At 31.9% G+C, this 114,024-nt stretch overlaps 1 protein-coding gene across 3 annotated transcripts; it reads left to right on the forward strand.

Annotated features, from left to right (window-relative positions):
- Positions 1-3,772: 3,772 nt before the first annotated feature.
- On the forward strand, positions 3,773-93,064 carry LOC139503740 (uncharacterized). Of its 3 annotated transcripts, none has more exons than XM_071293583.1 (3): positions 3,773-4,252; positions 43,744-43,836; positions 79,444-93,064. In XM_071293583.1, exon 3 carries the CDS (start codon positions 79,513-79,515, stop codon positions 82,261-82,263), a length of 2,751 nt encoding a protein of 916 aa, XP_071149684.1. In that variant the 5' UTR covers positions 3,773-4,252; positions 43,744-43,836; positions 79,444-79,512; the 3' UTR covers positions 82,264-93,064. The 3 variants fall into 3 exon arrangements, with proteins under 3 accessions (XP_071149684.1, XP_071149686.1, XP_071149687.1); XM_071293585.1 differs by lacking the exon at positions 3,773-4,252 and adding an exon at positions 34,093-34,262; XM_071293586.1 differs by lacking the exons at positions 3,773-4,252; positions 43,744-43,836 and adding an exon at positions 64,037-64,247.
- Positions 93,065-114,024: the final 20,960 nt, after the last annotated feature.

The following is a 114,024-nucleotide window of genomic DNA, read 5'->3' on the forward strand; positions in this document are numbered from 1 at the left end:
AATCAAATAATCATAAACTAAAAATACAGTCCTAGGTAATCAAATAATCATGAAATATTTGGCTTAATAATCAAATAATCATTAAAAAAACGGCCAAGTAATCACATAATCAAAAACCCCATGAGGGCCCTCATTGTACTTTAGAAAAGGGGTTAGTGGGTTGCTGACTTATAGACGTATAGTCCCATTTTATTTTTGTCGTTTTTACGATTTTTTAGTAAATAACAATAGTATTGCGTCTTTCTATAATGTGGACAATTGTTAAATAAAACAACGAGGATACAAAGAAATGAAAAAAAAAAAAACAATTGAGAGTGATTTCTACCAAAACAAATGTCCAAATAATTTTCCCTGAATACATATCAAGTCAAAACAGAATCTATTGATAATTATTCCAAAATGAATGTGCATTAAAAAGTCAAAATATTATAACATACTATACAGGCATTATACACAAAAAAAAAAGTCATAGAAGACTGCAATACATGCAGGAAAGATTTAAAAGCCAATATTTTTTTTTTATTAAAGATTGATAGTCTTTCAATCGAAAGTATCATAAAAAAGACATGGGCTATGGACATTGTCACATTGCGCACTTTGGTTTTCTTGTTGTAAGGGTTGAGTTTTTCACAATTGTTGATTGATATTAAAGTTTTAGGCTGGACATGACTCACAGGACACGAATAAAAAAAAAAAACTATCCGTCACTTTACCGGTATACTCATAATAGACCAGAGATCAATAAGTTATACGTATATTTAAACATTTAAAACAAGGTAAATACATTTTAATAGACCATATATACATGCAGACATTTGATAGTGGTTAACCAAATATTCTACCCGGATATTGTTAATCTAAAGATCACTTGAGCGTGACGGTATAATTTACGATAACGACTCCCACCTACACTTTTGTTTAATCAGACAAATATAGCCTAATACACAAGAGCAGACCCATTATATAAAAACAAACATTATATTGTTCACAGCTCAAACAAGTGGAAATACCGGATACGGGGCGGATCCGTGGAGCACCCGTGGTTAAAGAAAATTAGTCTTAAGATCCGTGTAAAAGTTAAAACATGCACTAAAATGACTTTACTAAACGTGCTTTCGTTTATAAACATTCCGACATAGCTTATCGGTTTATGTTATTACTTAATAAACAAGGCACAAGTTAATTCAAAATTTGAAACCTGTTACCTAACTGTAATTTTAAAAGAATAAGAAACTTTTTTTTCTTGCCTAAAAGGTTCTTTGCAACCAGGGGTGGGGGGGTTGTTGGGGTTGTTGATGGGGGGTTACTTCCTATATTTTTTAATGGCATGAGTGTGCCGCAAAAACAGGGTCGGGTTTTTCATGCCCTCCTGGTTAGAACAGGGTCCTTTTTTCATGTCCTGCTGGTTAGAACGGGTCGATTTTTTCATGTCCTTCTGGTGAGTGTCTTTTTGTAAGCAAAGTATTTGTCTAGAACGGGGATCGCTTATTTAACTGTTTAAGATACAATCTATAACCCGGGTCCTCGAACAGCATCTATTTTATATGGTCTAGAACAGGGTATACTTTTTCTGAGCGTGTCTACAACAGGGTATGTTTTTTTCAATATTTCTGTTTAGAACAGGGTATGTTTTTTCAATATTTCTGTTTAGAACGGGATTGTTTTTTCAATATTTCTGTTTAGAACAGGGTATGTTCTTCAATATTTTCTGTTTAAAAACAGGGTACGTTTTTTTCAATATTTCTGTTTCGAACAGGGTATGTTTTTTCAATATTTCTGTTCAGAACAGGGTATGTTTTTCAATGTTTTCTGCGGGTTAGAACAGGGTATGTTTTTCAATGTTTTCTGGTTAGAACAGGGTATGTTTTTCAATGTTTTCTGGTTAGAACAGGGTACGATTTGGCAAGTGTTGTCGGCACAGTTATCCCCAAAAGAATAGTCAGTAACTCTTCCCCCGTGCTTTGCAATTATAGTATTCTAGTGTTAAGAGAGATTCATATCTCTTGCACGTTAAAGACACCCTTGAGACCCCTCATGGGGGGGGGGGGGGGGGGGGGGGGGTCCTAGTAATCACATAATCACCATTTTTTTTGCCAATATAATCACATAATCATTAAAATATTTGCTTATCTTTAGTAATCAAATAATCATAAACTAAAAATACAGTCCCTAGGTAATCAAATAATCATGAAATATTTGGCTTAATAATCAAATAATCATTAAAAAAACGGCCAAGTAATCACATAATCAAAAAACCCCATGAGGGCCCTCACCCTTGTAGATTTCGAAAAAAGAGCAGGCTAATGCCGCTACAAGGCAGCACTCGCACCCGCAAAGTGGAAAGGGATTAATATAAGTTTACAAACCTTGTTTCCCAATCCACTATAAATAAATATGTTTAAACTAGTATTCTAGGAGGAGGGCGACGGAGGGCGTCAAATCTATTTCAGGATATTTTGATTAAGTTTTTCTCAATTGTTAGCAAAACTGTTTCGTTATAAAATGCTGTAAAAGAGGGGACGAAAGATACCAGAGGAACAGTCAAACTCATAAATCGACAATAAACTGACAACGCCATGGCTACAAATGAAAAGGACACACAGACAAACAGTAGACCACAATAACACAACATAGAAACTAGAGAATAAACAACACGTATAACGATTTTCAACGGAGTACTAGTTGACCAACAGGACTGCAGTTTGATACTTTGTGATCCACCGCCAAAACTGTTATTGACGTTACATATAAAATAAGAAGATGTGGTATAATTGTCTCCAGGAACAACTCTCCATCAAAGGCCAAATGACATAAAATTAAACAGCAGGTCACCGTACACCCTTTAACAATACCTCATAGTCCAACTTTAAAAGACCCAGAAATGACAAATGTAAAAACGTGCAATTCAAACGAGAAAACCCCTGCGGCTGAAAGTTACTGTCTATTTTATTGACTTATAGAAATAAAAATGTCAATCAATTAATTTATTTAACTACTTATTCTTTATGGACAGATTTCAAGTTTAATATGTAATATCATTTCACAGTGGCGGATCCAGGGGGCTGGGGTTCTGAGGGTTGCATTTGAATTGGACCCTCCCTTTTCCGACTGGGTTGGGATCCCCTTTATTCATTGGTTTGGTAACCTCCCTTTTTAAAATTGCTCGATGATGGATCCGTCCCTGATTCATGTACAATGAATTAGATGATGTGATAAAAGACTGGAAATTCCTTTATAGTAGATCTAGGATTTACAAAAAAAAAAAATACTATTAAAATCTTTGAATAGAATCAGATCAAACATACAAAACTAGAATTGAGGTCCAATCAGTATAGAGTATAATGAATGTACCGAAAAAACTCGTATGTGTCGATACAATCGAATGTACTTTTAACAGCTCTATCAATTTGGAAACAAAAATTTTTACTTTGGATATTGGCCCTAAATACATAGCCCATAATATTGGTGATTGAATGACCTTTATTTTCTAGATATTCTGTAACATAATGTTAACCATGATCAGATTCGTGCACTTCTGATTTGTCGAGTTATGATGAAAAATATATATGTCACCAAAAATTCAGAATCTCGACCAAGGTCGAAATTAAATTAAGTAGAAAAGCCAAATGCTGAAATAATTGATGAAACAACAGTACAAAAGACGTCATGCTATTATTGATCATTATTATTTTTTTCGGATATATGTTTTTTAAGAATATTTACAAAGTCCCCGTAGTATGTTTGACGTCAGAAAATACGCAAGTCTATCTCCTAGTTACCAGTTTTTTCAATAATCAATAACGGGAAAAAACGATACAGTTCAAATTATTATGAGAAAAAATGTTATAAGAGTGTCAAACTCAGCAGAATCGTATTTGCACGAACGATTGAAGAAAGAAGCACTCATATTATATTTAAGCAGATATTTTTCGTTATTTTTTACCGCTAAAATCGAGTACGAAACTGTGGCTATATATACAAGCTCATGTAGAGAGGTTAAGAAGACCTTATTTTTGCGTGGGAGGGGAACGAAATTCAAAAGTGTTGCTGTTATTTTCTGTGACTTTGTTTACTAGTTAAGTTTGCGATCACTTTTTTCTTGGAATTATTGGCTGACATGTGGACACAACATTGATACGGATGATTTGCGTATTTACATTTTGGAAAGCGACAACTCCCTTCAGAATACTATTCCATCTTAAAAACAAGACTCAGGGGGAAGGATCATTACAAACAGCCTCGATAATAATCAGTATGTATTTATTTATTGTTTTCCTATGCCTTAATAACGTTAATCGTTGTTGTGATGTTTTATTTTCGTATTTTTAATTGACCCACATTCTATCGCAGCAGGTGCACGTGACCTGAAGAAAAATGCAGACGTAAAAGGTCAAGGTTGGATTGAATACACAAACTTTATCTGATGAAGGGGTCATCTGAGGTCACGCTCTTATGGCTATTATTGGATACTAGCGTTATCTTGAACACATTGCTTTTATGAAAACTTTACAAAAATGATATTTTATAGAAAAAAATGCTATCAATATTTTATATTTTAAAAATGAAAACAAAAAATTGAAAAGTGAGATTTGATATAAATTTATCAAGGATTTGTATAGTTAGTCTTACTATACAAATCCTTCAATTTATTGACAATATATTGTACTGAAATTAAATAAATTGAAAATTAATGTTTTAATTAAGAATTGAATGCTTCTTTTTGTAAATTTATTGGGGTGTAAAAGCGTTGACCGAAGTACATTTTGTATGAAGCGCTTCCGCGCTTCATTCTAAAAATGTGCGCATGGTCAACGCTTTTACAACCCTATAAAGTTACAAAAAGAAGCATTCAATACTTATAATTACATTTTTTAGCTATGATCATGAAAACACGAATTTTATATATTTTTTTATTTAATTCACCTGTGCACTTTATTGTGGGACGACGTGTTATCATGAATGAAAAGTTGTATTGAGCAAAGCAAATGCTTACGGAATAACATGTGATGTGCAGTTAGCCAATCAGAATAAAGTATCATAATGAAACATACATCTAATGTGCAGTTAGCCAATCAGAATAAAGTATCATAAAAAAAATGATGCAGCTTTCTGCTGATCTGATAAGACGAAGTCATTTCAAAATGATTTATAGTTTGTCCACTGTTCAAGCTTAAGAAAATGACTACACTTCAGATTATGCTTAACCCTGCCACCTTTTTTTTTTTATTACTGTCCAAATGAAAAATATAACAAAAATCATATATATCTGCCAACCTCTGAAATATCCAAAAGGGAGATCTCCCAGTCAGCTTCATATATGCGGAGGGATAGGACCTTTATCAGGTCTCCAGGATCATATTTTTTGAAGCTGGGGATTTCAGGATTGACCCTTACGGGATCTGGGAATTCTTTTCTTGAATTTGGGATGTCAGGATTTAAATTCATTTAAATTCGGGACCTCAGGATTTTGTGTTTTTAGCCCGGGATTTCGGTATCAGGACCCCTCCTACCCCTCCCCCCACCGCCACCATACATGACAGCTGAGGGGGTCATTTTGCATAAACAACATGTTCAAGTTAAACATACATGTATGAAACCTTTTGACTTATTCATCTGTAATAGGCCAATAAGAATTAATGAATATATTTTATTTCTTAATTCAATGGTTATATATATATTCTAATTTTACAAGGATTATAGTTTTTAAATTTTATTTTCAATACCTGCGAGTTTTCAAAACTCAAAACTATTAACATTGATTAACATTCCATATTTTGATTCTCAAACTAAGCATACTGGTTACATCTTCTGACATCAGACTCGGACATCTCTTGGACTGAATTTTAATGGGCGTATTGTTATGCGTTTACTTTTCTACATTGGCTAGAGGTATAGGGGGAGGGTTGAGATCTCACAAACATGTTTAACCCCGCCGCATTTTTGCGCCTGTCCATAGTCAGGAGCCTCTGGCCTTTGTTAGTCTTGTATTATTTTAATTTTAGTTTCTTGTGTACAATTTGGAAATTAGTATGGCGTTCATTATCACTGAACTAGTATATACATGTATTTGTTTAGGGGCCAGCTGTCAGAACCCTCCGGGTGGGGGAATTTCTCGCTACATTGAGGACCTGTTGGTGACCTTCTGCTGTTGTTTTTTTCTATGGTCGGGTTGTTGTCTCTTTGGCACATTCCCCATTTCCATTCTCAATTTTATTTTAAAAGTCGTACAGACCACCAGAAGCATCAGAAGAGTTGTCTGAACATAATGGGCAAAATAAAGATTCATAACATATTAACTTGTTTGTAAAAATTGAAAATCTTTTACCCCAATCAGCCTGAAATTTGTAGTTATATATCTTCATTTTTACACTGTTGCTAATGGTCAAAGCAGACCTCTATCTTGTAGGAGTTGACATAGCATAAATGATTATCAATATCTTATAAAATTTATCGAAAAAATAATAACTAGTTAACAAAGGGGGTCTCATTTGGGGGTTCTGATTCTGGATCCCGCTTACTGTTTTGTCAGATTCCACTATTCCGCTTACACTACAAAATGTAAGCAATCCTCATTTTTTTGTAATTTCCTGCGTCCCGCTAGACTTCATTTCCCATTTTCACCACGGCACAATCATTTGACTCTCACGTGTCACGCTTTTTACAAAAATCAGCAATCCTGCATCATGCTTAGTCCCCAATGAGACCCACACCAAAGTTTTCAACTGATTGCTTAGTTTACTTCTATTATATAAGCCAGAGAAATACAAACGCCGCTCAATCCATGTGGGGTTTAAATTTCTGAATGCAGAATTTTGTTGGTTGCTGTCTTGTCACATATATGTGTCAGGTTATTGTTTTCTAGTTTGAATTGGTTCACTTTTAGTCATGTCTGAGCGGGGCCTCTTTATAATGGCTTAAAATATGGTGTAGGTATAGGCTTATTGTTGAAAGGCTGTACCGTGACCTACAAAAATGTATACAGGGGCAGATCAAGCCATTTTAAAAAGGGGGTTCCCAACAAAGGGCAAACAGGGGAGGGGGGGGGGGGTGTTCCAACCACATGTCCCCATTCAAATGCATTGATCGTCCAAAAAATAGCTTAAAGTCATATGAAACCAGTGAGTGGTGAAAAAAATGTTTATCCAATTCTTGAACCAATGCATGTATATATCATAAATTTAGAACTCTGTGCACGATTTTGTCATTTTTTACGCAAAGATATCGTATAATCGTCAATTTTTTTTCTCTCGGTCTGTTATGATTTAACAAATATGGCTGCTCAATAAATGCCGTGTTTTATAGCCGAAGTTTACCGATTGTCACCTTATAGTAAATAAATAGCAAAAAGCATGAGCACTTGTTTAACATGTACAATCAGATAATTGTTTATTTTGATGACAGATCCATGCGTATTGTACGTGTGATCGCTGGATTTTTACGAGGAAGGTATATATAAAGCTCAGGCCACTATGCATATGGAAAATATGTCGGCGAATTGCTTCCTGGAAGCAAGCAATTAAAAACAAATAAACTTCTTCTAATTGTGGACAAATTAAAGAATTTTCCTCAGAAAAAAAGTATATATGTACATGATGTACATAAGTTGTATAATGAAAACTATCCATTTAGTTATAAAAAACATATGCATGATTTTTTTTTTAATTTGAGGTTTCTTATGACTTTAAGTATCTGAAAAGTTCTTACTATAATGTAATTACATCAGCAGTGTCATTTGATTGTGACATTAAGGTAATTTTGATAGTTGTCAAAAATTGCTACATGAAATTTAAAATAAAATACTGATTGATGTAGCTGAAATGATATCATATATTAAAAATGTAAATCATTCCAGCAATAACCATGATAACTGGACAATCGAAACATGCATAGAAAATATTTGTCCTCTGGTTATCCTTAATGAGAAGTACATGTATGAAGTGGGGGAATTTAGAATAGTTACCTGTCCATATGAAGGATATAATTAAGGTTAGTAAAAACCTAGACTACATGTAGTATTGACCATGCCGGCAAAAAAGTAGTCTAGGATTACCATGCTGGCAAAAACTTGTCCAGAATTGACCATGCCGTAAAAAAAAAACTAGACCAGAATTGACCATGCCCGCAAAAAACTAGACCAGTATTGAACATGTCGGCTGTAAACTAGAACACAATTGACCTTTCCGGCAGTAAATACCAGAATAAACTGGTAGATAATGATCAATTGTAATTTTTATTGGACATTACTATGAAAAAACATCACTCTACTGCAGTTCATTAACACGGTTACTTATTAAAAAAAAATAGGTGTTAGAGTCAGTATACTCATCAGTAAATACCGGTAAATACCACTTGTACATGAATGTATGTAAATACAGGGTGGTATCTTTGTATTTGCCACTGACACTTGATAATAACAATTATATCACCTTGATTATTATGATAATGCTTATGAGAAAAATAGCGTTGACCAAAGAACACTATATTTACCAGTATGTTTAAATGTAAAGGAGTGTTTACAGTCATTTTGACAGTCACATCTGTTTAAAAAAAAGTTTATTTTGATAAGGGAGCTTTTATTTGATTTTTTAGGGAGGGATGAAGGCTAGGATGAAAGTTTTGTCCTGCATTTTTTTTAGTTGTTATCTCTGTGACATGCCTTTCTTTTTTCCAAGTTGCTCATCCCGCCTTTTATTGTACTCAAAACTCCTGTGCTGCCGTTTTTCAAATTTGATCCTTGTCCTAATTCCTTAAAAATCAAATGGTAGCTTCCTAAGCATGTCTACAAATTTTGATAAGTATGTCAGCAACGTTAACAGATGTGCATGTTTTGTTTTAAACTTGTACTGTTCATGCTGTTGTACATCTGTTCAACTTTCTCCATTTATCCGACTTATCAATGTAAAACAGTTTGTTACTAAAACATTAAGTATTTACATGTCTGAAGGAGATTTTATTCCCTTCTGTTGTTGGTCAATGTTGGTGCACGTGTTGTAAATCTGTTCATCTTTCTCCATTCACCTGACTAATCAATGTAAAACAATTTGTTACTAAAACATTAAGTATTTACATGTCTGAAGGAGATTTTATTCCCATCTGTTTCAACCATTTAAAAAAAAAGTTTGACATTTGTAAACTTGTACATGTACTGTTCATGCTGTTGTTCTGTTGTCCAGCTGTTCTCCATTCATTCGACTAATCAATGTAAAACAATTTGTAACTAATACATTTAAATATTGACATGTATATGAAAGAGATTGTAACATGATTTTTGATTCCCTTATTAATTCTGTTTTAACGATTTTTTTTCTAAGAATAAAAGGTCAAATACATGTATCTGATGTTCAGTAGTTGTCGTTTGTTGATGTGGTTCATAAGTGTTTCTCTTTTTTTTTATATAGATTACCATAGACTGTTGGTTTTCCCGTTTGAATGGTTTTACACTAGTCATTCTTTGGTGCCCTTAGGCTGTTAGGTGTGAGCCAAGGCTCCGTATTGAAGATCGTACATTGACCTATAATGGTTTACTTTTACAAATTATGACTTGGAAGGGATGAAGATTTGTCTCATTGTCACTCATACAACATCATCTTAATATCTATGTGTTGTCTTTTTTTTATGTACTAGTATTTCTGAGAAAAGAATTATTCTGGTTATTTGTTTCTGACAAGATGACTTTTTCCCACCTAAAGTCCCTGTCGAGTATGAATACATTGACAGCTCCATTCTCCCTCATGAATTCAGAGACAAATGATAATGACAGCCATGGGTGCATTCAGCCATTTTAAAAAGGGGGGTTTCCAACCCAGAATAAAGGTGGTTCCAACAATATGTCCCCATTCAAATGCATTGATCGGCCCCAAAAAAGGAGGGGTTCCAAACCCCAGAAACCGTCCCCACAGATCCACCAATGCTATAGACAATTTTTGAATCAACCAATCTTTTACCTCTGATCTTCTTAACCTGCAATGTTAACCTGCATTGCAGACGTAACCTATCAACCCACAACCTTGACCTTGAACTCAGTAATTGGTAATCAGATAGTTAGCTTTAAAGGCTATTTTTAAACTGTGTATATATGAACAATGATTTACATACAAGCCTCTGGCTTTTTTACTCTTGTATTGTTTAACTTTCAGTTTCTTGTGTACAATTTGGAGTTTAGTATGGTGTTTATTATCACTGAACTAGTATATATTTGTTTAGGGGCCAGCTGAAGGACGCCTCCAGGTGCGAGAATTTCTCGTTGCATTGAAGACCTGTTGGTGACCTTCTGCTGTTGTCTGCTCTATGGTCGGGTTGTTGTCTCTTTGGCACATTCCCCATGCATATCCTTTCTCAATCAAGGTTGGGCAGTAAATACCACCCCCGGTATTTACCAGTGGTATTTACCGGTATTTACCGACCCGGACAATACTCTCCAAGTGGTCAATACTGGCAAATACTGGTCAATTGAAATTTTCATGGTTGTTTCTACTATTAATTGAAGTAAAATCTTGATAAAAAGTCAAACTTAATGTGTCAGCTTATAAAATTAATGAATTTGATATGTTTTATTCATTTATAACACTTATTCTTACTGATTTAAAATTGAGTTTTTATGAATTATGATATTGCATATACTTCATTATACTTAAGATATATCATGTATATATATATATACAAATTTATATTTTATTTCAACATGTTTAAATCAATATATTTTTATTCAAAATGTTTGATTTTACAGGTACAAAATGTAATTAAACTTAAAGGTAAATAAAACTACAGGTAAATGAAGTTACATGGGTCTTTTTACCTATCACCTGGCATTGCTAGGTGTGAAAATTTAATTACTAAAACAACAGCCTCCAATAAAAGTTGCCAGTACATGGGTTGAAAGTAATAAAATTGATAAATGAAGACTCCCTTAAACAATAAATTATTTCCTGTCTATAGCTATTTAACTGTGAGATAAAAACCTTCTTCATACTGGAAATGGAAATTTGAAGCAGGGACAAAAAGTTGTTATCTTAAATTTACTTTAATATTATGTACACATTAATTAATGTAGATCCCTGTTTGAATTTACAATAGAATTAGAAATGAAAGCATTAAAAATATTTTGAACACTTTCTATATAAATTAAATAATACTTGTAATTATAATTGACCAAGTAGATAGTGGTTTTTATAGTAATGACCACTAAAAATTTCAATCGACCAGTATTTGCCGGTATTTCCCAGTATTTGCCAGTATTTCCCGTACCACTGGCATGGTCAATACTAGTATTGACCGCTTTTTTGCCAACCTTGTTCTCAATTTTATGTACTTGAAAATTATATAATTAGTCCTAACTGTAAATTGATGACCAGGCCTGCAAATTGAACTATTTTTTGTTGTAGTTCTTCAAATTCAATATACTGAGTAAAATATGTACCAATTTAAAGACAAGTTTATTTGCCCAATCAATTGTTTGCTAATTGTTTAAATATTTGCATTGATTTTTTCTTGCTGTCAATAATGTCTTTCAAAAGAAGGCTGTCATACATATATGGGCAGGAATTCACTAATGCTACTTTAGTGTGACATTGTAAGAAAAAAATAAAAATCATTATAAGCTTCTAAATTTTTTACAAATTATTGCTACAAATGGTGTCCTTCTATTTGTAACCAAAAAAATCATTTTTAAACTTGCGTCAGTTTGTAATCAAAGCAAATAATGAATTTGGAGCATGTAACATGGACACTTTTTCCAAATTGAGATTAATGATTCCTTAACTTATTCAACATTCAATATCATATATATTGATCACAAAACCTTGTCTATCATCAAAACTCTAAAATGTATATTTTCATTTCTTTCAGAAATTTTGTGAAAACAAGTTTCCTCTACTTTTCTGTCAATGTTACATGCAATGTTTAAGAGATAAATACAGTAAGAATCATTTTCTTTCTGAACATGTAAAGGCTCTTTTTCATTGTGTTACCCTCACATTAAAAAATTGTATTAATATTTTTGCAATTATCTCATTTCTGTCATAAAATAGTGACTTAAATGTTGCATGTAACGTGGACACAAAAAATATGAATAATGAACCATGCCAGAATTGACCTTAAAAGATATAAAAAGCCTCCAAACAACCATCTGAATGTAAATTATACAATTATACTGCCACATTTCTCATATATGATATTATTTAAATAGTGGTTAATACCAAAACCATTCACCTAAATTTCAGACAGCAGACATATTTTTTTTAACTATACCAGTAGTTATGCTTGTTCATGGTGGTACACTATGGAAGGCTAAATTAAAAGATATTCAAATGTCAAAATAACCAGAAAAATAAAATTAAGACCAAAGATAGATCAATTGATGAAGGAGTCATCCAAAATTTCCACAACATGAAACATTTTTATATCAGTAAGTAAGCAACCTGTTTTTTTATGCACAGGGATGAGATTGATAAGAAGACAACCACACAACCATCAGCATCCACAAGTTTCTCACTCAATAACTAATACTGACAAAGTAAGGGTACAAAATGATTACATGTATCCCTCATTCATGTGACACAGTTACACTTAAAACTAATAGTATGAAAAACCAAGACAAAATATGGACAAATCTACGAGAGGTTGATACAGCTGCATTTATTGAGAATCTTATTTTCAATCGATTACATAACTTCTATAAAGAACAATTTGGGTTTCATTTTTGAGGTTGTTGTCTGATAGACATATTACCCAATATCTCGTTTTATTTCTGCTGGTTAATCTTACATTTATGATAACTTTTTAAGGTTTAAACAATAAATTTTATTTCAAACATTCAAAACAAGTTTCTTGTTTCTTGTTTCCTGTCTCCAACATCGTCAACTATCTATCTGAAAAAAGAAAAAAACAAAACAACAATTAATCTACCCTCAATCAGAACCAAAATCCATGCATAGATTATAAAATTTACAATAATATAGAAACTCTCAAATATCTTGCTTCGATTTTTCAATGCCATTTCATCTTGAAAACTTGTTACCTAAACTACAGGAAGCCACAATTTAAAGGGCCCCATAATGACCAGTGTAAAACAATTCAGAAGAGAAAACCAACACCCACTAGACCATAGTCCTATTTTCATCTTTATTTGGCCTTCTTTTACTTTTTTGTTTCATTAGCGTCACTGAAGAGTCTTTTGTAAACGAAAAGCGTTTCTGGCCTACAAAATTTCAATTCTGGTATCCATGATGAGTTTATTATTATTATTTTGAAATCAGAAGGAGCCTGAACCTCTTATAATGCAAAGATATTCTGGAATGTCAATTATTGGCATAACAATTAAAAAAAAATGTTACAAATTGAATTCCTCATGATTTCTATAATGAGCATCAGTAAATACACATGATACATGTGTTGACTGGTGATTGAAAATGGATAGATAAACAAGATTTTGAAATAACTATCTTCTACACTGCTGTAGAATGGTCAAATTGGAGATCACTAGTATGTCTGCATACACAGTCACCATCATCTGGTTTTCTGACACAGACAAACACTACTATCTGACTGGCTGAAAGGACCGTCACCACCTGACTCACTAATAGGGACCTAATCAGACTGGCTAACACAGACATCATAATCTGCCAGGCTGATAGGGTTATCACCATCCGACAGGCTGAAAGGGATATCACCATCTGACTGGCTGACAGGGACATCACCATCTGACTGGCTGACAGGGACATCACCATCTGACTGGCTGACAGGGACATCACCATCTCACTGGCTGACAGGAACATCACCATATGACTGACTGACAGGAACATCACCAACTGACTGACTAATATGAACATCACCATCTGCCAGGCTGACTAGGACATCACCATCTGTTGGCTGACAGGGACATTACCCTCTGACTGGCTTACAAGAACATCACAGACTGACTGACTGACAGGAACATCACCAACTTACTGATTGACTGATATGTACATCACCATCCTCCAGGCTGACAGGGACATCACCATCTGTCTGGCTGCCAGGGACATCACCATCTGACTGGTTGACAGGGACAGTATCTTTTTGCAGCATCTTCCTGAGAGTTTTCTTCATCACATTTATTGCTGATCATCTTTTTCTTTCTTAGGTTTATATTGCCTGTAGATTTTTTTTATTAAAAATTGCATGTAAATTTTCAAGACTGACACCAATTTTGTTGTCAATGAAGAAAATACACTTCTAAAAAGAATATCTATATTTAGAAATAAAGATGAAGTTTGATGGTGGTAAAACAAGTTAAATTATCAATAATCTCTTTATAGAGCAAAGGAGTTAGTAAATGTTATCAGTTCTGTTCATGCGTGTAACATTGACAGAAAAGTAAAAGGTTGTATGTCAATGTTACATACATGAAGACCATAAGATGAAAGTGGTGTGCTTAATAGTCAACTTTGGAGAAATAATATAATTGCTGCCCAGTAATATCTAATTAATCATTTAGGTTATAAAATGTTATATAAATGTCTGACTTTAAGGAAGTAATACCTTTGCATGTAACATAAAAAAATCTTGACACAAAATATTGTTGTCAATGTTACTAACTAGTGTTAAAAGACAAATTAAACAGGAAAACATGAAAACGCTTTAATTTTGTAAAATAAAAATAAGATAATAGCTCCATATGGCAGTAAGTTTTGCTTACGCATGTACCACTGGCCTGAACATGTAAAAGTCTAAATAATAGACTCTGTCAATGTTACATACACAATTTCTTAATGAAAAAAAAGTTTAATTTGGGTTTACTTTATACATTATTTTTTAAAATAAGTATCATAATAATAACTTTGAATATTAAAAATTAGATTAACTGTTGATTTCAACACAGTAAAATCTTCTCATGTAACACAAAAAAGACCTGATACAAAAATCGTAGTCCATGTTACTCATAAAGTTATCATAGGAGCATCAAAGAAATTGTGTGATGACAATATTCCAGATGTTAGTCATTTATAAACTCAGATAAACTCATTTTAAAGCTCATAACAGAGGTTTGGAAATCAATGCTTTTAAAACATTATAATTCTGGGTTATGTATGTAACATTGACAGGAACACCAACAAATGATGAGGAAAAATTGCTAGTCAATCAGGAAAAAAATAAACACAAATAATTAAAACTCATTAATTTCTTTAATATCATTTTAATGAAGCAAATTTAAATTTCAACAAGATTTTATTGATTGAATAATTGTATGCACATTTATTAGGTTGTAGCATGTAACCTGGACGCAGAAGATGTGTCAATGTTACATGCCTTTAAACGATAAGAATTACAAGGAAATATTGTAAAGTCTAGAAATCAAGAAAGATCAACAACTTCTCAGTGTTAAGAATTCAGCATAAATTTACATTTGATTTAATATTATGCACTGGCCAATTATGCTTTAAGTGTAATAAAGTAATATTGTTTTTATTCTGGTGTCAATGTTACATTTTATGTTTTCAAATTAAGTGGCCAGTTATCTTTATAATGCTGAGAATGAATACAAGTACTAGTTAATCAAATTGGCAATTAATCTGTGGTATTTCATGTAAAAAATTAGATTGATAAGGCAAACCGTACAAAAAAAAAGCTTTTGCATGTATCATAGACACCTTTCCTTGGTAAATATTTTCGTGTCAATGTTATGTACAGAAATCTCTCCAGCAATAAAATGAATATCGTAAGGGTCAAACCTGTTTAAATACAAGATAAACTTATATTTTTTGACAAAATTGCAAAGCAAGTCACACATCATTATCAAAGAACCTAATTTACACAAAAAGTGCATGTAACACTTCATTGTGAGGTTAAATTAACCTGGTCCCACTCTCTTATCATCTGCTTGATCACTGGTAGATGCCAAGTGTGAAAGATGACAAAGCCACATTTTAATGTAATTGTCATTGGGTTGAAATGTGAAAAAAAATATTAGGTTAATGCTTACTATAAAAAGTATACAACTGTTATAAAAAGATGAGTATTATTGGGCAGTATTGACACGAAAATGAAATAAATTTTCTTACCTTCTATATTTTTCAAACTTCAGTTGATTGATTAAAATCATGAAATCCAAATTGTAACCATTGTTGACACCTTTCAAAATTTGCCATGGTGGACCAATAACTTGTTTCCAAAGCTAATCAGCTAATGAAAAGGTGCATGTAACATTTGTTGACGGGAAAAGTTACATGCACTTGTCCATTTTCAAACGTATTTTATTTGCAGCAATAATCGGATTCTGTACAAAATGGGGTTTCTAAATGATAGACCGATCATTTTGCAGTTGATTTTCAACTATTATAGTAGAACAATTCTTCAGGCATATTCTAAATATGACTAGGGGTTTTGCCACTGCAGAAATGTCACACTTTTTGTCTACAGTTTTCAACTGCTAGCACATAACAAGTGCTGATTTTTTGTTGATTTTTTTAATTGGATCCATTTTTTTTGCATGTGGCAATAAAGACTAACCCACTTTGATATTTAAACAATGTTTATCCTCCATATTTGCATGATTTCTTTATTTTTTAATTGGAAAAACACTATTGACCCTAAAATTTCACTAGCGAATTCCTGCCCATATACTGAACTTTCCAGAAATAAATGGCCATCATTTCGTTTTGATTTATAAATATATACAATTTAGTTCAGTATATATGACTGTGACACCTAGGGGGAGATTTAAATTAATATACTGTCAGACTGTAAACATAATTGTAAAAATGAACATCTTTGCAACCAGTTTATTTTCTTAAATCATGCACACGCTGCTTAAATCCATAGATGATCATGAGGGGGAGGGGGAGAAGGGGTCCTGATCCCAAAATAACAGGCTTATAAACATGGAATCCTGAGGTCCCGAATTTAAAGAAATTTAAATCCTGACATCCTGATTCATTCGAAAAAAGAATTAAGAAATCCCAGATCCCATAAGGATCAATCGCGAAATCCGAAGCTTAAAAACACCCAACTCTGATGTCCCAGTAAAGGTCAATTCAACCTTATAGCTGTAATATCACAACAATATAGCCTTCAATTACCTTACAAGTTTGGGCTCAGTTCAACTTTAAGTTAGCATTTAGTTTACTGTAAGGTTAGGTTGGGTTTAATAATAATGATCTAGTTTACTATTAAGGTTTGCACCCCTACAGTAAATGAAGACAAAAAACAAATTTGATACGGAAGTCAAGCAGCTAGCTTGTCAGCTTTAGCACCCTTAAATTGTCTTAATATCATCTCAGACTCAGCCTGTCAGTTAATTCACAGTACAATTAAAGCAGGTTTTTTTCATATTTGTCATTTTTCTGAATATATTTGCCACTGCGGAAATTGAGCACCCATCTTTCAATTTCCTATTCTTGATCAAATTGACTTAGAAACATATATCCACTGAAACAAAACCATTCTAGTTCTCAAGTTAGAATATTCCTGAAATTTGTGAAAAATTCTTACAAATATAATGGAAACATTTCTTTTATCCAAGCTAGGACAATTCATGTTATAAATTATAATAAATAATACATAGAAATTGTGACTGCATCTTTGCATCAAAATGAGAGAATAAAAAAAGAAAAAGTCAAGCACCAATATATATTAATGTTCCTTAAAAGTTACGTTGATAATTCTTATGAAAACTATTTAAGAATAAGAAGGTGGCATTTAAGTTCTGTAATTTTTTTACCAAAATTTTCTTGACAGTACACAAAAAAAAAGAAGAAAGATTAATATTCCTTAAAGGTAACTTTGATCAGTCTTATGAAAATTCTTTAAGAATTAGGAGGGCCGGCTGGTCCGGGCATTTAAGCTTGTAAACTTTTTTCTATAAATAGCACTTTTCGGCTCTCCCTATACACCATTTGCGAGTATGGTCTTGAGGAAATGATGATAGTCTGTCGGAAGGGAATGATGGCTGACTCGTGTTAAGAGAGAGCCATATCTCGTGCACATAAAAGACACCCTTGTAGATTTCGAAAAAGAGCAGGCTAATATAATACTACCACAAGGCATCAGTGGCACCCGCAAAGTGGAAAGGGATTAATATAAGTTGCAAAACTTGTTTCCCAATCCACTATAAATAAATATGTTTAAACTAAATAGCACTTTAGAATTTCATAATGAAAGAACAATTCACCAGAGACCTATTAACAGGATAACTAAAGGCGGACAAAAAGAAATCATTTCACGAAGAACCAGTGTAATAAACGACAAGTCAATACAATTTATGAATTGAGGGGTATTTCTCCCTCAAATTGACGTCAATTCTTTATTCAAAGGATGAACAATATCAGATAGGTAATTATCCTAATAAATTTTACGATCAGCGTCGATCAGCGTCGTAGAAACAATAGGGAAATCTATTTGAAATAGTCACCTTCGTCAGATGAACGTATCCAAAAATAAACCGATTGTCTCTGAATTTAGAAATGTTACAACTATTATTAGTTTTATGAGATTTTGACGTAGGTTCAAAAATAGCATAGCACATTTATGGAAGATATATATATATATATATAGGATATACGATATGTATCCTATATTGAGTTTTGTTAAACCTTAACCAGTTAATATGATATTACGACAGAAAATAATCAATTTTCTTCTAATGGCATTTGAAACAATAAGATGTTTTCATATATAGAAGATTATTATCAATTTATAGTATGTTATTTTTATCGCTATAACATAAATATATATACATATCAGTTTCTGGGAAGTAATTAAGTTTATACGGAATTATGACAACCGTAAGTGCAGTACAAGTTCAAATTGGGAAGGTAAGAAAAGAATATTGTGGATTTTTTACTATTTGTTGAATACCAATTTTTCGTGGATTTGTTGGAACAACAAATTCGAAATTTTAATGATTTATTAATTTTCTATAGGCTTGTTTGTATCAGGGGTTTCATTATCTTTCATGTTGACTGGTACTTTCCACGTTTCTAGGTGGTAGTTTTCAATTTGTTCCATGAATATCTTATATAAAAATACCTACATTTAGGCGGTACTTGTCAATAGCATAGGATGGTAAAAGTACCAGGTACCGCCTCCTAATGAATGGCCTGAACTTGTATGCCAAAATTGACATTTAAAATTAAAAAATCCACCAAAAATGTAAGTTTTCCGCAATCCCCATAATTTGGTACCCACAAATATATATAATAATCCACAGTAAAAAAAAAATTATAATCATTATCTTTTAAAAGGGTTTTCATAAGATTTAATAGAGGGTTACTACTAAAATGAATTCAGCAGAGTTCTTGAAAAGTGATGCTCCGAAAGATTTGACTGACCTAAATTTGCAAAGGTCCGACACAATTTTGGTATTTTGTAATAGAAAAAGTAGTGAGGACCAGCAGTTTTTATTCAGGGACCACCAGATATGAAAAGATTATATATCGTTTTGCATTTGTCATTTCAAGGCCTTTTATAGCTGATCGAGTATGTGGTTCAGGTTTTACTCATGGTTGAAGGCCATAGATACAGTGACCTATATAATGTATATAGTATCTATACAATCATGACAATGGTCTCATTATGTGGAAATTTGTCTCATTGGCGCCACACTGAAAAATATTTTGGTTTGTCCAAACCCTTCGCAAAGGTTGATCAGTGGTTTAGGTACATAAATGTAGGTAGGCATTTTCTCTGATTTTTTCACATCAGGACAATAAAAGATTTTGAGTAGCTAGGCAGCTATTTTTGGGGGTAGGTACGTAGGGTTAACAATTAGGACAGAGAAACTTAATCTTTTTTATGGCCTGGGTGGCAATCTTACCAAATCTTCTTATTTTCATCTTTGTTTTTGAAATGTCAAACTCCATAAATCTTATATAGCAAACAGAACTGAAACAAGGAAAAAGAAAACTTTGGCCTTGGGTATATAAAAGAGTAAGTTATTGACTTAATTGCAAAGTACATGTAGCTGTATATTTATTATGTCATGTATGTTACTCCACCCTAATTTAAGTGGTACTCGGTGCATTAATGTAACATTAAATATACAGTGAAATTGATCAAGGATGAGGGTGTTTAAAAAAGATTTATTGATAAATAGTTAATATATTATAGACCTTTTGCAATCATAATTGACTAGGATTGTCAGTCTTCCTTCTGAAGGTCAGTGGTTCTCTATGGGCACTCTGGCTTCCTAGTTCCTACACCAATAAAAACTCATGACAGCCACGGAATAGCACAAGTGTTTAAAATTGCATTTAACAACAATCAATCAATCAGACATCTCTATTAAACAAAAACCTGTCTTTTTACCACGTGTGGGCCCTTTTAGATAAATATTTTACCCTGAGCAAATGCGAGGGGTAAAATATCAGCATGGTAAAATCACAATATATTCAAGCCCCCATGAATTATTTCAATTCTAATGGGACAAATACGGCAATTATTTTGGATGGAAGCACTCTAGGTGAATTTAAATAATAATTTACTATTTGTCTTATATGTATAAAAAAATAGCTTCTTTCACATTTATACCACATTTTAACAACTTTGTTTACGTTTCCTTGTTGTGATGATTTTCAGTACACAAGTGTGTATTTTCCTGTAAAATGCTTATATTCTTACGTCATCTTTCTATGACGTCAGGCACCTCAATCATTCATAAAAAAGCATATGACGTGGGAGTACGTTCGGAACAGGCCTGGCAATATATTCATATTTTACCACAGGTGTGTACTCAAAGCGCTAATGAAGGACGTTATGTTAGAACATCACTTTTCTTATAAGTTCTGAGTTTTTTCTGGTCTTATTGGTCATGCCTGTGACATACTTTAATTCCTGTCAGAATTGCAATTACAGATCTGTAAATATGATTTATACAAATTTTTTCAGCATCAGGGTCCGACAGTAGATGCTAAAGTTTACAGTGATAAATAGTATCATTGGTACCTTTTTAATGCTTTGAAATAAAGGTTTTACTGTATGTCTTTGTGTTATATTTGTTACAGACAATTTGATGTTGATGGTAAAAATCTTGATAATTTAATTGTTATATAAATAAAAAAAATCTAGACTTGGGGTGACCTAGACCTTGACATTTTGTATAAGTACTTGCAATTATCATGATTATCCATTATTGGAAGTTAAACTAGAAATTGCGTTGACCTCTAGATGTCTTTTCATGTTTTGTGCACTGGTAATTGGGTTTCTGTTTTATTGATGTATGTCCCACCCTCTCAATTCAATACACACATCATATTCAGAGGAGACGGTCATGCATATATGAGTGTAAGAGTTTAACGGCATCTTTTGAATCGGTGAAACTATCTCAGATGCCTATTTTTCATGTATGCATAATCATCATAAAGAAGGAATACACCCACATGTGGACAGAGGGTGGACTTGGATAAGTACTTTCTTTAAAAACAAAATTTTCACCTGCAACAAACAGTTACTTTTCTACAAACATCCCTCACTTTATTGATTGATTGATTGTTGGTTGCTTAACGTCCAGTGGCAAATACCCTCACTTTATTGTATGGCTTACAAGTACCAATTGGTATTTTGACTTCTGCAGAAATAAGCATGCCAGAAACTTTAAATTAAATTGCCACAAGAAAAACCACGAAATAGAACTCAATAATGATGTGATGTATGTTTATATGTGCTTTATTGCAGTGATATATAACTTAATAATTTCCCTTTTTTATTGGGAAAATATGCGTCATTTTTATCAAATTGGGAAATTTATAATGAAAGATGAATTTGCCTGGAACTTCAATTTGCAAACCCCCTTTTGAGAGGTAAACCCTCATTTGAAATAAGACCCCTTATTGTCAGTGATGATACATAAATAAACCATCAAATCTGCACATATATATATATATATATATAGTCATTTAAGGCATGAAAATGGTTTAAATGAGTGTTTTTCAGTTTGTATTCATGCACAATTACTATACTGAGACTGCATGCACTGTTTGGGAAAATAGTTGTCTTTTTGGGAATAATTTTAAGCCATTTTTTTTTCAAATTGGGATTTTTCTCCAGGGGAAAAAGCCTTTATTCTCCATTAATTTAAGGCAAACAATATCACTGTATTGTAACTATCCTGGAACGGGAAAAGAAAATGGAGAAAAACCACAAAATGGGACTCTTCAATAATGATGCGATGTATGTTTATATGTTAGCAATTTATTGTAACAATCCTGTAATGTGAAAAAGTTCGCTCCAATCTTAAAACCACATCGTATTGTGGTCTGTATTTATTGATTGGTTTTCTCGATTGACGTAATAACGTAACTAGATTATAGATATTCCAATAACATGTATGTAGTATTGTTCATTGTGCGATAAAAGTACATTGTGTTTATTATTTCTAGTAGGTTAATGCTGATTCTCATTGGGTTTTTATATTGGGGAAAAATCAGTGCAAAGGAAAATATTGTGGTTGAAAGTCCTTATCAATTATTGTGGTTTAGTTATATATCTTATAATTAATAACCTAGAAGTAAGGAAAAATAATCTTGTGGTTGAAAGTCTATCCTTATCAATAATTGTGGTTGAAAGTCTTAATCAATTATTATACTAACTTGACCAAGATGTAAGGCAAATATTGTGGAGGAAAGTCCTTGTCAATTATTGTGGTTAAAAGTCTTAATCAATTATTGTACTAACTTGAACAAGAAGTAAGGCAAATGTTGTGGATGAAAGTCGTTATCAATTATCAATGATTATAGTGGTTGAAAGTCTTAATCAATTGTTGTACTATTTAACTTGACCAAGAAGTAAGGAAAATTCTTATATTTGTAACAGTTATTGTACTAGCTTAAATAAGTTAAAAACCAAGAAGAAGGACTAGGGAAAATATTGTGGTTGAAAGTCCTTTTCAATTGTTGTACTTAGCTTAACCAAGAATTAAGGCAAATATTGTGGTTAAAAATCCTTATCAGTTATTGGACTACCTTAAGCTTACTAAAAGTGTACATGTATATGCTCATTGTTGAAGGCTGTAGGACCTTATTGAAGCTTGCTTGTTGTGTTTTGAAATTTTGATCAGATTTTCAGAATCCTCTAGTTTTATCAATTTGAATGCCTTAACAAATTTTGCCCGGTGACCCTCATTTTTCTTTTTATAATTCTTTTACATGTATAATGATAAGCTGTCTGTTAAAGTCTTATAAAATTTTAATTATTTTTATACGACTGCAAAATTTGAAAAAATTTTCGTCGTAGTCGTCGTCGTCTTCGTCCAAATACTTTTAGTTTTCGCACTCTAACTTTAGTAAAAGTGAATGGAAATCTATGAAATTTTAACACAAGGTTTATGACCACAAAAGGACGGTTGGTATTGATTTTGGGAGTTTTGGTCCCAACATTTTAGGAATTAGGGGCCAAAAAGGGCCCAAATAAGCATTTTCTTGGTTTTCGCACTATAACTTTTGTTTAAGTTAATAGAAATCTATGAAATTTTGACACAAGGTTTATGACCACAAAAGAACGGTTGGGATTAATTTTGGGAGTTTTGGTTTCAACAGTTTAGGAATTAGGGGCCAAAAAAGGGCCCAAATAAGCATTATTCTTGGTTTTCGCACAATAACTTTAGTTTAAGTAAATAGAAATCAATGAAATTTAAATACAATGTTAATGACTACAAAAGGAAGGTTGGTATTGATTTTGGGAGTTTAGGTCCCAACAGTTTAGGAATTAGGGACCAAAAAGGGACCCAAATAAGCATTTTTCTTGGTTTTCGCACCATAACGTTAGTATAAGTAAATAGAAATCTATGAAATTTAAACACAAGGTTTATGACCATAAAAGGAAGGTTGGTATTGATTTTGGGAGTTTTGGTCCCAACAGAATAAGGGGCCCAAAGGGTCCAAAATTAAACTTTGTTTGATTTCATCAAAATTGAATAATTGGGGTTCTTTGATATGCCGAATCTAACTGTCATGACTGTGTATGTAGATTCTTAACTTTTGGTCCTGTTTTCAAATTGGTCTACATTAAGGTCCAAAGGGTCCAAAATTAAACTTAGTTTGATTTTGACAAAAAATGAATCAGTTAGGTTCTTTGATATGCTGAATCTAAAAATGTACTTAGATTCTTGATTATTGGCCCAGTTTTCAAGTTGGTCCAAATCGGGGTCCAAAATTAAACTTTGTTTGATTTCATCAAAAATTGAATAAATGGGGTTCTTTGATATACCAAATCTAACTGTGTATGTAGATTCTTCATTTTTGGTCCTGTTTTCAAATTGGTCTACACTAAAGTCCAAAGGGTCCAAAATTAAACTTAGTCTGATTTTAACAAAAATTGAAATCTTGGGGTTCTTTGATATGCTGAATCCAAAAATGTACTTAGATTTTTTATTATGGGCCCAGTTTTCAAGTTGGTCCAAATCAGGATCTAAAATTATTATATTAAGTATTGTGCAATAGCAAGTCTTTTCAATTGCACAGTATTGCGCAATGGCAAGAAATATCTAATTGCACAATATTGTGAAATAGCAAATTTTTTTTTGATTAGAGTTATCTTTCTTTGTCCAGAATAGTAAGCAAGAAATATCTAATTGCAAAATATTGTGCAATAGCAAGATTTTTTTTTAATTGGAGTTATCTTTCTTTGTCCAGAATCAACTTAAATCTTTGTTATATACAATATACAATGTATATTCACTTTTTACTACCAACTGATAAATTAAAATAATCTTTACCATTCAGTGATAACAAGCAGTTTTTTACATCTTAATATTTTATGATGTATTTAAATGAGTAGTTATTGTTGCAAACTCCATTTGAAATTTTAATTGAGATTAGTTTTGGAATAAGGGAAAGGGGGATGTGATTAAAAAAATTGGGTTCAATTTTTCTCATTTGAAATTTCATAAATAAAAAAGAAAATTTCTTCAAACATTTTTTTGAGAGGATTTATATTCAACAGCATAGTGAATTGCTCTAAGAGAAAACAAAAATTTTAAGTTCATTAGAACACATTCATTCTGTGTCAGAAACCTATGCTGTGTCAACTATTTAATCACAATCCAAATTTAGAGCTGAATCCAGCTTGAATGTTGTGTCCATACTTGCCCCAACCGTTCAGGGTTCAACCTCTGCGGTCGTATAAAGCTACGCCCTGCGGAGCATCTGGTTTAATAATTTTTGAGGACTTAAACTTGTCAATGATAAAGCAATGAAAAGTCAAGAGAGAAGATTTCCCCACCAAAATTTCAATGGCTAATATCTTGAAAACAAGCGCGGTGACCTATATATTTTGTTTGCTCTTTTGATTCCTTTATCAAAACCCTATCAATATATGCGAGTGTTTTGAAAAGTTAATTACTTTGAAACTGAGAAGCCAACTCCCTTAAGCTGACTACATGTATGTGCTCATTGTTGAAGGCTGTACTAGCTTACGATGACTACTTGTATGTGCTCATTGTTGAAGGCTGTACTAGCTTACGATGACTACTTGTATGTGCTCATTGTTGAAGGCTGTACTAGCTTACGATGACTACTTGTATGTGCTCATTGTTGAAGGCTGTACTAGCTTACGATGACTACTTGTATGTGCTCATTGTTGAAGGCTGTACTAGCTTACGATGACTACTTGTATGTGCTCATTGTTGAAGGCTGTACTACCTAAAGCTGACTACTTGTATGTGCTCATTGTTGAAGGCTGTAGTAGCTTAAGGTGACTACATGTATGTGATCATTGTTGAAGGCTGTATGAGCCTAAGCTGACTACATGTATGTGCTCATTGTTGAAGGCTGCATACTACCTTAAGCTGACTACTTGTATGTGCTCATTGTTGAAGGCTGTATGAGCCTAAGCTGACTACATGTATGTGCTCATTGTTGAAGGCTGCATACTACCTTAAGCTGACTACTTGTATGTGCTCATTGTTGAAGGCTGTATGAGCCTAAGCTGATTACATGTATGTGCTCATTGTTGAAGGCTGTACTAGCTTACGGTGACTACTTGTATGTGCTCATTGTTGAAGGCTGTATGAGCCTAAGCTGATTACATGTGTGTGTTCATTGTTAAAGACTGTAAGAGCTTAAGCTGTCAGACTACATGTGTGTGTTCATTGTTGAAGGCTGTAAGGTCACCTGTTAATTTCTTTGTAAATTTGTCTCCGGAAAAGAGTTGTCTCATTGGCAATTAATATCAGAGGTTGATTTAAGGTGGGGGCTGTGTGCTACCAGGGGGATTTTATTTTGGATTATATAGGAAATCACTGAAGCATGACGGGAGTGGGCCCCCACTTATGAAAAATCCTTGATTCGCCACTGAATATTATTATCACATCTTTTTATTCTTTTGAGCAAAAATTATGGAAATAGAGCTTAGCTTTGTCATCAACTGGGTAACTTGGCTCCTTTCTTGTAATTTCTAGAGAGAAATATGGTAACAAGGGATCTTTTATATTTGGCTATGGGGTATGGGTTTTACTCACTGTTGAAGTCGACGGTGACCCATATTTGTCAATTTCTGTTTCATTTGATCTTCTGTTGAGAGTTGTCTCATTGGCAATATCATACCAAATCTTCTTTTTATTATTAATTTCACATCTTGGTAAAAATTCAATATAGAATTGCACATACATTAAGCAACTACAGGAACTATATATATTTATAGCTATTTAAAACAATAATTTATTTCCAAATTATCAACTTTTGACTCCAGATTATATAATTTTTCAACAGGTTTACGGGTTACCTTTTCTGTGGTAAATTATCCTGGTACTAAGTCGATTGAGTGAAACCAAAATATTTAAAATCAAACAGATGATTGGTGTAAGGCCAAATAAAAAAATATGTGTGGTTCCAGTAACCCTACCATCCCTACTTTTTTGGCTTAAAAATTGCCTACCCTAAACATTTTATTGTCATTTTTTCGTTAAGCACTGTTAAAGTCGGAATGTTGCTCCCATAGACTCAATGTTAAAAAAAAACCATAAAATAAAAAAAAATCCCTACCTACCTACCCTAACTTTTTTTCAGATGTAACTGGAACCACACATACTTTTTTATTTGGCCTAATTCGAGGGGAAAGTTTACTGTTTTCCAATGATAGTGCACTATAAAGGTTACAACCAGTCGAAATATTACATATAATCTGGAGTCAGAAGTCGGTAATATGAAAATAGTCTATTCTAAACATCCAATAATGGTCAATAAACTCCAGGTTAAACTATTATTGACTGACAGTCTTAGAGAGCCAACAATTGATATATCTATGGCAATGTATATAATTTATAACAAAGCTGAAATAATAGATTGTTTGTTAGTGTCCAAAGATTTGCTTTGAAAATATATAATTGTTTGACATTTGATTAATAATTTGTTGGAATAACCCATCTTTATCTTAAAAGTTCATTAACTTTAACTCAACAGAAGAAAATTAAAAATCAAAAATTTATAATCGGTCTCCTATAAACTATAAATAATTAGTTAAAAAACATAAACTAATTCTATTCATTTTAGAGTTATGTCCCTTACTGCCATAAATAATGTAACTTAAGTTGATCAATACAAACGAAATAGCTCGATCCTTATGTATTTAGCTTGACAGATTCATTATTGAACACAATTTAAGAATATTATTGTTATTTTTGGTAGTTTTTGTCAATCTCTTCAACAAAATGCCCAAAAAAGATATATTTATGATTTTTTTGGGGTTATAGAAATTGCCTCATCATTATGGTCTCTATTATAAATTGGTTGTATAGTTGTCTCCAACTATAAGCTTTAATATACAAATGTAATATCATAATTGCAAGGATAAAAAGTTAAAAAAGGGGGGTGCACATGTTGTCTGATTCTTTGTGTCAGCAATTAAAGCTTGGAAACAAATCTGTGTTAAAATCAGATTGAAAATCTCGAGCCCTGAAACAATATTTTTTTAGCTTAAAATGATAAACATCTAGTCTTGGACTTTAATAAGTTGTTTAAAGTTGTGGGTGTTTAAAAATATTTGATCCCCTAATTAAGGTTAAATACCTGTTAAAATAGATTTAATTCCTCAGTTTGTTAGAACTTTATTAAATACAAATATTCATAAAATAATCCTACCAACATGTAAACTAAACATTATTAGTTCGTATGCACCTGACTATTAGATTTTATAGTGGGAGGAAAAAAACGGGTATGAAAAATAATTGCTTTTATACATTAAATGCAAGTGTTTAAAAAACTGGAGGTTGTTGAAAAGTTTATAATACTGGTCAGATTACAATGATGTTTATATGTAGATTAATATTTAAGACATTAAAAAGACATATAATATTTAGTTCAACTGTCCTTAATGTTTATAATATTTTAAGTCATTGATTTTATATGTCAAGGTCATATGAATAATAAAAAAATGTCAAGGAGACAGTTAGTGAACATTGTGACTGTTACAATCAGTGTTAAGTAACCTGGTAGTATACTCAGTGCAGTTAACTATAGCTGTTATCATGATTATTAAAAAAATGTTTTCTGTTTATAGAAATAAACTATATATTTTATAGTGAAAAAAATCAGGTTTGAAAATAATTGTCTTACATTTAATGTAAGTGGTTTAAAAACTTTTAAACAACTTTGTAGGGTTGTTTAAAAGTTCAAATCTAATAGGTCAGATTACATAGCTTAATTTTTAAGGCATTAACAAGACATACAATTTTCAGTACCAACATGTAAACTTATCATTATTAGTTCGTATGCACCTAACTAAATAAAACGGGTATGAAAAATAATTACCTTTATGTACATTTAATACATTTAATATTGGTTTAAAAACTGTAGGTTGTTGGATTAAGTTCAAAATTAATAGGTCAGATTACAATGATGTTACATAGCTTAATTTTTACCGCATTAACAAGACATAGAACTTTCAGTTCAACTGTCCTTAATCATTAATGTTTATAATCTTTTAAGTTTAATTATTTATATTAAAAAAAGTGTAAAGGTCATATGAATAATAAAAAAATGTCAAGGAGCCATATACCATTGTGACTGTAACAGCCAGTGTTAAGTAACCATAGCATACTCCCAGTGTAGTTAACTGTAGCTGTTACATGTATCATGATTATTGAAAAAATGTTTTCTGTTTATATACCAGAAATAAACTATATATTTTATAATGAAAAAAAAAACAGGTTTGAATTAACCTACATTTAACATGTTTAATGTAAGTGGTTTAAAAACTTTGTAGGGTTGTTTAAAAGTTCAAATAATAGGTCAGATTACAATGATGTTACAAGTAGCTTAATTTTTAAGGCATTAAAAAGACATAAAATTTTCAGTTCAACTGTACTTAATGTTTATAATCTTTTAAGTAATTTTATATTAAAAAAAAAGGTCAAGGTCATATTAGTGATAAATATGTAAATGTCAACATGGTCAAGGAGACAGTAACAATGTGACTGCATGTAACAGTCAGTTTTAAGTAACAGTAGCAACTGCCAGTGAACCAAGTCACATAGCTGTTATTGAAAAATTGTTTTCTGTTTGCAAGTTCTTCTTTTTAAGTGTCATGCAGTCATGATTTTATTTAAAATAAATAAAACATATATATCTTTGTAAATAAAAAAACATATGATTTGAAACATCTGTATATGTAGCCAAGACATTTCGCTCCTGATATGAAATTAAACATTTAGAGTTTATATTCAACGAATTCAATTCAATTCAAAGTTTTATTGCCATATAAACTTTACAGTTTGTGACATATAACAACAACAAAAACAAATAAAGACAATAACTATTTAGTAACTCAATATATATATATATACAAATTCAGGTAAATATTAAAGGGTCCCCTGTCCTCAGTTCCATTGACTTTTTTATAAAGGATCCTAGTTTATTCACTTGTGTTGGTGTTGATGGGTTAAGTATATATATAACTAGTTTAATTGTCTTATCAGGGCCTGGGTGGCCGAGAGATCTTAGTAGTTATTTCTGTAATCACTGTATATAGCCAGGCAACCCTGAGGTTGTGAGTTTGAACCCTGCTCCTGTGTTTGCACACAACTCCAATCTTCATTGACTAGAGTTGTCAGTTACCTATTGAAAGTTGTTGGTTTTCTCTGATCACTCTCAGGCGATTCCTCCATGAGTAAAAACTGGCCACTACAAAATAGCCCAAAAGTGGCTCATTTAAGTGGCATTAATTAAAAGCTTGACAATCTATCAATCAATTATCTTATCTTCATAATAGTCCTCGTCTATTTTTTTTGCACAAAATATTATATAAGGGTCCCAGGTAATTATAAATGATATAAGTATAAGAAGTAATCAATACCTGACTTCACCCTTCCCTCCCTCCCCCTTCATCAACCCCCTATATCTTATATTTTTTTTAAAAACTAATCCACTACTGAGGGTCATCAATCTCTTTATACAATGTCTAATAAATCTAGATCACACACAGTATTCCGTAGAATAAATCAATACCATATATATCCCTAGACCTCCCCATCCCCCTTTCCCTAAATCCCACCCCCTTTCTCATTTTTGATTAGTAAACTAAGCCACTATGTATCAAGACACATAGAGAAAATTAATACAACCTCCCCTCCCCCTAGCGACTCCCTCTCCCCTTACTCCCACCCCCTTTCTCATTTTTGTTTAGTAACTTAAGCCACTTAATAACTTAAGCCACTTAACCAAGACTGCAAGAGACATCAATCTCTATATATACAATGTCTAATTAATTAATCTAGTTCATTCACAGTATTACATAGGAGTATAGCATTAATTAGAAAAGTATACCTTATCACACCTGTCACTAAGCAAGGTTAATTACAGGTAAGTCAGTGGACAGGTGTCTGAGGTGTGTGTTGAAATGGCGTTGATGTAAAGGTAAGGATCACTAAACATTTTTGTTTGATAAACAAATCTCTATTTTCCCAATTTTTGCATGAATTTAAGTATTCATGCATGTTAAGGCTTCTATGCAATTAATCTCCCTTTTGACTGAAGAAGTACACATTTTGTTTCGTAGCAAGCTGAGCACGTCTCTGGGTGTAAGATTTTCTCCCTGTATTGAAGACCCATTAGTGGCCTGTGGCTGTTTTCTGCTCTTCGGTTGGGTTGTTGTCTCTTTGACACATTTCCCATTTCCATTCTCAATTTTTATTTTTTATGTGGTAATTTACTGTCACCTCTAGTCGTTTGATACATTTTTTGTTTGATATTAATCAAACCTCTATTTTTCAAATTTTTGCATAAAAGTCTTCATGTTTAGACTTCTATGTGACTTATCTCCCTTTTAAGAGATCTTCTTTATTTGGTCATTTACAGTCATATTCTGATACAGATAACTCTAGTTGCTAAACAATTTTTGTTGATGATGATATTAAGCAAACCTCTGTTTTTCTAATTTTTGCATGAAAGTTTTCATGTTTAGACTTCTATGAGACTCAATCACCTCCATGTAAGGAGATCTGTGGAAGTTATCTCCCTTTAAAATATCCTCTTTGTTATGGTTGTATACAGTCAAGTCTCATCTTCTGAAAGACAAAGATGATTTAAGATCTAAGTGTATAGAAATAAAAGTAAAGAATACTGTTATGTGACAGCAACCCTAAACAAAAAAATTGACACATCATGAGGTCAGGTTGGTACAAAAGTAAAGATGTAATTTTTCGTCTTGATTTCAACCAACAATGTCTGAATGTCATGAATGTATAGAGCTGCATTTTTGCACTTGTAGATGTATATCTTCCCCTTACTATATGTTGCTTGCATTGAGTGATTTATTATGAAGCCGACATGATTGCTGATGATTTAAGGTGACAAATACTTAAAATTAAAGCTTGTTAATGAGGTGTTCTTCTTGCACTGTGTTAAGGTACACCACCCAAGATTTTAGTATAAAAATTTATTTGGTCTGAAAAAATGGAAAGATAGATATATTTATTTTTTTCTTTGACAGAAAATGGGAAGAGTGGCAGAATCAGGATTTTATAAAAAAAAAAAAAAGAAGGGGGGGGGGGGGGGTAAATAAAGGGAAGGGGAGGGTCAAACACTTTATTTGAGAATCTGTGGCATAGGCAATCTTTTTGTCTTTCTCTGAAAAATTGGACACTGTGTTTCATAATGGACCATAAGCCTCTGATGATGATATTACATGTCTTAAATATATTTAAAAAATCATACTCCTAAAATTTTAAGCAAATTGTAATTGGACAGATTATTCTTATGATGCAATCAGATACGCAAAGCAATTTTCTACTTTCATGCCACAATCTTAAAGTATGGCAAAGTACCAGATGTTATAACCTTATGGTTTTCTTTTACAAATTGTGACTTGGATGGAGGGTTGTCTTATTGGCACCCACAACAACAATATATATTTCCACTATATTCAATTAGGGAGCTACCATTTGATTTTTATGGGGGGGGGAGGGGGGGGGGTGCTAGGATGAAATTTGAAAAAAATTGTCAGGATAGGAATTTTGAGTAAAAAAAAGCCAGGATGAGACAATTGCAAAAAAAAGAAATCAGGATGACAATTTAGGTAAAAAAACGTCTAAACTAAAAAAAAAAGGCAGGACCGAATAGAGTGAAAAATAAAAAGGCAGGACAGAGATTACAACTAAAAAAAATGCAGGACAAAATTTTTCATCCTAGCCCCCCCATAAAAATCAAATGGTAGCTCCCTTAGAGGTCAATATCTATTGATGCAATCATTGATGCAATAGGAAGTGAAAATCTAATTAGCAAAGCCATTTTGCAGTTTCATGCTTCAGATACTGACACATGACAAATGGTTTGTTTACATCCTAGCCAGCAACATACTCTATGCATGATAAAAAAGTAACAAACTTCATCTTTTATTAAAAGATTATTTTATCAGTGATACTGATTGATGTAGGTATAAACAGCCGCCCACGAAAACAATATTTCCACTATATTCAATTAGAGGTCAATATCTAGTCCATAAGATAAAATATTTGCATCTTCAGCACACGGTGTACTGTTACATGTGTAAACAACAGGGTAATTGAATTCTATACTCTGTATCAAAAGTTGTGCATCAGATTTGTATGGCATTTATATAAGTTCTAATAAATGATAAAAATGTTGGCCATAATTGTCAACTGTGCTATTTTTCTGAAATGGTGAATAAATTATAAATGGAGAAACTATGTTTGTTTTTTAAATTATAGAACTACTGTATGACTATTTAGGAATTTACTAATTAAAAAATATTAAGATCCAATGGCTTTTAATTTTTTGTTTTTTACCATACTTAAATAGCAATTTTTAATTTATCAAAATAGAAAAAATCTATGTCATGCATTTTTGTTTCACCTAATTTATAAATATATATTATATTATTAAACAATAACTGACAAACAGTCATGGCATATATACATGAAATTGATAAAAAGTAAGTTTAATGATAAATGGACTAAGGTTATTTTGCAGTCAACATTAAATGGAAACACTGTCTTTGGTAAAAAAATGTTTTAGACATCTGAATAGCTTTGTTAAACCTTCATGGAATTTATAAATTTGTCAGAGGTTGTTCATTGTGTCTGTATACATTTTTGTTCAGTACCTCACAAAATATACATAACAAATACAAAACTTTGGTGGCAGTGGTGCAAATGTGATGTTGTTCACTACATGGCTGTTTTATTATAGCTAGGTGTTTTCCTCAGGGGTTTCATTATCTTTCATGTTGACTGGTACTTTCCACGTTTCTAGGTGGTACTTTTCAATTTATTCCATGAATATCTTATATAAAAATTCCTACATTTAGGCGGTACTTGTCAATAGCATAGGAGGGTAAAAGTACCGGGTACCGCCTGCTAATGAATGGCCTGTTTCCTATTCAGTATATATAGTACAACTTTGGTGGATAATTAAAGGTGTACGAAGGTTCAGTATATAAAGTATACAGTATATTTAGTACAAATTTGGTTGATTCAATGTTGCAGGTTAACTGTTGTTCAGTATATAAAGTATGCAGTATATTTAAAATAATTTTGGTAGATAATGATATAGTTGGTTTTATGCTGTTCAGTATATAAAGTTTAATTGTGGGCGGCAGTTGTTGTAGGTTATGCTCCGTTAATCAACATAATCTTGGCCAACTATCAAAATATGTATACTTTAAATAAACAATGCCAATGACCAGGTAAGCCACAGGTAAAAACTGTGAAGGTTTTTTTTAATCATTAAAAAACTTAAGTGGATTTTCCGAGTAGGTCATATTTCTGTTTAAAACTTTTACTGATCAGGAAGCGACATGTGATTTGACGATCAGATATATTTTCTGATTGCTATTTTTTTCTTGAGGTAAGAGAGCCAATTACTTATATTATAATTTTGAGGTCATTAAGGAATGTAAATAAATAGGAGTGGTATATATATATAATAATTGAGGTTTTCAAGGCCTCCCTTTTATTGACTTAAGTGGAACTTTTCTATTGAGTTTCTGTTTTTGCCATGTCTGTCATTTAGACTTGGTTCCTGGAAGACATTTGGAGTAAAGGTGGGTTCTGTTTTGGAAGATTTATGGGGTCCCCAGATGTTACACATATTTGAGGTCATTAAGGATGTAAATAAATATAGGAGTGGTAAATAGCTGAGGTTTTCAAGGTCTATAACTTTTATTGATGTTGAAGGAACTTTGATATTGAGTTTCTATTTTGCCATGTCTATCATTAAACTTAGTTCCTAGAAGTCATTGGGGCTGTAAATGGTAGAGGTTTTCAAGGCCTTACTTTTATTGACTTAAAGACTGAAATTTTATATTGAGTTTCGGTTTTAGCCATGTCTGTAATTATAATTAGAATTAGTTCCTGGAAGACTTACTAGGTCATGAAGGGTGAACTTATTCTCCCAATGCTAAAACACATTTGGAACACACACAATTTTCACAGAAATTGATTACATGTACAATTATTTGCCTATTGAGCAATTCTCCAAATGATTTCCTTATTGTGCTTTTTTTGCAATGTTAAGGGAAGGATCATTTAAAGGGGGGGGGGGACAAAATAAATATTATGTTTTGATAAAATAATATGATCGATAGGGTCGAAGCTAAATAATGGTGTTTGCTCTTTAAGCCATAGCCCAATTTTTACTCCCATTGAAGTTAAATGGTTGCTCCATAATTTGAAGTCATGTCATGGGGGTCATTAAGCTAAAAGTGTATGTGGGTGGAACCAGCTGATGGGGCCAAATAAAAAAGTATGTGTGGTTCCAGTTACATCTGAAAAAAGTAAGGGTAGGTAGGTAGGGATTTTTTTTATTTTCTGTTTTTTTTTTTACATTGAGTCTATGCGAGCAACATTCTGACTTTAGCAGTGCTTAATGAAAATAGACAATAAAATCTTTAGGGTAGACTATTTTTGAGGCGAAAAAGTAGGAAAGGTAGGGTTACCGGAACCACACATATATTTTTAATTGGCCTGGTCATTGTTTGTGAGAGACTGGTCATTTATGAAGTTGACAATACAACATGTGATGAATATTAATAATTAATTCTTGATTTATATGATTTTCATAAGGACAAACGTACTTATAATTGTGTGGTTTTGTATCATTTTCTGTACTGTTGAGTGTATAGACTTTATATATGTCACTTGACTTAAATATTAAAATATAAGAAATAAGAAGATGTGGTATGATTGACAATGGGATAACTCTCTAACAGACACCAAATGACATAAAAATTAAGATCTATATGATGTACGAACTTCAACACCCAAAACCACATCTTAATTAACTACAGGGAGATAACTCTGTAAAATCAGCAGAACGTTTTAATGACATTGTGTTGTTAAGGGTATATTAAGCTTCTCAATGATCAAAATAAGTTTTTGTCAAACTGCTACATAACCAATGTAATTTTTCTGATAAAATGCTTGGTTCAAAGTTTTTGAAATTTTTATATTTTTGTCAAAGGGTCAAACTAAATACTTTGTCAAAATTTAAAGAAAATTAAACGAGCCAAATTAATTTTAGTTCAGGTGTTAGGTACCACCTTAAGTCGATCAGCTATAAAAAGTGTATAATTAAAAGCAATAATTCAAATAAGAAAACTTATGACCTAAGTTTTGTAAAAAAAATGAAAGAAAAATAAATATGATATATATACAGCAACAAATCACAACAACTGAATCACATGCTCCTGACTTCGGACTGTGAGGCACATTAGGAATGTGGAGGCCGAGGGGTGGAACAAAAATTATTTCCTTTTTGTGTTTCAATGGGAAATGGACTCCAAAAGAGATAGAAATGCTTCAAAATCAAAATTCAGTTAAAAGATTTGAAGATGAGTGAGCTCCCGGCCTAAACATTGCTAAACTTGTATAGTGGTGTAACAATACAACTTTATTTTATTTGGACTCTGGAAATTGGCATACATGTCTTAATTGTACAATACAAATGATAATGAATTTGCTGTGTCATATAATAGATCATTAACCTTTAGATTGATTTCTCAATTCTTTGATGTTCAACACAAGTTTTAGATTGTATTATAGTTTGTAGGAAGAAGATCGATTTTAAGGTGGTACCCAACACTTTCACTAAAATTAAATTGGCTCGTTTAATTTTCATGAAATTTTGTCAAAGTATTTACTTTGACCCTTTAACAAAAATATAAAAATTTCAAAAATTTTTAACCTACCGTTTTGTCAGAATAATTACACTGGTTATATAGCAATTTAACAAACACCAATTTTGATCATTGAGAAGCTTAATATTCCTTTTACAATACAATGTAATTTAAACGTTTAGCTGACTTTACACAGTTATCTCCCTGTAGTGTTAGGTACCACCTTAATCTACATCCTGTACAAAAAACCTTGGCATAGTTTCTTTTTTTTCTTATTCTGGAAATTTGCTAATTTTAAGTGTGTAAATGTTTCCAATAATTATAAACCGCAACTTCATAGTACTACTGAAAGAATTTAGTGTCTGTCATGAAGATGAAATTTTGTGAGGTTTAAAGGTCCTAACACTGTTTATAATATTTTCCCCAACCTGAAAGATGGAATTTTGGTCACATCTTTTTTTACACAAATTATTTAGCTGTTTCCTTGAGATTTTTTTTAATGACATTTTATGTAAGAATCCTGGGTTTTGATTGGTTGATAGCAAGTGTATTTTTCATCAATTTACCATTATCAAATGAATATCGTTCATTTTTCAACGCTGCCAAGATATATGCAAAATTTATATGCCTTTTTTACCCTCTCTGCTGTGGTATTTGCCAAAAATACTCTATTAGACTGGATACTTGTAAAGTCACGATCATCAATGCGTTTTGAACATTAGCATTTGGTGTAATTAAACAGATATAGCATGTTTTTGAAGGGTATTTGCAAAATTTACCAGTCTTGAGAATAAATTTCCCTCGCCTTATGGCTCGCGAAATTTAACATTCTCGACTGGTATTTTTCACAAATACCCCTCCTTAACATGACATATCTGTTCAAAGTTATCATTTTGCAGTAATTTTTGTTTTGATAGATAATCTACACTAAACAGGTAAATTATGAAAATGAAATAATGACTCGCATTTTAAAATTTTGAAATTTACATTCTCATTAAGTTATTTTAAGCAGATTATGATTGTCTACCTAATTTTTAAGCTAAATATATATATATATACGACCTAAAATCCATGTAAAATTTATTAGTAAATATATTAGCTGTCAAACATTCATGATAAATCATAGATCTTGCTGTCCATCTATGGAGAGCTGCAGTGGCGGATCCAGGGGATGGGGGTGGGGTGGGGTCCCAGGGGTTAAGGGGGTGGAACCCTCCTTTTTTTTTGACTATCAATGCATTTGAATGCAAGCATAAAGTTGGAACTCTTCACTCTGGGTTGGGCCCCCCCCCCTGTTTTTTTAAAATGGCTTGATCCGCCCGTGAGCTGTTAGTCTTATGACCTTTGATTTATATCTGTTTTTGCTGACCTTTTGCCAACAAATTACTTAAAGAAATAAATATAGTTTTTCAGCGTGTCCTTTTATTCATGAAGATATAATTATGCCGGAAGATGAACCACAAAAGGTCAGAAGAAGATAAAATGCAAATGTTGTTTAATTGACATTAATAAGAAAATAACATATTAGGCAAAGAACAAATCTCCTGTCACATGACCTTTAAGATATGACCTTAGCCTCAAAGGTCATATTGTTTTATTTTGAAGATATTCATGTGTCTTGCTTAGGCCTGGCATTATACCTTTATTTTTTGTCATTTTCTTTAATGATTTCACTCTTACTTCCAAAACAATAGCTTTTTATGAGAATTAATTAAAGTCCTTGAATGTTGTTGATGATCTTTTCTCATAACTGCTTAGTCAGCAATTTGTGTTGGACTGTATTAGGCATTTTGTGTACAATTTCATTTGAATGACAAATTGAATGAATTAATCTCTAAGCCAGGATTAATTATACCCTCTGACCCAATGTTTGTTGGTAGTAGATGTTATTACCATGCCTATAAGACACTACTACAACCAGGGGATATACTATTATATATATATATACATTCTACAATCATTCAATTTAGAATTTTTCGTTTGGGCTTGTATTATATTTGCCTGTGGGTTTGTATGATTCATTCACCTATTTGGACTCAAAACTTAAGAGTCTATCTTTAATTGAGGTAAACTATATGTAGCCTTTCAAATGTTTATAATTTCAATTCCTAACATCACTGAAGAGACATTAATTGTCGAGATAAGGATTTGATTTACCAATTTTTGCACTTGTTTTTAACTATCATCTTTTCTGCAAGTTTATTGTTTTCGTATAAAAATTGCAGTTTTTATCCAACGCCATCTGATAAGGATGGAACATTGTTTTCAATTTAGACAGTGTTTATTTTATATGTATTCTATAAATCAGGGAAAATTATGAAGTATTTTTTTTAAATATTTTTATTCACTATACATATATATAAGAACATTGAAATATTTATTTTTATATATTTGGTTTTCAAAAATTCAAAATTATAGAAAAAATCATTATTCCAATTAGACCCAATTTGATGGTCAACTTTTACAAACTTTCAGGAACTTTTAGAATTTGCCCCACTGTATTTATTTGTTGAAATTGCAAAATATCTTTCAAAGTTTTTAGCCAAAATAAATCTTGCTGTATTCTATAATTATTATACAAGTATTTCTGTATTCAAATATTTTTTTTTTCAAAAATCAAATTTTTTTTTTTTAATTTTATAAAAATGGGTAAACAAGCCAAATCTATTTTTAATCAAAAGCCATTATATAGGTACCCCTTTAAAGTGTGAATACACATTGTATAATGCTGTTTAGTAACATTCTTACACGGCTTGAATGACTAGTACAATTTTATTAATTATCTAACATTATAATTCATGTTGACACATTGTTTTTTGTCAAAATTTTATAAAAATGAATTAATGGAATCAAATTTATTTTTATCAAGAGCCGGTAGGTACCCTCCTTTAAAGTGTGAATACACATTGTATTATACTGTTAAGTAACAGTGTTACAAGTATTAATGTGGCTCAAATTTTTTTATACTTTTTTCATTAATATATAGTTATTTTTGTATTTTTTATAATTTTTATAAAAATCTTATAAAAATTAACCGATTCTATTTTAATCAAAAGCCGTTAGGTACCCCCCTTTTAAGTGTGAATACACCTTTAATACAATACCTGTTTAGTAACATTCTTACAAGGCTAATGACTAGTACAAGTTTATTAATTGTCTAACATTATAATTCATGTTGACACATTGTTTTTTGTCAGTAGTACAATGATAAATGATAGGTATAAAAATAACCTATCGTAAAAGACACTTGACGAGGCGTAAAAAAAAACTTGGTAGTGACTGTATGTGTAGAGTACCACCAGTCGTTAAGTTGACAATATGGCCGTCTAGTATCATGGAGTTTTTGTTTTAGATTGTTTTATTTGGATGGATTATTTTCTTGGAAAATGTTCGGAATATTTTTTTCTTGGTAAATGATGATCTATGTGTCAAATGGTATATTTGTTGGTTTTTTATATTTTCATTATGTGTAACGAAAGAAGAATTTAAGAAGTTATAGGTAGATGTAGTTATAGCTATTACTTAGGTAAGAAATTAATCTTTCAGTTGCTTTTATTTTTTGTAGTACTATCGGATAGCTAGAGTCATCAATAAAATTAGATGTATAAAAAAAACAAATATTAAAAAAAGATTTAAAACTTATGATGTATATTTTAACTTTTGTTAGTTGGATACATGAAGTATTTTTACCTTATCCCAGACTTTGTAACCATAAAGATATATATATATATTATAGCTAAATACATGGATTCAGCATTTTAGCTGTAAAAATATTGTTTTTGAAAAAAAATGTTGGCAAACATCTTTTGCTTCAAAAAAGAATCAAGTAAAACTTTAGCTGTATTGCAAGGTTATTGAACAATCTTGAAACTTTGAAATGAGTTCAAAACAAAAAAATAAAACAAATTGTAAGGAAATGGGTCCTTGCAATTTGGATTATTTCCCTTTTGCTTCATATGTAGAGTTGTCTTTCTTTATATATGTTCTTTGAATGAATCATTTAAAAAAATAATGAAACATTGTTATTAACTGTATTTATTCAAAACTTTTAACATGGAGCATAATTAGACTGTATAAGCTTTAAAAATACATTATTCATATTTGCTTTATTAAAGTGTCATGATTGCAGAATTCAGTTTCATTTTATACAGAAAAATAAGCATCTATTGAATGAAAAGGGGGACTTGCTTAAGTGCATAGTTTCAATATTTAATTTCTCATTTTTAGCTGTTAATTTTATAAACTTCTTTAAACATTTGAACACTAGTATTACTGATAAAAATGCAATGCAATTTAGTATCATTTTGTGATTATTTTGATTGTTTTCCGTGAATTTCATTCATTAAAAAACAGGAAAGAATTTCTTATTGATATATAATATATATTACATCTGAATAAATGAGAAAAACCTGAATTTATGAAATGCAATATTAATGAAAAGTGCTATATATATTATACAGGCCCGTAGCCAGGATTTTCCAAAGGGGGGTTCGTTTGACTCACAAACTCGACTTTAACAGTCACAATTCGAACAGAACATCGACTTTAACAGTGCTTATTAGTTTTCAAGGGGGGGTTCGTCCGAACCCCTCGAACCCCCCCTGGCTACGGGTATGTTATAAGAAAAATCATGTTTTTTTTTTTAAAATATATATGGCTCAAGGCAATTGTGTTGTATCCATATTAATGTATTGTATTAAAAGTTTATACTAGACAGTCATTGATAGCTTCACTAAAATTCATTTTACAAGAACCTGTTTTATATATTAGTGTTGATATTTTTAATGGATTTAATTGTATAATATATTTTCATGTTTGAACCATATAAAGCTAGACAGGTGAAATATTATATACCAAAAGGACATTTATACTCATTTAGTCAGAATTAAAAGTGGCAATACCATCCCCTTCAAAAATCAAAACACATCATAGAAAACTAAAGACTCGATCAGAGCAACAAGACAAGGGTGGCTCCAGCCATTTTTAAAAGGGGTCCCAACCCAGGATAAAGGGGGTTCCAACAATATGTCCCCATTTAAATGCATTGATTTGCGGCAAAAAAGGGGGCCCCCCCCGGATCTCTCACTGCAAGAACCCCATCAAAAACTTGGGTGACTTCAGGTAATTTAGAGGGTCAGCAGATCCTGCTCCACATGTGGCCTTTTCTATATATATATGTAAATTGTGATTGTTATGATTAAAAAATTCTGTCAGATTTTCTGTTAGAATTTTTAGAGTTTAGAACTGAATTATATAATGGTTCAGCTTGCAGGCAGTTTCAAACTTTTGATTCCAATGGCCATTATTTTTAATAATATTTTCAACATTTATCTTAAACAACATGATACTGTTAATTCAGAAATTATTGTCTGTATTTATTATTGCGATTTTGTGATTTGAGATTAAAAATTTTCATTTTTGCGATATTGAGAAAAAATCCTGTTCAATTCATATATGAAAATTCATAATGTAAAATTATATTATTGTGATTATAACCTTGTCACATTTTTCGCAATAAAAAAAACATTTGAATAATTTCTGAATTTACAATAGTACAAAGAATTTAAAAATACAGTTGATTCCCCATTTGACTTCAGTCTTGATTACACCAGGCTGAGTGAAGTTGTAGTCATCCCTGGACTTTAATGGATATTCAGTAGTCCCTGAAAGTTATTTCATAAGAATAAAATTGAGAATGGAAATGGGGAATCTGTCAAAGAGACAACAACCCGACCATAGAAAAAACAACAGCAGAAGGTCACCAACAGGTCTTCAATGTAGCGAAAAATTCCCGCACCCGGAGGCGTACCTCAGCTGGCCCCTAAACAAATATATTCTAGTTCAGTGATAATGAACGCCATACTAATTTCCAAATCATCTGAATACTTTTGGTTTTTGCACTATAACTTTTTGCATCTGTCCCAAGTCAGGATTGAGTCTGCAGTGACCTTTACTTGTTAGTCTTTTATGTTTATAAATTTAAGTTCATTTACATGTTTTGGAGTTTAGTGTGACTTCCATTTTTACTGAACTAATACACATTTTTGTTTAGGGGCCAGCTGAAGCACGCCCTTTGGTACAGGATTTTCTCGTTGTGTTGGAAACTCATTGGTGCCCTTCAGCTGTTTTCTGCTCTTTGGTTGGGTTTTTGTCTCTGACACATTCGGCATTTCCAATTTTATGTGATGCTATGTAATCACTACACATAAAACTAAAGTTTTAGTAGTCATGAAAAGTCAGGCAGTGATATGATGGAATATTTTTAACGACCTTGACTGGCTATACAGCGCCTGCACAGTCAGGCAGTGACATGATGGAATATTTTTAACGATCTTGACTGGCTATACAGCCCCTGCACAGTCAGGCAGTGACATGAGGGAATATTTTTAACGACCTTGACCCACTATACAGCCCCTGCACAGTCAGACAGTGACATGCGGGAATATTTTTGACCTTGACTGGCTATACAGCCCCTGCACAATCAGATAGTGACATAATGGAATATTTTTAACAACCATTACTGGCTATACAGCCCCTGCACATTCAGACAGTGACATGAGGAAATATTTTTAATGACCTTGACTGGTTATACAGCCCCTGCACAGTCAGACAGTGACATGATCATGGAATATTTTTAACAACCTTAACTGGCTATACAGTCCCTGCATAGTCGGGCAGTTAGATGATGGAATATTTTTAACGACCTTGACTGGCTATACAGCCCCATGCACAGTCAGGCAGTGCTCCAGAAGGATTAGCAATTCATTATCACTAATGACAGGTGTAAAAGGCTGTATAGGAAAAATAGCACACTTCATAACAATCAGGTCTCTTCTAAATTTCAAACACTGTTCACTTGAAGGAACACTTATCAATAGAAAAAAGAAAATGTTATATGATTGCCAATGAAATGACTATTCCCAAGAGCCGAATGACACATAAATGAACAACTATAGGTCATATAGTACAGCATTCAACAATGAGCAAAGTCATACATCACCCCACTCTCACTTGTATATGTAGTATGTCCTTGCTAGGAACACTTAGTACACGGCCAATGGTCTCTTCTTAATTTCAAACACTGTTCTTCAGACTAAAGGCATACTTACCTAGATAAATTACATCTCCCTACTCTCACTTACATATGTATGCTATGAGTAAATAAGTGCATACTGAAAATGCCACTAACTTTTTTGTATTTTTCTTTTGTAGAAAATGCATTGTGCCAAAGTGAACTGTAATATGAAGATGTTTTTCATGGTAGTTTTGGATATGATATAGATCTGGATTTATTAAATGTATATGGTGAGTAGTAGATTACCTATTTGTATACATCCCCCTTTTTTTGGGGGAGAGGGGGATGATTGAAGAAATGAGAATTCATCAGTTTGCCTGTACATAATGCATTTACTCCTTTTGAACTGCAGGAAAAATTATTGATGAGACTTTAATTACACTTTTTTCTGTATCATTTAGGGCCAGGGGCCTCGGTGGCCGATTGGTCTAAGTAGTTACTTCTGTAATCAATAGCCAGTCAACACTGAGGTTGTGAGTTCTAACCCCGTTTGTGCAAGTGCGCTCGACTCCAATCTTAATTGACTCTAAGGATTGTCAGTTTTCCTATCGTTCAAGGTTGCTGGTTTTCTCCAGGCACTCTGGATTCCTTCACCAATAAAAACTGGCTGCCACGAAATAGCCTTAATGCGGTGCTTAAAAGTGGTGTTAAATCACCAAAAATCAATCAATCATTTAAGGCCATAAAAAATATGTTTGTTTGTCCTAACCCTACCTTCCTAGAAAATATATTATAAATGACATGAAATCTATATACCGGTAATGAATAAATATGCCATTTCTATAGTGCATTAGAACCCAATAATGCATAAAACATGAACAAAACGATTTTTACAAGTACATTGGACTCATTTTTTATCAAGCTCTCATAAACTATTAAAAGTCTCCCTGCTTGAATAAGCTGTGGAAAAATTTACATTTCAACTACCTTGTCTGACCATTCATCCCGAAAAATAGAATTAATTAATCAAAACATAACCATTAACTGATAATAGGTGATCAAAGCTGGTTAAGTGTTGATTTCCTCTGTTATGAAATAGATTCTATTAATTGTGAAATAGATTCTGTAAATTGGTGGCAATATGGAAAATTATGGCAATAATCATTTCTAAGATATGAAATAGAAACTTTATGTATCAGTGTATTTGTTTATTAATTTTTGACATCCTGACGCCATGAAATGGAATTGCGCAATATGGATATGCTGAATTGTTTGTTTTCTGTTTTGTCATGAATTATAACTATGGATTCATCTATTTTCATGGGCACCAATTTTCGTGGATTGAGGAAAACTTTTATTTTTTGTGGATTTTTGATTTCATTAATTTGGCAAAGTCAGCTATTAGATTCTTTTAGAAAATTTGTAATTTCGTTGAACATTTAAATTTGTGGTTCTCCTGCACCCACGAAATCTTCAAAGTTGGTATATGACGAATATAAATGAGTCCACAGTAAGATAAAAGTGTGATGAATTACCTCCCTTCGTTTGTTAACGAAAGCTTTCATTTTTGTATCAGGGTCCTCAGTGGCCTGCGAACACTCAGAGGTTGTGAGTTCCAACCCTGCTGGTGCGGTTGCACTCGTTTCAAATCTTAATTGACTATATATATATAATAGGGTTGCAAGCCTGTCTTCCTATCATAGGTTGGTGGTTTTCTCTGGGGCACTCAAACTTCCTCTACCAAGAAAAAACATGTAAAATTTGTAATTTTTCCAAAGAATTAATTGTGTTATAACAGCTGCTAGAAAAAAAGAAAAATGGATGACATATTATGATTTCTAAGAAATATATATGTATGTTAAACGTACTGACTTAAAAATTAAAAATATAAATTGTTGTTAAATATTTTTCCGGGAGAAGTTTTCGCACAGCCTCTTTTTTAACATGGAAAAACGTAGGTTCTTTTATCCCAGTTTCAAAATACATTAATTGTTAAGTAAACTTGTTCGGTACCTTTTATAGCTGACTAAATGATATGGTCTTTGCTCATTGTTGAATTCCATACAGTGACCTGTAGTTTTAATATTTGTGTCATTTGATCTCTTGTGGTGAGTTATAATCATTGGCAGTATAATACCACATCTTCTTTTTTATATTGTAAATTGTTGTTATCTTTTTTTATTGGTTCATTTAAAGTACAAATGTTTGTGTGGTAAAGGTTTATGAATTTATTAAGCCTATATATTACATTTTGATTAATATCTTTCATAGAATTAAAATAAAAACATGAAAAATGAGAATTTATTTCAAGTAACAAAAAACATGTATGAATGAGTCAATCTCAAAAGTAGCCTATTTATTATTCGTATCATTTGCATGAATATGCAAATTTTGACTAAGGGGTCTAGATAACAAAAGGTGTACAAGAAATTTCTGTGTATTAAAAATATGCAGTGCAATGCCCCCTGGGGGTAGACATTACAGAACTTGTCATTTTTTTAGGCCGCGTAGGTGTTTTTTTGTTATATACAGTTGTCATCTTGTATGTATGTAAAGTTTATGACTTGTCCAAAAATGATATATTTCCGAAATACATAAATTGACGATTATATCAGGACAATTAACCGAGAGGATATTATAGCGATCACCTGCGATTCTACTGTATATATCGTTTGTAAGGACATTAACTAACTGTAAAACTTTATTGTTAAATGCTTGGCAAACATTTTGATCAGGTGTAAGTTATAATTATTACCCAAAATAATTACACCCACATTTTGAACTTCCAGTTTTTACTTATATGTCAAGGGTAAATAAGCTGATATAAGTATAATACACTTAGTGCAATGTGTTCTGCCTTTTGAAGTATGGTAAAAAAAAAATGTTTGTCTTTTGAAGTATGATAAGAAGTTATATAAAAAACCATCATCTTGAAATTTGACCATATTTTTGGTAATATATGTTTAATTTCATTTTCTTGCATTTTAAAGGTGTTCTAAAACATATAGTTTTACATTAATTTATAGTTTGTTACAAAAGTTTAATGAGTTAAAAAAAATATTTTAAAGTTTTTAAAGTTTGATAAGTACCTGAAATGATTAAGATTTCAAAACTTTCTTTAGTCTCATAATATTTTCCTTTTAAACCATCCTGACTGATGATTATTAACAATATTCCTAGTTATCATGGTTATTATTTTGTGAAAATTGGATGAATTATACTTGTGGAAACAGAAACTTAGATTTGTTCGATATTTTGCATGAAACAATGTAAGCTTATAGGATATAAACTGATGTGTCCTTTAGCCACAGCACATTATAAATTTTAAAACAATCATTTTTTGGGCTCTTTATAGCTTGATGTTCAGTGTGAGTCAGGACTCCATGTTGGGGACCGTAAATTGTACTTTAATGGTTAATTGGCTTTTCAAATTGTGACTTGGATGGAGAGTTGTTTCATTGGCACTCTTACCACATCTTCTGCATGTTCTAATACATCTTTTGGTTCCTAAATCATTCCTGAAACATTATGCTTAATCCACAAATTATAAGGATGATATAAGTATGATATTTATGCAAAATTGCAATCTATACAAAAGTATGTACTAGATTTGAGATTGATACCTCCCAGAACTTAATTATTTCCTCATATTTGACATCTTAAACTGTCAGTTTTTGTAAATAAATATTACAACAAAGGGGACAAAGTACTTTGTGGTGGGGGAAGAATGTAACATATCTATTTTAGTAGGAAATCTTGGCACAGTCAGTCACTGGCACTATGTTACTGTGGGTGTATAATTGAAGGGGGTATAAATAAGATGTAGGTTGCTCTAAATTGGGAGGTTCAATCCAGGGATTGTTTTTGTTTTTAAAAGAGTGCATTTTTCTATTTGTTTCCTCTTCATTTTCACGTGCACTTAATTGTGAATGAATTATGGGACATCATTTATACATGGCCATGCAGGTATCAGTACAAGTTTGGATTAGTTACTATCAGTTTGTGTGAAGCTGGTTATAAGAGTGAAATTAGTAACTGAAAACAAGAGGTGCCAACTTTAGGGGTCCAAATATAAATATAAAAAAGAAGATGTGGTATGATTGCCAATGAGACAACTGTCCACAAGAGACCAAAATGCCACAGATATTAACAACTATAGGTCACCGTAAGATCAATGAGCAAAGCCCATCATACTGCAGTCAGCTATAAAAGGCCCCGATAAGACAATGTAAAACAATTCAAACAAGAAAACTAACGGCCTTATTTATATAAAAAAATGAACGAAACACAAATATGTAACACATAAACAACAACCACTGAATTACAGGCTCCTAACTTCGGGACAGGCACATACATAAATAATGTGGCAGGATAAAGTTTGTCTATATTGAATAGTAGATTTTTCCTCTGTGTATTTAAATAGTTGCTCAGATAAAACAGTTTTGAACACAAGAACAAATTATCCTGATAAACTTACTACGTTTCAGGTTTTGTTACTAAATTATTGAACCTCAAATATCTGATGCAATTAAAATATGATATTTTTAGCCTCATTATGTTTTACCACAGACATATTATTTTTCATAATTTAGAATAATAAAATATTATCACTTCTAAAAATATCATTGACAATTAATAGTAGTAAGTAATGAGTAAATTTGAAACAATAAAATGAATGATATACAGTGAGTAATTTTTTTTATATGTTTCCTTGTACTGTCAAAGACCCTGAAGGAATGACAAAACAAATCAGTCTTGTGTGAATTATGTTTGGTCAGATCTGCAACAGATGATTCAGAAAATCAAAATGCACATTCAGAAAGGGTGACGTGCGGGACCGGATGAGATATTTTTAGTGAGACGGCAAACACACAATACAATTACAACCAAGTACAATGAAAGGCCTTTTGAATGTTGAAAACTTCTAGCTGTGTTGAATAGGCGTATGTAATTAGACGGCAAACACACAATACAGAAGTTCAACAAAAAAGAACTATTGAATTTATGGAAAATTTTGAAAACTTCTAGCTGTTTTGAATAGGCATTTGTAATGAGACGGCAAACACACATTACAATTTTAACAAAGAAGGATTCTTGAATGTGTAAAACTTTGAAAACATCTAGCTGTTTTGGATATTATTTTTTTTTATCAGACAGCAAACACACAATAGAATTTCAACAAAGAACAAAGGACTCTTGAATTTTGAAAATCTTGAAAACTTCTAGCTGTTTTTGGACAGACATTTGTAACAAAACGACAAACACACAATACAATTTCAAAAAACAAGGAATTTTGAATGTTAATGAACATTTGTGATCCATTAAAACGTTTAATCCCGCTGCAAATGTTTGCACCTGTCCTAAGTCAGGAATCTGATGTACAGTAGTTGTCGTTTGTTTATGTAATATATACGTGTTTCTCGTTTCTCGTTTTGTTTATATAGATTAGACCGTTGGTTTTCCCGTTTGAATGGTTTTACACTAGTAATTTTGGGGCCCTTTATAGCTTGTTGTTCGGTGTGAGCTAAGGCTCCGTGTTGAAGGCCGTACTTTAACCTATAATGGTTTACTTTTTAAATTGTTATTTGTATGGAGAGTTGTCTCATTGGCACTCACACCACATCTTCCTATATCTATTTGAAAAAATTCTAGATGATTTAAAGTTTTCATAATTTAATTTGGTTTTGGGGGAATTAATAAGAAGGGGGCCTTTAGTTTTCATGTCTGCATTAATTTACATGCAATGCTATCTTGGTGTAAATTAGATACATTCATTAGGTCTTACGCCCTAAAAGTGTATCTAATGCTTTATTTTCGGTCACAGATATGGGTGGGTGCTGCATGATGATATTACTTTTCAGTGGATTAATTGTTATTGAAACCAAGAAAATTGATACTAGACTTAAGCTTAATTGCTGTGTAGTTGAAATGAATATATTGTTTATGAGGAATTTCTTTGACTAATTCCCTGATTAAGACAAAAATTAAGATAAAATGGCTTAAAGGATCCAATGAAGGGCAAACAAGAAAAACATGAAAATGACACTTTAGCATGTTTTCAAACATGTTTTGAGCTAGGATTGTGAAACTTGAAACAATGCAAAAATTAAATGCTTTGCAGTATCAAATAGTGTGAACTAAACAGCCATATTAAGGATTACTGTTATTTAAGTACTAAGCAGCTATTCTGGTAAGATCATGGCCAAGAGGCATGCAAGTGTTAGAAGAGGGTGCCCAGTAATTAAGGGTTATTTACGTGCAACATGTTTTGCCATTTTCATTTCACATGCAGCTGTGAAAAAGGTTCATAATTCCCTATGTTTTGTGAAATTAGCAAAAAGATCAGCGTGGATGTTCAGTGATTAATTGTTCGTTCATCATGAAATGGCAATTTTATTTCCCGTTCTTCCGTGCAGATAACACCCCTTCTGGCCAGTAATTTTTTATGCTGAAGTTTTGAAATAGTGTACTTTTAAAAGTATTTTGATTATTCCTAAATTAGTGTCGGGGCATGCTCTTTCCCCTGTCTTAAATTAAGTCCTCAAATCAGGTCTCATTTCCTGGACGGTAACTTCTATGCACCGAACCTCATCAATAAGTTGTTGACACACTGAGACTTTGTAGATCTAATTAAGTATTAAAGAAGATTGATTTTTCTATTTACTCGATCTGCCTTAAAAATAGAAAGACTAGGCCATGCAAAGATCAATAGATGTGTTATGTCTTTTGTGTCCATGAAAAATAGAAACAAGGCCATGCAAAGATGAATACATGTATTATGTCTTTGGTCTTGGTGAAAAATAGAAAGTAGGCCATGCAAAGGTAATTACATGTGTACAAATGTTATATAAAAAAGAAGATGTGGTATGATTGCCACTGAGACAACTCTCCACAAGAGACCAAATGACACAGAAATAAATAAAACTGTAAGGCCTTCAACAATGAGCAAAGTCAATTACCACATAGTCTTTTGTCTCAAAAATAGAAAAGTAGGCCATACAAAGATCTTTAAATGAGTTATATAAAAAAGAAGATTTGGTATGGTTGCCAATGAGACAACTCTCCACAAGAGACCAAATGACACAGATATTAACAACCCTTTAATTAAGGCCTTCAACAATGAGCAAAGCTGATACCACATATGGGTAGTCTTTTGTCTCAAAAATAGAAAAGTAGGCCATGCAAAGATCAATATGTGTGTTATGTCTTTTGTCTCTGTGAAAAATAGAAAGTAGGCCATGCAAAGATCATTACTTATGTTATATAAAAAAGAAGATGTTGTATGATTGCCAATGAGACAACTCTCCACAAGAGACCAAATGACACAGAAATAAACAAAACTGTAAGGCCTTCAACAATGAGCAAAGTCAATTACCACATAGTCTTTTGTCTCAAAAATAGAAAAGTAGGCCATACAAAGATCTTTAAATGAGTTATATAAAAAAGAAGATGTGGTATGGTTGCCAATGAGACAACTCTTCACAAGAGACCAATTGTCACAGATATTAACAACCCTGTAAGGCCTTCAACAATGAGCAAAGCTGATACCACATATGGGTAGTCTTTTGTCTCAAAAATAGAAAAGTAGGCCATGCAAAGATCAATATGTGTGTTATGTCTTTTGTCTCGGTGAAAAATAGAAAGTAGGCCATGCAAAGATAATTACTTATGTTATATAAAAAAGAAGATGTTGTATGATTGCCAATGAGACAACTCTCCACAAGAGACCAAATGACACAGAAATTAACAACACTGTAAGGCCTTCAACAATGAACAACTCCCATACCACATAGTCTTTTGTCTCAAAAAAAGAGAGTAGGCCATACAAAGATCATTATATGTGTTATATAAAAAAAAAGTTGTAGTATGATCGATTGCCAATGAAACAAATCTTCACAAGAGACCAATTGTCACAGATATTAACAACACTGCAAGGCCTTCAACAATGAGCAAATCCCATAGCACATAGACTTTTGTCTCAAAAATAGAGAGTAGGCCATGCAAAGATCATTACTTATGTTATATAAAAAAGAAGATGTTGTATGATTGCCAATGAGACAACTCTCCACAAGAGACCAAATGACACAGATATTAACAACACTTTAAGGCCTTCAACAATGAGCAAAGCCAGTTACCACATAGTCTTTTGTTTCAAAAATAGAAAGTAGGCCATACTTTAAGATCAATAGATGTGTTTAATATGTCTTTTTGTCTCGGTGAGTCACACCTGTTATACATTTGTAGTAAGAACATTAAATGCATGTATGCATGTATATCCTTTTCAATTACAACATTCCTGTCTCATATATAGTGCATATAGTTTGTGTCCAGATTCTTAATTAGAGAAAAGTACATATAGTTGTCATTTGTTGATGTGGTTCATAAGTTTTTTTTTGTTTCTTGTTTTTTATATAGATAAGACCGTTGATAGTGTAAAACCATTCAAACAAGTTAACTGGTCATTTTTGGGGCCCTTTAATAGTTTACTGTAAGAAGTGAACCAATGTGGCTCCATGTTGATGACTGCAGTATAATGGTTTACTTTTACAAATTGTGACTTGGATGGAGAGTTGTCTCATTGGCACTTATACCACATCTTCTTATATCTATATATGTATTAAGCTAGATAATGCCCTAGATTCATGTTCGTCATATTTGTTTTTTTTAGCGGTTATATAGTTTTCTTAATTGAATTGTTTCATATTTTTTCATGTGGGGGCCAATTAAATTTATGGCTGAACAAATGATTTGAGATTTTCTCATTGTTGAAGGCTGTACAGTTGCCTTTAAATCCTTACATCCACTTTATTTGAAATTTTGTAGATAATTATCTCATTGGCAAATCAAGTGGAACAGTTTTATATTGAATATTGTGGATTCATTATTATTCGTCCGATATCAATTTTCGTGGGTTTCATGGGTACATGTGAGCCACGAATTAAAATGTTCATCGAATACCATATTTTCAATTGGCTTTGTATACAGATATTGGCTAAACCACGAAATCAAATATCCACAAATATGCAAGTTTTCAGCAATCCACGAAAATTGATACCCACGAAAGTAAATGAATCCACAGTATTTGCTAATTTTAATTTGAAGGTCCCCCAGACTGTCATATTTATAAAGATTTCAAATATTTTATCATTTGTATGGCAACAGACAAATGCCTGAAAAAAACGTTTGTTTAAAAGTTTTAAATTGGCCTTTTTTTTCTCACTTTGTGCTTTAAGTATTTAGTAAGCATAATATTTATAACTCTGAAGTTGTTTGGATTAAACCAGTACATGTAACATGTGTTAATGATTTGGCCTTTATATATAACTCAGTAAGGGAGAGTGATGTTTATGACTTTAGAATAATTTAAAAAAAATTGTAATATGTTGGCCTTTGATATAAAAAAAAATCTTTGTGCTTAATAAGCTTAAGTAAGTGTGATGTTTCTTAGAACTTTAAGGTACTTTTAGAGTAATTACACGAAACATGCCTTTGATTTTCAAGTTTTGGCCTTTTTTTGTCATTGTACCTAAATGTTTCTTAAAACTTTAAGGTACTTTTAGAGTAATTACACGAAACATGCCTTTGATTTTCAAGTTTTGGCCTTTTATGGTCATTGCGCCTAAATGTTTCTTAGAATTTTAAGGTACTTTTAGAGTAATTACACATTGCCTCTGATTTCAAGTTTTGGCTTTTTCTTTGGTGCCTACGTAAGCATAATGTTTCTCAACTTTAAGGTACTTTTAGAATAATTACACGTAACATGCCTTTGATTTTTAAGTTTTGGTCTTTTTTAAAACTTTCATTCCTTAAGTAAGCGTATCTTTTCTTAGAACTTTAAGATACGTATTTTACAGGAATTACATGTAACATGCTGAATTTTATTTTAAGTTTTGGCCTTTTTTATTAAACCTTTGTGTCCTAGTAAAAACGTAAGGTACTTTTAGAGTAATTATACTAAACCTAAAACATATATATGCTTTTGTTAAAGTTTTGGCCTCTTTTTTTACTTTGTGCTTTAAGTAAGCGTAATGTTTCTTAGAACTTTAAGGTACTATTAGCTAGGGTAAATTACATAATGTAACATACTTTGAAAAGTTTTTTACTTTGTGCTTAGTAACATGAGAGTAATATTTATTGCTTAAGGTGGTACCCAACACTTTCACTAAAATAAATTTGGCTCGTTTAATTAAGGTCTTTCCTCTCCGCGAGGAAAGACCTTATTGTTTTTCTCCTGTTTTTTTTTTTTTTTTTTTTTTTTTTTTTTTTTTTTTCATCCAGCATTTGTTTGACATGGCCTCCCCTCGTTTCTATTGGAGTTATCAAGACCAAATATGGACCATCGGTAGACCTCATCATGAAGTATTACCAGATGAGGCTGTGTAGGATTTCATCATCCCCTTTAGAAGTTATCTTCCTTTTATTGGTTTTTTTCGACATGGCACCCCCTCGTTGTTTATGAAGATATCATGACCTTAATTGGACAATAGTTTGATCTCATCATGATGTGTTACCATATGAGGCTGCTAAGGATTTCATCATTTCCTATGAGAGTTACGTCCCCTTAAAGCAATTTTTTTCTTTTACATTTTTCTCAAAAAGTATTCAAGATAGAATCCATTTGAAAACGGCAACATGTACAAGACCAGATGGCAATGTTAATTAAAATATACAATCATTTTGTTGTTAACCCTTATAAGGAGTTATTTCCCTTGAAAAAATATACACAATTTTTGAAAATTTGTATCTCGAGAACCGGAAGTCGTAAAGACTTGGGACCTAGACCAATAATCTTAAGTTCATGTGACCTTTAATTTGCACCCAAGGTCAAAGGTCACCGAGTGCAAAAAAAAATTACGCTGCAATTTCAAGCTTTCATATTAAGAAAACGATAAGAGTTTGCTGCATACTTACAGCGTAAAAAATGTTCCTCTCGACGAGCTCTACATTTTATACACTGAGGTCAAAAGAGACCGACTGTCTGTTCAAAAGTTACGACGGGATGATTCTTAAAAGTATAGTATTATATGTATATCTTTTTAAAGGTAACAGATATCAACCTACTATAAACTGCAAAGATGATCAGTAGTTCAAGACCTTCAATTTGAGATCAATGTCAGGTCATGATGAAATTTCACCTTGACCTTCACATTATACTATGACCTTGCCCTTGTGATATTTGAAAGGTCAAGTGGTCCTGAGTTAAATGGTGATAGTCCCATGTCTCTACGATTTCCGGTTCTCAAGTTTTGTATTGCATCATATATTTGATGATTAATTGTGACCTTGGTGAACTTTGAAATTGTCCCAATTCTTTTTCTATAATGTTGTCCTTCAACTGTAGATCATTTATCATTTAACAGTTTTGAGATATCTATTGTCGTTTTAGAGATAATGCAGTTTGAAGTTTTGCGAGCGGAGGCATGTATTTCTGAATCATCAAGAGCTTACCACTTAAAATGTTTTAGAAATTGAAGAGGTTGACATAGTTTTATGTTTGACCAAATACCAAAAACATTCCAGGGAAAAAAACACCAAAAAAATCATTTTGAAATTTTCATGTTTTGCATTGACTTTGTAAATTTCATAACTTCTATTTATATCGTTGATATTGCATCATTTTTGGCACTTTGTCAAATTGGGTCATCTGATATATCAAATTGAAGGTCTCAATAAACTGTACTTAAAAATGAAAAATGTAAACCTCTTTTTCATCCCAGGCGGAAGGGTGGGGTCATTTAGTGCAAAAATTCAAATTTCTCAGATGGTAAGGTTGTCGCATATCAAATGAAAGAACATAAAGCGTACATTTCAAATTTCAAATTGACGTCCCCCAAAAATGGGTTGGATGGGGTCATTGAGTGCAACAAATAAATTTTCTTTTACTATTGGGTTGTTGTATATTTTTTTTTTTTTTTTTTTTTTTTTTTCATCCAGCATTTCTTTGACATGGCCTCCCCTCGTTTCTATTGGAGTTGTCAAGACCAAATATGGACCATCGGTAGAACTCATCATGAAGTATTACAAGATGAGGCTGTGTAGGATTTCATCATCCCCTTTAGAAGTTATCTCCCTTTTATTGTTTTTTTTCGACATGGCCCCCCCTCGTTGTTTTTAAAGATATCATGACCTTATTTGAACAACAGTTAGATCTCATCATGATGTGTTACCATATGAGGCTGCTAAGGATTTCATTATTCCCTATGAGAGTTACGTCCCCTTGAAGCAATTTCTTTCTTTTACATTTTTCTCAAAAAGTATTCAAGATAGAATTGATTTGAAAACGGCAACATGTACAAGACCAGATGGCAGTGATAATGAACATATACAATCATTTTGTTGTTAACCCTTTTAAGGAGTTATTTCCCTTGAAAAAATATACCCAATTTTTGAAAAATTGTATCTCGAGAACCGGAAGTCGTAAAGACTTGGGACCTACACCAATAATCTTAAGTTCATGTGACCTTTAATTTGCACCCAAGGTCAAAGGTTACCAAGTGCAAAAAAAAATTACGCTGCAATTTCAAGCTTGCATATTAAGAAAACGATAAGAGTTTGCTGCATACTTACAGCGTATAAAATGTTCCTCTCTATGAGCTCTACATTTTATACACTAAGCTCAAAAGTGTCCGACTGTCTGTTCAAAAGTTACGACGGGATGATTCTTAAAAGTATAGTATTGTGTGTATATCTTTTTAAGGTAACAGATATCAACCTACTATAAACTGCAAAGATGATCAGTAATTCAAGACCTTCAATTTGAGGTCAATGTCAGGTCATGATGAAATTTCACCTTGACCTTCACAGTATACTATGACCTTGACCTTGTGATATTTGAAAGGTCAAGTGGTCCTGAGTTGAATGGTGGTAGTCCCATGTCTCCACGACTTCCGGTTCTCAAGTTTGGTATTGCATCATACATTTGATGATTAATTGTGACCTTGGTGAACATTGAAATTGTCCCCATTCTTTTTCCATAATGTTGTCCTTCAACTGTAGATCATTTATCATTTAACAGATTTGAGATATCTATTGTCGTTTTAGAGATAATGCAGTTTGAAGTTTTGAGAGCGGAGGCATGTATTTCTGAATCAACAAGAGCTTACCACTTAAAATGTTTTAGAAATTGAAGAAGTTAACATAGCTATATGTTTGACCAAATACCAAAAACATTCCATGGAAAAAAACACCAAAAATTCAATTTGAAATTTTCATGTTTTGCATTGACTTTGTAAGTTTCATAACTTCTATTTATAAAGTTGCTATTACATCATTATTTGCACTTTGTCAAATGGGGTCATCTGATATATCAAATTGAAGGTCTAAATAAACTCTACTTAAAAATGAAAATTTTAAACCCCCTTTTCATCCCAGGGGGACGGGTGGGGTCATTTAGTGCAAACATTCAAATTTCTCAGATGGTAAGGTTGTCGCATATCAAATGAAAGAACATAAAGCGTACATTTCAAATTTCAAATTGACGTCCCCCAAAAATTTGTTGGATGGGGTCATTGAGTGCAAAAAATATATTTTCTTTTACGATAGGGTTGTTGTATATCCAATGAAAGGTCATGATGTGTACATTTAAAATATCAAATTCCCGACCTCCAAAAATTAGTTGGATGGGGTTATTAAGTGCAAAAATCAAACTTTCTAGAACATGGCGTTGTCGCATATCAAATGAAAGCTCATCTACCCTGTGTTCCATATATCATACTTCTGATCTCAAAAATGTAGGCAGAAGAGGTCATTAAGTGTAAAAAGCGAAAAGTTTCAGAAGGTATGCTTGTCGTATATCAAACGAAAGGTCATACAAAGTACATTACGAAAACATCACTTTTACAGGAAAGACCTTTCAATTGTTTTACAAACAATTGAGATACTAGTTTTCATAAAATTTGGTCAAAGTATTTACTTTGACACTTAAACAAAAATATAAAAAAAATTTAAAATTTGAACCAACCGTTTTGTCAGAAAAAATACACTGGTTATATAGCAATTTGACAAACACCAATTTTGATCATTGAGAAGCTTCATATTCCTTGTACAACACAACATAATTAAAACGTTAAGCTGACTTTACAGAGTTATCTCCCTGTAGTGTTAGGTACCACCTTAAAAGTACTTTATAGTCATTACAAAAAATGTAACATGCTTCACTCAGTGTTTTTAAGCTTTGGCCTTATTTTTTTTGTCTTTCTGCCTAGTAAGCGTATTGTTTTAAGGTACTTTTAGAGTAATTACATGTATTTAATTAGAACTGCTACAAGCCTCTTATTCTGATAGATTGGGATTCAATGAGATTTAGATATGCTTAGGATTTATACTAAGTAAGAGTTAGTGTCGTGGAAAGTAAATTTGGAGCAGTTTTAGTACATTTAGTATTACAAGTCTAGACTACATGTTTTTATAACTGAAACCGATTTTGGATAAGGTCAAGATTCTCTGTAAATTGAATTGTATTAATTGTCTCTCCAACTTAATTATTCTTTTCTTAGCATGGGTTTATTTATCTATTTGTAAGAAATTTTATACTAGACTTTTCTAAGATTATTTTGTTTCTAAGATCTGACCTGAAGACTTAGAAAAAGTTTTTACACTACGGTATTGTTTTAGGTATTAGGCTGAAGGTTGGTACCAATTAAAATGTTTAAACCCACTGCATTTGTTTGCACCTGTCTTAAGTCAGGAACCTGATGTTCAGTGGTTGTTGGTTGTTGATGTAGTTCATAAATGTTTCTTGCTTTTTACGTCTAGATATAAGACTGTTGTTTTTCCCATTTGAATAGTATCACACTAGTCATATCTTTTTGGGCCCTTTATAGTTTACTACTCGGTGTATTAGCCCACTTTGTGGTTTATTTAATTTAATTTTTATTTACTTGGATGGAGAGTTGTCTCATTGGCACACATACCACATCTTCTTATATCTCTTAACAATTTTCTATGCAATATATATCTATTTTTTTAATGGTTGTTTCTGTTACTGATGCTCCAAGGCTTAAAAATGTGCTTAAATCCCTTATTATTACTTTTCAGCCTACTTATTAATTTTAATTCTCTAAACATGCTAAAGGTTAAGCACTGAATTGCCTTTGGATCCTCGCTCTGATTCTCTGAGGGAGCTCAATTTTATATAATTTGCTGTGATTGAGACCAGGAAGTAATAAAGGCATGTAGGTGACGGACGAGTTGAAAGATGTATGTCAAATTCCGTGTTTATTATCATCTTATGAAGAATGGTAATAGATATGAAATACAGCTTATGTACAATTTAAATTACAAATATCAAAGTTCATCTTAAGGTAATAAAAAGGAAATCTGACATATAAATTGATTTGATATCCGTTATATGATGACTGAACATTTTGTGTATTCAGATTTTAGTGGTGTTTTATTGGTTGACTAAAGAATTTTCTGCTAAAAAGGGGGGAGACCTCAGTAAGATTTTTTTTGGTAGACATGTCTTTCATTCAACAAAATTGAAACCATCCCAAACATTATTTTTTTACCACAAATTTACTAAAAAGACAATTATAAAAAGATGTATATTTTATCTTAATTTCTTTAAAAAAAAGGGGGGGGGGACAAAAATGGTTAGAAACTATTCTGACAAGGAAGTAATAAAGGCAAAAAGGTGACGGACAAGTTGAAAGATGTATGTCAAATTTCTTGTTTATCATCATTTTACGAAGAATGGTAATAGATATAAAATACAGCTTAATTATGTACAAATTACAAATATCCATAAGGGACAACATCAAAAGTTCAATGAAGGATAAAAAACTTAATTCACATAGTTTTTTCACTGACCCCCCACCCCCCTCTTAACTTAATTTGGGAAATATTGATTGACCCATATAGATGTAAAAATCAATGTCGAATAACTTAATCATCTTGCAGCAGTTCAACACCCCCACCCCAAACTATTTGAATTAAGTTTTTTATCTTACATTGATCTTTTGATGTGATCCATAAGTTAATCTTAGGGCAAAAAATAGGAAATATGACAGATAAATTGATTAGCATCCGTTATATAATGACTGAACAATTTGTCTTCAGGTTTTGGTTGACTTAAGAATTTGTTGCTGTTAAAAAAAGGGGGAGACCTCAGTTAGGATTTTTTGGTAGATATATATTTTATTCATCAAAATTGTAGCCATCGTAAACATCATGTTTAAACCACTTTATATTTTCTTAAAAGACAATTATAAAAAGAATATTTTTTCTCGTAAATTCTTTTTAAAAAAGGGGGGGGTCCAAAAATAGTCAGAAACTATTGCAAGGAGGAAGTAATAAAAACATGTAGGTGACAGACGAGTTGAAAGATGTATGTCAAATTTCATATGTTTATGATCACACTATAAAGGATGGCTATAGACATAAAATGCAGCTTATGTACAAATTACAAATATCATTAAGTTCATCTGAGAGTAATAAATTGGAAATATGACATATAAATTGATTTGATATCCGTTAATGACTGAACATTTTGTGTCTTCTGGTTCTGGGTTTATTTAAGTTGACAAGGAATTTGTTGCTAAGAAGGGGGGAGATTTTAGTGAGGATTCTTTTGGTAGACATATATTTTATTCAATAATCTTGAAACCATCACACACATTATTTTGAAACAACTTTATATTTAATTTGAAAGACAATTAATATAAAGTGGGCTTTTTTTCATAAATTCTTTGAAAAAAAGAGGGGGGGAGTGAGAAGTAAAAAAATAATAACTACTAAGAAAACTAGAAAGAGTAAATCTGCTGTTAATTTAAATGTCATAAAATGTTGGCAGACTCAAGTCATTCAAGTGAGATCATTTAAAATTCTTTAAAAAAAAAGGGGGGGGGACAAACATGTTTAGTAATAAAAAGAAACTTGAAAGGGTTCTGAAAATTTCATAAAACATCGACCACAATTTATTCATTCCAATGAAATCGTTTCATATATAGAATTATGATCAATTGTACTTTATATTGTTTATAATGAATTCAATTGGCATGTATACAGTTTTAAAGTCACTTAATTTACATAAAATGATTTATTCAATTTTTTTAACTTATATGATACATGAAGTTTCTTGTTTAACTGTTTAACCTTTGTACGTTATATAGTCCACATGAATATACATGTAAGGAATGATTGATCAGTAACTAATGCGTTATTTACACAAATTCTTTTTATTTGATACACGTAATTACCCCCACACCTACCATCCGTCATGTGACTCGTATACGCCTACTTTTTATGACTTTACTAAGTACTGATATTTTTATGAATACATGCAGATGAAAGGGCCTAAAAATTTACAATTTAAAAATGATTTTTATATGATTCAGGATATATTGTACATCATTATGTAAATCTAACATGATTTTTATAGAAAAAGTCATGAATTTTTTAATGTGTCTTTAAATTCCCTTGAATGATTTTGTAAACCAAAAAAAAAGAAAATAGAAGAATATTATAAGTGTTTGTAATTATATCATTTTTTAACATAATTTTTTAATGCATCTTCCCTTGAATTATTTTGTAAACCCAAAAAAATAAAAAAAATAGTTTTATCTTTTTTTGAGCATTAAAATGTTAGAACTGTCAGTGTCTTACCAAAGTCAAATGATTGTTCACATATCAATAAAGGAAATATTGGGACACATCAATGAGACAGCAAACTGACAAACATAACCAATACATTTAAAAGGCAATTAATTAAATATAGAACAGATATTTTCTTTTCCTTCAACATTAAACATGATTGAGTCCTTACTATATTTAAGCTATTAGTTGACCTTAGTCTAGACAAGTCCTTAGATCCCCACAGATCCCCCATTGAAACTTAATTCTCCTAATAACCAAAAAGATCTAAAGACAACATCGACAATGACTGTTGAGGTTTATTGCATTTTACTTGTACATGAATTTGTAGCTATTTAAGTCATTGGTGGATCCAGGGAGTCTGTCAGGGTTGGGGTTGAAGCCCCTCCTTTTTTTTGACAATCAATCGCTTTTAAATAGGGACATATAGTTGGAATCCCCATTATTCCTGGGTTTGGACCACAGCTTTAAAAACTATAGTAAGGTTAAACTTGACACAATTTACGCATGTGAAGAAGTTTAATAATGACCTTGACATATGACCATGTATCATTTCAGAGGACCATACGGCATATTGTTGTTCAAAGCTTTCAATCATTAGAACAAAACAAAACCTTGAAAACCAACCTTAGCCACTTTCAGTATGTCAACGTTCATTTTTTTGGTCCATATACTGTTATGGCAATTACATAATATAACTTGACATCAGACAGACTGTTGGTTTATCACGCTGTTTACTATAGATTTGACAGAGTCACTGCATGCGTAAATTAATTAATTGCATTCAAAAAAATGCTGATTTTTTTTTTACCATATCATGTTGTTCAATGTTGTTATATACTGGAAAGATTTTTGAAGACTAGAATGTGAATCAAGAAAATTGCTGGTGTGAGCCTAATAGATGTTAATTAAAGAAAAAACCACTCAATAGGATTAGAATCGTCTACTTTGGTGTTTTCCACAATGTTGTTAATAGTAATTGACAAAAAGCAAGAGACTTTGACTTTGTCCATTTGGTGCTAAGACCCATGCAGTTATATTGGTTCAGGGCATGTTCTAGTCCTGACCGTCCCTCAGTAATAAAACTTGACTCACTCACTCACTTAACTCAGAGTACAAAAATTATGCTCGAAATATAATAACTAAATCCAATAATTTGATTGGCTGATTTTAAAGTTTCAATACAATATTTATCCTCCTCAAAATTTTTATGACATCAAGGTCAGGTAAAACATTGTTAAATTAGAATATTATTGAAAGGAGGTTTAAGAATGCAAAGAGACCTTGAACACTCAGTCCAAAACAATAGACAGGCATTCACACACAAGTCTGAGAGATCAAATTGCTTTCATTATATATTGCTGAAACCTTAAGTAGCTGAACCATTACTGTTGTCAATGATTATTCGATATCTGTCACTTCAGCAAAAAGTCCAATATGCAATTTATTTTTTTCAATTAAGACCATGTAATTTTTTTTAAAATTATTTTAAAGCTGATTATTGAGGGTTTTGATTTCAATATGTATCGATCATATATACAATTTACTCTTTTTTTTCAAAAATATGTTTTTTTTAAATTTTGATTTTTCTGTATGATGATTGGCTGCCCTTAATTTTATTGACATGTTTCATTTTTAATATGTATTATTAACAAATGGAAAAATCACAAGAACAAATAAATTTCACTTCTATTGTGACTTTTTATTGTAAACGAATGGAAAAGTCAAAAGAACAAATTCAAGATTTCACTACCGTTGTGACCTTAAAATTACTGGAAACCACAGTACTTCCTTGTTGAGAAAAATCAATAAGTTTACCTCCCCTTAATTTTTTAGTACAATGACAGCGTACCTATGGGGTTTATGTCGAGGAATTGATTATTTGGTAAATCTGAAAAAGATAATATTCTATTCTCAAGAATTAATTAGAAAAAGTCTATGAAAATCTTTTTTAGTGAGTTTTTTTGTGCATATTATAGGGATATGCCTGGTTTGTGTAGTTCATATTAAAGTGAATAATATTACAATTTTAAATACTTATAATGTTGAGAAATATAGAATCAATTTGTTTTGGGTTCTTTTTTTGTTTTTTACATTAAACAGGCATTGTACCCTTCTATTTCTGATAGAGTTATCTCCCATTGGTATAATAATCAATAATAATATTTCTGAGTTTTTAAAATCTTTTATTGGTGGTCCTTGAAGAAATCTGCTGGTCCTCGATCACCAACATGTCTATTGGAAAATACCAAACTTGTGGTGGTTCCTTGGACATTTTGATGGTCAAAACCCCTGGAGCTTGACTTTTCAAGAACTCTGAAAGTATTTCAGTGCTGTCTATATTCCTTTTAAAAGGGAAATATTAAATAAACAGAAAATGGTATATATATTGCCTACATGCATTATAAATAAATCTTAATAAATCTGTTGGAATTGTGCTAATTATCTCCCCTGAATTGTGCTAATTATCTCCCCTGAATTGTCTAGTTATCTCCTCTGGTTAGCATTAGGTTTTAGCAGGAATAACAATTTAAGTTTCCACTGATGAATAGAATTTTCAACTTCACAGTTTTGTGTCCCCAACACCATGAATGGTCAATTTAGTATAAACTGCTGACTTTTAAGAGCAACTGAGTTCAACACCATTTTTTCGATGGCCTTAATGCTATTTGTGCTTTCGTCAATTGTTTGTTTAGCAATATTGCAATGCCTGTTTTTTTTATACTTTTTTTTTATTGTACTTTTATGAAATGATCTTACCTTTGAAATTTATTCACTAAATTTCATATGCAATTATGACTTTTAATGATCTTAATACCATTCCAAATCCCACTCAGAACCCCTAAAACATAAATTGTCTTACTTTCCACTTTCACTTTGAAGTCTCTCACCTGTAGAGAGCCCCACTACAATAAATTTCTGTGAGTAGGTGGGGAGCTTCCACATAGTAATATATAATGGTTGGATTCTATTTTTGTGTTGTCAGATATATAGTAGTAAAGAGAGTAAACAATATTTGTAAAAGAAATCAATAAGCTGTGGTGTATTGCACTCAGGAGAAATTTACATTATGTAAACAATGGAATATACAACTTCTAACACAACACAGGTAAGGCTTTTAACAGCTGATTGTTTAGTTATTAATTAACAAGAGGTGTATAGTAAGATATTTATAGATTCAAGTTGTAGTTTTGCATACTAAGGGTTATTTTTTGAGGTGGGTTAAATCTAGGATTACTTTCTGTTTTGAAATGAGGTCAGTTAGGTCACTGTGGAAGTTATATGTGTGTCAAATGGAAAACAAATTGATTTCTGATTATTGTGGAGCTAAAAAGTAGATATATACTTTTTTGGGGGGAGGGCACTTAATATCTTGCAGTTTGGTGTGAGCCAAGGCTCCTTGTTGAAGACCATACTTAGACCTATAATGGATTTTCTTTAACAAATTGTGACTTGGATTGAGAGATGTCTTATTGTCAACCATACCACATCTTCTTATATCTATTTTAAGCATTAAAGTCAAAACAATTTTACTGATTTAATATGACTTTTTTACAAATAAATATATATTATAACAAAAAAGTTGGACAAATTTGTTTAAAAAAAGATAAGAATTAAGACACTTAGAAGGAACAAATCAGAAACCACTTTAAATTAAGTTCATTTTAAACAAACAATAACAAACTCAGGCTAAGATGGAAAAATATCCAAAAGACAACCAAAAAGTCCATATAATATTATAGATTGGGCAACACAAACCCCTATAAAATCTGGAGGTGAACTTGTGTGCTCGGCAGGGGTCAGTATAGTACCTGCTCCACTTGTGTTCTTGTCTTGATGTCAGTTTTAACACATAATCTGTACGTTGTTTATACATGTAAATATTTCAGGATAAGTTGTTTAAGTTGGTTTGAATTGTGGTTCAGGTTTCTTAGAGGTATACATTAGTATTATATGAAGTTTTTATGGGTATAATATCATGTATATCGAGTTATGCTGACCTATAGTTAAAATTGAGAATGGAAATGGGGAATGTGTGAAAGCGTATAAACAACAACCTGACCATAGAGCAGACAACAGCCGAAGGCCACCAATGGGTCTTCAATGTGTAACCGGAGAGCACGAATTTCATTACAAAATTGCTTGTCTCCACCGGGACTCGAACCCGGGACCTCGGTGTTACAAGGCATCGCGCTAACCGACTGAGCTAAAGAAGTACTTCCTTAGCTCAACCGCTTACGGCTGACTAAGTATCTACTAAGTTTTTCTAAGGGAAGCAATCCCGTCACAAATGTATTAGTGAGAAACTCTCACACCCGGAGGCGTCGTTCAGCTGGCCCCTTAACAAATATGTATACTAGTTCAGTGATAACGAACGTCATACTATGTCATTTGATCTCTGTTTGAGATTGCATCATGGAGCCTCCGTGGTTGAGTGGTCTTAGTATAGTAATTGCTACTGGAATCACTGGCCAGTCAACCCCGCTCCTGCTGTTTACCCAGTCCACTCCAATCTTGATTGACTATAGGATTGTCAGTTTTCCTATTGAAAGTTGATATAGCCCAAAAGTATAGTGCTTAAAAGTGGCATTAATTTAAAACACAAAAATCAAATCAAATCAAATTTTCATTTTGATGAAATGAATAAAGATATATTAATACTGCTCTAATTTTTGTAAAACCCTATGTATAACATTGATGCTGTTTGGAATGACTAATTTAAATCACTGACTTCCTTTTGTGAAACTGGAATGATATTTTGGAGACTAATTAATTGCTTTTAAAATTAGTCATTATTTTTTCTGTTTTTTGTGCTTTAAAATCATTTCTGAATGTAACCCACCTCTCTCAGATTTCAAGCAGACTATTTGTGGTTTTACCTATAGTTTTATAATTCTGCGATGTAAAACAATGCTTCTTTATTTCATACTTGATAGCCTTAAATGAATATGTCCTTGCAGGGATGGATAAGTCTGTTTTTCACGTGCAATAATCTGTTTTGTGTTATTTTATGACAACATATTTTTTTTCTCTAAAGGCCACTAACGGTCTAACACATACTCATTTCTTGGTATTAGGTTACTGATAGTTGAAATAATTAAGTTTTGCTAAAAAAAATATTCTTGCATTTTAGATTAAATGCTTGTAGCATTTTTCTCTGAAATTAGATCATTAGAATATAGCATGTTGTCCTTGGTTAACATGTTTAATGATCACAATATAATAAATACATGATAAATTTTTTGATAATTTACAATATTTATGTTTTAATTAGAAGAGAATAAAATCAATTTGACATTTAAGTAAGATTATATGAAACAATCTGCAGAATTTTTTTTCCCATCAGTTAAAACAAACTCTAGATTAATTCCAGAGGGAATAAACAGATTATCTTTTATGACTGTGTAATAGTTAATTTATTGTTTGTTCCATTTACCGTTTACTACTGTGTTTAAAGAGTGTAACCTGCCTCCTTTTACTACTGTGTTTTACAGTGTAACCTGCCACCTTTTACTACTGTGTTTAACAGTGTAACCTGCCTCCTTTTACTACTGTGTTTAAAGAGTGTAACCTGCCTCCTTTTACTACTGTGTTTAAAGAGTGTAACCTGCCTCCTTTTACTACTGTGTTATACAGTGTAACCTGCCACCTTTTACTACTGTGTTATACAGTGTAACCTGCCTCCTTTTACTACTGTGTTTTACAGTGTAACCTGCCTCCTTTTACTACTGTGTTTAACAGTGTAACCTGCCTCCTTTTACTACTGTGTTATACAGTGTAACCTGCCACCTTTTACTACTGTGTTTTACAGTGTAACCTGCCTCCTTTTACTACTGTGTTTAAAGAGTGTAACCTGCCTCCTTTTACTACTGTGTTTAACAGTGTAACCTGCCTCCTTTTACTACTGTGTTATACAGTGTAACCTGCCTCCTTTTACTACTGTTATACAGTGTAACCTGCCTCCTTTTACTACTGTGTTTAACAGTGTAACCTGCCTCCTTTTACTACTGTGTTATACAGTGTAACCTGCCTCCTTTTACTACTGTGTTATACAGTGTAACCTGCCTCCTTTTACTACTGTGTTTAAAGAGTGTAACCTGCCTCCTTTTACTACTGTGTTATACAGTGTAACCTGCCTCCTTTTACTACTGTGTTATACAGTGTAACCTGCCACCTTTTACTACTGTGTTTTACAGTGTAACCTGCCTCCTTTTACTACTGTGTTTAAAGAGTGTAACCTGCCTCCTTTTACTACTGTGTTTAAAGAGTGTAACCTGCCTCCTTTTACTACTGTGTTTAACAGTGTAACCTGCCTCCTTTTACTACTGTGTTATACAGTGTAACCTGCCTCCTTTTACTACTGTTATACAGTGTAACCTGCCTCCTTTTACTACTGTGTTATACAGTGTAACCTGCCTCCTTTTACTACTGTGTTATACAGTGTAACCTGCCTCCTTTTACTACTGTTATACAGTGTAACCTGCCTCCTTTTACTACTGTGTTATACAGTGTAACCTGCCTCCTTTTACTACTGTGTTATACAGTGTAACCTGCCTCCTTTTACTACTGTTATACAGTGTAACCTGCCACCTTTTACTACTGTGTTTAACAGTGTAACCTGCCTCCTCTTACTACTGTGTTATACAGTGTAACCTGCCTCCTCTTACTACTGTGTTTTACAGTGTAACCTGCCTCCTCTTACTACTGTGTTTTACAGTGTAACCTGCCACCTTTTACTACTGTGTTATACAGTGTAACCTGCCTCCTTTTACTACTGTGTTTTACAGTGTAACCTGCCTCCTTTTACTACTGTGTTTTACAGTGTAACCTGCCTCCTCTTACTACTGTGTTTAACAGTGTAACCTGCCTCCTCTTACTACTGTGTTTTACAGTGTAACCTGCCTCCTCTTACTACTGTGTTTTACAGTGTAACCTGCCTCCTTTTACTACTGTGTTTTACAGTGTAACCTGCCTCCTCTTACTACTGTGTTTAACAGTGTAACCTGCCTCCTCTTACTACTGTGTTTTACAGTGTAACCTGCCTCCTCTTACTACTGTGTTTTACAGTGTAACCTGCCTCCTTTTACTACTGTGTTTTACAGTGTAACCTGCCTCCTTTTACTACTGTGTTTTACAGTGTAACCTGCCTCCTCTTACTACTGTGTTATACAGTGTAACCTGCCTCCTTTTACTACTGTGTTATACAGTGTAACCTGCCTCCTTTTACTACTGTGTTATACAGTGTAACCTGCCTCCTTTTACTACTGTGTTATACAGTGTAACCTGCCTCCTTTTACTACTGTGTTTTACAGTGTAACCTGCCTCCTTTTACTACTGTGTTATACAGTGTAACCTGCCTCCTTTTACTACTGTGTTTTACAGTGTAACCTGCCTCCTCTTACTACTGTGTTATACAGTGTAACCTGCCTCCTTTTACTACTGTGTTATACAGTGTAACCTGCCTCCTTTTACTACTGTGTTATACAGTGTAACCTGCCTCCTCTTACTACTGTGTTATACAGTGTAACCTGCCTCCTTTTACTACTGTGTTTAACAGTGTAACCTGCCTCCTTTTACTACTGTGTTTTACAGTGTAACCTGCCTCCTCTTACTACTGTGTTATACAGTGTAACCTGCCTCCTTTTACTACTGTGTTATACAGTGTAACCTGCCTCCTTTTACTACTGTGTTATACAGTGTAACCTGCCTCCTCTTACTACTGTGTTATACAGTGTAACCTGCCTCCTTTTACTACTGTGTTATACAGTGTAACCTGCCTCCTCTTACTACTGTGTTTTACAGTGTAACCTGCCTCCTTTTACTACTGTGTTATACAGTGTAACCTGCCTCCTTTTACTAGCTGTGTTTTACAGTGTTACAATAACCTGCCTCCTTTTACTAGCTGTGTTTTACAGTGTAACCTGCCTCCTTTTACTACTGTGTTTTACAGTGTAACCTGCCTCCTTTTACTACTGTGTGATACAGTGTAACCTGTCTAATCGAACACTTGAGTATTCCAACATCTTGCTTTAATGGACACATTTTCAAAGTCCCAAAATATGCCTATCTCTACAGAAAATACCTGAGTATCATTGGACACCCTGGTAATTACAACATTTTTTTTCATGTCTCCTGAGTGTGTCAGATAACACAGGTTTCACTGTAGTACGTTAATTTGTTGTTTGTTCCATGACAGTGGTGTGGGAGGAAAGGTCGTTGACTTTATGACTGAACTGTCATTAGTATTTATTAAATTTCTGTCATCACGATCCTTGCATTACTTTTTGAAAGAAATCCATTCTGAATTCTTATTATCTGATTTTATATAATACAGATCAACAAGGGAGTTTGTACTTTTAGGACTTTCTTTAAGGTTTTCCTTCTTTGAGGTTAGATTGAATAATTATAAACTTCTTTCCAGGCGTATTATTTGACACATTTTTTAATTGAGTTTCAGTGATTCCTTTATTGATCAACCAAATCCAAATCTTTTCCCACAAATTGGGGGATGGGGTGGGGTTGTTGGCTCTTAATATGTCTCTACAGCGTGACTCAATGTCTAAAAAAGGGGGGTTGACACATGTTTAGGATGTTGGATACAGTGGATAAAAAAAGAATGTAAAAATTTCCCCTTAAAAACAGGTGGTTTAAAAATGTGTCACTCACAGTGATCCCTCTGTTTTCATTGAGGCTTTTAGAAAAAAAGAAATATTGGGAAAAGGGAGATAACTCAATGTCATTACTCATTACTTTATATTAAAATTATTACCTGCACTGCAAAGCAAATCTTGCAAAATAGTCACAGACTTTTTTTACCATAGACACTGATGAGAATTATCACTTCCATTTTAAAGTACATTAAACCTTTAATACTTTGATGGCACAGTTTTTTGGGCACTTTTGTAATTTTTGTAGAATATTTTAACAATAAATATGGAATGCCAATTGATTCAGACAAGACTTAAGTAGGAATTCAATTTCTAAATTCTAATCCTTCAAGTGTTTAAAACATGATGAAATGAAGCATAATAATCAAGTTTAAAACCTTCAGAGATTGTTATTAAATTCGATGTCAAACTGAAACTAGAGGCAGACGAACAGTAAATTTTATGATTTAGCAATTTGTAGTGATTTTTCTATTGAGAATGTTCCATAGAGGCCAGACATTAAATGAATAAATTGATTTGAATTTTTAAGCTCTATAATGACATTAGGATACACAGGCATGTTTCTTCTTTTTGGAGTATTGGGTGTTAATTAGTCAGATCTTAGAATATGTATAATGAGGAGGAGGGGTTTGGGATCCACCTGTGCTTATAAATAATATTTTTCTGTCATAAGTAGTACAATTTAAAGCTAACATCTAGTAAACATGCTTTTTTTGTAGCGTTTGTCATTTATAAAACCAATATTGAATATTCAGCATTTGGAAAGCTAAAAAAAACACATGAACATTGCTCTACCTTTTAAATATTTGTTGTTTTTTTTTCATTAAAAGAAATTTGGGTAACCCATACATTTGGAATTCTAAAAAAATGAAGATTGCTCTACCTTTAAAATATGTGTTTTTTTTCATTAAAAGTAGGACAAAATCTGTAATAAAGTTTATATGATAAATATATATATATATAAATGGTTGACAAATTTCTGTATTGAGAAAACTGTGAACAAAAAACTAAAGTTCAAAGATTTTTTTACGTGAACACATTATGATCATTTAACTCTTGATTTCTTCAAACAAACTGTGAAAAAAAATATGTATTTTACTTTTTTTTAAGGGAAAACAATTATTAAGCATTATTTAACAGTTTGATCAGGGGGGGGGGGGGGAATGATAAAAGTACAAACTAAGTATATTTGATATTAGCAATTTATACCAAAAACAGTGGCAACAAAATAGACTATACAATATATAATTTCATTTTTTTAAGGGAAAATAACCATACCAACAATGATTTATACCAAAGACTGTGAAAAAAATAAAGATAAAAAGTATTTTTGATTTTTCAAGGGATAACAACGAAACCAACAATCTATTTTTTTATTAGACTTAATATTATAATTGTATATATTTGAAAGATTTTCAGGGAAAAACAATTAAGAAAGTGATCTACATGCACTCCCTACTTACTGACCTAGATATTATTTTGACCTCTAATTTACTGAGAAATAGATTTATAATAGTTTATACAAAAATCTGCTGAATTGGCATTAATGAAGGAGATATATATATATTATATGAGCTTATATGTCATGCATCAGCAACCTTGAACCAAAAAAAGCTAAAATGACATCTTCAGATCAAAATACAAAGACTATAGAAAAGAACAACTATCTGCCATTTACAATCTAAACTTATTTCATGCCAGAGATATATGAATTTCAAAGCTAAATTTATAATTTTAAAAATTTCAAATTGATTAAAAAAAACATATTTATACATGTATAGTGTTTACTATGCAGTGTGGGTTTTGTCCATTGTTGAAGACTTTAGGCTGACGATGCAGTAGCTGTTAATTTCTATGTCATTTGGTGTCAAGTGGAGAGTAGTTTAATTGGCCAACACATCACATCTTATTATTTTTTATATTAGCGGCCATAATACTATTATGGCTTCAATGTAACTTCTAAAGTACCCATTTTTATCAGGACTCCAGGGTCAGGTGTTTTTAAGCTCAGGATTTTGGAATTGACCCTTTCGGGATCTGGAATTTTTTTTCTTTGAATTTCGGGATGTCGGGATATAAATTTTCATTTTTTATGTCAATTACTATGAGAGCCGTTTGGTAAATCAAAAATAAATGCACAAATTTAAGTCTTCAGTTGTGTATAATATTCGTGTCCTTGCAACCAACTACATTTTTGGGGTAAACAGGTGCATATTCATACACACCAAATTACAGTAAATAAATTAGGTCAAATGATTTGTATCTTTTTAAAAGCTTCATAACTTTATTACCTTAATTCTTTATAAAGTCTAAAATTCTGAAGACAATTCCGTTTGACATCTTTCTTTTTGTCATATATAGTTAATTTAGCATCAAACTTGTTTAAATGTTCTAGTCTCACTGTAATTTCGTAATACAAATCAGATATGAAGGAACAAATTGCTCCCAAGAGGCATAACATTTATATATTTTTAGTTAGAATTAGAATTGAATTAGAGTTAGAATTTTTAAAGCTGTTTTCTATTCAAGTCTTTGTATGCAGTTCTAAACTGAAGACAAAAGAAAATCATGTTATTTTAAATCTTTAATAATTACAATTTATGCTTTTGTCTCTCTAATTTTTATTGTCCTGCCTTGACAATTTCTGGCGTCAGCTTCAACAATTTATAAGTTTGTGATTAGGTCTTATAGTTTATGGTGAACCACAAGTGGTAGGTCAATCATATTTTGTATGCAGTTGTATATGCATTTCCATGGAGATAATTTGGCTCCGACCCCTTAGTCATGGTCTATTGACTTTGAAAATTTTTCCAAGTTATCATGTATTAGTTTGTGATTAAGTCAATTCAAGGGAAACCATTAGTGATCGGCCAATGTTAATTCGTATTCAGTTGTATAAGCACTTGTGCATCTCATTTCAATGAAAAAAATTTGGCCTCACCCCTCAGTCACAGTCTAATGACTTTGAACAATGTTGAAACTTATCTTAGTTTACATGTATTATAATTTGAGATTAGCAGTTTAAGATGAACTGCTGATGTTAGGTCAATGACATTTGGTATGCAAATATATTGGCATTTGCAAGTATTGTTTCCATGGAGATTATATAGCCCCATCCCCTCTTATTGACTTTGAAACTTTAACATAGTTTACTAGTTTAATAACGTTTCTATTTAGATTTGGGAAGACTTATAATAAGTCAATGGTATTTGGTATACAGTTGCATAAGCATTGTCACATCTAATTTACATGGAGATTGTTCAGCCCTTTAACTCAGTCATGGTTCATTGACTTTGAATATTTTCATAACTTGTGTCAGATGTTAAAGTATTGCTATTTAGATTTCAACATTTGCATAATCCAAATTACAAAAAGGTGAGACATATCTCTGTGATAACATTTTATGGAATTGGGTGTTGATTGGCATAAATATTAAAGAGATTTATTATCAGGTGACAGTCCGTCACCCTTTGTGGAAATGAGGAGGGGGAGGGGGCGCATATTCCTTCTTCAATGAATACATTTTTTTTACTTTAAAAAAAGAAAACATGAGTACATTAGAAATTAAACCATGAACAAAAATTTTCAAAACTTTCTGACAAATATGATTTACAATGGAAAGACATTATTTTTAATGACACTTTTTACAGCAACAGAAAATTTTAAAAATATTTAGAAATTTTAAAGTCCCATTAAAAACTAAGAATATGAAAAACTACTTTTAAAAATCGGCATCTACAATGTGTCAATCTCTATTGTTGGACCCACATTTCTACTTTAGAATGTCTCCCACTCATCCAAAGGAATGTGATCTGTATGTAGATAAAGGTTATGGAGTACCATTATATCATGTTTGTAAAGATGATTAATATTGTCATAATTTATCTATTGTTTATAAGGGGGTCCTTCATAAGGGAGACAAAGATGATGCGTTAGAGGTGAGGGCTTCTTGAGGAAAAATTTCCTCATTTGTTAATTTAACATGTTTTATGGAAGATGAAGTAATAAAGAAGTATTTAAAAAAAATAATATGTTTCTTATTGATTTAGCAATAATTACTTTTTTTTTAATCTTATTTATTTTTTATTGCCAATTAAATTTTCAAATAAAATGTTACCAGAGGATTGAACTAATTTTTCATGAGATTTGAATTTTACTCTCACTGGTATCTTTCGTCCCTCTTTTGCTCCTTAAATTTGAATCATAAAAAGCTTAATATATATTCAAATTTTCATAAAAATATTAAGACAATTAATATATGGGTGAAAACTATCTGTCAGCCAATGCCTTAAAGTGATTTTAAAACAAAATTTAACAGTTTGCCTTGTGCTGTCTCTGAAAGGCTTATGATGTTAGTGCTCCTTAAATTGTAAATATATTACGGAATTTGATGAGACTGTCATCAAAGTTAGAGGGTTATATAGAGCTATATATATAGAACCAGGTTTAATCTACTATTTTCTACATTTGAAAATGCCTGTACCAAGTCAGGAATATGACAGTTCTTGTCTATTCGTTTTTGATGCATTTTGTATTTTAATTTTGCCATGTCATTCATGGACTTTCCGAATTGATTTTCCTTTAAGTTCAGTTTTTTTGTAATTTTGCTTTTTCAATCATCATAAACAACTTGTATACACATTTTCATAAAAAAAAAACCACTGTGGGTCAAAACTGCATGTTATATGAATCTTGAATAGGTTGTATACACATTTTCATAAAAATAAAACACTATGGGTCAAAACTGTATCTGGGGACTTGAATGCCGTAGTTAATTGATTTAAAAATAAAATTTAGCAGTTTGTCTTGTGTTAATATGTTCCTCAAAGGCTTTTAATGATAACTGCTCCTTAATTTGATCATCCTTAAATAGCTTGTATACACATATTTTCATAAAGATAAAACACTGTGGGTCAAAACTGTATCTGCGGACTTGAATGACTATATATATAGTTTAATTGATTTAAAAATAAAATTTAACAGTTTGTCTTGTGTTGTTCCTCAAAGGCTTTTAATAATAACTGCTCCTTAATTTGAATCATCCTTAAATAGCTTGTATACACATATTTTTATAAAAATAAAACACTGTGGGTCAAAATTATACATATATATGTAGATGTCCTTAATTACCTTACAACAAAACTTAACAGTTTGTGTCTAATGTTTTTCTCCCTAAAATGCTATAAATAGTTATCAAAGATACCAGGATTATAATTTAGTACGCCAGACACACGTTTCGTCTACACAAGACTCATCAGTCATATCAAAATATTTATAAACCCAAACAAGTACACAGTTGAAGAGCATTTAGGTTCCAAAATTCGCAAAAGTTGTGGTAAATACGGCTAATTAAGGTTATCTATACCTGGGATAAGAAAATCCTTAGTTTTTTCGAAAAATTCAAATTTTTGTAAACAGGAAATTTATGAAAATGTCCTCATTGTTGATATTCATGTCAACACCGAAGTATTAACTACTAGGCTGGTGATACCTTTGGGGACGAAACATCCACCTGCACCCTAAATTATAAATTGATTCAAAAATTGTTTTAATTGTAGACAAATTTCCCATGTAAGTCAAAACTATCAGTATACTCTATGTTAGTGGTTTTAATACAATTTTTAACATTAAACAGTTTTTCTTGCTAAATTGTTCCCTAAAATACACCTTAAATTTGAATTATGGAAAGATCAACATCTGTCAATCTTCAAAGGATCAGATATCGTAAACAAATTTTTTACACTTGGTAAATTGAAAATATCCCTAAGGAATTTACAACTTTTCTAATTATCACATAGACATGAGAGATGTTATAGTACTTTTAATAACAATCATATAGATTTGTATTTCAAATTTCACGTACTGTTGTTCCAAGAATTTCACCTTAAACACAAATAAATTACCAGATATACAGGAAAATACTGGTCTATTCTGGTCAATTGAAATTTTGATAAGGCATTAAGTGTTAAAAACAACCTTAAACTGTAGGTGATATTTTAAACAATTAATATTTACTAACTTAAGATGTCAGCACTTTAAATAATAAAAATCATGCATTTTTTGTTCCAAGAATTTTACACTACAGGGAGATAACTCTGTAAAATCAGCAGAACATTTTAATGACGTTGTGTTGTTAAGGGAATATTAAGCTTCTCTTAATGATCAAAATAAGTGTTTGTCAAACTGCTATATAACCAAGCAGTGTATTTTTTCTGATTAAACGGTTGGTTCAAATTTTTGGAAAATTTTCTATTTTTGTCAATATAAAGAATCAAAGTAAATATTTTGTCAAAATTTGAAGAAAAATAAACAAGCCAAATTAATTTTAGTTAAGTGTTGGGTACCACCTTAAACACAAATAAATTACTAGATATACAGGAAAATACTGGTCTTATCTGGTCAATTGAAATTTTAATAAGGCATTAGTGCTAAAAACAACCTGAGTTCAAACCAGATCAAATATTGGTTAAATTGACGGAAATTCAGTGGGCAAAAATCACAAAATAGTTCAGTTCAAAGGTCTAGTCTAAAATTTGATTATTACATTATAGCTTATTCATATTACCCCTTGGGTGTACTTTTTAACTAATCTTTAACTCTCATTTAAACATAACTATTTTGATATGACCTTAAATATTTGATATCAAGTGAGACAGGCAAAATTAAATCATTTTGACGTCAGTTGCTAACATTGGTGCTAATTATAATAATTAGGGAATTAAATAATTATCGTGGATTTTTTTTTTTTTTTCTCTCCCACTTCGGAAGTATATTATTTGATATATAAAGCTTTCCATTGATGTTTTAATGTTTCACACACAAACATTTCAATTGAATTGACGTACATTTCATTTTTATTTGACAGTTTGCAGGATTATTTGTTCTCCTAAATATAGTTTATCAATGCCCTCCTTTAAGAGTTGTTTGAGCAGAAATTAACTAATCCAGTATCTTTTTCAAACCCTTGAATTTCATTGTTTTATTTGAATATGATATTTGACAGTTGTTTTCTGAGATATATAGATTGCACAACTGCAACATTTAGTGTGTTACGAAACTCCACTCGAGACAATTAAATTTTAATATTTAAAGCTTGAGGCTTTGCAGAGCTTTTTAAATAGTTAAAATTTAACTGTCAAGAGTGGAGAAATATCATAATACACGAGTTATAGTGGTGGAATCTGTTTCTCTAATGATTTTTATCCTTCTTTTTCAAAGATTTGAAGAAAGTTGTGTACTTTTTTTATGTGACGTCATCAGGCATGGTAACCTTTTTTCATGACGTCATTATATGAAAATTCAGAAGAAACAAAGAAAATTTAACGTCACAATAAAATCTCGACCAATCATTTGCTGAGAACAAATTTTTCACTAGAGATTAGAAATATTTTTCTCACACCTGTCAGGAAATGTGAAAATAGCATGAAAATTAGAGAAAGTTTTATCAATGACCACCTTAGAGTTTCCCACTGAGTAATTTAATTTTTGAACTTATTATTAAGACAGTTCCCTCCCCTAAAATATTATCCTCTTTTGTTAATTAAGAAAAGATAAATTACAATATAGATTATGTTCCCATGCTTTGACATTTGTGGTTTATTAATATTTGATTTATATCTATCCACAAAAAAATAAGGAATTAATATTATATAACACAATTTAAATGCTTATATATCTCTACATGAAATTTGAACTTTGTTTTCCTATCGAAGGTCTGTGGTTTTCTCTGGGAGCCAGATCTGGCTTCCTGATCGATCCTCCACCAATAAAAGCTGGACTCCAAGAAAAAGCTCAAAAGTGCATGGTTTTTAAATATGTTAAAGCTGCTTTAAAACACGAACAATTAATCATTTGAACTTTGGTATATATAGTTGTCTCATTGGCAATCATACCATTATATCCTTATTTTTATACAGTACAGTGAAACCTGTTTAAACCAAACCTCTGTGGGACTTAAGATTTTGATCAGTTTAATTTTGGCCGATGTTCGGTTTTATCAGGTTCATATTTAAAGCACTGTACAGAGTTCGCGAAAAGTGGTGGTCCTCAGGGTTTCACCACCAAAATTTAGCATAGGACTGACACAATTTAAGTATTTTCCAATAGATTTAATAGTGAGGACCAGCAGATTTTTTTCAAGGACCACCAGGGGAAAAAAGATTTCGCGAACTCTGAGCACATAATTGATATGATGGTGCTTACAAACATGTTTGGTTTAGACACTGGTTTTCGGTTTATGCAGGATTCTGTTTAGTCAGGTTTCACTTTATAGGTAACATTTTGTATACCGGTACATTATCATTTTGGCAGACAGTGAATGTTAGTCCAAAATTATCTGCTTGCTTCATTTTTATAATTGTAACAAAAAGGAGTGGGTCACATTTGGGTCTTATTAGTTATCAAAGGTACCAGGATTATAATTTAGTACGCTAGATGCACGTTTCGTCTACATAAGACTCATCAGTAACGCTCATATTAAAATATTTATAGAGCCAAACATGTACAAAGTTGAAGAGCATTGAGGTTCCAAAATTCCAAAAAGTTGTACCAAATACGGCTAAGGTAATCTACGCCTGGGATAAAAAATTCCTTAGTTTTTTCGAAAAATTCAAAGTTTTAATTGTTAACAGGAAATTTATAAAAATGAGCACATTATTGATATTCATGTCAACACCAATGTGTCACACCGAAGTGTTGACTACTGGGCTGGTGTTAGCGTGACACAGGATTGCCGATTTTTTGTAAGCTTGACATGTGAAAGTCGAATTATTGTACCGTGAATTAAAACGGGAAATGAAGTCCATGCAGCGGGACACGGGAAATTACAAAAAAATGAGAATTGCTTACGTACATATTGTAAGAAGGATACAGGAATCTGACAAGTTTTTAAGCAGGATCCGGGATCAGAACCCCCCAATGAGACCCCATAAGGACCAATTCTAAAAAAAAAAAAAGAATCAACAATGATGCGGATTCATGTGGATATATTCATTTATTTGAAGTGGATTGCAGAAAAATTGTATTTTTGAAGCTATTTGATATCTTGGTTTTTTTTGCTAATGGCTGCATATAAGCCTATATAAACCGTACTTATATATAAAGTTTAATATTGCAATTTGTTGTTCATCTCTACCCTAGAAATACACACATATTGGTATCCCACACAATAATCGAGTTCTAACTGGTTTTGTGAAGAATCATCCAGTTCAAATAAACTCATCATAGATACCAGGACTAAATTTTATATATACGCCAGTCACACGTTTCGTCTACAAAAGACTCATCAGTGACGCTCGAATCCAAAAAAAAGTGCTTTTTACAGTGCTTTTTACATAATAAAATCAGATTGCATTCTAAATTAGATATTTTTCCCCAATAAATCTGACAGCAAAATAGCTATAAAAATGAATACATGGAGTACGTAGTACCAGTTCAATGCAGTTTGAGTTTGTTATTGTTTTCCCCTGGATATTTGGGATAGTCCCCGTGACAGCAGGTTTTTACTAGATTGTTTGCATTCACAGTTTTAATATACTGTAAATTAATATTTGTTTTTGTGTCAATAAACGTTGAAAATATTAGAGAAAGTTTTTAAGTGCTAACAAGTTTTAATTGTTTTTGTTTTTTTATTTACAGGTTTGACTGAACGTAGCATTGAAAGTTACTCAAATTTACGAAAAATGAAAAATAGATGAAAAAGACGCCATGAGAAGTCTAAATGATGGAGACATGACAATTACCAACCCCCTCCCCCCTCAGAATTTGAACACAAATATGATTGGTCAGTTGGGAACAAATGTTGGGGAGGAGCCAAGGAGGATTCTTGTCAAACAGGAAGCTGTAGATGAGGAAGATAGCTCGGTCAATAAAAGGAGATTTTTACGTCCTGAAGTTCCCGATTTACCCAAACAACATAGTGATCCATGTGGCCGTGTATCAAAAGAAGGAAAATATGAATCTGATTCAGAAAAGTTCTTTGCATATAACAGAAATTATGAATATGATAGAGCATATAGGGAACAAAGATCTGTTGTTGAAAGGTATAATGTTGAAACTCTGCAGTATCAAAGTTCTTTCGAGCAACGGTCTGTTATACGAATGCCTTATAATCAAAGTGCACCTAATCTTTTATATGATAAACAAGAGGATTCAGAAATGACCGGAAATTTATTTACACCTACGACCTTCAGGGATTCTGGTTATCTTGGCAATTATCACCTTGCTAAACAAAAGGAGGCGAAACAATCGTATTTATCAGTTTCTCCAAGAAGTTTAGGAAGAGAAGCATTTAGATCAGCTCGCCTTCCGAGAAGTGACGATAGCATAACATCAAAAGGTCATTCAGATTTTAGCGGATCAGAAGACAGTTTTAGTAGTCGAGAACCGTCGCCCTATTCAAAGGATATCAGATCACCATCTCCTCACATCACGAAAACTTCGTCAACAGAAAGTAATGAGATTAAAAAAATTCATCAGATTACAAGCATTGTGATAACTAGTGACGATGATGTTGTGACAACAGTGAAAAGTGATATTGACACAATGACGGGACATGAGGATGGAACTGAGGGATTGTTGTCCTATAAACGGGCATTGTTTCCGGGAAATTTCAAGAAAAATCTTCAACATCGTTACTTTAGTAGTCAGAAACGAAATGGCTCTCAATCATCGTCGGACGCTTCAAGTTTTGATAAAGCGGAATCTGCTCGTTCTCTATCAAACTCACCCTCTCAGGAACGTAGTTTTGAAGAATTACCAAGCCATTCACCAAGTAAGTCAAAATCTTTAGACACTGAATCCATTTCAACAAACACCACCGAAGAAAGCGATGTCTTTATGGAGTCTGCATCAAAAGTTCAAGCACCAAAACGGTCACCTCAAGGTTCTCCAGACTTTTCACAGATGTCATTTACTCAACAAGGGCATCCACCCACCCAAAAATATTTTGGATCAGAACTTACACCCAATAAAGAACAAGTTCACCTTGTTCCTAGTCATCCGTCTCAGAAATATTTTGGGTCGGAAATGGTGATAGGTACAAAAGAACAGGAAATTTATGGACCTCAAAACACAAAACCACCATTTCCTTATCTTCATCACCATTCACCGGGATTCCCTTCACCACATTTCCTGTCGTCTGCTAACCCATCACCATTATGCTCTGTTCCAGAAGGAGGCCATATTTTCAACTTCAATATGTCGAACCCGTTTGAGGGTTTTCATTCAGATGCAGAAATTCCTTCACCAAGCCCTGGTATGTCCCCTGGAATTCATTTTGCATTTCCACCAAGAGCAATGATGCTAAACTCCATGTCAGAACTAAATCGATTGGCCGTTTCTCCACGAGGAATTTATCCTAGTCAGCCCATCAGTATGCCGTTATCACAGATACCGTCCAGTCACCCTATCTTAGAACAAAATCGTGATCAACGTAGGACTTTGTCAGACTCTGATGCTTACATTTGTCCTGTATGTAATCAAGTGTTCCCGTCTTACGATAACTTAGCAAAACACATGGCAAAACATTTACCGACCGAAACTGTTCGACAGGGTGATAATAACAAAGTACACTATTGTAAAGTTTGTAACAGATCGTTTTCTCGTAGTGACATGTTGACACGCCACATGAGATTGCACACAGGCATTAAACCATACGAATGCAGTGATTGTGGACAAGTGTTTAGTCGTAGTGATCATTTGAACACACATAAGCGCACTCATACCGGTGAAAAGCCATATCGATGTCCTCAGTGTCCGTATGCAGCTTGCAGACGTGACATGATCACCCGTCATATGAGAACACATTACAAAAGATCAGCCAAGCGGGGAAAATTTCTGTCGGTACCGGAAAGAGAAGGAGAATTACGAAAGACTTCCGTATCTAGTACTGACACGACCGATTCACAGGATGTATCTGGACGAACATATTCACAATCCAGTGTGGAAAGTGTAGATTATGACTCGACTGGATCTCGATCCATATCAAGAGGTGATAGTGGTGAAAGGATGTTGTTTCCTCTATCGCGTGGAGACAGTGGAGAGACGGATAACCGAGCAGCAAGACCGTGGTCCAGTACAGAAAGTGCAGTGTTTGAAGATTCTAGCAATGATGGGAGATCAGCTAAACTACATTCTATTCAGCGTACTTCAGCAATTCATCGAGACATACCTATACAACGTGACACCCTTAAAGACCCGTTTCTTGGTTACAGGAAAATGAGAAACTGGTCCACAACAAGTTTTGAAAGTGTTGATTCAGAAGACTGTAGATCTCTTAAAGATTCCTTTGCAGAAGACACAATATTTGAAGCAGACGGCGACTCTGTTACCATGACAACATCAAATGTACAAATGGTTTCTAGACAGAATGAGAAATGGGAAGGACCATTAATAGGGGTCGAGAACTTACAAGAAAAATGTTCTATAAGTTCTGGGAGTAAAACAGTAGAAGATTGATAATTAGTTAATTAGGGTTTTAAAATGTTTATTTTTGCTGATCTTTTCAAAGAAGTTACAAAGGGCTTGCCTATTGTTACTTGAAATAAGAAAACGACTAGTTGCTGACACATTTTTTGCATTTATAAACAAACATAAGATTATGAGTACATTAGTTAAATAAACTTTATCCTACTTTTTCCTCAGGTTGAAGGATATTTTTCCCACAACACAATAGTTTGGCCTTTGACATGTTTGAAAAGATCAGTAAAACTAACAGTAGAACAAATTTTATACTTTTTCTAAAAGTCTCAGAAACTGACGCATTCCTTTATTATATCAACACAAAGAATTGATATTTTTTAATTAAGAGTTTTTTATATTTGTTGTTATATTTTATATTGTCCATCATTAAACTCATGTTGTTATTATCACTCAACTGTATGTAAATGAGTATGAGCCGCACTTCCTTATGTCATGTGACTGACATGTGACTGACATTTGACTTATATGCAACTTACATGTGACTTATCTTGAATATAAGGCATCTGTAAGGCAGACGAATCTTAAAAAAAACTTATGAAGGACATTTTTCCACCAAAATTCAGATTTCTTAAAAATAGAAGAAAATGAAAATTTTTTTTTTTTTGTAAATTTAATTGGATTCTTGGAACATATTTTCTTAACATGGGTGATCTTAGGGGCGCCATTAACAAAGATTTATAAACAAGAAATTAAAAGAACAGTTGTATTCTTGACCTGTGCTGTGTGGTGGTGGCTTGTACTTCTTTTTATACGGTAGTGATAAATAATTGTCGCGTTAAATTAAGGTGGGCTTTGATATTTATTTGCAGGAAGATACAATCCCACCAGATAACACAATATTATGATTATCGCTGTATTTGAAAATTATTTTTTTTAGGAATCTTTAAAAAAACATTTATTTCAAATTGCTTGTGTCAAAATTTCATTTTAAATTAATTCACTAATACTTTAGGTTTATCTATGTTTTTCGTATAAAAAAATTACAGCAGATAATATTTGCCGATTTTGAACAAGTATACTGAATTATCTTCCCCTTGACTTAATTTACATATCAGGACGAATGCAATGTAGGAAAGAAATATCAGGGTCAGACCTTAATTAATGATGACAATTTTATCAAAATGCATTTTGTATTTTATTAAGAATGAGGGTTGATAGTTTTAAATGGTACTGTTTTTTTATTATTTGCATATATATATAGCTATCAGAGTGTTTTCTCTAATTTAGTGCTGTTCGACAATTTCTATAAAAGAATTTTTATTTAAGAATAAGAAGTGAAAGTAAAACTACAACATGTTATGAAATGCAAATTTATTTCAAATGTTTTTCAAAAGTTTGCAGGTTAAGGTGAAATGAACATTCCTGTTTTTATAAGTTTTTAATTTGCCCTAAATATAAGCTTTAATGTATGCATAATAAAGAATACTGGTCATTTTATAAATTAATAGATTTCTTTAGTTTTTTCTTGTGTAAAAGAGGAAGGAAAGTTATATGATGTGAAAAAATAAAGTAAAAATGCATTTTGCATATATTCATCTGAATTCTTGGTGTTAGTCTGAATTTTGAAACAGTGAAATAATCTTGAAATTTTCACTTACTTTTCATATGAGTTAAAAGGAAACAATATTTAACAATCCTGATCTATTTAATTTTACTAGATTTTCTGAAATTTTCTGATAATGATTTAAGTTTCTATCAAAGAACCTGTAAATGAATTCCGTAAAAAAATACTTAAAAAGGTGAAAAAATAAGAGAAGGTTCTGAAATGTAAGATGAAAATTTTTGACAGATTTGCATTTTTATTTCTAAATTCAGACATTTAACATCAAGAATTTATTTCATATTTGTTTCATATCACAACTTTGTTGTGTTTAAATCAGTATTATGATAGTAGATATTATTTTATACAAGTGCTATTTATATGTTTAAAAAAATTGTAATTTGAACAGTTTTTATGTTCAAAGGAAGTAAATTCAATATAAGGGGAGTTAACTTGTATTTTCAAGAGAAACAACTCGCGTTTACAAAAATTCCAATTATATATAGTTAATTTTTAAAATTATTTATTTGTAGTTTTAAGAGATCTTCTCAAAAAAATATGTACATTTATTGAGTAAACATTAAATCGATAACTTGATAAGTTATTTAAATTCCTTAATAAGAAATGTCTGTATTTCAATGAAAGCATACATGTAACCATGGTAACAAAACACAACTTTTGAACATCTAAACAGTTTAAATTACAAATAAGAGTGGTTCCTTAGTTTGCTTTACAAAGAGTACATAATGAACTTTATCTATGAGAGTGTTGAGTTATGTCCCTTTATTTCTAATAATAATCCAGTTATTTTTATGGGTTTTTTACAATGTATTTATAGAAACTGGTGTTTTGTGATTAGTTTGGAGTACACCACTTTTGATATGTTACGGCCATTTAATGGATTCTTACATTCAAATGTAGCTATTATAAGATTTTGGGTAATATAAATATGTAGTTTTATGACAATAGAGACTTGAAGGTAAAATAAGTTATTTCAGAATTTCAATCCAGTTGCATTTATTAGGTTTTAAAGGATTCAATACTTTTCACCATTTTTTCATTTGAAAAATTCTTATTTACAATGCAACTATGATCTCTTAAAAAAAAATCAGGATTTGTCAGGATGAAAAATCTAGGAAATAAAGTTATCTGGCCTTAAAAATGGAACCCTTCGAGTTTTGATCTGAATAGTATCTTTATTTCAAGTGCCTTAGTATTGACCCATTTCAACGACACATTTTTTGTTTTTTTATTTTTTAGTTCCACTGTACAAAGAGAGATAATCCCAAAAGGGAGATAATCCTGATTTTTATGGTAGAAATTTTAGATAGAACAATGTTTGTAAATAAATGATACTTAATCGTACTGTTGTAAAATCAAAATATCAAAAAAGCAAAAGCCTGACATAGTGTGTGAGTGTTAGATGAAGAATTCATCTTATCATTCTCTAAAGGATTATGGGTAATCTCATTGTTGGTTCACCAAAATGAAAATAGTATTACATCATTGGATGAATTTCCAATGTTCAGAAAGTTTTAAACCAATCACAACAACGTTTTGGTGAACACTTTTGAAAATATTACCCAGAATGCATTAGATTCTGAAAGGCAAATTATGCTTAAATTCTTAACACAGAATATACACAGAATATCAATTCATATCAATTAAGTTTTATTTTTTTACTGATTTTGCAGCTTTAAAACTTTGGTAGGGGTCATGAGAGGTCATTTAAAGGGGAGATGCTCCTGTATCTTTGAAATTTAAAAAGCCTACCTGTTATCTCCAGCACCACACTTATTTCTTAAAGTCCCAACTTTTTTTAAATTTAAATTCAAGTACATTGATTTTATTTGGTACATACCATACACATATATGTATGACTGAAAGCATTGCAAAATACATTATGAATTTTATAAGTATTTTAAGAGTTAAATGATAAATTTGTTTTAAAACACCAAAATTCTAAATGTTATTTTGATCTGAAAAAACTTAAATGGTGCATTGTGTGGTGTTGGCTGTTTTAAAAACTATGAAAACAGAGACCAATTCTTTAAAATTTATGAACCTTTTAATTAAAACTGTGGTAAAATGGGGAGGCAAGTCAAATTTCTTTCTGAATTGAACATTTTTTTATTTAAAAAGACAAAAATCATCAAAATCATGACAAAAATAAAAACTTTGTGAAGTAGATAATAATGTTTTTGTCAATTATATATATAATTTAAGGAGGTACCCAACACTTGAACTAAAATTAATTTGGCTCGTTTAATTTTCTTAAAATTTTGACAAAGTATTTACTTTGACCCTTTTACAAAAATATAAAAATTTCAAAAAATTTGAACCAACCGTTTTATCAGAAAAATTACACTGGTTATATAGCAGTTTGACAAACACTTATTTTGATCATTGAGAAGCTTAATATTTCCTTATGAACACAATGTCATTAAAACGTTTAGCTGACTTTACAGAGTTATCTCCCTGTAGTGTTAGGTACCACCTTAAGTCATTGACACAGACTAATTGTTTGAAACATGTCAATGACATGCCAAAAATGGAAACTATCAATTTGAAAAGAAGATAATTTTGGACAGTTCATGATTTCTGTGGGCAAAAAATAACATTCTGTTTATATTTACACAATCACACATAGGCAATTAATGAAAGCATTAATTATAAGTGCTAAGTGCTCAATAACTTGTTTTGTAAACTTTCCCGGTGAATATATAACGTATATATGCAGTGTATAGGTTTATTTTTGATTATTGAAAAAAAGAGTAAATTGAAAAATTGTAAACGAATTTTTTTACAATTTTTGAGAAAAAAAAATAACACAGTATTAGGTTAATCTTAAGAGTTTGGATTAAACATGTATTTAAACAATGTGTTTAGCGTTGATATGAAAACGAGCAAAAAATCAAACATCTAACACACGATTATCTATCTTCAATTACTTATGTGGCATTTATTCAATTGTAATTATCATTCCAAAGTTCAGAGATCAGTTGTAAATTGTTTTTAATGTCGTAAGGGACCCATGAAAACTCTTTGAAATCATGTGCAATTTTGTGATATGTATATGTAAGAGCCTTATCATGTTTGGTACATATAATGTACATTTGTTTTCATCATTTCACATTCAGACATTGTAATTACCTCCCCCTTATTTAGACAGTAAATTACCTCCCTTTCATGTACTCTTCTTTTTTTTTTATTCAAACAACAAACATCAGTCTATCCAAAAGTTATTTATAATTTAAATACACATCAAAATTATAATGTTTTTATCAGCTTTTACATATTACAAGTTTGCATTATAATTTAGAATAACTATTTTGTATTTGATATTTGCTAATAAGAATATGAAAGTATGTTTTAACATAATTTCCATATGTTTTTTTGGCTGTCATATTTAAAATATGATAAATGTTTCAGTTATTTTGATATTTGATGACGACTTAAAATATTCAATGCTTCATTTCTTTACCATGTCCAGTATGTCCTAGATTTTGCAGTTTATTCTCTCATGAATGTTTTCAATAAAGGATGCTGTTAAGAGTGTACCCATTGAATAGAGAATCCGAGTCCGTTCGCCCTGATTCATGTTCGCCCTAGTACCTGTTCGCCCTGATACCTGCTCGCCCCAGGGTCCATTCACCCTGATTTTTATTTTTTTCTAATTGTTGTCTAGTCACATTATTTTAAGTATTTGAAAAAAATATGTTAAAGTTTGTTGAAAAATTGACAGAATGTTTATATTGCTGCAATCAATTTAGTATTTTCCCTTCGATTTGCAGAGTAGAATACGAAAATACAATGTATTTATCTTTATTGATATTTGTTAACAAAATAATTGTATTCAGTCAACATAATTGCATTCAGTCAATCACGAATGTATGCAGTATGACTAGTCTTAGAGTATAAATAAATGAACTTGGACCGTTTCATGATTTACATTTTATACATCATTGTTTTTATTAATTTCAAGCTGAAAATTTTATCTAAACAAAACGTTTGTTTTAATTATTAATCCATCAAAAGACAAGTATCACAATAATCAGTGATCCGAATTATTTTGTCATTGAACAATTAATGATGATCCTAAACAAGCCATAAATTTTTAAATATTTCAATGTTTTCATAAATTTCAAGAATATATATACCATAGAAATATCGGAATAAGTTTATTCAATTTCAATGCCCTGAATATTAATATTTTTATAGTAGGGTGAATGGACTCTACGAGTGAATGAACTCAGCGTGAACGGACCTAGGGCGAACATGTTATTAGGGTGAACGGTCACTATACCTTGAATAGACAGCACAATTGTATGTCATAGATTGTACATCTACTGCTAAATGTTGGTTAAAACTGATTCAATTATGTGAAAGGTTTCACTGCAGATTTTTGTTTTTTCTTGAATATATATTGGTAACAACTTAGATAACATTAGACATGTCTTTGTAAGGGTCTATTTTCTACAATACTGTTAATTGAAAAATTCTGTAAATTTAGAAATTATTATGTGCATTTACTATTGCAATTTTGTCATTTTAGAGTTAAATGCAATTTTAGTTTTTGCATTGTTGATAAAAATCCTCTTTGAAAATGCGTGTTTAAATTATTGTGATTTTAACCCTATCGCATTTACAGTATTAAAAAGGACTTGACCAATTGACCAATTAGGACTATGCTAATGTTTGTGACACATTAGTGATCTAAAGCTCCATGAACATAGAACAGTTGCTGTACAATGTTTTATTTTGTTATTTTTTTCTAATTTTGTAGAAAGTTAGAGGGATAGTGCAATGTCATCTTTTCATTTGCCTCAATCAGGGTAGACAACTCATGTTTATTGTGCAAAGCACAAATTATCTTGAACAAAATATCTGTCATCTGTCCAACAAGTGTAATGATGTTGAGAGACTAAAATCTTTCCAATATTTTTTCAACATTATTGAAAAAGAAAAAAATGTCAGCCATGTAGTTGTGAAGAAAAAGTAAAGAACTGAAGAAGGCCAATGGCCAAAATGTCTTAAAAATTGGTTTATTTCTACAATAATGTAAAAGTATGTTCCCTATTGTATTTTTAAAAGTAGGATTATTCCACATGGTAAAACATTTGTCATTAAGTTCTTATATATATATATTGAACTATGTCCACTTTGAATAAAACCAAATATGAGATACAGTGAAACAAACAGAACCACTTTGGGACTTAAGATTTTGTTCGGTTTTGGCCGATTTTCGGTTTAATCAGGTTCACAATGCATACAATTTGATATGACAGTGCTTTAGAAAATATTTGGTTTATACAGGTTTTCGGTTTAAGCAGGATTCAGTTTAGCCAGGTTTCACTGTATATGATTGAGATAAAAGAATGGTCTATCTAGCCCTATAATTATAATACAATATTTCGTTATTCTACAAATTATTTTCAGAGCCTATTTTTCCTGGGATTGGTTCCATGAACCTTTTTCATACTAAAGAAATAATGAGAATATATCTCAAATAAAATAACTTATATCTACCTTCATATACATACTAATTTTTGAAAATGAATTTTTGATAAATGGTCTACACTAGAAATGGCTTAATGCTAAAAAAAGTATCGTTGAAAATGATTTTGTTTACAATATTTAACCATTCCATTTGTATTGTTGATATTTAAGAAAAGAATTTAAATGACAAATCTGAGTTTTTTAATTTCCCATGCTTTTAAAGACCCTATGAGCGTAGCCCATACCGCCTAGTCAAGAATGGCATTTTATTTTTTACAAGTTGTTATTGGCAGTCTGTATTGTTGATTTAAAAAGCATAATAATTATGTTAATGAAGTGTTAAACATTTTGTAATATTGACATCATGATTGAACAGAGGCAGATGTTTTGTTCAGGATAAAAATTACATTTCATTTGTTGACATTTTAAGAATCATTATATTATAGATTGTTTTTACAAATTTTTATTCAGTTTTATATTGTGTGACATATTTTTTAGCAGATTTGAGCAAACTTATAGATCAGTTTGTCTGTGGAGTGTCTTATATAGAAAGCTTTATTTTTTTTGTGTTATTTTAGAAACCTTATTTTAACCAGAATTTATTGTGTAAAATCAAAATGAGATTTGTTCACTATAGAAAAAACTTGCAAATACTGAGTTCAATATTTATTTTATTTTTTACTTGTTTTTTTTTGTTTTTTTTTTTGTCAAAAAAATATTTTGATGAAAAATTATTAAATAAAACTTTCAATTTCTTAACCAATGCTTAAGGGTTTTAATGATGATAAAGGATCAGTAAGAAAATCATGTACTAATGGTCTAATTTAAATAATGTTTACACCAAATATAAAAAGGGGGGTTCAAATTAATTATGGCCTTATGTCCCTGCCATGTCTATTTGGAAGGGGACATTTCATTTTTAAAATACAAAAGTTAAGGACCTTTCATCCATTACATCAATGCATGAAAAGGATTTTGACATTCTAAAGAACTGTTTATTTGAATATTCAAACAATACAGAGTCTTTCTTTATGTATAGTAAAAAAATTATCACTAAAAGGATAGTTGAAGCATAAATTTGAATAATAATGAATTTTTGATTAAATCTACATGTTGAAAAAGTACATTGTAGTATGAAAACATTTTTCTACATTCCAAGCTTCAAATACTACTTAAGGTGGTACCTAACACTACAGGGAGATAACTCTGTAATATCAGCTAAACGTTTTAATTACGTTGCGTTGTGAAGGCAATACAAAGCTTCTCAATGATCAAAATTAGTGTTTGTCAAACTGCTATATAACCAGTGTAATTTTTCTGATAAAACGCTTGGTTCAATTTTTTTGAATTTTTTATATTTTTGTTAAAGGGTCAAAGTAAATACTTTGTCAAAATTTTATGAAAATTAAAGAGCCAAATTAATTTTAGTGAAAGTGTTGGGTACCACCTTAAACTGTTTCGTCTCCCTGGACAAGACTTATATAGTTATTCAATATCAATAAGATGACCATTAGTATGAATTTAAGTATCTTTATCTTCATAAAACAACTTCTTTTTATGATAAACTTTTCTTTTTAATTAATTCAAAATGTCAAGTGTGTTAAATGTCCTCCTTTACATCATAAACCATGTTGGTGCTCCTACTAAAGGAGAAGATACAGAACATACATACATGCAGTTGCATTTTAATGAGCCAATGAGTAATCATATCATATTCATGTTTGATAAAGGGTAGATAACTTAGTAAGCTATTAAAAATATCACAATATCACAAATATTACAAATTTAAAGATCCTACCTGCTTATCACGAAAAGAAGTAAGCTTGTAGAAGTAATACATTGAAAAACAAGAGTATACAATTTAAAATTGTGTTTAAGGAGATAGATCTATGTAATGGGAAATAACTCTTAAAATCTTCAGCATGTTTGCTTCAACCATTTTCATAAATATATTCTAAGCTTCCAAGTTACATAGATTATTTCCAATCTGTTTCTGGTCAAAGCTTAAAATACACTAACAAAACTTGACTTTTATAAAAGCATAACTGATTTAAAGAGTTATCTCCCAAAATTAAGGTCTACCCCCTGAAGGACTACAAAACTGCAGTGAATTCTGTCAAATTGGATGTTGAAGAAAAAAATATCTGTGTTTTGAAAACAATTTATGTATCTGTTTTCATATAACTGTTTGATCATATAGCCATACAGTGTTTGCTATTTAGAATGGTACATTATTATACAGACAGGTTTCATTATAAAATTAAAGAGACAGGTTTCATTATAAAATTAAACAGACAGGTTTCACTGTAAATCCAGTGGTTGTATTGTAAAAAAAACAAAAAAATTGTGTTGTGAATTAAGTAGATTTTTCTTGACAAAGTGCATAATTTAATCTTAATAAAACTTATATTTAAGTATAAAATATTCTGTGACTTGGTGAAGTCAGTGATGTAATTAAACGAGGTTTTATGTCTAAGCAGAAGTTGGTATCTAGAGAGTATTTTTCCCTTGTTTAAAGCTAATTTCCTAATTCATGTAGAGTAAGACTTTTATTAGGTTTCTTGCTGTGTTTGTATACAGTAAAACTGTTGTTGGGATAAGGATTAGATATATACAGGTTTAACTATGATTGTCTGTATTGTTTGCATTACAGTGCTCGAGCATATATTTATACAAACAAAGCAAGCAAGCCAACAAAAGTCTTAATCTACAAGCTTTAGGAAATGAGCTCTAAAAATATATTTTCTGATCAGAGATTGACATATGTGTGGACCATGTTGGTTTCACATTAGTTTTTTGTAAATTGGCAGTAAATATAGAAACCTATCTTAAGGAGGTAGACCTAGGTTAAGGGAAATAACTCTTAAAATCATCAGTACGTTTGTGTCAGCCATTTTCATAAATATGTTTTTAAGCTTCTTGGATACATAGATTATTTCCAATATGTTTCAGGTAAATGCTTAAAATGCATTGATGAAACTTGACTTTTACAAACGCATAACTGATTTAAAGAGTTACCTCCCTGAACCAAGGTCTAACATCTTAATTATCAGAGTGAAGTTAAAAAGAAATTATCACGGAGTAAAAATATATAATTATCTTTACGAGACCACTTCAGATTGTAATACTGTTGCTAATGAATTTTATAACTTCATTGTCCAAAAATATAGTTTTTAAGACATTTTGATTTTCATACTGATTTGCGTTGGAGACAATTTCATCATTACATAGAAAATTCTCCTTTGCTATATTAATCCTTTAAAATGATTACATGTATAAAATGATAAACACGATGTGATGAATTATAAAGGATATTCTTTCATGTGAATTTGTTCTTAAAGATCAAAGCTATGATAAGCTTTAATAACCATTTGAGAAATATATTTCACATTGCATAAGCTATTTTCTCATTTTTAACTTCCTTAAAAGGTCAAAAGCCATCATTATTTTTATATTATTTTGGCTTTTGCATTTATAATGTGTATGGCTGTTATTTATTATCATTTTTTGCTATATTTTGTTACTATTACCCAGGGCGGTATATAAAAATATTACCCAGGGTGATACATAAAAATATTACCCAGGGCAGTATATAAAAATATCACCTTATGTTTTGTTATCGTCATTTTGTTTTGTTTTCATTGTTTCCCACTGTGCTCAGTGGTATCTATGGTTACCTCAACGATATGTCAATGGCCATAAATATGTCATAAAAGTGGAAAAAATGAGCTTTAAAAACATGTGTTGTTGTTTATACTCCAATAATTTTATAATCTCTGCTGCAGCGGGAGATCAGAATGAGACAACATAAAACGCGGTAATTGTTCTCCCTCACCGAAGCTTTAAAACATGCGTTGTTTATACTCCAATAATTTTATAATCTCTGCTGCAGCAGGAGATCAGAGCGAGACCACTTAAAACGCGGTAATTGTTCTCACTCACCGAAGCTTTAAAACATGCGTTGTTTAAACTCCAATAATTTTGTAATCTCTGCTGCAGCGGGAGATCAGAACGAGACCACTTAAAACGCGGTAATTGTTCTCCCTCACCTAAGCTCTAAAGCATGTGTTGTTTATACTCCAGTAATTTTTAGCATCCTAAAAAGGGGCAACAGATACCAGAGGGACATATAAAAACACGTAGATGGACAATAAACTGACAAAGCCATGGCTAAAAAGGTAAAATACAAACAGACAAATAAAACTACACAAGACACAACATGGAAAACTAAAGACTAAGCAAAAACACACACCCCATCAAACTCTGGATGTGATCTCAGGTGCTCCAAATTTTGTCAAACAACTTTTTGTCTCGCCTTGACAGAGTCAAAAAGCGAGAAATAGATATGCTGTTTCCGGCGACGGCGTCAACAATGTATTCGTTTGTGATCAGGTCTAGTTTATGGTGAACGGCAAGTGGTAGGTCAATCCTATTTGGTATGCAGTTGTATAAGCATTGGCACATCTCATTTCCATGGAGATTATTTGGCCCTGCCCCCTCAGTCATGGTCTATTGACTTTGAAACATTTGCTTATTTTACATGTATTACATAGTTTACCAGTTAATTTTTATATTAAGGTTTGGGAACGACTTATAATAAGTCAATGATATTTGGTATGCAGTTGTTTTAGCATTGGAACATTATGGAGATTATTTAGCCATATAACTCAGTCATGGTTCATTGACTTTGAATATTTGCTAAACTTGTGTAAGATGTTAAGAGTATTGCTATTTGGATTTCAACATATGCATAATCAAAATTACAAAAAGGCGAGACATATCTCTGTGATAACACTTTATTAAAAAAAACAGATAAGATCATGGTATCCATGATGAGTTTATTTATTATACATACTTATGCAATCTATAGAAATAAAAACATGTTGTAAATGGCAATTAGACAACTATCCAAGTCACGATGTGTTAAAAGTAAACAATTATTGGTCCAAGTACGGACTTCAAAACGGAGTCTTGGCTCACACCAAACAGTTGTATATAAAGAGCCCCCAAAAATCCAAACAGGAAAACCAACGACTTAATCTTTATGAAAATCAAGAAATGAGAAACACTTGTGAACCATATCAACAAACGACAACCACTGAACATTAGGCTCCTGTCTTTGGATTGGTGCAAACCACTGAAGCGGGTTTGAACGTTTTTAACAGGCGCCAACCTTCACCTTAATATGAAACAAAAGTGTAAGAAAACCGCCAAGAAAGAAAACATGTTTACAGGATAACGGTATGACTACTATTCCACATTCCACTGGGTCGATGCCTCTGCTGGTGGGCGTTTCGTTCCCGAGGGCATCACCAGCCCAGTAGTCAACACTCCGGTGTTGACATGAATATCAATAATGTGGTCATATTTCTAAATTTCCTGTTTACAAAACATTGAATTTTTCGTAAAACTAAGGATTTTCTTATTCCAGGCATACCTTAGCCGTATTTGGCACAACATTTTGGAATTTTGGATCCTCAATGCTCTTCAACTTTTTACTTGTTTGGCTTCATAAACATTTTGATATGAGCGTCACTGATGAGTCTTATGTAGACGAAACGCGCGTCTGGCGTTCTAAATTATAATCCTGGTAATGTTGATAACTTTTCCACCTCATTGGTAATGAAAATATTAAAGTTTTTAACGATAGAAGTTTAAAAAAAATTTAGGTAACTATATACCATATAGTGGATTTCTCTTGTAAAATTTCGCGATTTTTATTGAATAAGGTACTAGTATACGAATTATTTTTGCGGATTCGAAACTTGTCAATACATTTGCGCTTTTAAATAGGCGGAACTTATTTAAGCGGGTTTGTTCTATCCGCAAAAGTAAGCGAAAATAACCAGCTATACGGGTATATATAACAAGAAGAATGTGGTTTGATTTCAAATGAGACCATTCTCCACTATAGACCAAATAACGTATAATTTAGATTAAGAACTATAAATCATTTTACAGCCTTTATCTATGCAGTTTGTAATTCTAAAAAAAATGTAACTCTATATGAGGCAAAATATACAAGTATCAATTAACGAACTTCAGGTATATATATGAATATAAGAAGATATAATTGTCAACGAGACAATTCTCTACCAGAGACCAAATGACATAAGTTAACTATAGGCCATTGTACAGCCTTTACCTATGCAGTTTGTAATTCGAAAATGAAAATGAATAACTCTACATGAGGCAAAATGACATGTGTCAATTAACAAATTTCAGGTATATATATTTGAATTTAAGAAGATATGATTGTCAACGAGACAATTCTCTACCAGAGACCAAATCACATAAGTTAACTATAGGTCATTGTACAGCCTTTACCTATGCAGTTTGTAATTCGAAAATGAAAATGAATAACTCTACATGAGGCAAAATGACATGTATCTATTAACAAATTTCAGGTATATATATTTGAATTTAAGCAGACATGATTGTCAACGAGACAACTCTCTACTAGAGACCAAATCACATAAGTTAACTATAGGTCATTGTACAGCCTTTACCTATGCAGTTTGTAATTCGAAAATGAAAATGAATAACTCTACATGAGGCAGAATGACATGTATCAATTAACAAATTTCAGGTATATATATTTGAATTTAAGCAGACATGATTGTCAACGAGACAACTCTCTACTAGAGACCAAATGACATAAGTTAACTATAGGTAATTGTACAGCCTTTACCTATGCAGTTTGTAATTCGAAAATGAAAATGAATAACTCTACATGAGGCAAAATGACATGTATCTATTAACAAATTTCAGGTATATATATATGAATTTAAGAAGACATGATTGTGAACGAGACAACTCTCTACTAGAGACCAAATGACATAAGTTAACTATAGGTTATTGTACAGCCTTTACCTATGCAGTTTGTAATTCGAAAATGAAAATAAATAACTCTACATGAGGCAAAATAACATATAGCAATTGACAAATTTCAGGTATATATATGAAAATAAGAAGAATGTGACATGATAAGCAATGAGACAACTCTCCACCAGACACCAAATGACGTATACGTTAGCAACTAGAGATTGTTATGCAGCCTTTAACTTTGCCGTTTTTGTAATTAAGAAAACTCTGTTACGACCAGAAATTGCCTTTAAATTGTAGCCAACAGAAGACACAAATCAATAATAAAATTTAACAATATTTATTATACAAAAGTTTACAAGAAGTATTACACAAATATTACTGTCAACTTAACTGTCAAAATGTGAGTCCAATCTTTTATCTTTATCTGTATCCGGATATCTTTCGGAATCCAATCTGAATATTACGTTCACTACTACGGTAACAATCCAGTATGATGTTGTTTGTAAAATAAAAGTGTCAATCCAAATGCTATGAATCTTAATGTCTATGGATGTGTAAGTCTAAGTGTGTTTAACTTTAGTGTCTATATATATATAGTTGTCACGGAAAATACTGGAACACTCTAGAATGGAACGTCCTAGAAAGTAACAACGGAAGTTTCTAGTAAAATGTAGCAGTTTATATAACGCATCTTTTATTAGGATCATTCTGGAAAGTTCCAATCATTCTGTAATTGTGTCTGGAGTAATCAGAACTGGACTATTACTTAAAAGCGTTTTGACAATTTTCACTCCAGATAAATTTAGAATATTTTCGTAAAAGATGAGTCAGTGGTTGAGCCACAGTAGCAAAACTTGAACATTATTTTATATAGATTAAGAACTATAAGTCATTTAACAGCCTTTACCTATGCAGTTTGTAATTCTAAAAAAAATGTAACTCTATATGAGGCAAAATATACAAGTATCAATTAACAAACTTCAGGTATATAAATTATATGATTATAAGAAGATATGATTGTCAACGAGACAATTCTATACCAGAGACCAAATGACATAAGTTAACTATAGGTCATTGTACAGCCTTTATCTATGCAGTTTGTAATTCAAAAATGAAAATGAATAACTCTACATGAGGCAAAATGACATGTATCAATTAACAAATTTCAGGTATATATATGAATTTAAGAAGACATGATTGTGAACGAGACAACTCTCTACCAGAGACCAAATGACATAAGTTAACTATAGGTCATTGTACAGCCTTTACCTATGCAGTTTGTAATTCGAAAATGAAAATAAATAACTCTACATGAGGCAAAATGACATGTATCTATTAACAAATTTCAGGTATATATATTTGAATTTAAGCAGACATGATTATCAACGAGACAACTCTCTACTAGAGACCAAATGACATAAGTTAACTATAGGTCATTGTACAGCCTTTACCTATGCAGTTTGTAATTCAAAAATGAAAATGAATAACTCTACATGAGGCAAAATGACATGTATCAATTAACAAATTTCAGGTATATATATGAATTTAAGAAGACATGATTGTGAACGAGACAACTCTCTACTAGAGACCAAATCACATAAGTTAACTATAGGTCATTGTACAGCCTTTACCTATGCAGTTTGTAATTCGAAAATGAAAATAAATAACTCTACATGAGGCAAAATGACATGTATCTATTAACAAATTTCAGGTACTAGTATATATATTTGAATTTAAGCAGACATGATTGTCAACGAGACAACTCTCTACTAGAGACCAAATGACATAAGTTAACTATAGGTCATTGTACAGCCTTTACCTATGCAGTTTGTAATTCGAAAATGAAAATGAATAACTCTACATGAGGCAAAATGACATGTATCAATTAACAAATTTCAGGTATATATATGAATATAAGAAGATATGATTGTCAACGAGACAATTCTCTACCAGCGACCAAATGACATAAGTTGACTATAGGTCATTGTACAGCCTTTACCAATGCAGTTTGTAATTCAAAAATGAAAATAAATAACTCTACATGAGGCAAAATAACATGTTTCTATTAACAAATTTCAGGTATATATATGAATATAAGAAGAATGTGACATGATAAGCAATGAGACAACTCTCCACCAGACACCAAATGACATATACGTTAGCAACTTTGCCGTTTTTGTAATTAAGAAAACTCTATAAAACGAACATTGATATGGTCTTTATTATAAATGATCTGTTAAAAAAACTTTGAGTTTTTGAAAAACTAAGTTTTTTCTACTTAAGGAATAGATTACCTTAGCTGTGTTTGGCATTTTTTTTTTATTTTTGTGGTCCTCAATAATCTTCATTTTCTACATTTATTTTACCATTTTACCATTTTTTATTGGGGCATCACTGATGATTCTCTTGTTGACTTAACGTGCATCTGGCGCAAATATAAAATTTCAATCCTGGTATCTATGATTAGTTTATTATACATACGTGAATGTAAACAACAAGAGGTCACCATATTACCTTTGACACTTTATACAATGAAGTAGGCTATCAAAGGCCCACCATGCAAACATTGGATTTATTCAATCAAGGAAAACCATCTTTATGATTCTAAAATAAAATACCAAAAAAAAAACCCAACATAAATGACATGCAGCAATCATCGACAATTATTGCATTACTGGCTCTTGACTTAGACAGGCTAATGCAGACTGTCAATGTTAAACGTACATGTATAATTTAGACATCAACCCTCCCATAATCTGGTATAGAGGAACCACATAAAAAGCAGTAATTGTTCTCCCCCACGGAAGGGTCAAATGAATGATCTTGTTTCTCCAGAGGGGCGTCGGTATACCAGTAGTCTAGGTAGTAACTACTGTAATCACGAGACGGTCAACACTCAGTCTGGCTTCTTCTACAAATAAAAACAAAGCGCAACAAAATAGCCCAACAATTTTGTTAAAAACACCAACAATCAAAATTCAAATTGTTTCTACAGAGGAAAATTAAAATATCAATCTGTACAAATCAAACTGATTTATTGTAAAACCATCATAAATCAGAAACAATGTAACATGCATACAGCTTTTGATGTACGTTTCGTCCTCGAAGGTATCACCAGACTAGTAGTCAGCACTTCGGTGTTGACATGAACTATAATAATATGGTCATTTTTATAAATTTACTGTTTGCAAACGTATGAGTTATACCAGACATTGATTACCTTAGCCGTATTTGGCACATATTTTTAGAATTTTGGTTCTCAATGCTCTTAAACTTAAACTTTGTACTGTATTTAGTCTTTTGTAGACGACACTCGCGTCTGACGTAAATTCAAATTTTCAATCCTGGTATCTATGATCAGTTTATATATGAAACAAAGTCGTATGCAAACAGCTTTTGGTGGACTGTTAGATACTGTCAATTATTTCTCGTAAATAACAATAAATACGTCTTTTTTTCAAATACCTCTGACGACAATATATCCTGTCCTAAAAATAATCAATTGATGCCTCACGTGAGAATTAACCCCTACTAATAAATCACAGCATTTGAATGAAAATCAATTCTGTCATTTATTTTTACCGCACATGGTTCAGTTATACCAAAGATCGTCATTGTTTGTAATTGACCAAGAAGGTCAACATAAATAATCCAACCCGAATATATAAAGCACGTCATTCAATTGCTTGATTTTTTGCCGAACATGGTTCAGTAATACCTTAGACCGTCATCGTTTGTAATTGACCAAGAAGGTCAACATAAATGCTCCAACCCAATATACAAATCACGTCATTCAATTGCTTGATTTTTTACCGAACATGTTTAAATTAAATCAACGATCGTCATCGTAAGTAATTGACCAAAAAGGTCAACTCGAAACTCGGATCTATGACAAAGTGGCAAGTTTCCCCCCAGCTTTAACATACCGTCTTATTCATATTTTGCGTTTATTTATTTTCATTGATAGGTTACATTTGGATTTCGTTAACGGGGTGTGTTCCTAATTATGATATGATTGATTCATTCTAGGATCTATGAGAAAATTGGTTATTTTTTCCTCCAGCTTTAACCATCTGTCTTACTCACATTTGGCGTTTATTTATTTTCATTGATAGGTTAAATTTTGATTTCGTTAACGGGGTGTGTCCCTAATTATAATATGATTAATTCATTCTAGGATCTATGAGAAAATTGGCTATTTATCTTCCAGCTTTAACATACGTCTTATTCATATTTGGCGTTTATTTATTTTTCATTTTATAGGTTACATTTGGATTTTGTTAACGGGGTGTGTTCTTATTATAATATGATTAGTTAATTCTAGGATCTATGAAATAATTGGCCATTTTGCCTCCAGCTTTAACATACCGTCTTATTCATTATTTGGCGTTTGATAATATTCATTGATAGGTTACATTTGGATTTTCATTTACAGAGAGTGTTCCTAGTTAATAAACTCAGGAGCCTGTAATTCAGTGGTTGTCGTTTGTTTATGTGTTACATATTTGTTTTTCGTTCATTTTTTTTACATAAATAAGGCCGTTAGTTTTCTCGTTTGAATTGTTTTGCATTGTCTTTCTCGGGGACTTTTATAGCTCATTATGCGGTATGGGCTTTGCTCATTGTATAGACCTATAGTTGTTAATGTCTGTGTCATTTTGGTCTTTTGTGGATAGTTGTCTCATTGGCAATCATACCACATCTTCTTTTTTTATATCATCATAGATACCAGGACCAAATCTTGTATCCACGCCATACACGCGTTTAGGTAAATTCAAATAGAAATACAATCATATTGCTGAATAAACACCCTACAGGGTCATGTCATTAACACTTGTAGAAATGAATAGGCTGATAATTGTTACACAAACATATCGGTATTCTAATTTAAATAAATACTAATTATTGAAGTACATAGATACTATTTCAAGGGATTTTTCTGACATGCAATTGCTAATTCTTAATATCAGTTATTATATATATATTTGAAATAAATGAATTCTTTGACTTTACACTTGTCTCAGAGTTTCTAGAATATTCAAATGTATACACTTGTATTATAAGTCTCTAAACAAGTATGAAACTTATTTATAAATCAAAATGTGTTTATAGATATCTTAAATGTATTGCATTTGTGTTTAATCACTGAATCCTTTTCAAACTTCAGGCCAGTATTTCATATTACCCAGTATTGCCCAGTATACCTGGTAAAACCCAGTAAAACCCGGGGTTTTCATTTGATGTATGAATGATCTTTATAATAATTATTGCTAATTAGATTAATCTCAGCCAGAGAACAAATGACGTAGAAGATTTGCAAGTATAGGTCTTGTACGACCTTTTATAATTCGCAACCTATACCACATACCAAGCTATAAACTACCCGGAAATGGTCAATGTAAAACAATTAATACGAGAAAATTAACGACCTGATTAAAAAACCAAACAAAAGTCGAAAGACAAAGATGACAAACAGCAACAAACGACAACTACTGAATGTCTGACTCCTGACTAGGAAAAGAATATGAGAAGGGAAAACAGATCTGCGGGCGCCAATAAAACATCCCATAACCAGGGCAGCACAAAGAACGAAAACATAAATACAAACTATATAAACCTGCTGAGTACAGCTTAACTCATCAGACATACCACAACCACAACGAACCAAACACAACAAGTGTCAGTCATTGACTGAAAGAGTAACAGGGATGTAAATAGAATGTTTCACTCACACGAAAAGAACAACATCGTATTACACCAATATAACTAACACTAGTTCAACATATGCAAACAGAGCCGACAACATAACAGACAATGTAGTGTTTTCGAAGTATTTCTGGGGACATGTTTATGAGATGACGTCAATCAATGGAAAATTAAAATGATGAGAGTTGGTGTTAATTCCGAACCTAAACTGTACTCATTACAGAGTCTATGTTAGGGATAAACACCAACTCTGTCATTGTAAACATGTATCTTATCAAGTTTAAGTATCGGAAAACTGCTGTCGTTTACTATTTATTGTTACTTCAAAAGACATCAAGACCAAGCAGTTAGTTATTTGTAAACAAAAGTATTACTGTGAATCCATTATTATTCTTTGGATACCAATTGTCGTTGGTTTTGAGGGAAAAGGTGAGCCACGAATTCAAATGTTCAACGAATAGTAAATTTTCTATAGGCTCTGTATGCAGATATTGGAAACACCATGAAAACAAAAATCCAAGAATTTGCAAATTTTCCTCAATCCACGAAATTTGGTACCAACGAAAATAAAATGAATCCATAGTATTTTACTTTATCGGAATTGTAGTGGAGTTCGTGTTGTTTCTTCTTTATTATTTAAACTGTTGATATAAAAGAGGGACGAAAGATACCAAATGGACAGTCAAACTCCTAAATCGAAAATAAACTGACAGCGCCATGGCTAAAATTGCAAAAAGACAAGCAGACACACAATAGTAAACATGACACAACATAGAAAACTAAAGAATAATCAAAACGAACCCCACCAAGAACTAGGGGTTATCTCTGACTCAGGTAATGTCCTTTGGTTTTGTGAGTCTTTGTTTACTCCTTAGTTTTGATTGTAATTGTCTTATATGTAGTGTTTAGTGCACTATTGTTTTTTCCTTTCGTTTTGTTTACTTTTCACCATGGGATTACCAGTTTTCCTTCGAATTATGAGTTTGAATATTCCTTCGGTATCTTGCACCTCAATTTTTCAACCATATCCTAACCGGTTAAGTTTACTGTTACATATATACATATATATATATATATATATATAAAGCAAGCTTGTTATTTTAAGATGATAGTATTATTCTAAACAGAGTTAACTGTTGATCGCAACTTTTTTTTAGTACATGTTATATACATTCCAAATTGTAAAATATTGATCGCAACTTTTTATAAAGTATATGTTATACATTCCAATATCAGTGATACTATAATAATACACTCATTATAGATTGAAAATCGGTATATGCACCAGACGTGCGTTCCGTCTACAAAAGACTCATCAGTGACAGTCCAATAAAAAAAGGTTAAAAAGGACAAATAAAGTACGAAGTTGAATACCTTTGAGGACCAAAAAAATATATTTTATAGACACCTGCCTATAATTGAAGACTATATGTTGACCTTTAGATGTCATAAGGTTATTTGTATCGGACGTACTGTCCGTTTGGCGTATACCCGACATTTTTACTTGTTGTGTCTGTTTGTTTTGTTCACGCATCGTTGTCAATATAATGGTATTTGATGCGACTGTCACACAACTGAGAGGTTAAGCTATCTATAGTACCTCTATAAAACCAGGATCAATCCATCATTTTCTACATAAAATAATGCCTGTACCAACATTGACCAAGTCAGCAATATGTCAGTTGTTATCCGTTCGGTTGATGTGTTTGAGCTTTTGGAATTACCATTTGATTAGGGATTTATTCTTTTTTGAATTGTCCTCGGAGCACAGTATTTTTGTGATTTTACTTTTTTCATGTATTGTTAATTATTTAAAAAGACATAGATTTGTATATTCCATAACATGCATAACGATACTTGCTGATAGATTTGATTATAGTCATATTAATGATAACATTTAGTTGAAGTAATTTGCTACTCTTATGCATGCCATGGTATAGTATATTTTGTTTCCATATTATTTCGTTCAGCCTTTATTTTTGTTGAATTTGTCAATTCATAAAACGTATTCCCTTGATCAAACAAGTATTCGCTTACTATGTAAATAGAATGTTTCACTCACACGAAAAGAACAACATTGTATTACACCAATATAACTAACATAAGTTCAACATATGCAAACAGAGCCGATAACATAACAGACAATGCAGTGTTTTCGAAATCTTTCTAGGGACATGTTTATGAGATGACTTCAATCGATAGAAAATTTAAATGATGAGAGTTGGTGTTTATCCCGAACCTAGACTGTACTCATTACAGAGTCTATGTTAGGGACAAACACCAACTCTGTCATTGTAAACATGTATCTTATCAAGTTTAAGCATCGGAAAACTACTGTCGTTTACTATTTATTTTTACTTCAAAAGACATCAAGACCAAGCAGTAAGTTATTCGTAAACAAAAGTATTACTGTGAATTCATTATTATTCTTTGGATACCAATTGTCGTTGGTTTTGAGGGAAAAGGTGAGCAACGAATTCAAATGTTCAACGAATAATAAATTTTCTATAGGCTCTGTATGCAGATATTGGAAAAACCATAAAAACAAAAATCCAAGAATTTGCAAGTTTTCCTCAATCCACGAAAATTGGTACCAACGAAAATAAGATGAATCCATAATATTTTACTTTATCGGAATTTTAGTGAAGTTCGTTTTTTTTTCTTATTTATTATTTAAACTGTTGATATATAAGAGGGACGAAAGATACCAGAGGACAGTCAAAATAAACTGACAAAGCCATGGCTAAAAATGCAAAAGACAAACAGACACACAATAGTACACATGACACAACATAGAAAACTAAAGAATAAGCAAAACGAACCCCACCAAGAACTAGGGGTTATCTCTGACTCAGGTAATGTCCTTTGGTTTTGTGAGTCTTTGTTTAGTCCTTAGTTTTGATTGTAATTGTCTTATATGTAGTGTTTAGTGCACTGTTGTTTTTTCCTTTCGTTTTGTTTACTTTTCGCCATGGCATTATCAGTTTTCCTTCGAATTATGAGTTTGGATATTCCTTCGGTATCTTGCACCTCACTTTTTCAACCATATCCTAACCGGTTAAGTTTGCTGTTCCATATATACATATATATATAAAAAACAAGCTTGTTATTTTAAGATGATAGTATTATTCTAAACAGAGTTAACTGTTGATCGCAACTTTTTTTTAGTACATGTTATATACATTCCAAATTGTAAAATATTAATCGCAACTTTTTATAAAGTATATGTTATTTATACATTCCAATATTATTGATACTATAATAATACACTCATTATAGATTGAAAATCGGTATATGCACCAGACGTGCGTTTCGTCTACAAAAGACTCATCAGTGACGGTCCAATAAAAAAAGGTTAAAAAGGACAAATAAAGTACGAAGTTGAATACCTTTGAGGACCAAAAAAATATATTTTATAGACACCTGCCTATAATTGAAGACTATATGTTGACCTTTAGATGTCATAAGGTTATTTGTATCGGACGTACTGTCCGTTTGGCGTATACCCGACATTTTTACTTGTTGTGTCTGTTTGTTTTGTTCACGCATCGTTGTCAATATAATGGTATTTGATGCGACTGTCACACAACTGAGAGGTTTAGCTATCTATAGTACCTCTATAAAACCAGGATCAATCCATCATTTTCTACATAAAATAATGCCTGTACCAACATTGACCAAGTCAGCAATATGACAGTTGTTATCCGTTCGGTTGATGTAATTGAGCTTTTGGAATTACCATTTGATTAGGGATTTTTTCTTTTTTGAATTGTCCTCGGAACTCAGTATTTTTGTGATTTTACTTTTTTCATGTATTGTTAATTATTTAAAAAGACATATATTTGTATATTCCATAACGATACTCGCTGATAGATTTGATTTTAGTCATATTAATGATAACATTAAGTTGAAGTAATTTGCTACTCTTATGCATGCCATGGTATAGTATATTTTGTTTCCATATTATTTCGTTCAGCCTTTATTTTTGTTGAATTTGTCAATTCGCCGTTTCAGAATCTAATGCATCCTGGGTAATATTTTCAAAAGCGTACACCAAAGGGTTTTGATTGGTTTAAAACGTCCTAAACAATCGAAATTCAAACAATGACGTAACGTTATTTTCACTTTGGGGTACGAACAATGAAATTACCCATGATGCTTTAGATTCTGAAACGTATTCCCTTGATCAAACAAGTATTCGCTTACTATGTAAATTAATTTAAAGATCAGTATTTTACACAATGTATTTAATTTCCAGTGTTTGTATATATAAATATAAGAGAAAACAATGAACACAATTGAAACACAACGTTAAAATGTAACACACACAGAAACGAACTATGTAAAACTCAAAAAGGTATCCATCCCCAAAAACGTGTTTTTATGACGTCCTTGAACTTGAAAAATACATGTATGTGGTTTCAAAAGGACGCCAGAGCATGTTCTTTATAAGAACGTCCGATCATGTTCTTTATAAGAACGTCCGATCATGTTCTTTATAAGAACGTCCGATCATGTCTTTATTTTCTAAACCGCGCAAAATGTTTCGACCAAGAATTTATTTTTTGATATCACCAATCAGTTTGAAAATAAAATCGAGGCACAATTTTCAAAGTCTATTTTATGTATAGATCTCAAATCAATATATACCCGATCAAAATACGTTCCTACAGTAATTTTTAATATTCCTAGACATTTGATGTTGTAAAGACAATCATTCTTAAAAAAGATATGACGAAAATACCGAATTCCAAGGAAAATTCAAAACGGAAATCTTAAACATATAAAACAAATAGAAAGCAACTATCATATTCTTGACTTGGCACTGGTATTTCCCGGTTAAACCAGGGCTGCGTTCAATATCGTAGCAGCTACGTAGTGCTTCGTAGGTTTTCACTATTATACGTGTAGCTATATACTAGTTGTTACATAAATATTGATAGCAGCTACGTAGCCGCTACGTAGCTGCTACGATATTGAACTCAACCCTGGATTAATACCTTTTTTGATATTTTTTAACACTTATACGGACCGAAAACAGGAGGGACTAAAGATACCAGAGGAACATTCAAACTCATAATCGTGGCTTATGTTTCCTTTATTAGCTAAATGATACAAAACAGAATGACAATGATATACATTTAACACATATAAATAGAGCTATGAAAACAATACTTAATTAGTAATAGAAACTTTTTATAATTAAAAACTTTATAAATGATTTAGTTCAGGATGTTCGCTTCTCAGTTTCAAAATGAGAAGCATTTAAAAGGCCCATTAAAACTTAGCTTTAAAAAAAACAAAACCAAAAAAAAAAAAAAAAGCAGACATAAATGTTAGGACGACCCCTGTTCTTGTTTGCGAGAAATGAACCATTGAATATTTTGCCAACAATGATTTCTCTAAATGTTTCTGTTGTCTTTCGATAACCTTAAAAGAAAACAAGTATTTTAAAGATTTTCAATTATAGCTTTTCGTAAAAAAAAAACCAACCGAAAAGTACGTTTTAACAAAGTAGGAAAAATTGGTAATGGCACTTCATTGATCAAAACAAAAATATAACAATAATCGAATAAGGTGAAGTAAACATCCTTAAAGAGATCTTATGAAAACAGTATGAAACATGTTCAAAATGATGTGATACCGTCGATATCGCTGTTCTTTAAACAATAATTATAGTATTTTTTTTAGTTGTATTCTCCACTTTCTAAACTAGACTGTGAAAATGTTCGTGTAGATGATGTACTCTTTGAATCGATCGTCTCGGTACTTGACACTGAACTCTTTCGAACATGTTCATCTCTTTCAGGGACTGAAAGAATATTTACCCGCTTTGCCGAACTTTTATAATGCGTTCTCATATGACGTGTGATCATATCCCGTCTGCAAGCAGTATAAGGACATAAATTACATCGATATGGCTTTTCCCCTGTATGGGTGCGTTCGTGTGTTTTTAAGTGATCACTTCGACTAAATTGTTGTCCACAATCACTGCATTCATACGGTTTTATTCCAGTGTGAAGTCTCATGTGGCGGGTCAACGTGTCGCTTCGAGAAAAAGACCTATTGCAAACTGAACAATAGTGTCCTTTGTTGTTGTTGTCACCATGTGGCACAGTTTCTGTTCCTAGATGTTTTACCATATGTTTTGCTAAGCTATCATAGGAAAAGAACACTTGATTACACACTGGGCACGAGTAAGCATCGGAGTCCGACAAGGTTCGACGCTGATGATGATTTTGTTCTAATACGGAGCGCCTCGGTATCTTAGGTAAACTCCTATTGAAGAACTGACTAGGATACATTCCTAGGGACGACATTCCTAGGGGCGAAACGGCCAATTGATCAATCTCTGACATTGGATTATCCATTATTGGTCTCTGTGGAAATGATAAATTAATTCCCGTAGACATCATAGGGTAAGCTGGGGATACCTTTTGGTCTAAATTAAAGCGTGCAAAGGGCATATCGAAATTAAAAATATTACTTGCCTTTGGAACCGGTCGCAAAAGTGATGAGTCTGCAGAGGACATGAACACGGGGGAAGGAAAACCTGGCGAATACTGATGTAGAAGTTGCCGTTTTGTGTTTTGATATTCATGAATGTTCTGTTCTTTAGGCCCGATCGTCATTTCCGACCTGAAATATTTCGTAGAGGAATGACCGATAGGGTCGCTTTCTAGTTCTTTCTTGTGTAAAAGTGACAATCCATGTTTTTGAGTAGGAGAATGCCCTTGTTGTATGAATGGCATCTTTGAGAAGTCAGGAGAAACCTGAGCTGGCCGTTTTTGTGCATGAACTTTTGCAGCCAACTCAATAATAACATCACTATCATCTTTTGTATTTGGGGATGTTTTTTTAATGGACTTACTTGGAGAATGTCTTGGTAAATCCTTCAATGCAAGTTCCTGAGACGGTGAATTCGTTTGAGAACTTCCAGCTGTTTCTAATGATGTGAACCTACTTGGAGAATGTCTTGGTAAATCCTTCAATGCAAGTTCCTGAGACGGTGAATTCGTTTGAGAACTTCCAGCTGTTTCTAATGATGTGAACCTACTTGGAGAATGTCTTGGCAAATCCTTTAAACCAAGTTCCTGAGACGGTGAATTCGTTTGAGAACTTCCAGAAATTTCTAAAGATGTGAACCTACTTGGAGAATATCTTGGTAAATCATTCAATGTAAATTCCTGATAGGGTGAATTAGATTGAGAACTTCCAGCATATACTTGTTTCTCACTACAATAACGATTTTGAAGATTCTTTTTTAAATTTCCTGGAAACGATGCCTGTTTGTAGGATAATGTTACCTCTGTGCGTTCTTCTTGTTCTGTCGTTGTGACATCTTCATCTTCATAATTATTTATAACAATGCTTGTTGTTTGGTGAATTTTGTTTCTCTCCATACACTCTGTTGATGATTCTTTTGAGACAGAAGGAAACTATTATATCTTTTTTTTGAGTGTGGCAACTGATCTCTTATTCTGAAATTAGACAGATCTAGTAACACGTGATGATTTTAATGCTTTTCTTCAAAGTTTTATCGAGAAATGACAAATCTGTTGTCCAGCTTCTTTTTATTTAGCTAGGTGATAATTGCTCAGATAACCAACATTTCTGACAGTCAAAGGTGTTAATTGTTTTCAAGACATTTTCAAATCTTTTTGTTTAATGACGTCCTTTCTGTTAACCCGAATAAAGAAACAAGAAAAATGTTAACCAAATTTAGAAGATCAATGTCTCTTAATAGAAACTGGACGATATACAAAAATACCTCGAAATTGAAAGAAAATGTAAAATATGTAATATCATAGACTATAAATTCCATTTTTCTTTAACTGTATAGTTAATAAAAAATAAAAAAATAAATCTTCCTAAAATATTATATACAAAAATATGTAAATTTTGATACACTTAATTTTACTGATAAATTCGTGATTATACTAAATTCATCAACACCAAATGATGTAAAAGCAATTGTTTCTTTTATTAAAGAGTCATTATAACTGTGGAAAGGAAACCAATAACTGTTTTGATCATATCTATTATAATTGTGTCTAGTTTTCATTAAGTTTGTTTTGTATATGTTTTTGCCATAACCAAAATTGGATTTTGTTTGTTTTCCCAAAAAATAAATTAAGTTAACGAATTTTTTATATCAGAATTTAACATTTACTCTCAATGGAACCCGACTTAGAAATTGAACAATGATTTAATTTGCAATGTAATTTTAAAGATTATAAAGATGTTAGAAGATGGCGAATGATTACGAGTGAGACAACTCTTCATCCAAGTTAAAATTTGTAAAAAGTAAACTATTATAGTTTAAAGAACGGACTTCAACAGGGAGCTGTGGCTCACACCGAATAGCTCGCTTTATAGAGCTCCTTAAATGACTAGAATAGACCATTCGAACAGATAACCAACCGTCTAATCTTTTCACAAAACGCGAAACGAGAAACACTTCTGAAGCACATTAACGAACGACAATCACTGAGCAAAGGTTCCCTTCTTAGGACAAATATGAGCTGTAAATCATAACCCAAAACAGAAAAGCCTAACAACTCATTAATTTACCATGTTTTTGGCCGTGCACGTGGTTTTGACCATGTTATTGGCTATTTTTCAAGTGAGTGGTGGTTATGACCATGACATTGTCTGTTTTTTCATTTGACTAGTCATTCACCCATGGTATTGTCTGTTTGAATGGCGGTTTTGACCATGGTTTTGTCTGCTTTATTTTCCATTTGACAGGTGGTTTTGACAATGTTTTATTTTGGTTTTGACCATGGTTTTGTCTTTGGTTTTGACCATGGTATTGACTGTTTTTCATTTCACTGGTGATTTACCATTGCATTGTCGGTTTTTCATTTGACCTGTGAATCATGCCATGAAATTGTCTTCTTTTAAAATTTTTACTGGTGGTTCTTCATTTAGCTGGTGGTTTTTTATTATCCCCTTTGTGGTACAGAATATACGTTTGTCGGCAATCTTTAACCAGTAGTACATCCACGATTGTATAAGTGTTGCTGTACCCTCTATAACGAACTACACCACATACCAAAATAAGTCTACACTTGATAACTGATAATTAGTGGGTTTCTTTTAGATATTTTTGTTCAGTCACAAGTTATATTTAAGATTTCATTATTTGCTTTAAAACAAATGTGATTTCGTTTTTTAAATAGTGTTGAATTTCCAAAGTGTTAATTTGTTATTTCACATATTATTTCTCGTTTTTTTCTAAATTAACAGAGAAGAAACTGGTAATTAGAATCGCTGAATTAAACTGGAATTGATTTATCCATAGACTGTTTCAATTAAAATATAATCCCCTTTGTTAAGATTTCATTATTTGCTTTAAAACAAATGTGATTTCGTTTTTTAAATAGTGTTGAACTTCCAAAGTGTTAATTTCTATTTAATATTTAATTTAATATATAAGATATACATATGCCCTTTAAAACAAACGTGGTCCTTTTTTTTAATTTTAATTTTTAACTTTCATTTGACTGGTGCTTTTAGCCATGGCATTAGATATAGGAAGATGTGGTATGATTGTCTGTTTTTCATTTCACAGGTGAATATGCCCTTGACATATGCATTGTCTGTTTTTTTTTAATTTGACAAGTGGTTTTGACCATGACATTATTAGTTTTCCTTCGATCGGTGAATCTGCTTATGACATATGTATTGTCAGTTTTTTTTTTTTTTTAATTTGACTGGTGGTTTTGACCATGACATTATAAGTTTTCCTTCGACCGGTGAATCTGCCCATAACATATACATTGTCTGTTTTATTTCAATTTGACTGGTGATTTTGACAATGACATTATTAGTTTTCTTTCGATCGGTAAATCTGCCCATGACATATGCATTGTTGGGTTTTTTAATTTGACTGGTGATTTTGACCATGACATTGTCTGGTTAACATTTGACCGCTGAAGCTGCCCATGACTATGAATTGTCTCTTGTTTTAGTTTGACAGGTGGTTTTGATCATGTTATTGCCTGTTTGTCATTAAACTGGTGGTTTTGACCATGAAATTCTCTCTCTTTCTTTTGACTAGTAGTTATGACAATGGCATCGTCTGTTCTATATTCGCCTAGTAGTTTAACCGTGGCATTATATGTTTATTATTTGACCGGTGAATATGCACATGACATGCGCATTGTCTTTTTTTTCAAATTTGGCTGGTGGTTTTGATCATAGTATTGATTTATACTGGTGTTTTTAACAATAACGTTGTGTGTTTTTCATTTGACTGGTGGTTTTGAACATGGTATTGTCTGTTTTTCATTTGATTGGCGCATAACCCAATGGTATTGTCTTTTTCATTTGACCATTGTATTGACTGTTTTTGAAGTGAATTGTGCTTTTGACCATGACAGTGTCTGTTTTTACAATGGTATTATCTTTTTTTCATTTGGCTGGTTGTTTTGAGCATAGCATTGTCTATTTTTCATTTGATTTGTGGTTTTGACCACGACATTGTCTGTTGTGAGTGTTTGATTTGACCACGATATTGTCTGTTTTCATTTGACTGGTTGATTTGACCATGACATTGTCATTTTTTCATTTTACTGGTTGATTTTGACCACGAAATTGTCTGTTTTTCATTTGACTGGTGGTTTTGACCACGACATTGTCTGTTTTCATTTGACTGGTGGGTTTGACCACGACATTGTCTGTTTTCATTTGACAGGTGGGTTTGACAAAGACATTGTCTGTTTTCATTTGACTTGTGGTTTATCTGGTCTGTTTTCATTTGACTGGTGGTTTTGACCACGAAATTGCTGGTCTATTTTGCATTTGATTTGTGGTTTTGACCACGATTTTTTTGTGTTTTTTTTTATTTGACTGGTTGATTTGACCATGTTATTGTCTCTTTTGTTTTTTTGATAGGTGGTTACCATGAATTTGTCTGTTTCTGTTTCACTGGGGGTTTTGACCATTGAATTGTCAGCTGTTATTTTACCGGAGGTTTTTACCATTGCATTGTCTGTTTATATTTGACTGACGGTTTTGCATTATCATTAGGTATAGATTCAGCTTGTTTCGACAATTCGGAACCAGAACGACATTCACGATTGTATAAGTGTTGGCGTACCCTTTAGAAAAAACTACACCGCATTTCCAAATGAACTTGATAAGTGATAATTTTTCTTTCTCAGAACATAATGGTCACAAGTTATATATTAGAAAACATTATATTCGGTAGTACAAACGTGATTCCCTTGTAAATAGTGCTGAACTTCCAAAGTGTTAATTTGATATTTAACATTTTTTTCCTCTTTTTTAAAAGCAATACTTACAGAAATTGATAATGAGAATATTTGAATTAAGCTTGAATTGATAAATGTCAGTGCTCAACACCATTTTTTTAATTACTTTCGGGTTTTTACATAGTCTTGTGTAGACTTTTTGATTGTTATTTGCTTGTGTTGTTTTTATCATAGGGTTGTCATTTAAATGGTTGTACTTTCTTTGTTTATGTTATACAGGGTACCGACATTGTCTGTTTTTCATTTGACTGGTGTTTTTCTTTTCCTTTATTTTCTTTCTGACCATGGTAATGTCTGTTAGTCATTTTATTGATGTTTTTTTTTTCATTCATTATGTTTTGGATCATGGTTTAAAATTGACTGGTTGTTTTTCTAGGATTTATTTTTTTGACCACGACATTAACTTTTTTTAATTTATTGCTGTTTTTTTCTTTGTTTTACACATATCCTCAGTGATTGATATAATCTTGCATCCAGTTCATGTTAAGTTATGGGCATAGAAAACTCTAGAGGAAAGAACCGAATACAAGATAATATCTTAACGTTTCAGAAACCAAAATGTGGACTACCATGCACAATGCAATGCAGAAGAGTTCACTAGATATAGTGCACAGTTGTTTTTCAGTTATAAAACTACTCTGGAGCTCATAAAATGAAGCATTATAATCAAAATTTTTGTCATCAGAGATATATAATCTTATTTTTACCATTGTAATGAAAAAGCAAACACAAACATGCCAATACACTTGCCCTAATTGACCTTTCCCTTGAAAATCGATAAAGCGAAGGTTTGTTTTGTCAACATGATCCCATGGTAATGCTCATGTTTTTCTAATGTTGTCTCGTGCTCATCAACCCAAAATGCATACATGTAATACCAAT

The sequence above is a fragment of the Mytilus edulis genome, chromosome 14 (assembly GCF_963676685.1).
Source record: "Mytilus edulis chromosome 14, xbMytEdul2.2, whole genome shotgun sequence".
NCBI lineage: Eukaryota > Metazoa > Mollusca > Bivalvia > Mytilida > Mytilidae > Mytilus > Mytilus edulis.

What these genes read in the sequence shown, in the direction of transcription:
- LOC139503740 (XM_071293583.1), top strand. Translation starts at nt 79,513, where the DNA reads ATGAGAAGTCTAAATGATGGAGACATGACAATTACCAACCCCCTCCCC.